The following is a 123,410-nucleotide window of genomic DNA, read 5'->3' as shown; positions in this document are numbered from 1 at the left end:
AGTGCTCATTTTGGGCCTTTCCTATTTTCTCTCTACACACTTTTCCTAGATGATCCTACTGAATCTTTGGTGAAATCACACCTCACTGATGACTTCTGTGTGCTTGACCCCAGCCCATCCTCCTCACCATGTCCACAAAATGAGTCTGGATGTAGAAATCCAGCTGCTTACCTGATGGTTCCTTTGGGAATTGCACAGATGGAAGCCTCCTAGGTTGCCCCCATCCCCCACTTTCCTATACCCTTTGTCTGTCCATGTAAGTCTCAAAGTTACACTTGCTTCCTCCTTTCTCTCCAGTATTCTAGGAGCTTCAGAGTATTTTTTATCTGCTCTCCCTCTCCCCACATCACTGCTCTAGGTCCAGGCCCATCTTCCACAGCAAACAAGTGATTTTAACATATAATATGACCTTCCTTCCTTCCTTCCTTCCTTCCTTCCTTCCTTCCTTCCTTTCTTCCTTTCCTTTCTTTTTTAATTCTATTTATTTATTTATTTATTTATTTAGTTAGTTTTTCAAGTCATGGTTTCTCTGTGTAATCCTAGCTGTCCTCGAACTCACTTTGTAAATCAGGCTGACCTCGAACTCACAGAGATCTGCCTGCCTCTGCCTCCCAAGTGCTGGGATTAAAGATGTGGGCCACCACGGACTGGATTTTTTTTTTTTAGATTTATTTTGATTTTAAGTGTATGAGTGTTTTGCCTACATGTATGTATATACACCACATGCATGCCTGGTGCTCTCAGAGGCCAGAAGATGGTATCAGATACCCTGGAGCTGGAGTTACTGGAAATCGTTGAACCCTGGGTCCTTTGGTAAAGCAAGCAGTGCTCTTAACCTAACTGCTGAGCCATCTCTCCAGCCTCCATGTTTATTTCTCATAGTCTATTTCTTATAACCAGGAGCCAGCCAAACATGACACCCAGGGCTTTCTCTTTTCGCATACTTAGCAGAAGGAGGGCTCAGTGGGGCAGGTGAATATAAAGTGCCACGAACCCAGTGCCTACCATGCAGCATAGAACCAAGGAAGAACTGGATCTAGCTCAACAGTAGAGTGCTTAAAGTATAGACCGTGTCAGGTCCTAGGACTACAAAAATAAGTAAATCTTGCCGGGCGGTGGTGGCGCACAGCTTTAATCCCAGCACTCGGGCAGAGGCAGACAGATCTCTGTGAGTTCAAGGCCAGCCTGGTCTACAAAACGAGTTCCAGGAAAGGCTCCAAAGCTAAACACACACACAAAAAAACATGTCTCAAAAAAACCAAAAACAAACAAACAAACAAAAAAAGTAAATCTTTATGTCCTACACACAAACTTCTCCTGCCTAAGGCACACGTTCTAATAGCTTCAACTCTTCGGGTCCAACCCTCTGTCCCAGGCTCATTCTCTATGACTGTGTGGACTATGCTACCTTACACAGACGTAGATCTGCTAAGTGGAGTTTCTTCCCTGAGTTTAGCTGTCATGTTTAGACATTTTTGTAGTCTCCATGCAGAAGAACGCATGCAATTCTGTGGCATTAGGAAATCTCTGAGTGTTTAGCCGTCAGATCAACACAGGCCAAGCTCCTCAGAAGATCCCTGCTTCTGCTTTGTCACTGTCAACCACAGAGTGACACCCACAATTCCAACAGCTTAGTTCTGCTTCTTTCCCACAGTAGTCTAAGGGACTGACAGAATTTCCTTCTACCCTTCCCACAGTGTGTTAATGGGGCTCTAGGTTCACATAATTCCTTTATGAAATAAAGCCAAGCTTCTCAACCCACACCTGGTCACCAGCCTTTCATTTTGTTTGTTTCGTTTTTTTTCTGAGACAGGCTTTCTCTGTGTAGCCCTGGCTGTCCTGGAACTAGCTTTGTAGACCAGGCTGGCCTTGAACTCACAGAGATCCACCTGCCTCTGCCTCCAGAGTGCTGAGATTAAAGGTGTGCACCACCACTGCCTGGCCTTTGATTTTTTAAAATAATTCATTATGTATATTCAATATACATTAAATTCTATTACTTATGGATATTACTGTATGTTATACACATTCCTCCAATATCTCCTGCCCTCTTCTTTATCCTTCTTCCCCCTCCCACAAGTCCCCCTTGACACTTTTACAAAGTTTTTCTTTACCCCAGCATCGGAGACATTCCATGTTTGGCCTCTAGCCTGTTTCCTTCCGGGCTTCTATGTGGTTAGTTTTACATATCAACTTGACTGGGACAAGAGATGGCCAGATAGTATTAAAGGCCCACTTCTGGGTACGGCTGAGTCTGTGAAGCTGTTTGCAGAAGAGATTAGCATTTGAATCAGTAGACTCAGCAAAGAAACCTGACCTCCATCGAGTGGGCGGGCATCACCAAATCTGTGGAACACACAGGTAGAATGAAAAGTCAGAGGACCAGCGAAGCCAAACTCTGCTCTGCCTTCCGGAGCTGAGATGCTCTCAGACTTCAGACTTCCCAGGCCCTCCTCAGTCCCGGACTGAGTCACACCACCAGCTTTTCTGAATCAGCAGCTTTCATGCCAGAACATCATGAGACATTCTGGTGTCATAATTGAGTGAGTGAATTCGCATAAGAAATTCTCTCTTAGATGTCTGTATCTCTGTCTCTGTCTATGTCTCTGTCTCTCTCTTTTTGTTTTTGTTTTGTTTTTTTGAGACAGGGTTTTTCTGTAGCCTTGGCTTATCTTGGAACTTGCTCTGTAGACCAGGATGATCTCGAACTCAGAGATCCACCTGCCTCTCTGCTTCCCAAGTGCTGGGATTAAAGGCATGCGCCACCACCACCCAGCTTCTTTTTTAAAATGTATTCTTCTCTCATACAATGCATTCCAACCCCTCCCTCCCTTTCTTCCATCCCTGCCTCCTCTCCCCCAATCTCTGTGTGTCTTAACGATTCTGTTTTTTTGGAGAACTTGTCCAACTAGGTTTCCAGTTTTCCAGAAGTCATGGAGATTGACCCCCGGTCCTCCTTTCCCTTCACAGCTCACCTCCAACCTCCAACGCTTTGTTCAGTTAACAGCTCAAGTCCTTGTACACAGGAGTGCGGACTGTGTGGTGGGCTCTGTTTGAAGAATGGGCATACAGAAGTGCATGAATCAAGATACCTGCCCTGGAGACAGACAGGTACTGTGAGGGCAGCACAGAAAGCCAGGCATCAGTCAGTATGATTTCATTCTAACTGCTGAGAAGTGTAGAAAGAGTCCCCTTACGTCAGCCCGGGGGACTTGGAAAGTTTCCAAGAGAGGCTAAGGTAATGAAAGAGAATGCTCCAGAGAAGTGGGGCCATCAAGATGGCTCAGGGCAAAAGTGTCCTCTGACCTGCACAAGTAACCCTGGGCATGTGTGCCTCCCCACGCAATAACTCTTGTTTTCTTTTTCTTAAAGCAATAATTCGTAAAAATTAAGAAGCAGGGGGTTCAAGTGGGTCAAGCAGCTAAAACAAAAAAACAATTTTACTTTTATTTTATTTTTGTGAGACAAGATATCTCTATGTAGCCCTGTTTGACCCAGAACTCACAATGTGGGCTAGGCTGGCCTTGAACCCACAGAGATCCATCCACCTGTCTCTGCCTCCTGAATGCTGGGATTAAAGGCGTTGGCCACCACTTTACTGCTTGGCTAGACAAGGGTTTTGAAGACGGGACGGAGATGCACCTCCTTTGCTACCAACACTAGTGTTAGACAAGGGCCAGAGGAATCAGGGACCAGGGAAGAAACCTGTAGAACACAGAGAAGTAGGCGCAGCAGCAGGAAACGCAGCTGCAAAGGCAAATGAGGACGAGCTTCCTGACAGGGCGCAGCATCCGCCCTGCCAAGTGCCTCCAGAAAGTTCCAGTAAAGATCCCCAGATTGTGTAATTTGGAGAACGTGGCTAATTTGCTTGGGTAGTATTAGAGGAGAAGCATGAACAGAAGCCAGATTGCCAGTGGGTATGAGAGGAAGTGTGCACAAGGTGGCACTTTCTTGAAGCTGGGCCGGGTAAGGAGCTGGTTGCAAGGGTGAGAGAGAGCACTGGTTCCATTAGGAAAGGTGGTCAGTGCTGAAATGCAGAGGGTGCCGGAAGGACGGTGGTCTCTGAGAGCTCTCCCTGCTCAGCTGGGGAAAGGTAACTTCAGGAGAAAGTGGGTTTGTGGGTAAGAGTGTGTGCATGGGGAGTGTGTGTGTGGGGGAGCATGTCTTTTATGACCTGCCACCAGACAGCAAGAAACAATGCTCCTTGCCAGGAGTAGGAGTAGGGGAATGCTTAGGTAGGGAACTGGAGGCCCTTTGCAGATAAAAAAGGGTCTTTTGTGGAGAACAAATAAAGGAATAAGGACTGCCCAGTCGGGGAACCCATGAACCATGCTTTTTGTGCTCAGGTCTTTGTGGCTGACTCTGAACCGCTGTGGGCATCATCACCAAGAAGGAGTGAAGGTTTGAAAGCCTAAAGGGTGGTGGACTATGCTTTGAACTCTCTGACACAGAAGTCCTGTGCCCATTAGTGTGTACTAGTGTGTGGAGAGATTCTCAGAACTAATGTTCTGAGTTAGACTTTGATAGACATTGCCAAGTCATAGTCTAATGACTGAGTCCATTTCCCGCTTCCTCCACCAGTAATGATGCAATTAATCTCTGTCCATCTGCTGGGTGAAAATTTATATTCATGACTAAATTTTTGTTCCTTCTTGGGGGAAGAGAACCACCAGTCCTCAAAGATCAGGTATCAATCACTGTCCCTCCAGATCAGCTCTTCTCTGCTTGCCCCCAGGCTGGGTCCTTATCTGGATAGATAATTTCCCACCCATCAGATCATCCCTCAGACCTACATCCTTATCTTCTTCCCACCGGCATAGCTGGCTTTTTCATGCCCATTTCTCATTCACACTCCTGGTTACTATGGGTACCCTGAGGACACAGCCTTTTGTCTTCTGGCACACACAACTGTGTCCTCCTGGTGGGTAACCACGTGGTGAGATGTCATTTATTTCATGGTGCAGCAATGCAATGTAATATTTTCTGCCCTTAAAACAGAATGAAGGAAAAAGGTTGTGTTTGCACGTGCTTGTCATCCCAGCCTTTAGTAGACCGAGGCAGGAGGATTGCTGCAAGTTCAAGATCAGCCTGGGCTCCAGAGTAAGACCTTGTCTCTAAAAGACAAAACCAAACCAAACCAAAAACCCAAACCCCAAACTCTCCACCTTTAAATAAAATTCTGATCTATGCTAAAACAGAGATGATCCTTGAAAATACTGTATTAGGTGAAAAATGTCAGAAAAGAAAGACTAGAATTGTCTGATTCCACTGATGGGGTACCTAGTGTGGGCAAATTCACGCAGAAAGAAGAACTGTGATTTACAGGACCCGGGGAGTGAGGGAGAGAGGCACTTGGTGTTGGAAGTGTAGAGAATTTCAATTTGCAGCTGAAAATTCTGGAGCTGGGTAGGGTGATGGCTACAAAGCATGGGTACACTTGGAGATAGTGAGTATTGTTAGGAATGGCTAAAGGGCAGGGTCTGGTGTGCACACTTTAATTATATCAAGCCTACAGTAGCAGAAATAGGTGGATCTCAGAGTTTAAGGCCAGTCTATACAGCAAGTTCCAGGCCAGCCAGGGCTACACAGTGAGACCCTGTCTCAAACAAACAATATCACCTGCCCCCCCCCCCCCCCCCCCGCAAAAAAAAACCCACAAAATAAATCATATATGATGAGTCTATCTACTCTATATCCATATAGACAAAATCTAAAAAGAGAGTGTAGATCACGTGGCTATCTGGGGCTGAAGGAAGTGGAAGGGAGTGAGATCACAGACCTGAACATGCTCTAAAGTGAAGCAGTAGTAATGGTTGTATCACTGAATTGTATTTTTAGATGGAGAATATTATGGTGTGTGAATTATACATCAACTTAAAAAAAAAGAAAGCATGGGGACAGGCAGGAAAAGAGCTCCATGTCATACAGAATGCTTACATTACAGTTCCATCGGCTACTCTTCAACCCATGCCATATAGTTTGTTATGTAGCCTAGGCTGCCCCTAACTCTTCATCCTGCCCCAGGCTTCTGAATTTTGAGATTAGTTTGTTTTCAGCATTTCGCTTTTGTTTGTTACTAATTGAAATATTGCTACAATGAATAATGCTGAATTTGGAAACAAACAATAACAACAACAAAACAAACAAAAAAAAAGGAAGGAAGGAAGAAAGAAAAAAGTCACTAGGTGTGGTGGTCCTCTGTATTTAGAAGGCAGAGGCTGTTAGGTCTCTGTGAATTGGAGGCCATCCTGGTTTACACAGCTAGTTTCAAACCAGTCAGAGTTATGTAGTAAGACTTTGTCTGAAAAAATAGATAAAAAATAATGAAGAAGTCATTTTAGGCAGTTCTCTCAGAGCTCTGCTGACAGAAAGCCAAGGAGAATGTGTGAGCTCTTAGACTCTTTCAAGCACTTGCTCAGCATCAGGTGAAGGGACCTTGCGACCTTTTTCCTATCACTCAATACGATCTTTTCAAAATTAAAAACATCTTGCCTAAATTACCCTGAAGAGAGAACTCAAAGGTGGAGTTATGGCCTAGACGGAGGCTCGGCAAATGGTGGATCAGCTGTTTGCTCTCGTATGATCCAGGAATGTTTTTTATAGGTGAACTCCAAACTAAGTAAATATCTTACCAAAATACTGTACTCTGGGCTGGATTTCATTGGTACAGCACTTGTCCAGCATGTACATGGACCTGGGTTCCACACCTTGCCTCCCCAAAGGAAAAGTATATACTTACTATAGTTAATTATTTTTATTGTATTTTGAGTTTCACTAAGTTCCAGGAAAGGCACAAAGCTGCACAGAGAAACCCTGTCTCAAAAAAAAACCAAAAAAAAAAAAAAAAAAAAAGTATGGGAATTTTTTTCCCCCTAATGGAGAAAATACAAAACATTTTACTTTTTGACCTTTTTCAGAAAAAGTTTGTTTTATGTAAACTCCAGGGAAATTTTAGAAATAATATTACAAAGTATGTATAAAGATATAAAGATGGACTAGCCACAAGCTACAGTTACTTCTCAAAAATAGCATAGCCTCTGGATGAGGGAAATTTCAATCAAAATAACCAGGTCATAAAACATTCTTGATAGATTATGTATATTTGAGTTTAGAGAAGTTAATGAGGAGGTTAGGCACAGTATCTTGTTGGTAATTTCTGTAATAAGGAAAATAAAAGAGAACAGAAGTGAAAGGAAAACACTCATGTCATTTTTGAATTAATGATGATGATAAAATGCTTATATGTAACAATGACGTCAAACACCTGCATGTTGCTGGGCTGAGTAAATATCTAGTATGCATGACCGAATTGAGTCCTCATTAGAGCCATGAAAGGCTAACGTCAGGGTGGCCCTTGATATCAACTCCAGTCAGCCAGCAATAAAATGTAGTACTTTTTCCAGAAAAAAAAAGTATGCGATTAGAAAGTCAAGGGAGACTAGATTCTGTTTCTTTTGCTGGGTCATTATAGACTAAGGAGCCCCAAAGGATTCTCAGAAGGGAGGTCAAATGGTCAGCTGTGTTTTGAGATGATAACAGATAGTTTTAGGAGGTTACTTTTTTTTTTTTTTTTTTTTTGGTTTTTCAAGGCAAAGTTTCTTTATGTAGCCCTGGCTGTCCTGTCCTCTCTGTAGACCAGGCTGGCCTTGACCTCAGAGATCTGCCTGCCTCTGCTTCTGCTTCCTGAGTGCTGGGATTAAAGTCGTGGGCCATCACCACCTAGGAGGAGGCAACTCTGAAGTCCAGAGGTTGAGAGTTAAGAATAAGTGAGAGTCTGTACCTTTACTGTTACAAAACACTTCCCTCGTTCAAATCTACTGCAGGTTCTGGGTGGACAGAGTCAAAGACAACTTTCCATAGAAAACATACTTGTGAAAGAATGTGAAAGTCTACTAATAGAGACGGCTCACCATCACCCCTCTGAATACAGGGGACTGACCGGTTCCCGGACCCCTCTTCCCAGGGTACAAAAGCCTCAGACACTCCAAGTTTTTATATACAATGTCATACTGTTTTCGTGTAACCTACAGAAACCTCTGAAGACTATTTGTAATTCCGAATATAATGCAAATGCCATGTAAATAACTGTGTACTGTGTAGGGGATGATGAAGGGAAAAGTACACTTTATTATCCTGATGTGATCAGATCAGGAATCACTCCAATGCTTGGGAAGTTTTGGTCCACAATTGCTCGATTAGGTAGATGTAGACCCTGTGGGTCCAAATCTTTACAGTTTCTGGAGAACATGTGGGAAGTTGTCTGGTGACACGGCAGAAATGTGTGTCTGGAAGTTCAGAAATGACTGGAAAGTGAGGTAAAGGAAGGAAGGGAGGAGAGAGCAGGGGGAAAGACTGGGGAGAAAAGGGGGATCTCTGCAGCCCCAAGCCTGAGCAATCCTCCCATTGATACTTGGGTAGAGGGGAAGGTGGGACCCTTAGAAAGACTGAGTGGCTTTATCACGTAAAAGCGATTCCTGGAGGGGCCAGTCAATGGAATGTTACTGAGCCAGGGACGAAGAAAAGGACTGTAAACAGGCAAAAGGATTTGGCACTTAGAAGGTCACAGATGACGTCTGAGAAAGCAGGAGAGTGACGGTGCTTAAAAAGCTTGCTGAGTGTTGAGGGTGGGGGAGGAAGAGAGGCTGGAGGACTGGGAGGCTGGAGACACTGGAAGTGAAGTGGTGTTCTAGGATAGAGGAAAGACAGTGAAATATGAAAAACAATGTCAATGAAAAAAAGTTAGTGAAAGAAAGCCTAGAAAAGGGGTAAACGGAAAAGATCAGGGGCTCTCGATTTCAGAAGGTTGATTTCAGCCCTTCTGTTTTTCAGAAGGTGCCACACTGTTTGCTGAGCAGAATACACAATATTATTATTTTTTAAAAGGTGGCTGGAAACTCCAGCATAGAAGGAGTTGTAAAACAGTACCTGCATGTTTCTCTGGTACCTGTCACAGAACCATCTCTTATTTTCTCCATCTCCACTGAAGATGGAGCACTCACTTGGTCTTCCAGGGCTTACTGGATTTTACAATTCAACTTTTGTTTTTTAGTTTTGTTTTTTGTTTTTTTTTTTGAGTCAGGGGTCTCACTAAGTAGCCCAGGCTGACTTCAAATTCATATTCTTCCTATCTCTACCTGCAAAATGCTGGGATTACAGGTGTGCACCACCAAGCCTCACTGGTTTTAGAGTGAGAAGATTCAGATAATTACATATTGATTCTCAAAGATTCGGCTTGTGCGCAGTAGCCTATTTTATAAAATATGCCAGTCCTTGATGGTTATGGTGTGCCCCTCCAGACTGCCAAACACGAACAATTCAGTAATAAAGTCTGCTTTTTGTCAGGGGAGGTCAGCCGCGGTCCACCATTCCTTTTGGCTCTCAGGAGTTGCTTGGGGATGTAAGGAAATTACTCGGTTAGTAAAACAACCAAGACAGCGTTTCAAGATGGAAGACAGAAGAAAGGGCTAATTATTAGGGGTTTGTTTGTTTGTTTTGGTGGAGATAAGGACACGGTTTCTTCAGTGCCTCACAAGATAGTATCTTAGACCACCGCCCCGCAGCATCACCTGGAAACTTACTGGAGATGCAAATTCTGAAGCCACACTTCAAACCCCCGGTTTCATCACCTCTGGGGGTGGTACCCAGCTAGTGAGTCTTAATGGCCTTCTGCCCAGCCTCGGCGTTATGGGTTTATTGACACATGGCCTCTCGACTCAACAGCCTGAGCGCCCATCCAAGCAGGCATCCCCCGAGGGCACTTGAGAAACACAGACTCGCGGGCTGCCCTCAACCCCGCTCTATCAGAAGAACACACGCCCCGGAGAAATCAAGCCTGGTGGTGTCTGCTCCTCCCGCGTCAGCACGGTAGCCAGGAGGCTCTCTTTCCCCGGTGAGTTCCGAAGCCTGTGACGGCCCAATTGGATAAGCCGGGAAATTGCTTTAAAGCACGTTTACCCACTGGGGCCGGGTGCACTCACTGCCACCCGCTCCCTGTCACCCCGCAGCGCCCCGCAGGGCTCGGGGGGTTCCTGCAGGGCTGGAGGCAGGGCTCTGGACAAGGGGCCGGGCGAGCGGCGGAGCCTCCCAGGCCGGCCTCGGAGCAGGTGTGCGGGCAAGGGTCTGCGGCGGAGCGCCCCCGGGGCGCGCGGGCGGAGCCGGGGGTCGGGCGGGGAGGGGCCGGCGCGCGGGGCGGGCGGGCGGCTGCGCCGCTCCCGCCCCCGGCCCGCCCCTCCGCGGCGCCATTTTGCAGGCGGCTGCCGCGGGGACCCGAGGCGGCGGCGAGGCACTGCGGCGCGAGCGGTGCGGATCGGCGAGACGCGAGCCCAGCGAGCCGCGGGGCAGGTGAGAGCCGGGCCGCCGCGCTCCCCGCCCCGCGCCGGGTCAGCGGCCGCACCTGCCGGCGGCCCCCGGGCTGCCCGCCCGCCGCGCCCACGAGGCCGGCCCGCGCGGCTCCCCCGCGCGCTGTCACCCACCCGCGGCGCGGCCTGCGCCCCCCACGCCGGCTCGCGCGGCCCGGGGGCCCCGGCTGGCTGCCGCGTCAGGCCGTGCGTCCCCGGGCGCTCACGGGTGCCACCCGCCCCCCCCCAGAGACGGCCACCGTGGACTCGGGGTGCTGCGTGGCTTTGCTGTGCGCCCCTCCCCAGGTGGTGCGCCCCGCATCCCGGCGCCCCGGGGATTCAGGGTCAGTCCGGAGGGGCGGGCGGGGGATGGTGGTGCGGTTTCCAGTCTGGCTTCCTTCCCTCTTTTGCGGAGGCGACACCGAGTAATTTTAGATGCCGCGGCTCCGACCTTGCGACCTTTCCCGCTGGCCTCCGCCCCCCCCCCCCCGCCCCCAGGGGTCCCCGGTCGCCCTGTTGCCGCCACTCTTGACAGAGAAATTGACATTGGAGTGTGATAACTTGAAGGTGAAGAATTGTCTCCATCGTTTGGCTGGAGATGTCCCATTAGATGGGTAGCCTATAGGAACTCGGCCTTCTTTCAGGATGAGGGGCTTCGATCGGGTCTGGTGGGAAACTCCTGATTGTCAGCGCACAGGGTAAGCGAGGGCAAGTGCAAGGGGAGGAAAGTTACCTTTGGGGGCTTCCTGGGGATGGGGCATTTGCAGCAGCTGTTGATAGTCTAATTTTTGCAGCGCTAGGAAATGGGACGTGGAAGATGCTATCCTTTCTGACGTTTGGGTCCTCTGACCGAAGGCGGCCAGGGATGTGTGAGGAGGATCTGGGATCTGAGTCCAGAGACAGCCTGGCTTGAGCTGTCATTAACTGGCCATGTGACTTCCCTCAGGCAGTTTCCTCCTCAGTCTAGTAGGCTAGAACCAAGGTGGCTGAAACCTTTCTAGGTTTTGTATTTGAGTGCTCTTGGGCTCAGGCCTCACCTGTTCCGTTTTTCTGCATCTGCCTTTCATCTTAGTATATGACTTTGCTGGCCTGTTCCTTTAAGGCGTTTGACTCAGGTGAAGTTTATGAGAGGCCTTTTCCTCTTAAGTTCAGGATTCAGTACTGGGTTATAGTTGACCTTATCAGGGTCATTTTGGAATGTAGAACTCCTCTTTATGCTCAACTCATCCAGAAGTTAATAGCTTTGGGCACTTGAGGCTGTGCACCGTGTTAGTGCGCTCATGATACATCTGGTAGTTAAAAGGAGACACTGAGTATTTCCAGCCAGACATCGAGGCATGAGGGATTTGCTTTCTAGACAGTGTCCTTTGCATAACTGTTAACTGGCTCTTTCCTTTTATACCAGGGCATTGCCACCCCACCTACCCTGCCCAGTTTTCTTACTGTGGGAAGTAATTTTTGTAAGAAAGTAGGTGTTTCCCAGGGCGGTGGCAGAACTCCACCCAGCACTCCGAAGGCAGAGGCAGGTGTATTTCTTAGTTCAAGGCCAGCCTGGTCTACAGAGCAAGTTAAGGACAGCCAGGACTACACAGAGAAACTCTGCCTCAAAAAAAAAAAAAAAAAAAAAAGTAAAAAATAAAAAACCCAAATAAATAAACAAACAAATAAATAAGCAAGCAAGCAAATAAAGAGAGTAGGTGTTTGAGGAATTTGTCGTAGTGGCAGGTTTTTTTGTTTTTTATTTTCTTTCTGTCCTGGCTGACCTGAAACTTGCTCCAGGCTGGTGGCAAACTCACCAAGAGCTTCTAAGTCCCGGATTAAAGTTGTGCCCTTTCTCCCTCATTCCAGATAGTTGCCTGGTATTTAGTTTTCTGAGTGTGGTGTATTACACTGAGATTAAACCTCTACTAAAAAAACGATTAAGCTAGGTGTGGTAATGTAAATGTATAATCTTAGCCACTCAGTCCAGCTGGTGGAGGTGGGAAGCTGACAAGTTCCAAACCAGCTGGGATGAAGGGCAAGACCCTTTGTGTTGTAAAACAACGCAAAGCATTTCATTCATTCAGTCATTCATTTTGAATCAAGGCCTTGCTCTGTAGCCTTGGCTGGCCTTGAAGTCAGAGAGATCCGCCACATTCAGTGCTGGGACTAAAGGTGTATACCATGTCCAGCAGAAAGTTTAAAAAAAAAAAAGCAAAAACTTATGAAGTCTTGACTAGAGGTCTGGGGAGATGGCTCAGGAGTTAAGAACACTGGCTGCTTTTTTTTTTTTTTTTTTTGGTTTTTTCGAGACAGGGTTTCTCTGTAGTTTTGCGCCTTTTCCTGAAACTCACTTGGTAGCCCAGGCTGGCCTCGAACTCACAGAGATCCGCCTGGCTCTGCCTCCCGAGTGCTGGGATTAAAGGCGTGCGCCACCACCGCCCGGCTGCTTTTTTTTTTTTTTTTAAACAGGATCTGGGTCTAATTCCCGGCACCCACGGGTGTCTCACAATCATCTATTAACTTCAGTCCCAGGGGATGTAATACCCTCTTTGGACCTCTGTGGTGTGAACACTGCACACACATGGACAGACATATACTCCGGGAAACCACACACACACACACACACACACACACACACACACACACACACACACACACACACACACATACATTTAAAAAGAGTACCTGAACCGGTATGACGGTCCCAGTGTGAACTGAACAAGCGTGGACACCAATGGACATGCCAACATGGATGGGGAGGCCTGGTAGGCCTCGACTGTACATGAAGAACTGTAGGCAGCTGAGGAAAGCTAGGAACGGGAGAGGTCGCCTTCCCCAGGGATGAGCACACCAACTGGTTATCCAGTGCCAAATGGTCAGTCCTGAAAAACACACAAGTAACTGGGTGGGTTCTGTGTAGGACTGTATACATATATGCATGCAATAACAATTAGTGAGAGAAGAGGCCATGCATTTGTCGGAGAGTAGGGTAGGGGATATGGGAGGGTTTGGAGGGAGGAAAGGTAAGGGAAAGGAGAAATGTAATTATCTCAAAACTAAAAGAAAAAAAGATTTGATTAGAGCATTGTGGATGGTTTAGGTGGTTTTTGCCATACTGCCTACCTCACTTGTGTAGCAGTCTAGTAGACTTAACATTTTAGAAGTAAGCTTTTTGTCCCAAGGGTAAGCTAGTGTAGCCTGCCCCATCCATTCACCCATTCTTCCATTAATTAGGTGCCGGCTAGGACTGAACAAACCATTCTTGAATTAAACCAAGGTGTTTGCACTCAAGCAGTCTAAGGTTTAGTCTATTGGTTATGGGCGTACTCTGTCGGCTGTTGTCATATTCTTCTTCCGGCTCCATCTGGGGCTCTGGATTTGATCCCACTGGCAATTTAAAGACTTTTCTCATTTTGGTTCAGAACATTGAGTCATCACCAGTAATTTGTCTTTATATGGCACTTTGAACCTGTAAATGTAAGCTTTGAAAACCTTGTTTCATTTACTTATGCTTTTTAAGGCTTCCCTCCACCTGTTCACAGGCCTTAGAGTTTTTGGTGCCTCATTCATTCTTTTTCCCTGCTGCTTCTCCGGCTCTCTGCTCAGAAGGTGTGTTGGAGCTGGTGGTGTCTTTGTATCATTTAATTCTGTCACTCTTGCTCCGGTTAAGGCTCCATTACTGCCTCTGGGTTTAAAGGAGCCCTTTCTTTGTGCACTCTCTGGTATCATCCATCATTCTCTGCTGTTTCTATCTTGTCACGGGTTCTAGGTTCTTGGCTGTTTCATGTTAAGGTCTGCTTTCAGCTTGTACCTTTCATTATTTATATTGACTCTGAATTTATTGTATTTTATTATGTATACCGTGTTCTGCTTGCATGTATGTCTGCATGCCAGAAGAGGGCACCAGATTTCATTACAGATGGTTGTGAGCCACCGTGTGGTTGCTGGGAATTGAACTCAGGACCTCTGGAAGAGAAGCCAGTGCTCTCTTCCTCTGAGCTATCTCTCCAACCCTTGGCTCTGAATCTTGCTGTGTTGCCCAGACTGGCCTCAAAGCCCGGGGCTTACAGGACTCCTGCCCACCAGGCATTTACACTTAGTGCATCGTTTGAGTGCCCGCTCTTTGCAGGGCAGTATTCTTAGAGTCAGCTGCTGTGTGGAGAGTTTCGTGGCACTTGCTTTTCTGAGTGTGGCACTGTCTAGTGCAGGAGGCGGAAAGTAGGATTTCCAAAGGATCTTAGAAGACCTGGGGAGCCTGGCAGCGTGGGGATGGGAGCCGAAAGGACAAGTCTGCTCACACCGCTGTTGAATGACCCGGTCATTGCTTTCTCATAGTTCTGGAGACCAGGGAGTTCGAAGTCAAGGTTCTGGCTTACAGTTCTGATGAGAGTGTTCTGTCTGGCTCATAGGCAGTCACTTTCCCATTGAGTGCTCACTCACGTACCACTCACTGAGTGACGGGCCAGCCTTTTTCTTCTTACGTATCGTATTAGATAAGACCTCATGTAACCTTAATTATCTCCTAAAAGCTTTCTCTCTGAATTTAAGCACATTGTAGGGGTTAGGACCTCAGTATATGGATTTGGTTGGGAGAATGAAACAGTTTACTCCATAACAGAGTACGGATAGGTTTATCATTTTAATTTTCATGCTGGGGATTGAACCCAGGGCTTTGACATGTTAAGCAGGTGTTTAACTACAGAGCTCCACCTCTCGCCCCGGTTCCACTTGTAGCAGCGACACTTAGTCTAGCTGTTGCTGTTTGAGAATGGGTGCGGATAGAACAGGCCTCAGGTTGTAGGTAGGTCAAACCAGGGTGATTTACTCTGGGGAGACAGTGAGAATGAAGAGCGATGGATTCTGAGGTAGGGTTAGAGACAAGAGAGAGAAAGGAGAAAGGAGAGGAGGAAGAGTGTGATAGATAGAGGAAGACAACAGAGAGGCCTGACGCTTGGACAGAAAGTGGCTATCAGCTGAGATGCCCGAGGGCCAAGTTCAGGGTGTGTGAAGTTGTGGTGCCAGCCTGTCAGCCCAAGTCGGGAAATGAGGCGGATGGGATTTCCTCCTGTCTGGAAATGTAAATCTTCTTGGTATCTTCTAAGCACCCTTAGCTTAATTCTCTTTTAGTCTAGGCAGTCTGTAGCCCTCCTGGGACTTTACTCCATGAAGGAGAGGAGCTTTTTCCAGGGCCTGGTTAGGAAAGCTTCCTTCACTCGTAGGTTCTTCTAAAACATCTGGTGTCTAGACTTCTGTCTAGTTCTCCAGGGCATCTCATTAAGATGACACCCTTTACCAGGAAGGTGACCATTTCCTTTGTGTGTGTGTGTGTGTGTGTGTGTGTGTGTGTGTGTGTGTGTGTGTGTTTGCCCCCGCACAAATGTCTGTCTGTCTATACACATGTATGGACTAGAGGACAACCTTGAGTGTTGTGTCTCAGGTACTGCCCACATTTATTATTATTTTTTTGAGGTCGTATTTATTTTTATTTTGTGTGGATAGGTGTTTTGCCTGCATGTATATCTGTGCATGCAGTGTTCTTGGAGGCCAGAAGAGGGCATCAGGTCCCCTGGGACTGGAGTTGCAGGTGATTGAGAGCTGCCATGTGGGTGCATGGGTCCTCTGGAAGAGCAGCCAGTTGTCTTAACCACTGAGCCATCTTCCCAGAAAGTGTGTTTTGACTGCTGAAGGTGGGACAGAAGTGTGGTAACCTGGTGTGTTTATTTCCTGGGGTTGGGGGTGGTGGGCACTGTGTCCAGCCAGTGCTGCTGACCACTTCTGCTCACAGAGACATCTCTGCCTTTGGGGCTAGGGGTTAGGAGCCATGTGCATGCCAGGAACTGAACTGTAGTCTTCTGGAAGAGCAGCCCATGCTCTTAACTACTTTGCTATTTTCCAGCCACCATTCATGTATGTTCTGTGTGTGTGTGTGTGTGTGTGTGTGTGTGTGTGTGTGTGTGTGTATGTATGTATGTATGTATTTTGAGACAGAGTTTCTCTGTGTAGTTTTGGTGTCTGTCCTGGAACTCACTCTGTAGCCCAGGCTGGCCTCGAACTCACCGAGATCCACCTGTCCCTGCCTCCTGAGTGCTGGGATTAAAGGCGTGTGCCATCACTGCCCAGCTTCACTATTTATTTTTTATTGTGACAGGGTCTCTCAGTGGCCTGGAGCTGGCCTGGTAGGCTAGGTTGACTGGCCACCCAGCCCCAGGAATTCTCCTTAGCAACTGCTGTCTCCTTAGCCTAGCCTTTTTTAAAAATATGTGTGTGACTCTTAGAGAGTTGAGTCCTCCCGTTTTTGCAGTTGAAAGTGAACACAGCTAAATAAGATTCACTTCTCTGTAGGAACCTGTCTAAGCAATAACAGGGACTCTAGAGGGCGAGGCAGCTAGCCCATGAAGTGGCCGTGGAATGATGTTCGTGCTGATAGGTATAGGTGATATGCTGGGCACTTGGGGTCACTATTGCTAGGGTGACAACCAACAGGGTGATTCTGGTCTGTTTGGTCCATATCTCCAGGGTAACTACTGAGTTTGAATTCTCAGAGGGCCCCAGAAATTCTGGGCACTGAGAGATGGAACTCCATTTCCAGATCTTGTTCCTGGTGCTATGAAGAGGGCAGAGAAGCCGGTAGCTGCTTGTGTGCTGGGTGCTGTGCCCAGCATTGTGTCACTACTGTAATTTAGTCACAGCCCTGTGGGCTTAACTGTGCCCATTTACTGTGGGGAATGCTGGGGTTTGGAGTTTTCAGCTGCTTGTTCATGGTCATAGTGCCCCTGAGGAGCAGAGTCCCTTGAGTCTGTTGCCAAACTCATGTTAGACTATAATCCTGCTGTGCCTTTTAGTCTAGGATGCTCACCAGGAATTTGAGATTGAAGGTAGGGTTTGCCTGGAAGGGTGGGAGCAGCACTTACGGAGGGATCAGAGGGATCGTGGTGAGCAGAGGGGAAAGCGGAGAGGACCATAGGAGGAAGGGGCACACACTAGTACAGTCGAGAGCAGCTAAAAGCGGGATGGATGAAATCGAAAGCGCCTTTCACACCAGTGCGGTGGAAAGCCACCAGAAGGTGATTAGAATGGGTGACTTACTTAGATGTACATTCTAAGCTGGGTGGTGGTGCTGCACGCCTTTAATGCACACCTTCACACCTTTAATCCCAGCATTCAGGGGAAGGGGGGGTGGATCTCTGTGAGTTCAAGGCCAACCTGGCCTTCAGAGTGAATTTCAGGACAGCCAGGACACAGAGAAACCCTGTCTCAACCCCCCCCCCCCCCCCCCCCCCCCCCCCCCCCCCCCCCCCGCCTAAAATAGATGTACATTCTAGAAAAGTCCAGGATGAATGGACTGGGAGGAGGCTGTAGTAGGCCTTCTCTTGCCTCTTTAAGTCTGGGGTTCTACTGTTGCCTGTTACAGACCCCAGGTTATGGACTCTTTGTTAGTGTAGGAATTATCCATGGCGCTTCACCCCCACCTCATCACTCTCTCTTTTTTTAAAGCTGGCTTCTCTTTGCTCAAGTAAATAAACACATGATTTATTGACTTAATTCAAATCGACGGAGCATTTTCTTTTCTTTTTTTTTTTAAGACTTATTTATTTATTATGTATACAGTGTTCTGCCTGCATGTATATCTGCACACCAGAAGAGGGCGCCAGATCTCATTACAGATGGTTGTGAGCCACCATGTGGTTGCTGGGAATTGAACTCAGGACCTCTGGAAGAGCAGCCAGTGCCCTTAACCACTGAACTATCTTATCTCTCCAGCCCTTGTCTGAGCATTTTCAATCTGGACATTTCATTTGTGTATGGTTCTAGGACAGCTCTCTCTCTGCCTTGTTTGGACTTGAAAGCACAGCTTGCTTCTTGCATTTGATGGTAAATGCAATGTTTCAGACATTCTACAAGAGTTGGATTTCCGCCTCATTTGGCTGTTTCCTGCAGTGCTGGCCAAAATCCCTTGCTGTCTCCAAAAGTATATCACCTGGCTGGGGTTGGCCACCACCTTTTCCCGGTCTAATGTGGTAGATCCAGTACTTTGGTATCTTATTCAGAAGGTCAGGGTGGGACCTGGGAATGCATTTTTAGCAAATTCCTAGGTGATTAGGATGCTGGTTCTCAAGTTTTGTTGCAACATGGACATGCTTACTCGAGACCAGAGGTTCTCAACCTGTGGGTCAAGACCCCTTGGGGGTTTGCATATCAGATACCCTGCATGTCAGATATTTACATTATAATTCATAACAGTAGCAAACTTATAGTTATCAGTAGGAATGAAAATAATTGTGTGGTTGGGGGTCACCACAGCATGAGGAGCTGTATTAAAGGGTCGCAGCATTAGGAAGGTTGAGAACCACTGCTGTAGACCATGTAACCTGCAAGACTAAAGTATTTCCTTGTCTGGCCCCTTGTAAGGGAAAGTTTGCTGCCCTACTTCATGGAAGGTGTCATCGGCGCTGACCAAATCTCTGAGTTCACACATCTCCTTTATCACGAGCTCAGCTTCATGCTGCTGCTTCGCAGTGTGTTCCACTAATGTGCAATGCGGGGGCGTGTGAGTGTGCCCAAGGATCTAGGACGAGGACGTTTTCTTCAAGTCGTTTTACCTAAAAACCACTGAACTGTTTTCCGTTCCCTCACTCCTCTCTCACTAGTGTCACACTCGGTCCTCCTCTCTCTCACTAGTGTCACACTCGGTCCTCCTCTCTCTCACTAGTGTCACACTCGGTCCTCCTCTCTCTCACTAGTGTCACACTCGGTCCTCCTCTCTCTCACTAGTGTCACACTCGGTCCTCCTCTCTCTCACTAGTGTCACACTCGGTCCTCCTCTCTCTCACTAGTGTCACACTCGGTCCTCCTCTCTCTCACTAGTGTCACACTCGGTCCTCCTCTCTCTCACTAGTGTTGTTACGCTTGCTCTTCCCTCCACTCTGCTTGAGAAATAGCATTTTCATTTTTGTCCTACAGTTGTAGATTTTTTAATTCTGATTTAAAATCTTTTCTGTAGTTTCTCTACACCCAAGATGTCATAACTATTAACTCACATTTTCTCTTGGTTTTTAACGTTTGTAATTAATCAGATACTTGTATTGGAGTGCAATATGAAGTAAGGTGACCCTCCCCCAGTTTCTTTTCCCGACACTGTCCACTGAACTTACCCACCGCGTTAAGTCCGTGGACCTGCCATGGTGCTCTGTTTTCCCTCTTTCCGTTCTTTACGGAACCACCTCTGTGCACGGTCTGCCTTGCTTTCCTCCCCGTCTAAATTGTGTGTGTACACACCTGTCATAGTTGTGCGTGTGGTGGTCAAAGGACAACTTGAAGGAACTGGTTCTCTCCACCATTGGTCCTAGGGGTCAGATTCAGGCTGTCCGGCGCGGTGGCGAGTCCTTCTCCAGCCAAGCCATCTTACCTAAGCTCTTTTGAGAAAGGGTCTTATGTAGTCCTGGTTGGCCTGTATCGCTGAGGATGACCTTTAACACCTGAGTCTCCTGCCTCTTCAGAGTGCTAGGATTGCGGGCACAGGCCACCATACACAGGTTTTTATGGCCATTTATCTGTCTATCTATCTACTATCTACTATCTACTATCTATCTATCTGTCTATCTATTATGAGGACTTCACGCACGGTAGGTAAACATTTACCAACTGAGCTACATCCCTGGCCTCAAGTGTCTGTCTGTCTGTGTCTCTTTCTTTTTGAGACAGGGTCTCTCTTTGTAGCTCAGGCTGTTCTGGAATTCACTATGTAGACCAGGCTGGCCTCATACTCTCAGAGATCCACCTACTTCTGCCTCCTGAGTGCTGGGATTAAAGGTACCCACCACCATGCCTGGGCTCAAGTGTTTTTCTTTTCTCTCTCTCTCTCTCTCTCTCTCTCTCTCTCTCTCTCTCTCTCTCTCTCTCTCTCCCCTTCCTTCCTTCCTTTCTTTTTTGCTCTTGCAGTCAAGTGTTTTTCAATTTAAGATTTTAGAACAATTTAAGTGTAAACACAAATTAGTTTAGAGAGTCTTGTCAACCTGTGTGTGTGTGTGTGTGTGTGTGTGTGTGTGTGTGTGTGTGTGTGTGTGTGTGTGTTTTGATAGGTATTGAACCCAGGACTGTGTGCATACCAGGTAAGAGTTCTTCTACCATTGAGCATCTTTATAATGTTTTACCTAAAGCATCTTTATAATGTTGACTTGTTCTTTCCATGAAGAGAACAAACATAGTTTCTTTACTTTTTTTAATAACAAGGTCAATAAATTACTGTTTATTGTCTTAAAATTGTTTTTAAATTTAATTTTATGTGTATGGGTATTTTTCCGTATTCATGTCTGTGTATCCCTTGCATGTAGTACCTGTGGAGGCCAGGAGAGGGTGTCAGATCCTCTGTAGTGCTCTTAACCACTGAGCCATCTCTCTAGCTCTATATTTAAAACAATGCTTTTGCTGGGAAGGATGGCCACGCCTGTAATCGCAGTGTTTGGGAGGCTGAGGCTTAGGCCAGTCTGGAATATAAGGTTCAAAGCCAACTTGAATTACACAGACTTTACCTCAGAACAACCAGAACAAGTGCTGCCGAGGCTCTGCTGTTGACCTGTACCCTGGCCCCTGCCAGCCCTAGGCAGAGTGGAGGGTTTCTAAAATTTGCTACAAGAACAAGTTGTGGTGAGTCAGTTTTTACTACCATGTGGGTCCTGGGACTTGAACTCAGGTTAGCAAGCTCGGCTCAAGTGACTTACCCTGCTGAGCCATCTTGCCAGCCCTGTCGTGTTTCTTAGGATCCTGGTAGGCTCTGTCCTGGTCACTGTGGTAGTTCTCTAGTGAGTTCACCCTCCCTGCTAAATTGAAGATGACTCTACACTTTTGCCAGGAGGAATCAGATGAGCTCTGTTTCTCTTCAGGTCCATCCCAGGGATGGATTTTAGCCCATGCCATTATATTGTGTGGCAGCTTGCACTGTTATGTCAGTCTTTGAAAATGTTCTCGGCCTCAGAGAAGTCTTGTGGGTCTTTGTCTCGTCTCCATGTGCAGATAGACTGAGCATGTACGCAGCCCCAGGTTCCTGCTCTTTCCCCCTCTTCTCAGCTGGTCCACCCACCTTGCTGCTGAGGCTCTCAGGGTCATCTCTGAAGCCCCTTGTGAGTTCCTCCTGCTTTCCAGTCACTGGTGTGCACGCGCTCCCTTCCTTCCCCTCGACCTCCATCCAGGGGCCACTGTAGACGCTATTGCAGAGCTGCGAGTTGATTAGGAGGTGGACTGGGCAGGGAATCTGTCTGTGTTATTATATTACTCATGACCATCAACTACAGGTTGAGTTTACTTGCTCAGTACTGATTTAGGTTGATGTACCAAATGCCTTAAACTCTCTTTAAAATTTCTTTTCACATTTGAAATCTCACACTTACGTCTTTCTGTGTCCATCATCTCCTAAAATACATTTTCCAGATTTCATTTTGACCCACTTTCCATCGAGATATCTATCTGTATCACTGTGCATCTCATATGAAAGTCTTATATGAGCTCAGGTTGTCTGCGGACCACTCGATGGAAAGACTAGTCTCTACCCTGTTAAATTGTGTTAAGATTTATTTCTGGGTTCTCTGTTATATTCCATTAATCCAAATGTATGTCCTTCTGCCAGCGTTGTGTGTCCTTATACCACCCTGTCTGAATTACCATAACTTTCTGTTCAGTTTCGAAGCTGGGAAAAAAGCAGGCTTCTGGTTTTGTTCTTTTGCTATTCTTGGACCTGTGTGTTTTTATGTGAATTTCAGGATTAGTCTGTCATCTTTTGCCAGAAAGGCAGATGGGATTTTGATAGTGATTGCATGGAACTGGTAGATCAGATTTGGTTATAGTACCAAGAATTACTTTAAAAAAAAAAAAAAAAAAAGGAAAGAAAATTAAAGTTAAAAAAATTGCTGACCCTCGGTCATTGCTTTATCCTCTCCGCCTCTCCCATCCCCTCATGGGTCGTTCATTATCTATTTGAAAAAAGATGCTTGAAATCAGTGGTCCTCAACTGAAAAGCAAACTGAAATCACCTGGGGAATTTGGAGAAACTGTGGGTGCTTGGTCTCACCCCAGAATCTGAGATGCAGTTTCAGCATTCAGTAGAGTAGTGGAGTTTTAAAGAGTATTCAGGAGTTATCATTCCGTGTGCAGCCAGGGGTGAACCAGTGCTTTGAAGGAACTAAAGCTCAGACCGCCCCGCCCTGGCAGAGCTGACTGGTACTCTGACTGGTACCCGGAGTGGAGGGAGCACAGGGCACTGCTGCGGAGCCTCTGTCTCTCTGCAGGGACTAGCTCTCTGCTTTGTCTCACAGCTCTTCTTCTGGTTTTGTTGTTGTTGTTGTGGTTTTTCTTTTTTTGTTTTGTTTTGTTTTTCGAGACAAGGTTTCTCAGTGTAACAGTCCTGGCTGTCCTGGAACTCACTCTGTAGACCAGGCTGTCCCCGAACTCAGAGATCCCTCTGCCTCTGCCTCCCAAGTGCTGGGATTAAAGGCGTGCTCCAGCGTGTCCGGCTGTTTGTCATCTCTTAATTTAGTGTGGCACCAACGTTGCTGACTTTGTTCTCCCAATAAATTAAATGGTTTTGCAAATTGAGTTCTCATGGGTATGTAGAGTTGTCCTTGATCTGTATAGAAAGCAGAGATAGAGCAGTCCCTAGAGGGTGTCATTTCTCAGAAATCTGACTCTCTACACTCTTTTTTTTTTTTTTTTTTTTTCTGTAATCCGAAATGGATTGAAAAATACACTGGAGATTTGAAGCTATATTTAGGACTTGTCATGTAGAGAACATTGGAGCTGTTGGTCAGAATGACTGGAGGGCTCTCTGGAAGTGAGACAGGCATCCTTCTGCTCTGCAATAATGAACTGTGAGGCTTGTGGTACAGTAGCTCTATTGCTTTTACTCACTGAATACTCAGGGTTGCACGTCATATGTGAAAGTAAAATTTCTGTGTATGTGTATAAATGCACCCATTATGCGTAACTTCCAACACAGAGATCAGACAGAAAAAAAAACTTCTTTAGACCAGTGAGATGGCATGGCCGGTAACGGTGCTTGCTACCAAGCTGATGGTCTGGGTTCCATCTCCATGGCCCACGTGGTGGAGGAGAGAACCAGCTTTGACAAGTTGTCCTCTTTACCTCCATGTCCATGCTTGTAGTAAAAAACCAAAGCCTTTAGCACTCTAAAGTGGGAATGTGACTAAATACTTCTTTAAAACTTGATTTTTAACAGCTTATTTGTTGGAATGCACCACAATTTACATGACAAATCCTTCTGTGGAGTCTTTAGCTTCTGAGCCCCCCCCCCCCCCCCCCCCCCGCTTTTCTTGCTGTGGTGAACAGTATACAGTGGGGATTAGCCTTTTATGTAAATCTATGTGCATTTTTCTGGTTATTTAAATTTTTGAAAGGGGCATCATTTGCAATTTGAAGGATTTTTATTATCATTTGCACGTGTATAGTGTGTGTATGAGTGTGCACATGAATGTGTGTGAGTGTCTGTGACTGAATGTCTTCCTCAGTTGCTCTCCACTTTATTTACTGAGGCAGATCTCTTGCTGGAACTTGCAGGATCAAGAAATCTTGCTACCAGCCCTCTATGGGGATCCTGTCGTGGGGTTGCACGTGGACTGTGTGCCTGCCAGGCTTTTCCTGAACCCAGGTCCTCTGCTGGAGTACAAAGGTGCTCTGAACCAGGGAGCCATCTCGTTTCTCCAGTCACTGATTCACTTTTCATGATTTTGCTTTGCATTTGTATTTTGTTTAGCTTATTCGTTTTCGTTTTCTTAGTCTGTTTTTCCTGGTGGTTTATAATAGTTCTTTTTATATATATCAAGGATATTAGTATTTTAATAAAACATTCTAGTTTCTACAGCTTCGCTTATAATCTGATTTTATGATACATTTGAGAAATAAGTTTTATTTGAAGATCATTTTTCTTGGGTTTAGTTTTCAAATTAGAAATGTGGTGTCCCATCCAACCCCCAACAGGGGTGTGTAGCCCTGGCTCTCCATAGGCCAGGCTGGCTGCAGAACTCAAGAGATCTACCTGCCTCTGCCTCCTGAATGCTGGGATTAAAGGTGTGTGCCACCACTGCCCGACAGAAAAATGTTGTCTTTCAAATATTAAACATTTCAAATATTAAAGTTTAGCGAGCTTTGGTAGCACTGGGGAGGCAGGAGGCAGGTGGATCTGTGACATTGAAGCCAGCCAGGCCTACGTAGTGAGACCCTGTTTCAGAACAAACAGTTCCTCCCCTCAAAATTGTTTTTTTGTTTTATTTCATTTTTTTTTTAAAGAATGAAGAAAAATCTTTCAGACCATGATTTTATTTAAAGTATACCTTAGATTTCAAATTCAGTTGTTTACTAAAATATGCATGGAAAAACCAGCTGCCACCTTGAACTTAGAAATTTAAATACATTTATTTTAGATTTAGTTTATTTTATGTGTGTGAGGTTTTGCCTGCTTCTATTTATGTATATACACCACAGGCATGCCTAGTGCCTAGTGAGGTCAGAAGAGGGCATCAGATCCTCTGGAATTGCTGGAGTATGGCTGTGAGCCACCACGTGGGTACTAGGAACCAACCCCGGGCCCTCTGGAAGAGCAGCCAGTGATATTCTTAACTGAGGAGCCATGACTCCGACCCACCCCCAGTCTTTTCAATGCTGTTTTTGCAATGAAAGTAAGGTAGACTAGAGGCTGTGGTGTTACCCCAGAACAAGAGAGGGATGCCAGGTGTGATATCCAGACTGAACATTCCAGTTCTAAGTTTGGGTCCCTTAGGCCCTAAGGCTTAGGGGCATATATGTTTGTCTGGGGTTGATATTAGAGTGCTCTTTTTGATCTTTTTTTTTTTTTTTTTGGTTTTTCGAGACAGGGTTTCTCTGTGTAGCTTTGCGCTTTTCCGGGAATTTGATCCTTTTTGCTCCAGTAGAATGACAAAACAAAATTCAAAACTGTCCTCATTATGCTAGCTCCAGAAGACTCTGATGCTGTCTGTCAGGCTTTGTTTGAACTGAGCCTCCATTAACATTTACATTCTGGAACCATGTCTTTAATAGGAATAAGGTGTATTGGTCCTTCAGACTATGAGGTCCTGTTTGTAGCTTTCAGGTGCCAGCGGGACACTGCATCCTGTTGAGGTCCCAGAGTGCACCTTGCCACTTCGGACACCTGAGAAAGGAGACGGACAGGTCTAGTTCTGTTCCCTGAGCAGCCCGTGAGCTGCTGCCAGCAGACTGTGAGTCCAGCTCCTCTGTGTCCTCCCTTGCCCCATGGAGGGTGGGACTGCAGCCTTTCTAAGGCTCCGTGCTTCCCTTTCATTTGCCCTGCTCTGGGCAGAACCATCTCCAGGTGTTTGGTCTGGGGAGTGACCCGAGTCACTATAGTGACCCCAGTCACTGTAATGTGCATATCACCTAATTTTGATCACGCCAAGACATTCTGGAAAGGCTTTAGGAAGTTTTGGGTGGTGCACATACAGTGGCCTTTGCAGTGTGATTGAGGTTGACTGTTTAGAGGAAGGTGCAGTTTATTAAGGGAAAGCAGGATCACTGTGCTACCGAGTTTGACTTTGATAATTGCCATTGGACTTTTAAACTTTGTGATTTTGCCAAGAATATAAATTGTATTTTTATTACTTAGATTTTCATAATTGGGATGATTAAACCCTAATTTTCTCTACCTCCCATTTTTCTAGAGATGAGAATATATTATCTCATTTATAATAGTAGATTAAACATGCTGTCTGTGCCCATGAGTGCAGGTGCCTATGCTGGCCAGAAGCGCTGGATCCCTTTGGAGCTGGAGTTACAGGCACTTGTGAGCCACCTGACCTGAGTGCTAGAAATCAAACCCAGGTCCCCTGAAAAACAGTGCCTGCTCTTAACCTCCAGCCCATAGATTGATATTTTTTATTTAAAACATTTATATGCTGAGAATGGAGGTGTGCCCCTTTAATCCCAGCACTTGGAGGCAGAGGCAGGTGGATCTCTGTGAATTCCAGGCCAGCCTGGTCTACAGAGTGAGCTCTGGGATTAAAGCACCATGACTGGCTGTTTTTTAAAGGATAGCTATCAAACATTTAAATTTGATTATTGACCAGAAGTATTGAACTGAAAATGATAACTACTTTTCTGGTTTTTCAGACTGGAGGGACTCCCCGCCCGCGCCCCCCGGAGTTGAGGACCGAACCCAGGGCCTTGCAAACGCTCTACCACTGAGCTAAATCCCCAACCCCTGGAGGGACTTTCTAAGCCTGAAGGTTTAGCTAAAAGGATTAAAAAAAGATACTAGATTTGACTGCAGAAATATTTTTAAATGACCTTTATCTCCTGTTAGAAATAGCAATACAACAAAGGCTTACTGTCCTTAAGTTATGAGGAGCTCTTACAAATGAGTGAGAAGAACTCTAACACTTCCTGCGAAGGTGGGCAAAGCACCCACAGTTCTTAGAAGAACTAGAGAAGATCCAAGGAGTCAAGACTGGGTCCAGATACTCTCAAGCTTGTGCAGGCGAGTTAGTAAACTCAGTTGTCTTTGCTCTCTCAGTCTTAGTGGGAGGTTGGGAAATAGCAGCCTGTTGAGCAGGTACCCACTTGGGGGCAGTTATATTTTCTCTACTCACTTGTTACTTTTTCAGGTCTTCAAAGCAAGCAAACAACTACAAAAAGAATTTTCTGGGCTTGGGGATTTAGCTCAGTGGTAAGGCCCTGGGTTCAGTCCTCAGCTCGGGGGGGGGGGGGGGGGGGGGGGGGGGGGGGGGGGGGATTTTCCTGTTCTGTTCAGATTTCCAGTTGTAAGGTGTGTTTTTCCTCAAAGTCCTTAAAAGCACGAAGCGTTAGCACTGTGCTGAGTGTGCACTGCCTTCAGAGGCAGAGTTCTAATCCGAATGAAGTGTGTTGGGTTCTTGTTGTTTGGATCATGCCGTGGTATTTTTTGTCAGCTGGTTACTGTTTCATCTGCTAGACTGACACCACCACCTGGGGGCTGAGGGATGCTGACTTGGGGGCACCATTCCTCTGGCCTCTGAACAATAGTGATGGGGAGAGTCAGTGACTGATGGGAAGTCTGGTAAAATGGCAAGGGGATCATTTTGTATTATTTCTACTCCATGTTTTTTGGTGATATTATTTATGTATTTTCTGTGTGAAATAAAAAATTGGCAACTGCTGTATGTACAGGTTGAATATCTCTTATCTGGAATGGTTAGGACCAGAAGTATTTTCCTTTTTTCAAAGTTGAGTTTATATAATGAGAGATTTTTGGGATAAGACCCAGCTCTAAACATGAAATTCATTTTATGTTTTCTATACTCAGTATACATATAGCCTGAAGGTAACTCTATACAATACTTTAAAATAGTTTCATGATTTAAACAAAGTTTCATGGGAATTGTGCACTTTTGTTATCAGATTTGGGATTTTTGATTAGAGATCCTTAACCAACCCTACCATGAGCAACAGAGATAGATGCACAAGCCTTTGTGTGGGAGAGAGTTGGACAACCCCATGCCCACAGATGTCCTTCTGGTCTGCTCCACCCTTGTGACTGGAGGGTGTGGGGTGGGGAAGGGATTGTAGGTTGAAGGGTGCTCGCTCAGTGTCCAGGCCTGGGTGGTTTGTGGTGCTGTTCCTTCTGTTAACTCTTTCTAGAGAGTCCTTTCTCGAAGTGCAGTGTACAGTGTTCGAACTTGTGACCCAACTCTGTGGTTTGCTCTCAGATCCTTGCCTAGTGGAGGAGGAAGCCAGGCCTTCCACTCACCTTCCCAGTCAGCATTAAACACTCCCCCATATAACGTCTGCAAAGTGTCGAGGACTTGACTTTGATTTGTACTTCCGGGATTTTTCAGTAGTTTATAGGCTAAAGTGACATTTTATTAATTGTGATTTTTGAATTTTGCCCTTGTGGAACCCTTATTTTATTTTTAAAACTAATACTTTTAGCTTTTCTTTTTTTGAGACAGGATCTCATGTAGCCCTGGCTGACCTTGAACTCCTGATTCTCCAGCTTCCACCTCCTGAGTATGGGGATTATAGCTCTATATCAGAAGAAGCATATGCATGTTAGAAAATAATTCAGAGTCTTCAGAATTGTGTAAATTGGGAAAGTCTCACAATTTTTTTTTTTTCTTTTTGGTTTTTCAAGACAGGGTTTCTCTGTGTAACAGCCCTGGCTGTCCTGGATCTCACTCTGTAGCCTAGGCTGGCCTCGAACTCACAGAGATCTGCCTCCAGAGTGCTGGGATTAAAGGTGTGAAGCACCACCACCCAGCTTGGTCTCACAATCTCTTATGCTTCTCCTCCACTTGAAAGCAACCTGAGGTATGTCCTCATCAGTGTATACAAATACACGTATGCAATTAATATCTCTCAAAGGTAGTACCATACTATATTGCACAACCTGCATTTTTCAAAGACGGGGACACTTATTTTTAAGTATAAGTAAGCCATTTTTAAAGGACTTTACAGTTTCATGTTCTATCCATATACTTTTTAGTTTTACTTTAAACATTATTTTTTATGTATGTCTATGTGTCTGTGTGAGTTATGCCATGTGTGTGCTGGTGCTTGTGGGGGGCTAGAAGAGGGCTATAATTACAAACACCTGGCAGCTGCTTCACAAGGGCTCTGGCAGCAAGCACTCAGGACCTCGGAGGCTCAGTACCCTCCACCCCGTTATACCTCTTGAACAATCTTTAGTGGTGGCTGCTACATTATGCCTCTTTTCTGACGGTTACAAAGGTTTATTTTGGTAAATTATATTTTTTTTGACCTTGCATACATTGTTTTTAAAAAGGAAACATATATTTCTTCATTCATATTTTAATCACTTAAAATTTTTCTATCCATCCAAAGACTAGTGTTTCTGAAAATGGGGGGAGGGGGGAAGGCAGGTTCACGATGGCTTATTGAAGGTCAGATTCTGGTATTTCTGTGCCTGTTTACCTCTAGCCTACTGGTAAATGCTGATGCTGAACTAACTTACCCAGTAACAACGGGTAAGGGTGGAAATTTCTCAGCATAAGAGTTTTCCAATCGGTCTGCCTCAAGCATTTTTCTTCACTCCTCTGGGCCAAGCTCATGGCTAGGGCTGAGCTGACTGTGCCTGAGATGGCTGCTGAGTCTGGCTCTGGGTTTTTATTGTAAATATATGTACAGGTGCATTTTACTTCTCTGTTGCTGTGATATATTACCATGACCAAAGCAACTTATAGAAGGAAGAGGGGTGTTTTGGTTTAGCGTTTCAGAGGGAGAATCCATAGTCACGGCACAGGCATGGCAGAGGCGTGGTAGCAGGTGGTCAGAGGAAGAAGCTGAGAGATTCTATCTCCAACTACACACAGCAAGTACTGAGCAAACTGGAGGTGGGCTGGAATTATAAACTGTCAAAGTCCCTCCCTAGAGATGTGTCCTAAAAGTTCCATAACCTTCCCCAACAGTGCCACCAGCTGAGACCAAGTGTTCAGATACATGCTCTTAGAGGGGACAGTCCTCATTCAAACCACATGTCCCATTTAATGCCTGTAGAAGGAGTCTGTGCAGCTGCCCATACGCTAGCTTTAGAACCAGATGAAACTGTTTTGAGAAGCACTTACCTCAGGATGTTATTAAAGCTTGATTGTGGTAGTATTTGGGCAACATGGAAAATACAGGGGCTTTGCTGTCCTGATGGGCTCTGACCCCTACTTTTATCACTCTGTGCTCTAAGACCTGACAGGAAAGAAACCCCTTTACCTCTAGAGTGTGGACCAACTTGGTCCCGAGGGTTGTGAATGAGCACACAGAATTAATTCACAGAGTACTGAGCTCTATGTGAACTGTGTTCTTTCTTCTGTACAGATACTTAGGATGAAGTTCAGTGTTTAAACGGGCATAGCAGGTAACAGCAGTAACTAAGAATCAAGAAGGACAACTGCACAAGGCACTGATAAACTTGCCAGCACTACTTTAACATGCTCGGGTTTCCAGTCAAAGTCCCGTGCTGAGGGCATGAGGTTTAAATCCACAAAGAAATTCCAGCTGAGAGCAAACTTGATTTTATAGGTATTTTTCTAAAATACTATCTTTGAAAATTTTGTGCTCTAGCTGTTGGTGGCAGAGGCAGGCACATCTCTTGAGTTCCCAGGGTTATACTGAGAAACCTGGTAGGTGAGTTGGGGGATATTTTGTTCAACAGAGGATTTTTGTTTTGGTGGTACTGGGGTTTGAATATGCTAGGTAAATATCCCAATCACTGTGGGGTGTTTACCCACCACCCCCACAGCTCCCCAGAGTTTTCTTGAGTGCGAGCAGCAGGAACTATTAGATAGAAGGATTTATTGAGGAGAATCTTGCGGAGATAAACAGAAAATAAAGGATAGCCTCGAGAGGGCCTGGAACCTTTTCCAATGGGGCCCGACTGTCTCTGCCCCAGGGTATTTATAGAGATGCCAAGGAGTGGAGCAAAAGACCTCCTCCCCCAACACAGCCAAGTGCAGACCATCTCAGACACCTGCACTCAGGCCCATGGTCCTAATCATCCTCTATGTGGACATGCTGGGTAAAGCCACAAGGAACCCGAAAACGGGCTCCCACAAACCACTGAACTACATCCCTAGCTCTTAATTTTTGTTTATTTATTTATTTGAGACAAGGTATTAAGTTGCCGAGACTAGCCTTGAACTTATTATGTATCCCAGCTGGCCTCAGACTTACTCTGTAGCCTAGGCAGTCCTTGAACTTGTAAGCCTCCTGCTTCAGATTTCCAAGTAGTTGTGATTATAGATAGGCCTGAGGCAACCCAGTAGGAGGAAAAGGGTCCCATAAGTAGGCAAAAGAGTTAGTGACTGCCCCTGCTCCCACTGTTAGGAGTCCCACAAGAACACCAAGCTACTCAGCCATAACATATATTCAGAGGACCTAGGTCAGACCCTTACAGGGTCCCTGATCTCTACGAGCCCGCATGAGCCCTGGTTAATTGATTCTGTGGGCTGTGTTCTCTTGGTGTCCCTGACCCCCCTGGTTCCTCCTCTTCCTCCACAGAACTCCGTGAGTTCTGCCTAATGTTTGGCTGTGGGACTCTGCATCTGCTCCTATCGTTGCTGGATGAAGTCTCTCTGGCTTCTTTGAGGATTCTGCTAGGCTCTGGTCCCAGAACACTGTAAGCAGGACAAACTGTGGGTCAGAGGTTTTGTGACTGGGCTGGTGTCCCAATCCCTCCACTTGAGGCCTTGCCTGGTTACAGAAGATGGCCAGTTCAGGCTCCGTGTCCCCATCACTAGGAGTCTTTGCTAGGGTTACTCTCGTAGATTCCATGGAGTTTTGCTTGTACTGGGTTTCCACCTTGCCCCCAATTCCAGTTGTTTCTCCCAGTATTTACTCCCCGTCACTTCATCTGTCCTGTTCCCAACCCCACCTGCCCTAGGTCCGCCCACAAAATCTATTTCCCCTTCCCAGGGAAGTCCTTGTCCTGTGCCGCCCCTCACCCCCTCCTCCAAGCCTTCCTTGTTACCTAGCATCTCTGGGGCTGTGGATTGTAGCCTGGTTATTCTTCACTTTATAGCTAATATATTTGTCTTCCTGGGTCTGGGTTACCTCAATCAGGATAATTCAAGTTCCATCCATTTGCCTGCAAATTTCATGATGTCATTGTTTTTAACAGCTGAGTAGTACTCCATTGTGTAAATGTACCATATTTTCTTTATCCATTCTTTAGTTGAGGGACATCTAGGTTGTTTCCAGTTTCTAGCTATTATGAATAAAGCTGCTATGAACATAGATGAGTAAATGTCCTTATGATAGGATGGAGCATGCTCTGGGTACATGCTACAGGTCTTGAGAGATAGATGGATTCCTTGTTTTCTGTGAAATAGCCATATTGATTTCCAAAGTGACTGTACAAGTTTGTACTCCCACCAACAGTGGAGGAGTGTTCTCTTTGCTCTACATCCTTGCCAGCATGAGCTGTCACTTGTGTCAAAAGAGGCTTTTGATTGCTGGACTTTCATACTTTGATAGCTGGACCTTGGTAGTCAGCCTTAGGAGGACGTGGCCGAATAAGGGAATAGGCCTTGGTGGCTAGCCTTAGGAATGTCATCTAATGGTTTAGGAAGGAAAGAGGGAATGGAGGAAGGGCAAGACCTGCCAGAGCCATGGTTGCCATGCTTGGGCCTGCTTAGAGCCCTTCAGTAAGTAGATTAGAAAATAAACGTGTACAGTCTTGACACGTATTAATTACAAGGTAGGAGGTAAATGTTGGTTTTCTTTTGGCTGTCCTTACAGCAAAGCTTTGTGAGTGTGCTACTGTTGACTGCCCGTGGGTCACCATGGCAGTGCAGTGTTCTCTGACCCCATCCTAGCACTTGGCAGTTTAACATATCACTAAGAAATATTACTCCTCCCACCTTTCCTACTTTTCTCAAAAGCTTGAGGGACAATATAATGTTTGTTTGTTTGTTTCGGTACAAGGGGTGGAACCCGTGGCCTTTTGCATGCTTTACCACCGAGCCATGCCCACAGCACCCACCCCCATTTTTTTTCTTTAAAAAAAAAACGAGGCAAGGTCTCTCTCACTAAGGTGTTCAGCCTGGCTTTAAATTCTGTGGCCCAGGTAGTCCTGTCTCATTCTCCCAAGCATCTGGACTTACAAATCTGTACCACCAGGCTGAGCCCTAATTTTGGTTAGTTTTGATGTTACAAATGATACTACAACAGCATTTCTTTCTCTCTTTCTTTTTTTTTTTTATTTAAAATTTTTTCTTTCCTTTTACATACCAACCACAGTTCCCCCTCCCTCCCCTTCTCTCACTCCCCCCCACTCCCCCCATCTTCTATTCACTCCTCATAGGGAGTAAGGCCTCCCTTGGGGAGTCTACACAGGCTGGCATACCAAGTTGGGGCAGGACCAAGCTCCTCCCCCTGCATCATGGCTGAGCCAAGGTATCCCACCATAGGAAATAGGCTCTAAAAATCCAGTTCATGTACCTCGGATAAGTCCTGGTCCCACTGCCAGGGGCCCACAAACAGATTAAGCTGCACAACTGTCACTCACATTCAGAGGGCCTAGTTTGGTCCCATTCAGGTTCCCCAGCTATCAGTCCAGAGTCTGTGAGCTCCCATGAACTCCGGTCAGCTACAACAGCATTTCTTATGGGAAAGAATGATCTAGCAGTAAGATTGTTGGACATAGCACATAAAACTTTTAAGTTTTTTTTTTTTTCCTCCCGAGTGCTGGGATTAAAGGCATGTGCCACTGCCGCCCCGCAACTTTTAAGTTTTTAAAGTTTGGTAGATACTGTAGAAAAGTTACAAGAAAGGGCATTCCTATTGATACATTCTCTGATACTTTGTCTTGTCTTGACAAAACTAAATGTATTGAGTATGGTATGAAATACTGCGTCATGTTTATTTTTATTTAATTTTAATTTACATATGGTGAAATCTTCTAAGTGTGTAGTTATAAGACCTGTTATAAATGCATAGGGGTGTGGCAACCTTTAATCCCAGGCACAGGCAGGTGGATTCCTGTGAGTTTGAGGCTAACTTGGTCTACATAGTGACTTCTAGGGTAGCCAGAGTTACATGGTAAGACCCTGTCTTTAAAAAAAAACCTCAATCAGTAAGTACAGAGTAAATGCTCTTCTTTTTATATTTATTTACTCTGTATATGCATGAGTCATCTCTTTTTTCACCACGTGGGTCCCAAGGATGAAACTACTCATGCAGTGAGTTTCATCCTGTTAGCTTAGTCCTTTGCTTATAAAAAAAAATTGCTTTATTTTCACTTGTAGTAAAAGACATCTGTGCTTACTATTAAGATAAACTTGGGCTGGAGAGATGGCTTATTGGTTAAGAGCACTGGCTGTTCTTCCAGAGGACCCAACACCTACCCGGAAGCTCACAATTGACTATAACTCCAGTCCCAGCGGATGCAACATCCTCATTTGCTCTCTGCAGGCACAAGGCACAAATACAGACAGGACAACCACATTTACATAATAAAATAATAAAAACTAAAAGGAACCCCAGTTTGGCACATTACAAAAATTAGGAAGACATATTCTTGAGCCTGTCACCATGAGCATTTTTGTATTTTTCTCTATCCTTGTGCGTTCTCTGTGTACTTAAGCCACTGCCATTAAAGTGCATATTATATTCCAGAAAGACAACACGCACAGATTGATGCTGGAAGCAAAAGGGAGAGGCCCATCTGCGGACACTTGCAAAATAAACGTGCTCCAACTCTTGAGTCCAAGTGACTACCTCCCCTCATTTTCTCTTACGGATTTTCTCTGCTCTTGTTTCATTGAATTTCTCATTTGGTTGTCTTTAATGGCATTTGTCAAATGTACCACCAGGTTCAGCTTGTCTGTATCATCCCTGGGATTTGCTGCATTAAATAACATTTCCTTATTTCTTTTTCTGTAAATGGAGGTTTTTCTGCCCTTCCCAGTCCTGCAGCTGCTTTTAAAATAATCACTCAGAGGCTTAATATTAATTACAAATGCTTGGCCAATGGCTCAGGCTTATTACTAACTAGCTCTTAAAACTTAAATTAACCATTTCTATTAATCTATGTTTTGCCACGTGTCTCCTGGCTTTCCCTGTGTTCTAATACATCTTGCTCCTCTGGCGGCTGGCTGGCATCTCCCTCTGACTCCACCCTTCTTCTCCCTGTGTCTCTGCTTGGATTTCCCACCTAGCTCTATCCTGTCTTGCTATAGGCCAAAGCAACTTCTTTATTAACAAATGGTAATAAAACATATTCACAACATACAGAGGGGTTGTCCCACAGCATTTTTCCTTTCTAAGATTTATTGATGTTTATTTTATGTTTATGAGGGTTTTGCCTCTACGCATGTCCGTGTCTCATGTATGTGTCTTGGTGCCAGTGGAGGCCAGAAAAGGAACCGGAGTCACAGCCAGTTATGTCCTCTGGGAATGAACCTGCATCTCTGGAAGAGCAGTAAATGCTCTGAACCACTAAGCCATTTCTTTGACACACCTTCCTTCCTTCCTTCCTTCCTTCCTTCCTTCCTTCCTTCCTTCCTTCCTTCCTTCCTTCTTTTTTTTTCTTTCTTTCTTGCTTGCTTTTTGAGACAGGGTCTCACTATGTATGTAGCTCTGGCTGGCCTGGAACTCAACAGAGATCACTTGCTTCTGTCTCCCAAATAGAGTACTGGGATTAAAGATATGTACTACCACACACACTTCCTTACTTATTTCTGTTCCTCAATTTTTTTTAACCTAATGTTTTTGTCTAGCCACCCCCACCCCCAAATTGGCAAGAGTCTTACATACTTTGCTCAATATATGTGGCTTTTACAAATTCAACCAGTGCCAAGTGGTAGTGGCATACATCTTTAATCCTAGTACTTGGGAGGTAGAGGCAGGCAGATGTCTGTGAGTTAGAGGCCAGCCTGGTCTACAGAGTAAGTTCCAGGACAGGCTCCAAAGTTACACAGAGAAACCTTGTCTTGAAAAAAAAACAAAACAAAACCCAAAAACAAGCAAACAAAGAAAAGAAAAAAACAATTCAACCAGTAAGGGATCAAAAATACTTGGTACAGGGATGGAGAGATGGCTCAGCAGTGAAGAGTACAAACTGCTCTTACAAATTTTCTAGGTTCAGTTCCTGACATACACATGATGGCTCACAACTGCTTGTAACTCCAATCCTAGGACATCCAGTCAATCTCTCTTCTGACCTGCAGGCTCTGGCAGGCATGTGGTGTACAGCCATACACTAAGCACATACACATACATCTAAAATTAAATACTTAAAAAATATTGGGAAGAAAAAAATGTGCTTGTGTTGAAAATATGTAGGCTTCTGTTTCTTGCTTTTACCCCTAAACCAAAACGCTCTACAGCTGTTTCCATGGCCTTCTTGTGTTAGGGACTCTGAGATGGCATCAAGTGTCCACAGCTGTGCATGGTAATGCCGGTACAGCATTGTTCATAGAAGGACTTACTACCTCTGGCTTGTGTTTTGGTTTGGAGAGTTTTCTAGAAGCAGTTCACATTGGAAACCATACTTAGATTAGTTTGTTTGGTTTTTGTTGTGTTGTTTTTCCTTTTTTTGAGACAGGTTCTCATCACATTAATCTGGAACTCACTATATAGACCAGACTAGCTTTGAACTCATAGAGATCTACCTCCCAAATACTGGGATTAAAGGCATGAACTACCACACCTGGCCTTGTAGCCTCTCCATCTTCCTTCTTGAGATGATTGCAGTGAACTCTGAATTCAGGATTTCCAAAGCTGTGTTCCGTTTGAAGACGGCTCTCAAGGCTTCTGACCCTGTGAGGGATTGTCTTCCTCCATTTTGCTCTGTGTGTTGTGACTGACTAGGCTTGTGATTGCCGTGCTTGGAGACTTCATACCCCTGCCTAGACTTTCATGAGAATTTCCTTCTTTAGGATTCTAGTCAACCAATAGGACTGGTGGAGCTTGTATGTGTGTGCTTCTCTTATTCCCTCCAGACTGTCCAGTTAGATGAAAAACTACTTCAGGTTTGATCCGTTGCCACCTGAGTGCATAGACCACCATCGCAGTCAGGAAACTGTGAATGACTCATGTCATTCATTCCATCTGCTTTAAGACTGTCAATGCCGAACCTGAGATGCCCAAACTCTTCCTAAACAGCCTCTTCGTCTCTTTGACTGAGAGCAGGCAGATGACAACACAGTCCTTGGCTTCACAGCTGAGGACATCTGCTGTGTCTGGGGGCCAGGAGCATGATTGAGGAGTGTTATAGAAGGACCTAGGACTACAGATGCAGAGGGATGTGGGTATCAGCTCCATCAACAGTTTGTTCTATCAGTGTCTGGGATTTTGTTTGGGGTTGACAGTCGTGTGCTATTGACGTCACCCTCTTACTTTCTCGCTATCAAACATGTTATATAAAAACGTTGCACTGTTTATGGTTTGATTCTTAGCAACAAGATAATTAAATATTTACCAAAGAAATGGGGTAGTTTGAAGAACACACGTAAACACTGACGGTGACTTGTAGAGGAAGGAGAGAAGAAAGATGGCTGGTTGTGTAATGGTTACCGTGAAGGAGATTACAGGAAGGTCAGGACTTTCCAACTGCAGATAAAATGTCTTTAAATCGGCAAGTTGATGCTGGATTAAGACGAACTGTTTATATAAATGGTCTGAGTTGTTCCTGCCTTTCTCCATGGTGTGGAAAATGCCTCCAGTGTCTCAGTCCTTTTAATGATTGTCCCCTTTCAGATATAGGTATTGTTTTAGGTTTGCTGGATAACCTGAAGTTGAGCAGCAGCTTTTCTGGATTTGAGTAGTAGCTTCCTTGGGCCTAGTGCTCGGTTAGATTTCCTGTGCAGATTCAAGCGTCTAGCAGAGCTCCTGCGTGACTTCTTTGACAGAAGCTCGCTGTTAGCCCCTCGCCCTGGTTCCAGTTCTGTGAGAAAGCTTAGGCTAATGCATCTGCTACCTCCATACAGACTGATTGTAGACAGCAGTTAGAACAGCCTGTTCTGTGAGAAAGCTTAGGCTAATGCATCTGCTGCCTCCATACAGACTGATTGTAGACAGCAGTTAGAACAGCGGCTCTCAACCTGTGGGTCTCGACTTCTTGGGGGAGGGGGCGGTCACCTATCAGATATCCTGCATATCAGATATTTACGCTGTGATTCATAACAGTAGCTCATATGTTTGTGAGGCTGTTCTCATTCAAGCCACCACAGTTTATATGTGTATGTCACAACCTCACGAACCAAGAAGTGGAGGTTAGGGTTGAGAGTAAGGTGGCGGATGTCCTCAGCTGTGAAGCCAAGCTGCAAATGCTCAGCGGAGAAGGGCTCAGGGCCCTTGTGAACGCTGGTTCCCACTCTCCCTCCTGTCGGATGCCACCCAGGACACGGAGATGAGTCTGGAGCGAAGGAGGCCGTTCCCTGTGGCTGAGCTGCGTTTCCTCCTTGCGGCTTGAATTCTTCAGGTGCTGGCAGGCACACATTCACAGTCATCGGGCAGCCTTGGGTGCCAAGGAAGACAGTAAGTCTGATAGCCAAGACGAAAGTGAACAGCCCGTTCTTCTCTAGACACCGGCCCTTCACTGTAAACCTCCCATCTGCCCCACAGAAGAAAAACCCCAGCTCTCCCCCATCACACCCCCAGGTTTGATAGAGTTTTATAGTTCTCTGCCCAGGTTTCATTTCTACATTTATTTTAAATGTGAGGTTTCTTTGTTTTTGAAATATCATTATGGTTTACTTAAACAGTAAATGTTTCTTGGGGAGTGTAGCTCAGTAGTGCTTCCATGGTATGCGTGAGTCCTAGAGCTGTGGGGGGTGAGGGGACTATGAAATTTCTTCCTCCTTTTATATCCACTGTGCTGGGATTGAACCTGAGGCCTCAGGCAGACTAGGTAGTCTTTTATCTTTTACACTCCCAGCCCTCAGATTGCTTTGTATATAAAATGTCTCTGCACGTGTGTGTGTGGGTGGGAAATAGTTTGGGTTTTAATATGCCCAAATAATGAGATAGAAACTTCTCACAGTCTGCCCCCACATTCCCCCCCCCCCCCACAAGACAGGGTTTCTCTGTAGTTTTGGTGACTATCTTAGAACTCACTCTGTACACCAGGCTGGCCTCAAACTCAGGGAGATCTGCCTGCCTCTGCCTTCCGAGTGCTGAGATTAAAGGCATGTGCCACCACTGCCCGCCCCACGCTCTTTTTAAACACACTGTGCTTCAGTCCTCGATGATCCATGAAAAGGGGAGGCTCTCTCCCCGAGCCAGTCCCATTGGCCGGAAGTGGGTGTGTCTAGCTTCATGGTGTGCTGGAAGATGCTGGCTGTGTGGTTGTGTTCAGCTTCAGAGCCTGGGTACTAGTTGACTTTTTAACTGGATGAGAGGTAAGGATTTCCTGTTAATAAGACAGAAGTTGCTACCTGAGTCAGAAACTAGTAGTCAAAAGTAAGTTCGATACAAAATAAATGTGTTTTAATTCTGTTGTTCTGTATGTTAGAAATTTCTAAAATACATTTTCTTTAACTTTTTTTTTTTTTCCAGTGCTGGAGTTCAGTCCCAGGCTTTGCACATAGGCCAGCACTCTACCTAAACTGTGGCTCCTGTTCTAGCAAATTCTGTATTTTTTTTTAACCGTTACCACTGCCAGTTAATTATTATAGCACTAGAGGGTGCTGTTATGTAGTGGTTAGGTCAGGTTTGCTTTGCTTTTGATGCTTACGGCTTCTCCCTCACTTCATCAAGGAGCTAGCATAGTTTTGTTCATCTGATAATCCTGAATCTCTCATGTTGTCAGGTTAGCAAGAGCAGAGCAGGAAATGTCAGGATTATAACATTTGTTTGGAAAGTTACAATCAAACCAAACAGACTGTAGTATTTTTTTTTATTAAATTTTTAATTAACATACAAAATAACAGTTTCCCACGGCAGTTTCATTCATCCGTAGTTTTGGTTGGATCATCCCACCCAAATGCTCCTCTGTGTTGCCTCGCAGTCCTCAGCCCTCTTTGTGCCCTTCCGCCCCAGTGGTCACTTCAGCTTTCAAATCACAGGTGGTCTTTTACCTTTTCATCCCTCTTCCTTACTACCCCCACCCCATAGGTCTCCTTCTAGTTTCCTGGCCTGAACACACACTTAAAAAAATACTTATGTTTAAAATTAGAAGTAATGTAACTTGTTTGTCTTACACCACTTGGTATGTTTTCTAGGTTAGTTCCTAAAAAGAAAACAAAAAAGACTTTACATTAATGAAATGAGAGTTATTTCTTTTTTAAAATGCATCTGAGTATGTATGCATGCATGTGTGAACACATGCATGTAGAGGTCAGAGGACCACCTTGGTTGCTGTCCCCAAGATTACTATTTCCTTTGAGATAGAGGTCTCTCTCGGTGGCCTGTAGCTCACCAGTTAGGCTAAGCTAGCAAACCCTAGGGGTCTTTCTCTCTCCACCTCCCCGCCGGGGTGTGTGTGTGGGGGGGGGTGTGTGGGGGGGTGTCACAACCACTCACCACCACGCCTGGCCTTTTACCTTTGTGTGTATGTGGGGGTGTGTGTGGGGGGGGGTGTCACAACCACTCACCACCACGCCTGGCCTTTTACCTTTAAATGGCTTCTGAGGATCCAGTTTGGGCTTCAGGTTTGCAGAGCTAGCCCTTTACCAACAAAGTCATTTCTCTAGCTCCTCAAATTCTAGTTACACCCCGCTTCATCCCGCCTTTTTTTTTTGAGACACAGTTTCTCTGTGTGGCCCTGTCTGTCCTGGAACTAGCTCTGTAGATTCACCTGCCCTTTCCAGAGTGCTGCACAAAAAGACATATGTCACCATGCCCAGCTAAATGCTAGTATTTTCTGACAAATCCTTTTGTATTTGTCCAAGTTTAGTCTTTATGATTTTCCCTCATTTCTATCTTGAATTTAACCTTAAGAGTTGCTGAGAACGGAGCCTCTCACTTGCCTCTTAAGGAGAGAGACTTGAATGGAGTTTGAAGTGCACGCAGAGCAGACTTGAGTAGCAGAGCAGAAGCCCCGCTGTGGAGATCAGCAGGAGCACTGCCGGATGCCCAGCTTCCCCTCAGCACAGGTGCAGTGTGGGTACAGCTTCCAGTCAGGGAGGTCCTGTGAGTTCATTCTGGGAGTCCATGTGAGAATTTTGATTCATTTGACATCTTTCGGCATTTCTAGAGTTTTTGTTTGTTTTGTTTCTTAATTTGTGCTTTTAAATAGCTATTTTTTTAAAAAAAATTATGTGTGTTGGGGGATTATGCATTTAATTTAAGTTCAGGTGCCCACAGAGATCAAAAGGACATCAGATACCCTGAAACTGGACTTGGAGGTGGCTGTGAACCCTCTCTCCTGGGTTCACAGTCCTGTTTGTTTGTTAAATACATATTTATTTTTGTCTTGTGTAAGTATATGACATGTGAATGGAGGTTCCCGTGGAGGCTAGAAGGTAGCGAGAGGTCCCCTGGACATGAGTTACAGGTGGTCGTGAGCCTCCATGTGGGTGTTGGGAGCCAGAGCCAGGTGCTTTGTAAGCAGTAAGCATTTTCAACTGCTGAGGTTTCATATTTTTAAATTGTTGCCCAGTTTTATAGTTATTTTGTCTCTTTTTGGTATTGTCTTAGTCTTTTGTTGCTGTGATAAAACACCATGACAAAAGACTGCTTGGGGGAGAAAGGCTTGTTTCAGGACAGTCCATCACTGAGGGAAGTCAGGACAGGACCTGGAGGCAGGAGCTGATGCAGAGGCCATGGAGGGGTGCTGCTTATTGGGTTGCTTATCATGGATTGCTCAGTTTTCTTTCGTACAGCATCCAGGACCACCAGCCCAGGGGTGGCCTCACCTACAGTGGGTGCAGCCCTTCCACATCAATCACTAATCAAGAACATGCAAAGGCCATACAGATTTGAGGATAGGCCAGTCCTATGGAAGCTTTTTCTCAGTTAAGATTTACTCCCTCTAGATGTATCTAGGTTTGTTGACAAGACCAACTAGCGCAGGCATTATAGTTAATGAGAGACACAGAAGCTGCCTCTGAGGGCATTCATAAACGTTCACTGTGACATGCTCACGTCATTTCCCACCAATGCTCCCTGATCACTAGGGATGAAGCTCTGTTGTTTTTTTAAATTGTGTACAGTTCCCTTCTGTTAATGTTAACTTCATTCCCTACACTGGCAGATCCCTACATGCTGCAAGGCAAGGAAACCCCCTTGCTTATATATTGTCTCTCCACCCTCTTTTTTTTGTTTTTGTTTTTTGGTTTTTCGAGACAGGGTTTCTCTGTGTAGCTTTGGAGCCTGTCCTGGATCTCGCTCTGTAGACCAGGCTGGCCTCGAACTCACAGAGATCTGCCTGGCTCTGCCTCCCAAGTGCTGGGATTAAAGGTGTGTGCCACCACCACCAGCTTATGTTCATGTTTTATTGTGTTGTGGCGTTTCATATTTTCATGAAATCTTGGGGCAATGCTAGTAAATATAGTCATGTTATACTTAATAAGGAGACAGCTTCTGAGGTGCATCCCTAGGAAACATAGTTGTATGCATATCGTAGAGGATACCACCCTAGCATCACTTACTAGACACTCTGGCTGTATGACACAGGTACCATGCGTATGAGGTCTTTCTCTGACCCAAAGCTGGTATGTGGGATAAAGCTCCATTTGAAAGCATACGTTTTGTCCCTGAGTGTCTCCTTCATCTCTGGCTGTGTAGACACAGGTTTCTCCTGACTTTACGTGAGCCTCTGTGCCCTTGTGGTGCTACACTGCCTTTTCTCGTTTACTGTTATGTCTTAGGTCTATCATAATGTCAACAATATGTCTTAGCTTTATCTGCTTGTCCCATTTTCATTGTTCAAAGATTTCTTTAGTTTTATGCTCAGAAGTGTTTTGCTTGCATGCATGTATGTACATCACGTGCAGTGATCACAGAGGCCAGAAGAGGGCATTGGACCTCTTAGAACTAGAGTTACAGATGGTTGTGAACCACCATATGGGTGCTGGGAACTGAATTCTGGTCCTTTGTAAGAACAGTTAGTGCTTTTAACCATGGAGCCATCGATCTCTACAGCCCTTTCTCTCTCTGCTTCCTGGAATTTCTCTAGATCCTGCAGTAGTCCTATCCGGGATCCTCAGAGCATTCTGACAGGTGCTTGGCTCCCTGAGTGTACTGACCCTCAGGTGGTGGCCATCTGGGAACTGTGTTCTGGGCCTTTTGGGCAGTGCACTTCCATCCTGAGCCTTTACAGTTCTTCTCCATCCTTCTCCCCAGTGTCCAGATGTCTTCTCCTCTGGTCCCGTGGCCTCTTTCCCCTCCCCCACCACTGACTTCCTCAAGGCTGTGTGAAGGAGTGGCACTTTTAGCTCTTTTTCTCCTGGTTCTTCTCTCTGCTCAGGTCCCTCTCTCAGGTGTACAGTGTTGCCGGCAGAGCCTTTCCTGCCCCCCTGCCTCTCACCCGAGTCTGATGTTCTCTGCTTTGGGGGAATGCAGTCATTTATAAAAGAGACGGAGATGGATGCTGCACATCCCAGAGTGGACCTGCTCCCGCCCACCCTGTGCCGGGCTTGGGATGGAGTCAGGACTAGGAAGGACAATCTGGCTGCCTGTGCAGCCTTTTCCTCTTCAGGAACTATTCACTTCGAGCCTGTCTGCCAGACACCAGGGACTTGGGGTGTGTGGTTTGTTCTTGGTGTTCACTTTTGTTGACTTTGCTCGTTATTTAATGATGGGGTCCTACCTTGACATCACTGAAGTTCTTTGAGTTTTGTAATCTCATGTCTTTGGGCTCCTGATTGGGGAAAAGAAGAACTGCCAGTGAATAAAATTAATCCTCCTTTTCACTGAGCTGGCAGCAGCATGGGCAGACTTGCTCATGTGAACTGTTTGAAAAGATAGATTTTAATTTCTCTTTTTGTTTGGGTTTGAGAAATACAATCCCAGCAGCTGCTGGGTTCTATAATAGAAGATCCAGATTGCCCTGAAGAAGCCCTGCTGCAAGACTGATTTCAAGACCATGATAGAGGCTTGCAGTAACTGTTGGTAACCAGGCGGTGGCTGTTGTGTAACACAAATAGCATTTCTGATGAGGTGCGGTTAGTTATACAATTTTGGCCAGCGTGTGTGGGTTATAAGAGCCGAAATTATTTCAGCACCTCAAAGTGGCTCCTGCTGCATCCCAGGACAGTCACAGCACTGCACAAGCGTGGTGGAGCCCACAGACTCCAGGACAATTTTGTAGACAGATCGAGGCTCCATTGAAGGTATGACCATTACTTGGTACAAAAGCTCTGCTTTGGGGCATGAGTTCTGAGGCTCCCTGGACTGTGTCTGAACATGTCTGTGTGTGCATTTGTGACCATGTATGTACCTGTCTGTATGTGAGTATGTCTGGCCATATGTCTAGTTTTCTGTGAGTGTTTTATGCACACACATACACATACATGCATGCATGCACACACACATACGGTGTGTGTCTGTGTGTGTGGAGAGAGAGAGAGACAGACAGACAGAGACACACTATAGGTGGGTGAGTAGTTTATAGTTCAAGTTCATCCAGCTGTGTTACTGGAAAATGTCCCATCTTTCTCAGTGTTGTCAGGCATTATTTACATACTGGTAAGCGGGCATTAGCATTCCTGCAGCTCTCAGAAGGCCATGCCCTTGTTCCACGTGTGAGAGAGAGTAGGGGCAGGACCGTCAGGCTGTCTGCAGCGGTGAAGAGGCATCACCGACTCCAGACGCTTTGCTTCCGCTTTTCCTTCCTCCACGTTCAGCTCGGGACTGACAGAGCTCTGTGTGTTCTTGTCTGTTTTCTATTTTAGGGCCTTTTAGGGCTTTGGAGAAAAGCAAGTATATAAACAAAAAGGAATGTAAATAACACATTTCATGAAGAGTGGGGCCTCTTTATAATGGAGTACATCAATTTTTTTTTTAATCCTTGTAAGTTTTTCTAGGTCTTAAGAATATTTGGTTGAGTACAGAAAAAAAAACATAATCGCTGTGGTGTCTGACTCTAAGTGATTACGGTTTCTGTGTTAGGTGGATTTTGTTTTGTTACAATTATTATTGACATAGGATCTTGTAATGTTGCCATGACTGGACCTGTATTTGTAGTCCTCTTGCCCTAGGCTCTTGAAAGCTTGGGCTTAGAATTGTGTGCCACTGGAAAAAAATCCCACTTTAAAAGGTATTTTTTAGTTAGGAGGTACATTATCCCTTGCAAGGGGGGAAATGGGCAACATGGTTATAGGCTCCCTTTATGGAAGATTAGAGAGAGCCTTGCTTTTTCTATCACTTTATAATTGCTTTTAAACTGGGGAAGGATTGTAGTCCCTGCCTAGGTAATTGCAGTACAGTTAGGCAAACCCTTGTTATCGACCCCTTGCCTTATCAAGGAGAGTCTGCAGATGAGAGGGGACTCTTGGTGAATTTCAGTCCAGGTAGGAGGGGAGGGGAAGGTGGAAGAAGGGCTGTGACAAAGATTTGCAAGAGGGGAGGCAGCTGATGAAGAGAACTAAGCCGGCAAAACCCCTGCAGAAGCAGGCAGATACGTGAATAGGGTGTAAGTAAGTGGAAGGGATCTCTGGGATTAGGAGGAGATTTGTCTTTGATGTTTGAGGCACAAGGAAAAGATGGGAATGTACCAAGTGGATTGGTGTGATTCAAAGAGTAACTCAGAGTTCAAAGAAAGAGATGAGCAGTGTCAGCAATGCTTCTTCTAACACACATGGCTCCTCTCGGCGGGGGAGAAGTGGAAGGTGATCCCAGAGTTCGCTGATGACCTCCTCTTTAGAGAGGGCAGTGGTACTGCAAAGAGAGGGTGGAGCAGGGAGCCAGCACTACAGAGCAGGATAGCAGGACAGCTCTATCTGTAGCTTCCTGGAGCTACTGGAGCTACCAACGCCTCGTTCATGTTAGAAAGAGGGAGGGCATTGGAGACCTGGAAAAAGAGAAACTGTCTGTCTGTACTTCTTGACAATAAAGCAGGGACTTGGCCTTCCTTGGCTTGTTCCAAAATGACTACCAGTCTTCAGAGCTTTGTTCTTTCTCGTTTTTCTTTCTTCTCTCTTTTTTTTTTCTTTTTGGTTTTTCGAGACAGGGTTTCTCTGTGTAGCTTTGTGCCTTTCCTGGAACTCGCTTTGTAGACCAGGCCAGCCTCGAACTCACAGAGATCCACCTGCCTCTGCCTCCCGAGTGCTGGGATTAAAGGTGTGCGTCACCACCGCCCGGCCCTTTCTTGTTTTTCATTTGAAAAATGATTTTTTTTTAATTGTGTGTACATGCATGCAGTGCCTTTGGAGACCAGAAGAGGGCATCCTGGAGTTGGAGTTACCCCACATGGGTGCTGGAAATCCAACTCAGGTCCTCTGCTAGCTAATTTTATGTTAACTTGACACAAGCTAGAGTCACTAGAGAGGAGAAATTGAGAAATTGCCTCCATAAGACTGGGCTGTAGGCAAGGCTGTGGGGCATTTTCTTAGTTAGAGATTGATGGGGAGAGCCTGGCCCATTGTGGGTGGGGCCATCCCTGGGCAGTGGTCCTAGGTTCTATGAGGAAGGCTGAGCAAGCCAGAAGGCAGCACCTTCCATGGCCTCTGTGTTACCTCTTGCCTCCAGGTTCCTGCCCTTTTTGAAGTTCCTGTCCTGACTTCCTTCAGTGATGAACAGTGCTGTGGAAGCATGAACCAAATAAACCCTTTCCTCCCCAACTTACTTTTGGTCATAGTGTCTCATCACAGCAATAATAACCCTACCTAGGACAGGTCCTCTAGAGGGGAAGGAAGTGCAGAGCCTTGTTCTATAGGAACAGAGCCTGCATGGGAGCACAGTGCCTGCTGTGTTCTCAGAGTCCTTGCCTAACCACTTTTGCTCTTGGCAAGGACACACCAGCCTCTTTGCCTCAGTTGATGTACTTTGGAATGGAGACAACAACCCCTTCCAGGATTTTTTTTTTTTTAAAGATTTGTTTATTATGTATACAGAAGAGGGTGCCAGATCTCATTACAGATGGTTGTGAGCCACCATGTGGTTGCTGGGAATTGAACTCGGGACCTCTGGAAGAGCAGTCGGTGCTCTTAACCTCTGAGCCATCTCTCCAGCCCCCTTCCAGGATTTTTAAGGGAGTTAAAATCATATTTGCATCTGGAATGAATGCGTCTATTGCGCACTTACTTTTATCTGTTAAAATGTAATGTAAAATGTGTTATTCAGGAGAATTGAGAGATGACTCAGTCTGCAGAGTGCTTGCCACACAAGCACGAGGACCCAAGTCTGATACCCATGTGAAAACTAGCTATGTTGGTGCATATTTCTACTACCGCTGCTGGTGGGGTGGAGGCAGGTGGGTCCTGGGGACTCACTGGCAAGTCTAGTCTGTCTACTCAGGAGCTCCAGGGCAATGAGAGATCTTGTTTCAAAAAACTAGGCGGACATTTCCTGAGGAATGACACCAATATTGACTTCTGGCTTCCACACTTACTGGTGTGCACACATCTCCATCCATGAACACACTCCATGCACACCCATATGCAATTAGCTTTCCATGGGCTTCTGTGATAATTGATGATGAACGTTGATTTTGTTTGCATGTTTTCAGGTGCTAGGGATGAAGCTCAGGGCTTGCACACGCAAAGAAAGTACTGTGCCCTAAGCTACATTTATATTTTAATTCTGGTCCTACCTCTCCTCCCCTTTCAGGTTCCAGCCACAAGATTTCCCTGGATAAACCTGGAGAACAGCAGTTAAATGTTGTTTTTCTCCGTGTGACTAGAATGCCCTTTAAAAAAGTTGTTTCCTTAAAAACTGTGACTGCCTTTTATATACTTGCCACTGTATCTCTGCCCTGCTCACTGAGGAAACTGGACTGATGCCAAGTGCCATGGAAATGTAGAAAAGGAAGGGACAATTCAGGAATGCTTCTGGGGAGGTGACCTTCTGAGTTCAAACCTGGGAACTAGATATACATGGTCAACGTAGATGGCCGCTCGCTGGAGGGGCGGGGAGGGGGAGATAGCCAAGATGGAGAGACAAAAGACGCTTTTATCAGCTTTATTTAAACAGCGTTTGGGGAAGCAGTTTCTGCTGGAAGATTTCAGCAGACTTGGCAGTAAAGCATCTGATGTGTATAGGTCAGAAATACAGATGGTTGGGCTTGGGAGAGGTTCAGTTCATAGAGTGCGTGACTTGCAAGCATTAGGATCTGAGTTTGATCTCCTGGAACCCAGGTAAAGAGCTGTGTACAGTAGTCCTGTGTGACCCCAGCATCCCTGGGGCTCAGTGGGAAGCCAGTGTAGCTTGAGTGACAGTCCCTGTCTCAAAAAAATCAGGTGGGGTGCAATTGAGAAGACACTCACTGTGAACCTCTGGCTTCTAATGCATGTGCACACATACATGCGTGTGCACACACATGTATGTGCACACATACAGAGAACAAAAAAAAGATCGCTGATGGACTTCGTGTGTAAAGGATTTTGTACAAGCAAACAAATGAAGCACTGTGCTGACATTTTGCTGTACACAGGCTCTCCTTCTTCCCCTAGCTGAGCATAAGTGAATATCTTGACCTCTGTAGGGTGATCATCCCTTCCCGTGGCACCTCTAGGCCGTGGGTGGATAGCTTCTTGAGCGATTGATTGTTCCTCTGCGGCTCTGCAGACAGAACCTGGTTTCAGAGGTGGAACTTGTCATGAAACCTGGATCCCCATCAGAAACCAGTCTTCATCTGCTTCTCTTGAAATGCTCTTCTTTCTCTTAAAATTTTTGGGGCTAGAGAGATGGCTTAACAGTTATGTGTCCTGGCTGCTTTTCTAGAGGACCCAGGTTTAATTCACAGCATCCAGTGGTAACTCCAGTTCTAGAGGTTCTAACGCCCTCTTCTGGCCTCCGTGGGTACCAGACGCACGTGATGTACAATCGAGATAAAACATCTATACATATGCAAAATAACTAAAAAAGCAAAATGATCCTTTTCTACAGAGACCCAGCCCATCAGCTCAGACAGTGACAAAGACGTAGCAGTGTTTGGGGTATACAGGCGATCCTTTCTGTGGCTGTCACTGGAGCGTGTATATAGGATCCCTGCAGATTTAGTTTTGTGGGAAAGCCTGCTCTGCTGTTAGTGGGCACGTCCATGTTTGTGGAGGCCCTTCTGTAACTCCTGTCATCCTCTTGCTGTGTGCACTCACTTTGTCACATTGTTTCTCTGAGTGTGTCCTGCTCACACCCAGACCCATGACGCCTGCCTTTGTGTCACTGCAGGGCTTTATTTACATCAGTGACTTTCAGGCTTGATTTGCTGACCCGCAGTGTGAAGAAAGCATTTTACTTTGAAGCTTGCTATGGTAAGATACCTGAAGCTGAGTAAATTGTGAAGAAAGAGGGATTTCTCTCTTAATTTGGGAAACCAGAAGTCTAAACAGCATGGTGCTTAACTTGTGGAAGTCCAGATTCAGGACTCCAGCAAGGCTAGGGGCTTGCCTGACTGTAATCACCTCAGGCTAGATGACGACATGACCAGGGTCAGAAGAGGGATCATGTGATAAGACTGGAAGTCAGAGTATGATGCAGGATTTGACTTCCTCTTTCAAGGCAGCTCTCTTGCAAGAGGAGAACTGCACTCTTCAAAGGCAGAGTCCTCTGTGCCTTCCCGTTGGCTCCTGTGACATCACCACACTGACCATCAAGTCCCCAACACAGTCAGGACATCTAAACCACAGCACTAGGTTGCCCTTACCTAGTGAGATGTGCTCTGATATTGCTGCTGCTTCTGTTTTTGTAGACCAGGCTGGCCTCGAGCTCAGAGAGATCCACCTGCCTCTGCCTCCTGGTGCTGGATTTCAAGGCTTTGCCCCCATGCCTGGCCTGGACTGAAAGTGCACCTGTGGAGTAACCACTCTCCTCCCCCGGCAAGCTCTTGGTAACCATCGTCCTATTGTTTATTCTGAGTTTGACTGTCTTAGACAGCTGATTTAATTCTTCTCTTCATTTTTCTTATGTGTATGAGTGTCTTGTTTGAAGTTATGTCTGTGTCCATGTGCTTTGCTGGTGCCGGAGGAAACCAGAAGGGAGCATTAGATCCCCTGGACCTGGAGTTAAGGAAGTTATAAGCTGCCATCTGGGTGCTAGTTAGACTTTGGAGACGATTTCTTTGTGGAGCCTTGACTATCCTACCTAGAGCTAGCTATATAGACCAGACTGGCCTCAAATTCACAGAGATCTGTCTGCCTCTATCTCCCAAGTGATTGGATTAAAAAAAGGCATGTACCACCACTGCCTGGCTTTGCCCCCTAATTTTATTTGATTTTTCTCTATACAGAAATCTAAAGAACTTTACATTATAAAATCTGTCAAACGCTCCCCCCTTTTAAATCTTCTTTTGAGCCAGGCTCTGTGTAACAGCCCTGGCTGACCTGGAACTTGCTCTGTAGACCAGGCTGGCCAAGAAAAGAGTTCCCAGTCCCAGTATGTAATCATGTAGTGACTTTTTAAAATCTGAGCTCTTTCCATGATTTTTGTGAGTAGTGAATTGAATCTGTACCTGCCCTGTACCTTGAAGTACCACTCTATCATATATTTGTAGTCTCCATTTTCTGGTATCTGTATTGAGTCAGGCTGTTTTCATACCTTTTTTTAAATTGCAGCCCTGTGTTAGGGTTCCAAGCTGAGAGAATGCATTCTTTTTATAATTTTTCAAATATTTGAGACTTTTTTTTAAATTTTTTTAAATAGACTCTTCCTGTGTAGCCTGGGCTGGCCTGAAACTGAAGATCCTCCTGCTTAGGCCTTCTGTGTGCTGGAGTTAGAGGTTCGTACCACATGTCCAGCGCTGTTTATAGCCATTCTTGCTCATTCTTTCAGGAATTTTCAGGGATATTATGATTAAATTTTTATCAGTTTTGCTGATTGGAAAATGAATATCCTTGCAGTAGCTCCAGGAACACTCTGTTTCAGCAGTTACTCAAATCCCTTTCATGGAAAATCAAATAAGATGATGATTATAGGCCAGAAATAATTGCTACTTATATAATAAGAGATGCATGATGCGCCTGGTGTACGTGGCCACTTCAGAAAATGGCTGTTACTGCTGTCGCTGTCGTCATGATCCCTCAGCCACTCCTCCTCCGTCAAGCGGTCGAGGGACAGACAGCAAGTAGCCTGGCTCATTCTCTGTCCTTACGCAAGGAGCAGGAAGAGGAGCCTTGGGGCCCCATTGACTAATAACCTTTCCCTAGTGCCAGAGTTTCTGGGAGATTTCCCCTTTTCTGTTCTCTCTCTCTCTCTCTCTCTCTCTCTCTCTCTCTCTCTGATTGTTATTGTGTGTATATGTGTGAGCCTGTGAGAGTGTATATGTACCATTTGTGTGTAAAAGCCCTTGGAGGGTAGAAGACAGTGTTGGATTCCCTAGAATTAGTTATAGACAGTTATGAACCAACATGTGGGTGCTGGAAAACTGAACCCAGGTCCTTGGCAAGAGCAGCAAGTGCTCTTAACTGCTGAGCTATTTTTTATAGTACCCATGATTTTTAAAATACAGTTTTCCAAAACTTTTTATTTAATATAATAATTATTATTATTATTACTTTTGTAATAGCGTCTGTTTACATAGCCCTGGCTGTCCTGGAACTCACTATATAGACTAGGCTGGTCTTGAACTCACAGAGATCTGCATGCTTCTGCCTCCTAGTGCTGGGGTTAAAGGTGTACCCCACCACATCTGGCCTTTGTTTTTATTTTTAATTATGTGTATTTGAGTGTGAGTTTGTGTACCTGAGTGCAGTGCTCGCAAAGGTCTGAGGAGGGCATTGGATTCTCTTTGAGTGGAGTCACAGGTAATTGGGAGCTGGAACAAAATTTAGTAGGTGCCCTTCACCTAACTACCGAGGCACCTCTCCAGCCCCGTGTTATCACAAGTCCCTAAACTCCCCTCTGCCTTTGTCCCTCTCCTTTCACCTTTTGCATTTTGCTTCCAGACCTTGGCGTTTCCCACGCAGAAGTACATCTGTGTGGGTAGCATCACATCAACATCTCATGTTGATACAGGGTTTCTGACCTTGCGGCTGGCTGTCTCTGCTAGCCTTGCATACTTGGGTATGGAAGGCTCCTTCTTGGGAACTTCATCGTCCGCCCCTTCTGTCCACATCTGTTTGTTTTCCGTGTCCCCCAAAGCCTTCCTCAGAACCTGGTCTGTGGATGCAGGGTATCGGTCAGCACTGTTGCCTCCTCCTCCTAACCAGCTCTCCCACTTGTGGCCAAATACAAATATTGCCATTGGAGTGCAAAATCAGTCCTGTTGAGAACTACTGTCTTAAGTAGATGTGGGTACGATAAGGATGTAAATGAGTAGCTACTTCAGAAAGATTTGATGGGTGTCTTGGGTTCTCTGTGTTCAAGAATGCAACATGGGGACTGGGAGATGGCTCAGTGGTTAAGAGCACTGGCTCCTCTCCCAGCATCCACATAGTGGCTCATAAACATCTGTAACTCTGGTCCCAGGGGATCTGACGCCCTCTGCTGGTCTCTAGGCACCAGGCATGCACACGGTGCACAGACATACACTAAGGCAGTATACCCATACATATAAAATTTAAAACTTACGCGGTGTGTTTTGTTTTTCCTCTCTGCTCTCATGACTGCTGAATGCTCAAGTGTCACATGTCTTTTCTTACTCCCTGCACCCCCTGCCCCCACCCCAATCCAAATGGAGAAACGCTGAAAAGGAGGTTTCCGATTGGTGTTCTACACACCCTTTAGTTTGGTTAGATTGTTTTCCTTTTGGAGGGCGGACCTGGCATCACTAATAACCGCCCCCACTCCTCCCTGCTTGCGTCACACTTTCCTTTATAAAAAGCCAGGCATGCCTGGGCATGTTTTATTGTAAATGTGCCATCCTGGGTGCTTTCTCATTTTTGAAGACAGGTTTTACAAATGTTTGTTAATCCAGGGTGGATTAGTTGTATTGTCCAGGTTGTGTTTGGTGGTTTGAAATTGTTTTAATTTTTTTTCTCTTTTGAAACTTGTCTGCATTTAAATTGTTGCAGGATCTTCCTGAGTTTGAATTTTTCTTAGTTTTATTTTAGTTTGAAATATTGAGTGTTTCTCTTTTGAATAATGCCGTCTCTTAGACTCTCCAGACTTGTCATATCCATCTTGGATTTGGTAGTGGTGATCTCTCCCTTCCCATCCCTTGTGATAGCTCCTCTTTTGGGAGGAAGAGGGAGGCTCTGGGCTTCTGTTTGAGGCTCATGTTGTATCTGGCTGAGCCTGCATGCTTTGATTCCTTTTTTGTGGTGTTTTAATCAACTGAAAACTCAAGCTGCTGCCTTGCTTGAATTCTGCGTAGTCACTTAATAATCCTAGGATGTTTGTCTGTTATTGGGTGTTGAAGACCTTCCGCCTTCCATAGGACATATGTAGGGAATTTAGAATTACTGAAGTCACCGTCCAGTCGTGACAAATGGGCTATATTTGCATTGTCTTCAATTTTAATTAAAATTCACTTCTGCACTGGCACAAGCCACTTTCTAAGTGCCAGGTGACTAGTGATATCTGCTAGACAGGGCAGGGATAGAAGATTTTCATTACTGGAGAGTGTTCTGTCTAGCAGGTAGCTTGGGGTTAAGGCACGTCAGAGGACTACCTTAGCTGTTTTTTTTTTTTCTTCTTTTTCGTATTCTAATATTTTTGACACCATTTCCATGCGTCCTTTTCACCAGGCGGTTGACTGTAGGTGAAGAGGGTGAGTTCTTGGGAAGCATTGGTGGGGTCTCATCAGCTGTTTGGGTACACTCGGACTGTTTCTGTGCAGGGGGCCTGATGACGCTGGGTCACTGTCTTCTCTGACTTTCCTGCGCTGTCTTTTGCAGGTGGTAAGGGATGACACTAATCTCCGTCTGAGAGTCCCGTGTTCCAGGTGCTGAAGAGAGCTCCCTCGGCTTGAGCTCCTGGCTTGAACAAGCCTTCACTGCAGCCACGCCAGGGCAACAATTGTGTAGGTTGCTCAGCTTCCTTAATGATGGGTATCGGCAAGAACACAACCTCCAAGTCAGTGGAGGCTGGTGGTTCCACGGAAGGCAAATATGAAGAGGAAGCGAAGCACCCCAATTTCTTCACTCTCCCGGTAAGAGCATCTCTTCCTTCTCGTTCCTCTCTGGAGTAGATGTAGGACAGACTTTAACAGTTGTGTTTTCAGTGAACTTTGTGGCACTGAAAATCAACTGCCTCTTATGCTGTCTTTGAGACAACCCAGTATTGTCTGTACTCTCAGCCAGCCTCAGGGCACCTGCTTGGGTTAACCCAGGAAGGAATTACACACTCTTATTAATGTTTTAAAACCATCCCAATACCTACTGTATTCTGGAGAGAGTCTTCATTTTCTCTCCAAAACTGTGCTGTTAGGAATAACATGTAATCCAACTTCTCAAATTGCAGGTGGGAGGGATGAATAACATATTATTGGAATCATATATTACAACATTTCAAAAGACGTAGTTCAGACCTAACACACCATTAGCTACCTTGAAGCTGGCTGATGCAGCAAAGCCTCTTTTCTTGTTTTTCCTTTCCTTTCCTTTCCTCTTTCTCTTTCTTTCTTTCTTTCTTTCTTTCTTTCTTTCTTTCTTTCTTTCTTTCTTTCTTTCTTTCTCTTTCCTTCTTTCCTTCCTTCCTTCTTTCTTCCTTCCTTCTTTCTTTCTTTCTTTGAGAATTTCATACGATGTAATTTGAACACATTCATCCCTTTTCCCCCACGTCTCCCGTTCTCTCTTACCCTACTCTTGAGATTTCTTCTCTTTTGTTTTCTTTTCCCACCAAGTCCAGTTTGTGTTGAGAGTTGAGACTGCCCTCCTGTGTGGTTGACCTACCATGGCCATGTCATTAAAGAAAACAGACTCTTCTGCCCCTGCAGTTTTGGAATGCCAATAGCTCCTCAGCTAGCATTGGGATTTCTTGCTCATCTTGCCCATTGTATGCTGGGAATTTATCTTAAAGCCTCTGCTCTTACAGTCTTGTACAGTTCTCCATGACACTCGGTGGCCACACTCAGGCAAAACCATGTGGAGTAGCTGATACTGCAGCTGGAAGCTCCCAGGCCCTGGGAATCGTGGCCTCTGGCACTCCTCAGCGCGGGGCTCCTCCGGGCGCTCCTGTCGCTGGTTGAGTTGTGGCTCACTTGTCCTTTAGCATTAATGACACAGCTGTCCCTGGCCCCACAGTGAAACTGTGCAGCTTGTGTCCCAGCCCTCACATAGAGGGATGGAGGGCAGGGGGGACTAATGCCTGTCTGGCACCTTCCAAGTCCTTGAGCCCCACATTGTCACATCTTCTCTCCAAAGTGAGGCTCACAGGTGTCGGCTTAGAGCTGCCTGCTGCGGTTTTAGTGGGGTCTATTTCCTCCAAATCTCATTCTGGAATTCAGTCCCTGTTAGGAAATATGAAGAGATGGCATGAGGTGAGACTTTGAAGAGGAGACTAGAGCTCTGCCCTTGGGAATGGATAATCTATTCGTGCATGTAACTGATAGATTAATGAGCGGGGGATGGGGGGGGCCTGTGAGAGCCAGCTTAGCCAGCTAGGTCTCTGGTACATCCCCTATCTCTCATCATGGGCTGTTTTCACAGCTCCCAGACTCTGAAGGCAAACAGCATCGCCAGCTGCAGCCCCTTGAGTCAGCGCCACAACCAGCTCTTCTTCTTCTAAGCCTCTCTTTTACGTATGGCCCATACGTATGGTGTGGGTGCTTTGCCTGCTGTGTGTCTATGTACCGTATGATGCAGTGCCTGCAGAGGCCAGAAGAGGTATTGGATCCCCTTGGACAGGAGTTACAGTGGGTTTTGAGCCAGTATGTGGGTTCTGGGAATTGTCCTTCTTTGTGTTTCTCATCTCAGTGACGTGAGACCAATATGCCGGGATTCCCAACCCTGCCCCTGCAAGGCATTCCTGATATGGCTGCACCTCACTGCCCACATCTAGCTCAGCTTCAACTCTGCTCAGAGCCATATTAATAGTGCAGATCAAAACCTGATCTTATAAATTTTAAAAACTATTCTAAGACTGTGCGCTTTCCTTGGTAAAATAGTGTTTGAAAGGTCACGAAGTGAAAATATTATCAATTATCAATGTATTTTATCTTTGTTCCTTAAACACACACACACACACACACACACACACACACACACACACACACACTCAAACCCACTCCCTCAGTACTTCTGAAGAACTGATTTTAACATTGGATTTTTTCCCCTCTCCTCTTTTGGGTGCGAGTTGTCTAATCAAGAGCCATGTATATGCCAAGACATCCTCTGCCCCAGCATCTGGCCCGGAGCTGGGCGCTGCCTGTTGTGCTCATCACAAAGCCTGCATTTACCTCAGAGCATCAGTCTATATATATATATATATATATATATACCTTTACGCTTCAGTGGCACTATCCTGTCCAGACCACTAGGTGCTGAAGGGTCTGCCTACCTCAGCTCCTGCTGCTGCCTTTTGACTTTGACCCACCTGCCCACCCTCTGCTGTAGCTGGAGTGGCTGAGAATTCCCTAGCCTGGCGCCTGGCGCCCACTCTGGATGGACCTCCTGTAGAGTGTCAGGGTTGAGTCTTGTTTGTCTGGGACACAGCTAGGATCTGTTAAATAAATATCTGAGCTTTCATTTAGTTCAAGGAGTATCTGTCATATATATAAGGATAGAAAGAATCAGGAGAGCAGTTGTAATTATGAACTCTTGCCAAAATCTGTTGGTTTTGGTCCTGTGTCAGATTTTAAAATTTATTGAGGTTGGCTGTAGTGGTGCTACTTTCCTGTAATCCCAGCACTCAGGGGGCCAAGGCTAGAGAGGGTCAGGAGGCTAGCCTGGGCTACATTTTGAGACCCTGTCTCAAAAAATTTTTCTTGAGGTACAGTTTGTATAACATAAAATTTGAAATAAAGTTGTCAAAGACATATGATATATTCACAGTGTTGTGTAACTATCACGTCCAGCCAGTTCTAAAACACCCTTGTTCCCCAAGAGGTACGTACAGTTACCAAGGAGCAGGGCGGCCTTATCCATGGCTTACTCTGCTCTAGACTCAGGTTTCTCTGATGGAGTCCCTTTGTGTTATGTTAGGAAGGTTTGTATTGCCTGTGTGTTCTCCTGGGCTTCTCAGGGGCTGAGTGCAGCTGTGCTGCAGGGTGGAATGCTGTGGCTTCAAGTGCAGACTTGAGTCTGGCTGGGAGCATGGATCTTGCTGCAGCCAGTGCAGGCCAACCAATGTCACAAACCCAGTTGTTCATAGAAGAAGCTGTAGTGTGGCTTACAATTTTGTCTGTTTTTGTTGTCGTTTGTTTTGTTTTTTGGGGGTGGAGTCTTGCTCTGGTCCAGTCTGGCTCCAGATCCACAATCCTCCTGCCTCAGCCTTTTGAGAGCTAGGATTATAGGTATGCACCACTGTACCTGGATAGAAATACTTTTAAAAGCAGACCTTTGCTTAAAGTAATAAAAGAAAATTCTGCTCCATTAGAGTGTGCTGAGATCTCTGCATACTTTAAAACTCGGACTTGGGTCTGCATGCTTTCAAATGAGAAATTTAATTTTTTGCTGGCTCAATTTCCTTAGCTACAAAAGTAAGTGTATTGGAAATCTCTCTGGAATTCCTCAGTCCAAGGAACTTTATACTCACTCTGCTGCTTAGCTCCTTAGTCTTTTTAGTAACTCCTTCCTGGAGAAAAACTTGTGTTCACTATAGGAAACTACCAAAATATGTAAAAGGAAAAGGAAGGTAAAATCGCCTTTAGATTAACAACAGCCACTGTTAATATTTGGGAATATGTCGTTATTGTCTTCTGTTTTAAATTTTGGCTTGTGTGCTGATGCTATTATAGTTTTTTTGATTTTTTTTTTCCATTGTCAGTATGTCAACTTCAAAGTTTCTGTCCTCTCCTCCCACCTTCTTCCCCTCCCCCTCATCCTCTTTTTCCTTTAGACAGCGTCCTGTGTAGCCCAGACAAGTATACAATGTATCTTGATCATAGTCCACTTCCTGACCACCTCGAAGTTCTCCCAGAACCTCCCCATTCTCCCTCTTCTTCATATTGCACAATCTAGTTAATGCTGCCGTGTGTGCATGGATGTAGAGAAATGGTTCTCAAACTTCATAACGCTGTGACCCTTTAGTACAGTTCCTCATGTTCTGGTGACTCTCAACCATAATACTATTTTGTTGCTACTTCATAATTACTTCTGTAATTTTGCTGCTGTTATTACTTGTAATGTAAATATCTGATATGCAGATATCTGACACGCAACCCCTGTGAAAAGGTTGCTTGACCCACAGGTTGAGAACCATTGGTGTAGAGCCATCCACCAGAGCTTAGGCAACCTCTAAGAGGCTGTACCCTAAAGAAAATTGACTCTCCCCCTCTTGGCAGCTGTCAGCTGCTGATTTTTCTCACCTAGGGTAGGGCCTTGTGAGCCCCTACTTCATTTATGCTTGATCTTACACAGGTTTCTTTCTTGGGGTTAAAGCCTCTTTCGTATTGCATCTTGAGAGATCCCTAGGAATGGAACCATTTGGTTAAGGAATGAAAATACTTTTAGTTTTCTTGTTTCTAATCAGATAAATCATACTGTTTCTCACCAAAGGAGGCGAGCATGGGGCTAGACTTCTTTTGAATCCATCCCAAGATGGGCTGGTCTCCCAGTGTCCCAAACAGCTACACACAGCAGGCTGCTTAGTTATAGTCCTCTGACTACAACACTTCCTGCCTGCCCCTCCCCAAACCCCCCACTTTTATCCATATATCTTTACTTGCAAATGTTCACTGCAAAGTCTTTGGTCTGGTTTGAGGCCTCTGTTTCTGCTGCACCATCAAGACTAGGCCCTCACTGGAACTTCTCTTGGTTCCCCTGTTGTTGCCCTGTGTCGTGGAGATCCTGCAGCTTTGGATCTGCGGGATTGGTCCCTCCACGTGCTCCAGCAGATCACAGATGGTGTGTGGATGTTGGGGAGGTCCAACTCATAACCCTGGTTCTGGGCCTGTATAGTTTCAGGATTGGTCAATCCGCCAGCTCTCCCTTGTACTTACCACCAAGGTGAGCTGTCCTGCATGGCCCTTGCTAGTTCATCCCTTGCAGTGATGAGCAAGGGGCTGGACCAGTTCTCCTGTACCTACACCTTCAGGGCCAGCTCTACTGTGTTGCCCAGGTATGGCATAGGGACCACTCTTCTGAGCGCTGCAGTTGATGAGAGGCAAGGACAGCTCTCTCACTCTTATGCCTCAGGCATCGATGGAGTGGGGGAGGATCTCTCTCCTGCCCATGCCACCGCATGACATATGAGCAATGGGGACAGCTCTCCTATGCTCACAACTTCGGGGTTGGCTCACCCACATTTCCACCAACAGGATTGACTCTATTGTGCTGCTCAGGCAAGGTGCAGGGCCTGCTCTTCCGAGGCAACACTTCCTCTTTCTAGAGCAGACTGGCAGTTGCTTTGGTGGTTCCCGAAGAAGTGATCTTAACTAAAGTAGCTTAGACACCACCACTCAGCAGCAACCTGGTCACCCGAATTGCAACACTGGCTTATCAGTCACCTCCCTTATCCTGGAGGGTGTTGGGGAGCCTATGGCTAGAGGTTTCTTTGGAATGTTTCATTTCGGTCTTTCCTGGTGGGCTCTGGCTCACCCAGCTCCACCCTATGGGTCATAGCACATTTCCCTATTTAAAATAGCCTATACACATCAGTTTCATTTAAGAAAATGAACTTTGCTGCTGTGATATGTAAAATGCATTTTAGGGCTCTTCTAAGAATTATGGGAGGCCTTTTGGAAAAAACACATTTCCCTACAGCACAGTGGCAAGTGTTGAAGCAGCCTCTCAGTATTAGCCCTTCTCCCCAGGTGGTGATCAATGGAGGGGCCACGTCCAGCGGAGAGCAGGACAACGAAGACACTGAGCTCATGGCAATCTACACCACGGAAAATGGCATCGCAGAGAAGGTACCGTGCTCACCCCGATACTGCCTGACCCCGTGTTTCTGTAGGGCCAGGATGTCTGGTTTGGGGCAATGTATCTGTGTGTGTGTGTGTGTGTGTGTGTGTGTGTGTGTGTGTGTGTGTGTGTGTGTGTGTTAGGGGGTGGTCTGCATGTTTGTTTTGTAATGGAAGAGTCATAATTACTAGGTTTTAATTGTCTTAGTAGCAGTTAAGGTTAAAAGCCCTTAAGAGTCATTATCTGGGTATTTTTAAAAGCCTCGCCAGAATGCCTGAGAACAGTGGTTAAGAGCTTGAGGACTGAAAGTCAAGTCTGACTACAAAGGTGACTCAGACTCTTAAGGAAATTGACATGACTCTCTGGGCATCAGCTTTCACTTCAAAAATAGGAATAAAAATACAAGGTAGGTATACCTAAGATAGATGTCTGAAATCCAAAACTTTAACTACCAATGTGGCTTTCAAAAGCATTTTGTATGTAGTGTATGTATGTGTATATATGTGTGTATAGATGTATACTTGTATTTGCATATATACACATATACACATGTATGTTTCTCTGTATACCTTTGGAGCCAGTCCTGGAACTCACTCTGTAGACCAGACTGGCCTCTGTCTGCCTCTGCCTCCTAAGTGCTGGGATTAAAGGCGTGTGCCACCACCACCTGGCAAGGATGTTGCCACTCTTGAGGAAGCCTTCAACACATGGACCTTCAGGGGTCACTGGGCAAACTATAGCATATATCACTTTTTGTAAGCTATGTGACAGTGTTGAGTTTGCCTTGGATGGTAAGCCCAGTATGTCCATAGTCCTGTCAATGTAGACAAGTGTTTCAGGAATGGCCATTGGGTCCAACCACGTCTTCATGATTCATAGATTCCATTCAGTTCTCATCCTCACAGTTGTTTATGGAGAGAAGCTGCGGATAAAATTCCTGATTTTTCCAGTCACCTTTCCCCCAGTGCAGGCAGGCAGACAGTGTTGTAATTCTCCTGCAGCAATGGATGGCACTTGTGAAATGTTTCCAACTAGAGGAGCTCACCGGAGCTTTGGCATGGAAGGTTTTATCAGGAACCCAACCTCTTAGGTATGGCTGGCCACCTGTGTGGCTGAGTTTAGATTCTTGCTTCTCAGACTACAAGCTGGTAACAGTGACCCAAGGACCTTGCTGTAGACCACATTGTTAGCATAAATGTTACCTTACCCAAGGCTTTAGAGGGGGAAAAAAGAAGTAATAATTATGATTTTTAAAACCCAAGAACAAAAGCAAAGCACCTGGGCTAGTATCAGGAAGGCCAGACCTTCTTTGCAAGGCAGGGTGTGAGTGGCTCAGGCCTTCTGAACCAATCTTTTCCTAGTCTTTTACATAGACGTTGCACTTTCTCATGTCTACGACTACAGCTTTGGAAAGACACAATACCATTTTAACACATCCTGCCAACATCCGCTGCTGGACCAGAGGCAAATGCACGTTCTGTAACATTTGAATCAAATGTCAGCTTCATTAAGCTGTACCTTTAAACTGTAGAAGATGAAGCAAAACTCTAGCATGTTTGTGGAAAGGGATTTAACCCCAAGACAGAGCTCCCCTTTTCAAGGAAATTTGGGTGACAGTGCATGGAGCCAGCAGCATGTGGGCTGGATCTGTCAGACATGGGCTCCAGGGTCACAATATCATCTCTCTCTTTTTTTCTTTTTTTTTTTTTTGTGGAACATTTTCATTTTGGTTCCTATTACTTTGTTTGCTAGGTTACAAAATATTTTTTAAATAAGATACTGTGTTCGTTAATTTTTAATTACTGTGATAAAATACCACAACCAAGGCTTATTTTGGGTTTATGGCTCCATGACCACTACTGCAGGGAGCTTGGCAGAGTCAGGCAACTGAGAGCTTAAATCTGGACCACAAACTGGAAGCAGACAAGCCTGGCCCCAGGGACACACTTCCTCCAGCAAAGCCACACCTCCTAATCCTCCCCAAACAGCCCCTAACCAGGGACCAAGTATTCAATGCCTGAGACTAGGGGCATTTGAATACTTGGTCTCTAGGCATCTCATTCCAACCACCACAGATACGCATGGCAGATTCTGAGAAATACAATTAATTCTTTGCAGTCTTAGAAACCAGAGCAGTTTGAAGATTGTGTAGAAAGAGAGACAGGGTTTCCTTGAGCCTTCTGTTCAGCTAATGTCCTGGCTGACTACACAGCTTGGTTGAGTTAGTTGTCTTGTTGATCTTGGCCTTCAAAAGCATGTAGTACTTAACACTTTAAATTCTTTATTAAATTGTCACATAAAATGTTAGAAATATTTTGGTCTTTTTTCTAATTAAGAAACTTTTTTATTCATTTTTACATTCCAATCACAGATCCCCTTCTTCCCTCCTTCAGAATTCTCTTCCAACCCACCCTGCATTTTTTTTTTTTTTTAAATAAAGCCAAAACCAAAATCTGAGTCCTTAAGCTTGGGCAGAAGGTCTGCTCAGGTTTGGAGCTCTTGGGGATGAGTTGATGTCAAGGGAGACAGAGCTCTTGTTCTGAGAACTAGCTCTCTGAGCAAGTGTACTTGAACCCTGCATCAGTGCTCAAAAGATGGAATGTAGTTTGGGGCAGTAGAGGGCTGTGCTAAGCTAAAAGAGCTAACATTCTGGGCAGTGACTAAGCCCCTCCTCTTCTCGTCTCGACTCTTGCAGAGTTCTCTTGCAGAGACCCTAGACAGCACTGGGAGTCTGGATCCCCAGAGGTCAGATATGATCTACACTATAGAGGATGTTCCTCCCTGGTACTTGTGCATATTCCTGGGGTTGCAGGTAAGATGGTTCTTCCAGGGTGTGTGACCTCTGGGCTAATGCTTGTATGTCTACCAGCTTGCTTTTCAAGAGATTCCTTTTTTCTCTTTTTCTTTTTGTCGCAAGGTCTCTTTGTGTAGCCTTGAGTGTCCTAGAACTCACTCTGTAGACCAGGCTGGCCTTGAACTAGGATGCCTCTGAATCCCGAATGCTGGGATTAGAGGTGTGTGCCCCCCACCTTTTTTGTTTTTATTCTGTGTATTATGTGTGGGTATGTATGCAACTGCAGGTGCTGCGGAGGCCATAGGTGTTGGATTCCCACTGCCTGACGAGGGTTCTGGGAACTGAACTCCCTTTTTCTGAGAGAACAATAGATGCTTTTAATTGCTGAGCCATCTCTCTAGTCCCCAAGTTTTATCTTTAATTAAGATTTATTATGGATTATTTTCCAAGAATGGTGCATAGGAATTTTCAGCATTAATTTCATAAACAGCAGGAAGAAGAAAAGAACCCGGAAGGAAACATTCAGGGAACAAAAAAAGTGATGTAATAGGAAGGAAGAAGGAGGCGGCCGTAGGGAGGCAGACGGAAGAGGGAAGAAAGCAGAGCAGAGGAAGGAAGAAGGAGGCGGCCGTAGGGAGGCAGACGGAAGAGGGAAGAAAGCAGAGCAGAGGAAGGAAAAAGGAGGCGGCCGTGGGGAGGCAGACGGAAGAGGGAAGAAAGCAGAGCAGAGGAAGGAAAAAGGAGGCGGCCGTGGGGAGGCAGACGGAAGAGGGAAGAAAGCAGACAGAACACAGAGGAAGGAAGAAGGAGGCGGCCGTAGGGAGGCAGACGGAAGAGGGAAGAAAACAGACAGAACACAGAGGAAGGAAGAAGGAGGCGGCCGTGGGAAGGCAGACGGAAGAGGGAAGAAAGCAGAGCAGAGGAAGGAAAAAGGAGGCGGCCGTGGGGAGGCAGACGGAAGAGGGAAGAAAGCAGACAGAACACAGAGGAAGGAAAAAGGAGGCGGCCGTGGGAAGGCAGACAGAAGAGGGAAGAAAGCAGAGCAGAGGAAGGAAGAAGGAGGCGGCCGTAGGGAAGGCAGACAGAAGAGGGAAGAAAGCAGAGCAGAGGAAGGAAGAAGGAGGCGGCCGTAGGGAGGCAGACGGAAGAGGGAAGAAAGCAGAGCAGAGGAAGGAAAAAGGAGGCGGCCGTGGGGAGGCAGACGGAAGAGGGAAGAAAGCAGAACAGAGGAAGGAAGAAGGAGGCGGCCGTGGGGAGGCAGACAGAAGAGGGAAGAAAGCAGACAGAACACAGAGGAAGGAAAAAGGAGGCGGCCGTGGGAAGGCAGACAGAAGAGGGAAGAAAGCAGAACAGAGGAAGGAAGAAGGAGGCGGCCGTGGGAAGGCAGACAGAAGAGGGAAGAAAGCAGAGCACAGAGGAAGGAAGAAGGAGGCGGCCGTAGGGAGGCAGACAGAAGAGGGAAGAAAGCAGAGCACAGAGGAAGGAAGAAGGAGGCGGCCGTGGGAGGCAGACAGAAGAGGGAAGAAAGCAGACAGAACACAGAGGAAGGAAGAAGGAGGCGGCCGTAGGGAGGCAGACGGAAGAGGGAAGAAAGCAGACAGAACACAGAGGAAGGAAGAAGGAGGCGGCCGTAGGGAGGCAGACGGAAGAGGGAAGAAAGCAGACAGAACACAGAGGAAGGAAGAAGGAGGCGGCCGTGGGAAGGCAGACGGAAGAGGGAAGAAAGCAGAACAGAGGAAGGAAAAAGGAGGCGGCCGTAGGAAGGCAGACGGAAGAGGGAAGAAAGCAGAACAGAGGAAGGAAGAAGGAGGCGGCCGTGGGAAGGCAGACGGAAGAGGGAAGAAAGCAGAGCAGAGGAAGGAAGAAGGAGGCGGCCGTAGGGAGGCAGACAGAAGAGGGAAGAAAGCAGACAGAACACAGAGGAAGGAAAAAGGAGGCGGCCGTAGGGAGGCAGACAGAAGAGGGAAGAAAGCAGAGCAGAGGAAGCAGTCATTAGCTTTGACCTCCCATCCCTGACCTTAGCAGTCCATGACCATGGCAAGTGCCTGTTGGCCAGGACCTGAGAGAAGGTCTTACCTTTTAAAGGAAGGGAATTGCTGCCTCCAGCCTTATCTGCTGTAGCTTCCAGCAGGAGGGAAGGCTGACAGTAGCCAGGTCAACTGTAGGTTTGCTGCTTGTCCTCAGTACTCTTGTCCTGCCTACAGATTGAAAGTGGCTTTTTAAGAAAAGGGACAGGCGGGAGTTCTCTCCTCACTGGCCTCACTGCCTGGCTTCTGACTACTCTGGGTTTGAACACTGTTTTGAGGTGTGTGTTTCCGTATTTCCTTGCTCAAGTTTGTGTGATCTCTAAGGTTTCCCAGGTGCTGGGAAAGTCAGTTTGTTGCCCAGACCCCTATGTTTACTTGGCCCTCACTGGTGCCTGATTGTGTTTTCCTCCCCACCCTGCAGCTGGAGGGCTGAGTGGGCTTGGTGAAAGACTACACTCAGGCCAGGTGTCCTGGACCTGATATACGCAGCCTACCTTTCAGATCTTTCTATTATAGATGTTTCCAGAATAGTCAAATGGAGTAACAACTCTTGCCTCCTGCTCTTAACAATACACAGCACATTGTGCACTGCTGTGAGAAGTTTTCGACAGAACACACATACCTGCACATTTGAGTTGCAGTCAGTGTGTATGTTTCTCTCACTTGGGCAGAAATGGGAAGCTGTGGGGATGAAAAAGAGGAAGAAGTTCACAGAACAGAAATAAAGAAATAGAAAATTAGGGGGAAAGGGAAGTGAATTGTGAATGCTGGGGCTATCTTCAAGAGCCACAGGAGTAAGGATGGGGTCCTAAAAGGAAGAGTATTAGGGGGTTCTTTCTGAAGGATTCCTGTAGCCTGTACCCTGAACCTTGCCTAACTGGAATAGGTGAATATTTGCCTAGTGGTACCAGACCACAGAACAAGGTAGAAAATGCCTTCTGCTGTGAACTCACTGTGTGGTATAATCCCCAGACCTGAGAGGGCTAAAAAGAAGTGAAAGAACTCCATAGACTAATATCTTAGGAATGCAGATATAAAATATGAGTGTATCAACTGGGTTCAGTGCCTTCCTCTTATCTCTGATTATCAGAAAGCTGAAACTGGAAGGTTAGGAGTTCGAGATCAACTTGGGCCATATAGTGAATTTCAGTACACCCTGGATTCCAAAATGAGATCCTGTCTCTATAAAACATGAACAAAACAAGATCTTATCAAATCAAGTCCTAGAGTATGCCTAACTAGGGTCTCTTTCAATACTGCAAGAATGGTTCAGCACAATGCAGTTAGCAGGTTAGAGAAGTGTCTGGGAGGACAAAAAGTAGGTATCTCTAGTGAGAACTATCTAAGCTTCTGTTGAGAGCTTCCTTTGTGCCAAAGTAAATTCATGTCAGTGATGTCCTAATACGGCTGGGTGATAGGGAAGGGCAAGTGACAAGTGTGAATGGACATGATCAGATGTATAGCTTGTACACCTAGAGATCCTTCCCGTGGCTGTAAGTCTTAAAGACACCAGGGGGCAACGCTAGGGCAAATCAAGCAAAAGCAAGGGCAGGTTTACTTTTCCCCTTGTCTCTCCTCGAGCAGCACTACCTGACGTGTTTCAGCGGCACAATCGCTGTGCCCTTTCTGCTGGCTGATGCCATGTGTGTGGGGGATGACCAATGGGCCACCAGCCAGCTCATCGGGACCATTTTCTTCTGCGTGGGAATCACGACATTGCTGCAGACAACATTTGGATGCAGGTGAGATGGGGTGCTGTGGGACGTTCACATCCCAGCAAGGCACTGAGCTGGGCCCTTTGCCCAGCACTATTGGATAGATCAGTTGGTGTTACAGCGTATTCCAGTGGCCATTGGTCTCCAGTCCACCTTTACAAGGTGTCCCTGGCCCCATGTTTCTTCTCTTCATGAAGGAAACTATCCCATTGTGCAAGCTGGAAACAAAGCCTTTTTATTGCCAGTGTTGGCTGGCAAGGCTCTGCCAGTCTTTAGCGTGCCTTCTAGTCCTCTCCTGTAATTCAGACCCAGTCTCTTTGACTGAGTTCCCATGTGGTCTCTTGCACTATGACCCTATGCACTCCCAGCCCATGCCATCTTTCTACTGCTCCCCTCCTTGGGTTGCCCAGGCCACATTCTTCCTGGTGTATAGCTTGTCCCTGATTCTCTGCCTTTCCCAGGTTTCCAGGTGAGCCTCTGAGCCCCACCCTCCTGCATGTCCCAGTGGCCCACCCATGGAGCACACCTCCACATCCTCCATCCCACTCATCCCCACTCCCGAGACTCCTGAAGTCCTCTGTTCTCCCTGAATTTCTACACCTGTGTTTTATGGTCTTTGGATTCATCTTCTAATGTGGCCCTGCTTTTCTGCTGTCTTTGCCCACTCTCTCACACTGCCCTTCTTGGTGCTAGCACTTTGACTTATTTATCTTTGCATCATAGCCCCGGTACTTGGGTATGGAGCTGAGCCAGGAAATACAGTAGGCAATGCTCCTAGCTTCTCCTCTCTTTTCCATATTGAACCCTATTCACAGCATAGCCTCCTACTTGCCAAGGCTCTGCTGCTTGTCCTCAGAGTAAAGTTTGTGGCTCTATCTCTTTATCCATTGGGAGACGGGCAAATAGGGCTTGCTTTTCCCTGCTGGGAAGCGGCAGCAAGAGGGACAGCGAGTAGCAGGCAGCCGTGACCTGTGTTCTAATGTGCCAGAATCGATCCTCAGGGCTCTCAAGGGCTACCCTCCCCAGGGGACAGTTGGCACCTGGGGTGTCTGGTTGCAGTATAGGTGGAGTGGAGAGGCACATGTCAGTGCCCTTGTAGGTCTGCTATTGGAGAGAAGCTGTCTGCACCTGGCCATGCGGCTGGCAAGCTGGGGTTCTTAGATCCCCTTAGACAATCTGCAGCTCCTATACTGAGCAGAAGGGTTGGAGGTGTTCTCTCCAGGGGCCCAGAAGAGAGGAGCAGGGGTGTCATTGATGTGCTGGGGAAGGAGATGAACCCAGGCCTTTTACAAAGCATTCAAGCCAGGGAGTTAAATGTGGCAGTAGTGACACTGGTCTTTTGTGTTATATTTAAGACTCTGGCCACAGGTTTGGATTGGGTGGAGCAGCTTTTGTTGGCTATACCTTGTACACAGAGCATGGCAGGCACTCTGGGGAAATACTTTTCCTAAACAGCTGGCTTGACCTGTAGTTGTTAGAGTTGCTGACATGGAGAGGTGATGGAAGCTCTCTCTTGTGGCTGTATCTGCCTGTGTGAGCTGCATCCTCATATGCCAGAGGCCAGGGCAGGTGATTGCGAACCTGGGGGCAGACTTACGTAAGATGACACGGCCAGTGGACCTCAAGGGAGTGCTTTTGGTCTTGAGGGCACCCTTTGTGCCCATTGTTCAGGCATCAGCCCATGGAGAACAATGTTGGTCAGTGCAGTTCACCTCTCTTTTTGCCTGAAATAGCAGTCAGCCAAGAAAGAACTAGAGAGGGACTGGAAATAAGGAGCGGTGCTTAGGCATGGAGTTCAGTGTGCTCATGAGGCTTTATGTGCCCTGTGGGGTGAAGAGTAGCAAGCCCCTTTTCGCCATGTGTGGTGTGGCCACATGCTTGGTTGTTTATCGGGAGGCCGGTATCCCATCTAAGAAGCAGGCAATGAGTGCACACCGTCCAGGAGAGTGGCTGCTGTGGTATCATGCCGGGCCTGGGATGCGGGATTCTGTGGCTCTTGCGGTCTGGGTGGTATCCACTCTTGACCTTTGAAAAGAAGAAAAGTACCGGCAGCCTCACAGATATCTAGTGACTCATCTGTGTAGAAGGCACAAGTGACTCAAGGTGCCAAGCAGATAGGACCATGCGCATATGATGGTGTCCATACCCCAGAGCATTGTATAGGGCCGTAAGACAGGAGGCGATGTCTTGCCTGTGACTTGAGGAGCTGGTAATGGTAGAGATAAGTCCCAGAGACTTGGGTTTTGGGCCCAGGAGGATGAGAGAGTATCTTGGCAGAGGTGGAAGCAAAAGCAGTAACTTAGGACCCAGCACAGGATTCCTCTCACTAGGCACAAGCCAGGGCTTGGCTGAGCACTAGGACCCTGCACTGATGGGGTTGTACCGAAGGCCTTAGCTTGCAGCATGTGACCAAAGAGAAGTAGTGGGACATACCTTCTCGGCCTTAGGACCTTAGGCAGCTGCCTCCTGTGGGCAGGTGAGAGGAAGCTGCCTCCAGTGCCCCTGGATGACAGTGTTTGCCTTTGTCTTAATCATCTAGTATATTTTTGCAGTTTATTTTGGGCAGTTGTAGAGTGTAACTGAGATGGGCATCCTTTTGGTTCTGTTAGATAGCAATGTGGAACATCACCAGTGCTGAGAATTATTATCTGAGGAGACATTTTAAAATTCCTGTTTAAAATAAGATCAAATAAAGCAGTTCACACAAAGGAGATGCAAAAGTGGACGTTGGAGGATGGAGCCAAGAGCTAGGCTGTTCCCATCACCATGTCTAGAGATTGCAGGCGGTCTGTGCTTTGGTTTACTAGTCATTGTTTGGGCTTCCCGTAGCAGAAGTTTTTCATGTGAAACTTTTGTGGTTTCTTGGCAGATTCTCAGAATTTCCCAACTCTGGTGGTTATCTGTGTTGGTCATAGGTTCTGTGTGTATGTGTGTTTTCCTGCCATTCGTTGGTACCCGGGCTTCCATCCCTGGGCAGCTAGGGTATATGGGCCCTGCCTCTGAGGGGTGGGCCTTTTATTCTACAGAAGCTAGAGAGCAGTGAAGAGTAGTCGTCTGTGGTTAGGTCCTACTCCCTTTCTGCCGCCTTGAAAACCTATCTTTATCTTGTTCATAAAATAGAATTCAGGAAAGGTGATGCACGCTGTTAATCCTAGCTCTCAGGAGGCAGAGGCAGGTGGATCACTTTGAGCTTGAGGCCAACCTGGTCTGTATATTGAATTCTAGGGCAGCCGGTACTGCATAGCGAGGTCCTGTGTCCAAAAATGAAAGAAGCTAAAATTGATCTTTGTGAAACAAAGATGATGAAACAGATGGGTCCCTTCTCAGACCTGAAGCTAAGCACAGGGTAGCAGCCTCCTAGGGGTGCCTGCTGTCCCCGCGGTGACACACTCTCTGGGCTGTAGGGAATGTGGTACAGTGCTGCTGTAGGTCTGCCCTCCTAGGGGTGTCTGCTGTCCCCGCGGTGACGCGCTCTCCGGGCTGTAGGGAATGTGGTACAGTGCTGCTGTAGGTCTGCCTTCCCTACTTTGCTGCCTAAGAATGTCTTCCGTGCCTTTGGGGACCACCATCTTTTCCCCTGGGGGTTGTGAGTCCCACCCTCACCTGTGGGATTTAAGTGGCTGTTTTGCCCCCTAGAACGTCTGTCTGTTGGGTGAGGTGATTTGCAGAATGCCTCTCCCTCTCCCTCTCCTCCCTTGCCTGGCTTTTCCCTTGGACTCTGCTGTCATGATCTTCATTGCTTCGCTCTCGTGATGGAGACTGAAGAGGTCTCGCTCTGGTTGGTTGGTTTGTCAGTGTTAGTTGTCCCTGAGCTTGTTCTAAGAGCTGCTGCCAACCCTTTTAAATCTCCCTGTCACGGGGATAGGGTTACTCAGAGTCTTCCTAACCCACAGCCAGCCAGCCTGCAGTTGTGTGTCTAGAGGCCCCCACCTCTGCACAAACACCCTGAGTTAGTGTGGAGAGAGCTTCTCTGAAGCCCCATGCTTCCCTGCCTTACTGATTCTTCTCACGGCTGTGGCTAGGGGAGAGAGAACCCCACTGCTTTAGAGGATTCCTCAAGCCTGCTCACTCCGTCATCCCCCAGTAGTGTAAGAGTATAGGTAGGTAGGGACTACCAAAGGGGCCCCTTGTGGTCAGGCACAAACCTACTTAGGCACAAAGGAGATTCCTTTGCTGAGAGCCACTGGATCTGGTTAAGTTCTGGTTTAGCCACTGTCCGTAGGAGAAAGTCTCCTGCCTTCTGTTTTATTAGCTTCTTGTGGCCAGGGTGTGTGTGTCTGAGACTCACTAAGGGCAGTACACTTCTGGGTCTTGCATCTGGGGACCTTGAACATACATATTGTTGGAGTGCATAGTGGTTATTTATCTAGGGAGGTTGAAAGTTTTCCCGAGTTTCTTCACCCCTGAGGGGTCTTGTGTTTGTTTTAGTTTTTGTGAACCAGTTGAAAATAAGATTGCAGATAGCATGATGGCCCACCCTAAACTGTCATAGGGATGATAGTCTCTGAGTAACCATAACACCATTTATCAACGAGAAAATAATTATTCTGTCATATCATCTAATATGCAGCCCACATTTAATTTCCCCAGTTGTCCCTAAAATATGTGTTATAGCTGTTCCCCAAGCCTCTCTAAGCCTGGTCCAATTAAGCTCATATTGCTTTACTTGCTACGTCTCTGGTCTCTTACCTCCCAATATCATCTTTTTAGAGTCCAGACCAAGTGTCTCATCGACTTGTGATCCCAGTTTGTCTGGTTGTGTTCTCATGATGCTGTTTAATCTGCTGCACAGTCTCTTATTTGTTGTGAACTGGGAGATGGGGCCAGAGACAGGGATGATTCAGGGTGAGTGTGTCACCAGAACTACTTTGTCGGTGACATTAGGCCCTTTGTGTTCTGCCATGCCAAGCAGCACGTAATAGCTGGTTGTGGAGTTTTCCCCACAAGTAAAGTTTACTGCCTACTTCACTAAGGAAGCATTTTAAATAGTACATTGAAATGAGAGGCCAGTGCAAACCTGGAGGGAAATGACCTCGAAAGACATCATTTCTAATCAGCCTCACTGGGGCTATAGACTTAGTGGCCTGGGTCTCTTTGTCCCACTTACATTCATGGAACTTTGGCCAGGCTGCTCAGCTTCTCAAAGACCATTCCCTCTGATGTAAAATAATAAGCATGTTGTTGAGTGTTATGCAAGGTAGTGCCTGCCCCTGCCGGTTCCATGAGCTGTCATTATTACCTGAGCTCTGGAAAGGAGACAGAAGCCTGGTGGATAGCATGTCCCTGATGAATGTTGCAGGAGTGGGTGTGCACCCTGGCCATGCAGGCATGTTCTGACTTGGGTGGGACAGAGGTCATTTGACCCAGCTCCTCCTGAGGCCTGAGCTACTCCTGCCTCAGTTGCATGTTTTCTGTGGCTGGGGTGTTGGCCATGCTACCTGAGATTGCTCTTTTTTGTTGTTTTTTTTAAGTCTTCAAGGTGTCAGGATTAAGCTGTGTGTGGCTTTAAACATTTTGTTCTCTTCTCGGTGTATTTTTGTTTGTTTGTTTGTTTTCAAGACAGGTTTTCTCTGTGCAGCCCTGGATGTCCTGGAACTAGCTATGTAGACCAGGCTGGCCTCTGCCTTCTGAGTGCTGGGGTTGAAGGAGTAAGCCACCACCACCCAGCTCTCTACACCCTTTTTATTTGACTGTCTGATCCTGTGAGCCTGGCACATTCCCCGTGCCACAGATTGCCCATTCTCTTCCTCATCCTCCATACTTCTCACCTCTCTGCTGGTGATTGACAAGAGTAGGAGGAAACAGTTCTCACTAAATGTTAGGAGGGAAAGTAGCTCCTTGCACTTTTTACGACTTCAGGACCACTATACAGCAGCAGTACTTTACAGTACTTAAGCAATGTTATCTTCCCATATATTCCCCCAAAGAATTGATAGACATTTTTTTAAAGATTTATTTATTCATGTGTTTTATGTATATGAATGCTCTGTCTTGCACATCAAAAGAGGGCATCAGATCCCATTACAGATGGTTGATGAGCCACCATGTGGTTGCTGGTATTTGAACCTAGGACCTCTGGAAGAGCAGTCAAGTACTCTTAACTGCTGAGCCATCTCTCCTGAGAGACATGCTTTTTAAAAAGTTCTCTTTGCTAGGTGTCCTTTAAGGATATAGATTTATATAGATATATAAGGATATAGAGTTATATAGATATAACTCTCTGTGAGTTTGAAGCCAGCCTAGTCTACATGGTGAGTTCCAGGCCAGCCAAGGCTACACAGTGAGACCTCATCTCAAAAATAGATAAAATAAAACAAATGAATAGATAACCGTTATCTAATGAGTAGTCGTATTAACATACAATGAAAGGTGCCTTTTGTGTACCAGCTGAGTTTTCCAGTGTGTACAGTCTCATAGTCACCAGAGAACCATGCCATATCCTGCCGTATCCTGCCATATCCTGCCGCCTTGTGTTTGGCTTCATTTTATGCTAACAGACTGGAATAGTTGGAAGGGAGATTATCCAAAGGAAAAGGAGTGATCTGATATGTGAAAAGGTTCCAGAGATGCTGGTTGGGCTGGGAGTGTTACCTCCTTGACTCTCTGCTGCTTACCTAATCTCACTTCTGGTTACTGTACACAGGACCTAGGAACAGCAACACCTCAGCAGTAGTGAGCCCAGTAGTGTCCAGATCTCGTTTCCTCACGCCATTCTTTAGTATAATGGACTAGTGTTCTCTGAGCAGGTGGCTTAGAGTGGGGACTGAGAGGACACGTTGAACCTGGAACGTCTCACACCAGAAAGCTAAGATGTGCTTAAAAAAATGATAGATTGTGGGGAGGGCTCTCGAAAAGAAAAAGGAACCACCTTAAACAGGCCACTTTAGGCAGGTTTGGGCAATTTAATTATTAAGAACACTCATAGTAACAAGTTATAAAACTTTGAATGAAAAGAATTCATGTGCCTGCAGTGGTGGTCAGGAGAGAGAAAGGGGCGATGAAGATACAATGGACAACCAGGGAAACACTGCTTACAAAGGATGCCAGTTATAAACATAGATGGAAAGTCAGGAGGCCAGCCTGGGCTACATAGCAAGATCCTGATTAAAAATCTTAAATTATTGATTGATTAATTACCAGAGAACCATAATATCTAAACCTCATGCTAGAATGTAAAGTTAGTGGCAATATCACACAGTCTGAGAATCACCTGGCAGATTGTTATTAGAGAGAAAACATTCTCACATGATGAGATAGAGAATCACCACCTTAAATAAGTACCTTCACCCAGAGGGCCATCCTGACTGATGGGTTCCGGTGTGACTCAGTAGCGGTCTCCTTGCCAGGATGCTTAGCATGTGGCAAACAGGCTTGGATTGTACTGGGTGTGGGAAGAACTGCAAATGCTTTAGAAACTAGAGAAATATAATTATGCCTGAATATTAGATTACATTTTTGTTTTCATTTTTTTCCCTTGGGAGATACGGAAGGTTCTAACTGATGCCTGATCAAGTGTTTGAGTAAAATATTTTAGGTATGTAATCTGTTTCCCAGCAGCTGATTGGTTGATGAGTAAATAACAGCAAAGTCTTACTAATTTACAAAAAGTTTTCTTTGGTACATCACTTGCTTTTCTTCAAAGACATCGAGTCCATACTCTTGGTGGTTGGTTGATCAGCGGTAAAACTTGGTTCCTTAGAGCCAAGTCTATTTGATTCTCTTAAGGATTATTATTTTTCAGTTGTTCTGCAGTCCAGATGATTCAGATCAAGGCTCATCTGGTATGGAAAGGTTTTGCACCGGGTTTGGTGGTTGTGTGTGTTGAGAAAGAGCGGACTGCACTGCAGTGATGAATTCTGTCAGGGCAGATACAGTTGGCACCTTCTTGGTGCTTTTGCAAAACACGGACCTTTTGAACTATTAAAGACCATTCTCTTCATGGTGTCCTCGGGGTGATTCACTCTCCTCCTGTAGTGATTGCAAAGTGTTTGCTCTGCTCTGTTCTCAACCTAAACCAATGTTGGGAAGCCTAACTTCTTCATTCTCACCTAACAAAACCCCTTTCCAAGCATGTTTTAAGTAGCTCCTTCAATTCTTTACTATTGGTCCTGGGAATAAGTTTGTGAATGAAAAGACTGCGTCTTCCCATCAGGGAGTTACAGCTTCAGGACAGGATGGGCAGGCCAGTATGGAAGGGAGCCATTAGAGGCTAAATGGCTAGCAGGTGCTGGCCATAACCAGCTAGTCACCTGAGTCAACACCACAGGACTTGGAAGTCAGTTAGGCAAGGATCACACCTAGAGCTATGCCATGGCCTGTTAGATGGAACTCTATGGCTTGCTTCAACCTTCATGTCTGAGAATAGCTTCTAGGTGACAGTTGCATGTCCCGTTTCCCTCACAGTGATCCTTCCAGAGCTTAATCCCCTGAGCGTGCGTTTGTTTGTTTGTTTGTTTGTTTGTTTGTTTGTTTTGCCTACAGGTACCATGGGTTCCCTTTCACCTTCACTGTCCCTCTCTGGGCCTTCCCCTGAGGTTTAGTGTCTGTGTTCTTAGGGTGTCCCATGTCCATCCTGTGGCCCCCATTTTACACCGCTTTTTTCTTTGCCGTGGTTCCTCATAGCCCCTCAGCACGTGACTCGGTGCCTCTCAATCTTTAAGACAAGCATAAGTGACAGGTGGCAGAGCCCCACAGCATCTCCTCCTACTCACACTGCTGATCTTCCTAGGTGACCACGATTATTGTTTCCTTCACAGCAGAAGCTCCTCAGGACCCCAGGAAGCTTTTTCATCGTGTCTGCTTTTAGCTGTGCCTGTGTCGGGCAGATGCTGGACACTTGACATCTGTCCTAACAGGCAGTATGTTAAGATGTTGATGTGAATTGTCTACATATTAAAAACAATCTATTAATAAAAGCGTAGCATTCAAAAACTCCAGTATTTAGCTTTAGCACAGCATTAGCAGAGCTAGTCAGAAAATTGCAAATCTAAAATCAGTAAGTCACTGTGTTCAAGTGACAAAATCATTAATCCCTTCATCTAGCACAGTGGTTCTCAACCTTCCCAATGTTTTCAACCCTTTATAGTTCCTCATATTGTGGTGACTCCCAGCCATAATATTATTTTTGTTGCTACTTCATAACTATGTTTTTGCTACCATTATGAATTGTAATATAAATAAATATCTGATATGCAGGATGATGATTCAAAAATGCAGATGTGCTGAAAAGATGGCTGAACAATTAAGAGTTCAACCTTTAAGACTTCATGCTCCTCTTACAGAGGGCCCAGGTTCAGCTCTCAGCCACCATGTTAGGTGGCTCACAACCACCTGTAACTCCAGCTCCAGGGGATTCCATGCCCCTTTCTGGCATACATATACAAGGACACATAAATAAAAATAAAATACCCTCTAAAGATTCTGAATTGCGCCCCCACCCCCGCCCCGCCACCCTGGGAATCAGAAGCTGTGCTGTGGACACAGACGAACAGAGCATTAACTGATTTCATGATGTTCTCATGCCAGGTTCAGTCTTTTCCTTGGGAAATATTCCACCTACCCACCTAGGACTACTCCTATTAATTGTTCATGTGCTTTTGTAGCATTTCCTGAGAATTTAGTGTTGTCTCTGATTTGTGGCCACAGTGTAGAGCCCACAGTAAATCGTGTGTCATTACCAACCTATGCAGACGGGTGTCTGGCTGAAAACGGTGAGCCCAGGAGGCCAGCGTCCGCAGCTCGTGCAGCCCGTCTTAGGAGACTTCATTCTAGTATCGCCTGCTCAGGATCCCAGAGTCCCAGTCAGTGGATGAGGTTCTCTGCAGCCTCCCTCTTAGGACCCTTTTTGTCTTAGCTAAAATGCTCACCGTAGTGCTGAGATCAGGTTCAGAGTGAGGCTTGATGTAGGAGTGGAACTCAGCCTTGACTTCTATCACTTCCCAGGAATAGCCAGTGAATGTGATGGTCAAGATTTCTAAGTGCAGTTCAGCTGGACCTGTTGCACACCCTTAACCCCAGCACTCAGGAGATAGAGGCAGACAGATCTTGGAGTTTGGGGCTAGCCTGCTCTACATAGTGCGTTCTAGGCCAGCCAGGGCTACGTCATGAGAACCCCACCACCACCAAGAATGTGAATGTGAATGTGTATGTGTATGTATGTATATATTCAACTCAATATACATGTTATGTTGCCCCAGGATGCCTTGCTTGAAGTCTGAAACTGTGGTAAAATAGGTGTTATTCGGACTGTTCAAGATGACATCCACTCCTAATGGTGTACTGACATCCCTTTAACCTGCAATAAAGTCCTAAAATTTTGTGTGAGGACTTTCCATAAACCAGTGGCTGTTTTCCCTTTGATGTACATTTCCACTAGAGGTGACCTTCACATATACTGGCACTGTGCTCCAGACCCCTTTAGTCCAGTAATTATAGCCACTTGGTCAGTGGAGGGTGTGCCCTGTGAGTGGCTGGCAGGAAAGCCTCTGGCTGTGTATACTGTAAGGTCCATCTCCATCTTGCAGTCTACACCCTACCTGCTCTTAACTAAAGTCACTGTGGTTAAAATGGCCAGGAGAGCATTTTTGACAATGGAGTGTGTCAGAAAGGAACACACTGGGTTCTGGGATGGCCCAGCAGCCAGATGTTCTTTGGCCAGGGCTACTTGTCTTTCTGTGTGGTTTTCATCTCTGGTACAGAACTTATCAGGAGGCTGCTGGGTCCCTACCTCATGAGCCAGGCCACTGGCATGGCTGCCTAGGTCATCTAAGGATGTATAACTGGCCTCACAGTCCTGCAGACAGCAGGAGCAGAACTTATACTTTACCCTCAAATACTGTGAAAAATGATTAAGTTCTTATGCTGTTAACTTAGTTGACACACTCTACATTTCTAATAAAAATAGCAAAATCTCTGTGATTTAATTAGTTGCATTCAATTTGAGAATGTGGGCAGGAGATTTAATGGGAAGTTTACCAGGTTTCTGAGCCCTTTAAAATGTGTTAGAATACATATTTTGTATGATTAAACAGAACATTTATTATCTGTACTCTCTTATTCTAATTTACAACTTTCCTTCTGGATACATAGAGACTATTACTACGATTTTAATACTTGTCTTTTGTGACTAGCGCAGATTGTAACTCACAGGATGGAGCAGTGGAATAATGAATAAGAATTTGAAAGGGAGGAGGAGGGTCATGCACTGATGTTTATTAGGGAGCCTATGAGCTCAGCAGGAAGAGGGAAGCCCAAATCCCCAGTGACCACCCCAGGGGAGAGAAAACAGCAGGGACTGGTGTTGGGGTGTTAGCACTGACCACAGGGGTCCCCTGGAACTACCTGAGGCCAGAACAGCAGGGGAGGGGGGTGGTTGGAGAAGCTAGTGGCCCCAACTCTGTGCTGTAGATCTTTACGGAGATTCTTTACAGGTGTGCCTGTGTTTACTCATGTGCTGCTTGTCTATGGAAAAGACTGTTAAGCTGTCAAATAGTGAACTACCTCGGTAGTTCCCGATGCCGTGATCATGGTTTTGGTCTCGTTTCTTTTAGGTTACCCCTGTTTCAGGCCAGTGCTTTTGCATTTTTGGCCCCTGCTCGAGCCATCCTGTCTTTAGATAAATGGAAATGTAACACCACAGGTAATTGCAGTTATTTCCACATATGTCATTGGGGTCCTTTAAAGCAGGTGGAAAGGGGGCCTGGACACCCTGCCAATAACAGTGTTCCTTCCTGTATTGAGCATAGAATGTGCTGGCCCTTAGCAGCTTAGAACGCTCCAGTCTGTGGACCGTGCCTGTTTCTGTCTCTACATCCGCTCTTCATCCCTAACCCTAGGGCAAGCAAGGGCCAGAAATGACTTCATTTCTGTTTGCCAATGAAACTGATAACTATGGGGATAGGATGGAAAAATATTTGTGCTATTTTCCTGCCTCTCTCTTTCAGTGGATTTGATGACTTACATAATCACTCTGTCGCTGCATCAGCATCCCTTCTCTGAACCATCTTTGCTACTGTGGTTTTCTGCAAATGACTTTCATTCCCCTTCCTTACTGATTGCAAAGATCCTTATGGAACCTGATAAGCTCGAGGAATTTGAGGAAGTCAGACCTGGTGCATTCTCAGAGTAGTTATATTTTGAGATTGTAGGAGCCAGGCTTTCCTGATTCCCTTGCCTTCCCTGCTCCATTGATTTTGATTTAGGAACCGGAAAAGGCCCTGCTTTATCTAGGTTTTTAAAACCTCAGCCCGCAGCCTTGCTGTTGGGCATTTCAGGTAGCTGCTTGCAAAGAGTGGTTTCTATGAAGCTGGCACTGGCTGGTAGCACCACTTCAGTCAGCCTTTGACACACCGAGAAGCTCTTTCAATGAGTGCATTTGGTTACTTAGTGTTGGGAGTCCATCTCCAAGTATAAGCCCTACTGTTGCAGGTTGAGTTTTAGGAATTGATACTTAAAACAGTGAAGAAATTATTGTTATAATAAATATGTGCTATGAAACATTAGTGTCACTCCAGAAAAACTTTCTTTTTTCTTTTGTTTTCAAGAGATTACAGTTGCCAATGGAACAGCAGAGTTGTTGGAGCACATCTGGCATCCCCGGATCCAGGAGGTAAAGGATGGACACTTGCTGCCTGTGGCTTCCTTGTGTTTCTTTCACCTTTGGTGCTGCCTGTGCCCAAGAAACTGCAGTTGCTTTGATTAAGTTCCTTTTGTTTTCAACTACTAGAATGTTTATTTCCACTGTTGAGCTTCATGTCGTCAGTCCCCAGGCCTGCCTGCTCATGTCCTCCAGTGTGATGCCTGACTGAGTGAGTGAGCGAGGCTTGTGTTCACGTCCTCCAGTGTGATGCCTGAGTGAGTGAGTGAGTGAGTGAGTGAGTGAGTGAGGCTTGTGTTCACGTCCTCCAGTGTGATAGCTGTGAGTGAGTGAGTGAGTGAGTGAGTGAGTGAGTGAGTGAGCGAGGCTTGTGTTCACGTCCTCCAGTGTGATGCCTGTGAGTGAACGAGGCTTATTGGCTGTCAGCAGAAGAGGTCTGGCTGCTGTGTGTCTGTCTGTTGTTAGCTGCCTTGTTGCTGGGTTGGGATGTTGAAAACAGCTTGAAAAGAGAAAGCTCAGTATGAGGGACTTTGTCCATCTTGGTGGAGAGGTCATGGGAGCCCATGGCAGCTAGGAAGAGAGCAAGGGATGCAGAGAGCCAGGGCAAGATAGAGTTCCCAGGGACACATTTCAGTGTCCACTTCCTTCAGCTAAGGCCCCGTCTCTCAATAATGTCCTCATATTATGAGCCATCCATTGACTATCTAATTGTCTCTGGAAGCTCCATGATGGGCACATCCAGGGTGGCTTGACTAACATGGACATCTCAGCACAAGCAAGTTGGTAGTCATACCTATTTGTGAAAGAAAGGTGATTTTTGGGGAGGTCAAAGTACATTTGAGCAGAGTTAATTGGAGCTGTCCTCAGGTACAGAAAACCAGCTGATGAGTGTATATATTCATACTGTCACCATAAAATTTTTAGACTTAGTACAAATGTCATTCTATGTGACAAAGACATTCTTTTAGAATTTGTCAGCAACTCTGTCCTTTGAATGTCTTCCTGGGGCTTGGTCTTGTAAAGCTGACTGCTGAAGTGGCCTGCAGGGCCGGGTTGCAGATGTGCTTGTCTGAGAACTGGCAGGTTTGTCCATCTCACCCTGCAGTGAGAAGGCAGGCAGATTTGTCCCCAGGACCCATTTCTGCAGCTAGCCTGACGGCAGCCATGTCGTATTCGTTTACCAGGCCTCAGTTACCTCCCCAGAAACCTTTTCTGTAGGCCCTGGGGGCTGTTCCAGCTGTCATGCTGCTGTAGGATATATTGACTTGTTGCCTTGCAGAGATGGTAGTTGTGGTTGCAGGTGACATTCTGAGTGTTTGACATCACTCTCAAATTCTGCCCTTTTTTCTTTCAGATCCAGGGAGCTATCATCATGTCCTCATTGATAGAAGTGGTCATCGGCCTCCTTGGCCTGCCGGGGGCTCTGCTGAGGTATATTGGACCCCTGACCATCACACCCACCGTGGCCCTCATTGGCCTCTCTGGCTTCCAGGCAGCAGGAGAGAGAGCGGGGAAGCACTGGGGCATTGCCATGCTGTAAGTGTTCTGAGGGAACTCACTCCAGGGGTGGGGACAGTTCTTACCACTGTGTGGGACAGCCTTGTGGGATACTTGGAACAGTCACCCTAACTTGAGAAGAGAGAAGAATGTTCAGACACTTTAAGTTTTGTTCAGTTCGTGTGAGGGCTAATTAAGTGATTATTCTAGATCAGAGTTTGAGACATGAGAACAGTCCCAGTATTCCAAAGGCAGGCAGCAGTGATGTGTGGAGAAGGGAGAATTGTCAGATTTGGTCAGATGGCAATTGTCCTTGCTCCTGCCTTTTGAAGTTATGCCAAGTCTCATGCAAGTGAGCTGTGCTGGGAAGCTCCGTTGTTTAGATGAGACTGGCACAGAGAGCGGTTCCCAAAGGACCTTTGGGTGCTCACCGATCTCAGCTGTGCGCTCCAACGGCAAGGCCACCCTTTCTCATGGCACTGTCTTCTTTCTGTGTAGGACACCAAATGCATTGACAGGTCAGTCACTATTGTATGTTAATGAAGACATAGAGGACTTTAATCGTCTATAAGACTGAACTTCACATTCTTTCTGTAATGTATAGAGTAGGTGTAAGGATTATGTTATAGGTTAATGCTTCCAAGAAGCTGTAATTTTACCAACTAGTAAAAATTTGAAAACTAAGAAGATTTCTAAGTTTTTGTTTTGGGAAATATTCCATATTTAATAACGTGCAGCATTTATTTTTTTTTAACTATGCTCCTGTGCTTTGTATAGTATTTACATAGAAGGTCAAGACTGTGTTCTCCATGTTTAACAACTGAAGAAACAGAAACACAGCGAGGCATTGTACCTTGCCATAGCCACACAGCTGGTCAGTCAGCGGCCAGGGTTATTTTCAAAGTCTGTGTGGTGTGACTGGAATTCAGTTCACACTCACTCCTGTTTCTTACTTCGTACTTCACCAAAGGTCAGTCAAAACATTCTTTATACAAGCAAGCTGCCATTAAGGGATTTTAACTCAGTGCAGTGTAGTAAGTACCAGAGAGGTAGCAATGTGTTTATAAAACATTAACATTTAAGACCCATAACAAGAAGATTAGGGGGAAAATACACAGGAGCTTAAAAAAAAAAAACAACTAAAATTTTATATACATAACTCCTAGTCAGCAAAGAAATTGGAGCAATTGCTAATAATTTAGCAGGTAACAGTAGCAGCATTACTAACTATGGAGTGATTAGAGTTGTCCTGGAGAGAATTCATGAGCTTGAAGAGAAATAAAGTACGTGTAACCTCTTCTCTCCAGTAGCCAGCAAACCATGTGACCACAGTGGGGGAGTTAATAAAGCACTACCCAGAAGCCACCTGTCTGAGTGAGAACCTTACAGGCCTGCTTCTGGTAAGGCTGAGTGGAGCAGAGTGTGCACATGCGGAGGGTTCACTCTAGACCAGAGAGAACGAAAGCAATGCACTTCTTCCAGAGAAATATAAATGGCAAAATTGAACTCCGTGTGCCTCATGCTTCCCCTAGACAATCCTTTTAGGGGCCCATGACATCCACAGGCGTGCTCTATGCAAGAGATGTCCACACGAGCTTAGAGCCATCCCCTAAACTCTGTAGCTAATTCTCCCATGTCCCTCTTCACTTGATGTCTGGTTTTGAATGGAACACGCTGACCTCCAGGCCATTTCCTCTGCTGCCTTTCTCGTTTTGGTGGTGGTACAGCCACACTCCCACCTTGTCATGCTCACCCCTCCCCATCTGCCACATGGAGCCAGAACAAGTTCTGCATCTGTGTTCCTCTCTGGGGCTTTGCTCCTCTTTGGTCCCCAGCTTCCTGTGCCCCATCCCTTTCTGAGCGTTCTGATCTGTGTAGGGCCTAGCCACTAGTGTCTTCCAGGACCATGCCTCTGCGTCCCCTCTTTTGAAATTCCAGTTTAGACACAAGCTACACTTTCCTTAACCCCTCTGCTTCTTAGTGAGTCTCTTGAATGTATTTGAAAAGAGAACAGTGCAGGTAGGTGTTGCTTGAAACAAATATGACAGGTAGGGTTGGGGCGCATTGGGATATCATAGAGACTGTTCATCTTGAATAAATGGGCAGTTTTTAATACTCCATGTTACCATGCTGGGTTTTTGTTGTTGTTGTGGTTTTTGTTTTTTGTTTTTCTGTAAATTCTGTCCCAGAGGAACTGAAGTGACTTGGGCCCCATAAATGGTTTCATTCTTGACCTAAGCTGTCAGACTTTGATGGGTTACCACTTTACCCAAACACCCCATCAGACAGCCTGTGCTCAGCCAGGCATTGGGAGCGTGACCAGGAAGTGGGTTTTCTTAGCTAGTGATGCTTTTCAGCAGTTGGAATACTTAAGCTTAGCTTTGAGGACACACTCTTCTTGTCAACCTTACCTTAGGTAGCAAGTGAAAAGCCACTGGAGATAGAGGACTAGACCCCTGTTCGGTGGTTAGGCGCATCCTGGGTCTCTGTATTGCTTTCTTCATACAATCCACTTGGGAGGAGGAGAAATGGCCTCCAACTTGGCAGCCACTTGGGCCTCAGGCTGAGGAAGTGTCAGGGTCCCGGAATTAGGAAGTTCTGTAGTCAACCCAGGCATTCCTGCTCCTAGGACAGGTTTAGAAAGAGAAGTAATTAAAGCTCAGGCTACAGATTTAGACCTTATCACCAAGTAGATCTACCCATGTGACCCTGAACGGCTGACTTAGTGCCTGTGGAAAGAGCACGGTCACAGAAGCTGCCCACCAGAAGCTGTAACTTGTACTGGGAAAAAGTGATAGTCACCCATCACTTCAGAGTGTAAAACTGATCCCTGGTGACGTTCCAATTGTGTCCTTCCCTCCTGTTGGTATATATGTGGGCGTGTGTGCACACTTCCCTCCTGTTGGTGTGTATGTGGGCATGCATGTGTGCACACTTCCCTTCTGTTGGTGTGTATGTGGGCATGTGTGCACACTCCCTCCTGTTGGTGTGTATGTGGGCGTGTGTACACACTTCCCTCCTGTTGGTGTATATGTGGGCATGCATGTGTGCACACTTCCCTCCTGTTGGTGTATATGTGGGCGTGCATGTGTGCACACTTCCCTCCTGTTGGTGTGTATGTGGGCATGCATGTGTGCACACTTCTCTCCTGTTGGTGTATATGTGGGCGTGTGTGCACACTTCCCTTCTGTTGGTGTATATGTGGGCATGCATGTGTGCATACTTCCCTCCTGTTGGTGTATATGTGGGCATGCATGTGTGCACACTTCCCTCCTGTTGGTGTATATGTGGGCATGCATGTGTGCACACTTCCCTCCTGTTGGTGTATATGTGGGCATGCATGTGTACACACTTCTCTTCTGTTGGTGTGTATGTGGGCATGCATGTGTGCACACTTCTCTCCTGTTGGTGTATATGTGGGCGTGTGTGCACACTTCCCTTCTGTTGGTGTATATGTGGGCATGCATGTGTGCACACTTCTCTCCTGTTGGTGTGTATGTGGGCGTGTGTGCACACTTCTCTCCTGTTGGTGTGTATGTGGGCATGTGTGCACACTTCCCTCCTGTTGGTGTATATGTGGATGTGTGTGCACACTTCCCTCCTGTCGGTGTGTATGTGGGCATGTGTGCACACTTCCCTCCTGTTGGTGTTCACAATAGTTTCCTGGTTGCTTGGAGCTGATTTCTAGTTGTAAATATACTCTCCAGTATTGTTTTATCTGGTGTGGTTTCCCTTCCATGGAGTGAGCTTTTCCATTCTTTGGGTTTTCTTACTCTAGTCAGTATCAAGAAATAGTAGGCCAGCTGTTTGTGACATCTTTCTCCAGATGGTAACATTTCCAAATTGCGGCGAGGAGGGCTAGCACAAGTTTAGGTGAATGAACCGAACATGTATAACAATTAAAACTGAGTTATTTCAGTGCATAGCTATAACAACCTTTCACTTTATGAATTTTCTTTCTCTTCCTAGGACGATTTTCCTAGTGTTACTATTCTCGCAGTATGCCAGAAATGTTAAATTTCCTCTCCCAATTTACAAATCCAAGAAAGGATGGACTGCATACAAATTACAACTTTTCAAAATGTTTCCTGTGAGTAGCTGATCACCTCCGCCCACCCCAGCACAGTGTGCCTTTGTTTACATGTAAGATGCTGAGTAAAGGAATGCTACAGGGAACCCCCCCTACATCCTGTGATGATGACATTGAAGGACTTAGAGTCTAGATGCCGTTTAAGGTTCCAGTTCCAAGATCACATTATTTTGTAATGCCACAGAAGGACTCTGGTCAGTGGCTCTGAGGTGGGATCCCACATGGTCTCTGCAGGCATGCTGCCCGTTCTTTTACTAGCAGACTTCGGGAGATAAAGTGAATTACCGCATAAACCTCTCGGTGCAATTCCACTGAAACAGCTGGTCTACATAGTATTGAGGATGGCGGGCTCGGGGAGGTGGTGACCCAGTAGGAAAGGATGTATTACCCAACCAAGCTTCTGCCCTTGACCACTCCAGATAATCCTGGCTATCCTCGTGTCCTGGCTGCTCTGCTTCATCTTCACGGTGACTGATGTCTTCCCTTCCAACAGCACCAACTATGGCTACTATGCACGCACAGACGCCAGGAAGGGTGTACTTCTGGTAGCCCCATGGTTTAAGGTTCCATACCCATGTAAGTATCATGAAACGGCACAACTGGGAGGGGTCGGAAGTCGGCAAAAGGTTCTACATCAAGAAAAGCTTTGTTTTGATCGAAGAATGTCTCTTTACCGAACATTTTTTTCTGATCATTTATGTGTATGTGTATGCACACACATGTGTATGCCTGTGTGGGTGCAGGTATGGAGGTCAGAGGACCGACCACCTCAGCTGGGGCTCTCATCTCATCGCCCCCTTGTTGGAAATAGGCTCTCTTTGTTGTTTGCCACTGCATCACACCAGGCTAGCTCAGCTGTGAACTACCGGGGTTCTCCTTGTCCACCCCCATCTCTCTGGAGAAGCACTGGTATTGGAGATATGCACTTCTGTGTGGGTTCTGGTGGGTCTCAACTCATGTCCTCATGCTTCAAATGGCACACACTTTACCCACCGCCTTCTCCCGAACCCCGAAGCCTGAACATCTTAATGGCTGCTTGGTCATTAGAGAGTTAGACAGTGAGAAGGGAGTTCTCGTCCCCAGAGGTCAGTCACTCACACAGTTACTGACCACTTCCCCTCTCAGGTTAACTACTTGGCCTTCTGAGCTCTATCAGGCTCTGAAATCCTGGGCAGGTGCTCTGGCCAAATGTGAGCTGTGATGGCAGAGATTTGAGGGCCACTGATAAAGACAAGCACGAAGCTACTTGGTACCAGAGCTGCCCCAACGAACAGACCTGGAGATTAGCTAGCTGCTCCTGCCTGGCGGAGTTGATGTGGTCATTTTACTTTGGTCACAGCTGAGGAGGTAAACTGACACCCACAAGCAGCCGGAAGACGGAGCTTAGGCTTCAGTGTTGGGTAACATGGGGCAGAGCATGGATCTCACCCAGAGGATCACCTGGAGTCACGTGCAGTGTTCTACAGATCCCAGTTCTGAACCTCCTCACGGGAACCAGTGGTTAGAATGCTGTTCCCAGCATTTTGGGTTTTCTTAGAGTTGAAGCATGAACTTGGCCAAGCTGAGCCCCTTACCGCCTGAGCTGCCTTGTTTTCTTACTTTACAATGAGAAACCCGAAAAGCAAGAGAAGCCAAGAATATTAAGGTTGGGTCAAAGATGACTCCGCCAAGCATGCTGAGTGGTGATAATGTGGCAGCTCTCCCCTTTGTTCACGATACTTTATGAAAGCTTTAACAGGCTTAGCCTTCTAAAATAACATTCTCTTCACATGGCGTCTCAGAGTGTATTTATATATACCTATCCTGTTTCCAGAAAAATGTACTCAGTTCATAAACACACCTATAAGCCAAGATAAAGTGAGACTAAAGGTCACTTGGTGAGGCATCATGGGAGGACAGAGCAGAGAAAGCCTCAGCACATCCACTTGGCCTGCACATGCATGTGACTTCCCAGCTGACAGCCAGTGGGAATACAGACCACCAGCTGTTCCTGAGAAGGACTCTGTAGGGGTGTCATCCATGAGGTGGTGTCACTTAGACAGGATGCATGGCATCACCGTGGGAGTGACTGAGCTCATAGGGTTCTCTTCAGAAACATCCTTCAGCTGCCTGTAAGACCCAGCACTTTGCAGCAATTTGAGTCAATCTAGAGAGGAAGTTTTCACATATCACAAGCCGTGTCCTCAGCCTTCAATATAGGAAGGATTACTTAGATTAATGTTAATATACAGACTTCTGGTCCAAGATGTCAGCAGTGCCGAGGCTGAAAACCTGTTGTAACACACAAAAAAAGTACGTAAGCCAGACACAGCATGTCCTTATAGACAATACCAGCATTCAGGAGGCCGAGGCAAAAGGATTCTGACATGCATGGACTCAACAAAGTTCTAGTTAGAAGGAGAGATAAAGTAACAGCTTTAAGGCAGAAGTCAAAAAGTTGTGTGTGTGCACATGGGAATGTGTGCACAGAATGAAAAGACACAAAAATGGATTGATTAAAAGTTTAAGAAGGGGCTGGAAAGAGGGCTCAGTGGTTAAGAGCTCTTCCGAAGGACCTGGCTTCTGTTCCCAGCACCCACATGGTGGATCACAAATGATCTGTACCTTCAGTTTCAGGGGATCTGATGCCCTCTTATGGGGTGCTTGTGTATACCACATACACATGAAGTCATACGTGTAGGTAAAACACTTGTATACATAGTATGCATAAAAATAAGTCTTTAGAAACTTAAAAAATATTTCAAACTTAAATGTTGATATAAAAGGTTTTTAGAAATCAGATTTAAAAAGACTTCTGGTAAAAGGCAAAAAACAAAGAACAAAACAAAAAAAAACCAGAGACAGAAAAATTTTAGATGTTCTTCATAAAAATGGTGCAGGTTGAGTATTCCCCTTTTCCAAGATGATCGGGCCCTGGTATTTTAGATTTCAGATCGTTTTGGACTGGGAGTCTGTGCATACTGTATCCCTGGTACAGTGGGGGTGGTCTAAGCATGAAGGTCATCTGCTTTTCACCCACCGGACACAGCCTGAAGGTCATTTATAGTCCTCTTAGAATAGTGTGTTTCTTTTCTTTTTAATGTGTGTGGGTGCTTTGCCTGTGCATGCTTTCCTGCCTGGTGCCCATGGAGGCCAGAAGAGGGTGTTGGATCCTCTGGAACTGGAGTCGCAGATGGTTTCAACCTGTCACCTGGGTGCTCAGAATTGAACTCAGGTCTTCTTAAAGCACAGCCCGTGCTCTTACCCCCGAGCCAGCTCTCTAGCCCCCCATGTACCCGCATGTTGACTGTAATCTATCTAACATAGGGTTAGGCTTGGAGTTTTCCACTTGTGATGTCATGCTAGTTCTAAAAAAACTCCAGATTTTGGGATATTTCATATTTTTAAATTAGGGATGTTCAACTGAAAATGGTAGAATATAATAGGAATCTTCCCTCAAAATCAGGGACGGGAAGATTGCTTAAAGGGAAACTCGGGCACCAGTCTAAACAGTGGAACAGAAGAAAGCTGCTTCTGAAACTTCAGATGGAACTTGACAAAGAAGGTCCTTGAACAAACCCTGAGAGAAAATGTGGGCTGCCAACGCGGCTGGACACAGCCTGTGACACTCCTTCTGGGAACACCCCCTTGCACCTCTGACTCCAGCTGTGTCTGCCTCCTCTGATTGCTCCCAGAGTAGGACAGCCCCAGGCAGGAGCACTGTCCTCACATCCCAGCCCTTTTCATACATCTACTTTGAATGTCATCTTTCTCTTCCTAACCCCGTCTTCATTTGAACTTCAACTGTCACACTGTCACTGGTCATCTCAAGAGTGCTCAGAGCTACAGGGCTGGCTCCTGCCCCAGAACCGAGTTTCAGATTTTCCCACTGTGTGGCATCTGGGTTGTTATTCCCAATGGTTCAAGGGAGAAGGGCAAGTGACTTTATCAAGGAAAGAAAAATGTTTAACAAGGATGAAGCAAATGCAGATACTCAAATGAAATTACAGTGGGGATTTCATTTGCTTTCTAAAATAAAAGTTAGCAAACAAGCTAGGATTATATATACTTTGTGGTGTGCTTTGTGAATAGCTGTGACTTTTCACTTGGTGCCACTACGTTTTCCATGTTTTCTACAGCTGTGCTGTGAACCCCTGTACAAATTCCAGTTCCAAGCCAGGAATGGAATCCCAGCCCTATAATCCCTAAACTCTGGAAATTGATGCAGGAGGCTTGCCATGAGTTTGAGGCCTGTCTGGGCTATATAGTAAATACCAGGCCATCCAGGGACACTCAAAAAAACAAAGCAAAACAAAGTTTCTGTCCCACCATAGCAGGTAGTGTTAAATTACACTTTAGTGGACACTAGGAACATGACTTTGGGGAAGAGAATCTCCCATCTCTTCCAGGCCAGTGACTGCTTTCTTAAAGATGAGGTCAGCCCCCACGGAGGCCCCTACTCAGTAACTTTCCCAGACATCTGGTGTGATTTAAGATTTAAAAGCAGCCGGGCGGTGGTGGCGCATGCCTTTAATCCCAGCACTCGGGAGGCAGAGCCAGGCGGATCTCTGTGAGTTCGAGGCCAGCCTGGTCTCCAGAGCGAGTTCCAGGAAAGGCGCAAAGCTACACAGAGAAACCCTGTCTCGAAAAAACCAAAAAAAAAAAAAAAAAAGATTTAAAAGCAAACAGTTTCCAAGAGCTTCAGAATCCTGCAGCATTCCCTGAGGTTCCTGTGACCTTTGCCAGTCCCTGAGGTCAGTGAGCACACCTCTCATGGTTGTTTCTCCTCCTCCTCCTCAGTTCAGTGGGGGATGCCCACCGTCTCTGCGGCTGGTGTCATCGGCATGCTCAGTGCTGTCGTAGCCAGCATCATCGAGTCCATCGGTGACTACTATGCCTGTGCCAGGCTCTCCTGCGCCCCACCACCTCCTATCCATGCAATAAACAGGTATGTCCCAAGAAGACATGTCATCTAGCCTCGGGGAAGAAGCTGAGAGCTTTGGGTGACAGGAGCCAAACCACGATCAGCCGCTTGTCTTTGGCTAAATCACTGCCCTCTGTGGCCCAGTTGTGTCATCCATGGCACAGCAGCAGTCTGCCTTCCTTCCCCCCAGTCTCCAGCTTGTGGAGGGGTGGAGACGTCTCTCGTTGGTGTGAAACCAGCAAAGCAGACACCATGTGCCACCGTCGTTCTTTGCTTGGTTTTGATGTGTCTATTTTAGTTTTCTGTTGTCTTGTTTTCCCAAGTAACCCCAGCCCCCAAGAACTCAGGGTTATTTCTGAGTTGAAGAAAATTCAGTTTTTCTCTCAGTCCTGACTGCCATAGTCAGACAGATGGCACGACATTTTTCTTGCATCAGACAGTAACTGCCGTAGATCCGTCGGTGGGTGTATTTCAGTTGTCTTTCTGGGTAACCTGCTCACAGTCATGGATCACAGAACCAGACGAGAACAGGGAGAGGTGAAAACTTTAAGATCCAGAGACTTAAATGAGTCCCCCATGAGCAGGGGGTTTGCACCTCTTTAGCTTGTGGAAGTCATTAAGAAATTGTTCCTAAGAAAGACAGAGAAAGGAGCGCAGACCATCTCTCCGTTGTTGCCCCTCCAACATGAGTCAGCATGACTTGCATGAACTCTTTGGGGTCTTCCTTAAGCCTTTTCACAGTTCTCTAGCAGAACTGTGACACATGATGAGACTATTCATTTCTGATTTTTAAAAAAAGATCCAAAGCCAGGCGGTGGTGGCACATGCCTTTAATCCCAGCACTTAAGAGGCAGAGGCAGGTGGTCTGGTCTACAAAGAGAGTTCCAGGACAGCCAGGGCTGTTACACAGAGAAACCATGTTCCCCCAAAAAAGATTCAATGGTTACAAACTTACAAAGCATTTCTTCCTAAGGAAACTATCTTATGTCTTAATAGCAAAGAATCAAACTGATGTGTTTTACTTCTAAGCATAGCTTATGTTTCTCTTAGATTCAATAGTTCTTTGATTTCATTTGAAATTATTTTAAAGTACTTGTGTCTAATGGGCAGTGTGGAGATAGCCTTCTTGGAGTTGCTGGGCATATGGGGGGTTGTCTTCAGCTGATCAGAGAAGGGACCTGAGATTCTGCACACTGCCACCACTTAAAACCCCCATCCCTCCCAAGGGGCATCATTCTTGAGGGTTTCAAATGTTAAGAGCTGGTTTCAGTGTTTCCCATGAGTGACTGTTTCTCTTTCTCTTTACTTGTAGGGGTATTTTTGTGGAGGGTCTTTCCTGTGTTCTCGATGGCATATTTGGTACTGGGAACGGCTCTACCTCCTCCAGTCCCAATATTGGAGTTTTGGGAATTACAAAGGTACAAATGTTTTCCTAGTTCAATGGCCGTCTGTCTATTTCACTGATTGGGTCTGACTGGGACCCTTCCAATGTGACCTTCCTGTCCCATCTCCTTTTCCCCTGGGATGAGTGCCTGTTAGGAGACCCCCCCCTCACTTGGCCACCCTGGGTAGGAGGCATTGTGGCTTCCCACAGTCTGTAGACATCGATAGGCATCTGCCTGTGCCAGACCTCTGCTTAAGCACTTGGAAGTGCCTGATGAGAAAGAACTTGGAGTTTACATCCTAATGAGGGAAGACCCTCAGAATTCAGCAGAGCATGTTGGATGGGAGATGCCTGTCATTAAAGAAAACATCCATCACATTTAATAATAGTCTCAGACCTCTGGGACAGAATCTCTTTGTAGTGAAATCTGTGGAGTCACAGTGAAGCAGAGCCTGGATCTGAGTCCTACCCACTCAACCCTACCAAGCACTCTACCTGACCCTAGATAGTGATATGTACAGCTGTCCCACCCCAAAACCCAGCTTCTGTAAGAAACTCTGCTGCAGACTTGTCTGCTTTATTACGGGCAATTAAACTTCAAGTCCCAGTTTTCACAGGCAAACAGTGCTGCTTGCTAGGGTGTTGTGTGCTGGTTGGCCCAGCAGCCATTGGATGTTGTGTAACTAGAGACTGTTGAAACTGGTTCCCTTTTCTTTATAGCCTGCATGAGTCACAGGGCTCCTTACCTGAGAACCTGATCCGGAAGTCTTCTAGACCTGTTTGACCCCTAGCTCCATGCAAGATTCTATAATCAGATAAAAAGAAACCCAGTATCAAGTTTAATTCATCTTGATTACAAATCCGGGTGAGAGGGAGCAGTGTTGAGATGCAGGGAGCACACCTGACTTGCTGGTCTTCCCTTAGGAGGCAGGGCTGGTGTAAGCTCAGCTTCAGGTGTGCCAATGGCACCATCTGCTGCCCATTGGTGGAGGGAGAGAGGCTTTATGGGTACTTCCTGCAGTGCCGTTGCTGGAGTCCAAGTGCTGCCTCCAATAGGCAGCAGATGTGGAGCCCAAGGAGCTGAAGGAAGGGTTGGATGGGCACAAAGTGTATATTAACCAGCCACCCCTGAGCCTCTGTTCTCCCATGAGCCCATGGGCAAATAACTAGTTCCAAATAGGGTAGTTATAAAATTGCTGAGAGGACCTTGTGTTTATCAAGCACCCTTTCTGTACCCTTACAGATACCATAGAAAAGCTAAGGTCACTGAAAGGAAGCAGGTACCCTTTACAACATGACCATGGTGCCTCAGGCAATGAGGGATCTTTGTGTGGTACCAGCCTTTTCTGAAGTGGCACCTCAGCAGCACTTACATTTTAGTTGTGCAGGGGGAAAATGTACACACAAGTGCAGTTCCCACAAGGTCAGAAGATAGCATCAGATCCCCTTGGTGCTGAACTGTGGGCAGTTGTGAGCCTCTAAATATGGGTGCTGGAAGGACAGTATGAGCTCTTAACCACTGGGCTGTCTCTTCAACCTGCCAACACTAATGAGTGAGATGATTTATGTTGCTCTGAGTCCATTTCTTTGTTCCCAGCCTTTGGAGCCATGTCTCCAGACAAAAGCTGTATCCATCCAAGACACTGTCAAGTCCCTAGTCTACATCTGCCTTAGAGCAAGGAGGTGGGACTTGGAGCAGAAATGTCTATGTGACCCTAGCCCTGTGGCCAACTAGGAAGGCTCCCTGCTTAGGGCAAGGAGGCATGAGTTCTGCACTGTGTTAGACCCCTCATCCTGCTGAATGACTTGGGATAAGCTGCTTTTCTGAGTAGAGCACAGCCCCTAAGGTCTAGACCCACACTGTCTGACATGGCAGTCAGTAGCCACATGTAGCTGTGTGCCATTAAATAGGTTAGTGTTAAGATTTTACCTACGCAGTCACATTGAGCATAGTTCAAGATTCAGTCATTGCTCAGTGGCTGGCAGAGGATAGCATGTTCGGAAAACACAGCCACTGTAGCGGCCTCCTGAGCCATTGAGCCAGGCTTGGTATGAGAGGAGGGTGGTTTGTCCCCACCCATCTGTCTGCATTTTCTGGCAGCTGTACTCTTTACAGCTTCTATCCAGTTACTGCATTCCTTGGACTTGGAATTACTAACCTTCTCACCAGAGTTGAGTTACCCACTCTACCTCCGCTGAGTGTGGTCCACCTGTCCCACACAGAAGGCATCAGGACAGACACCAGGGGGATGAGCTGCCCTGGCCCCATCACCTTTTTTCAACATGGCCAGCAGGTTACCCCTTTGGTCTCTGTGCCCTGGTCTTTAAGGTAGCTTGTAAAATGTTAGAATTTATCACTTGATATCAGTTTAGCGTGGCTTTCTGGTATGTTCCAAGTCCCAGTTATGTTACAGATATGGTCACTTAAACTGTTTGCCACTTGGTTTATTTCTAGGAACAAAGTGACGTGGTCTTCCTGAATATAGTCTGTGTCTCTCACTGCCCACCTCACCCCCTAGATTAAAGCATTTTTTTTTCATGTGTCAGTGTTTTGTCTGCATATGTGTATGTATGTGCCTGGTTCTGACCCCAGAGGTCAGAAGAGGGCATTGAATCCCCAAAACTTGAGTTAAAGATGGTTGTGTGCCACCATGTGGGTGCTAGGAACTGAACATGGATCCTTTGTTAAGAGCAACAAGTGGTCTTAACTGCTAAGTCATTTCTCTAGCCCCAGTACAGTATCTTTTAGAGATGGAATCTGGGGAAGATCATTTCTCTGGTGCATTTCATGCTATTGAAAACTTGGTTTTTGATGGTCATGAAGGAAGAACTGTTAAAGTTTAGCAAGGAGGCATGGAAGAGGTGCCAGGGAAAGGTAGAGTGTAACTAGCAGGTACCAGGAGGGCAGGATCTGAAGGCAGTGTCTCTGGGGGCAGTTGGCAGGGGGATAAACTGGGCATGGAGATACATGTTTATGAGCCAAGTATTTCAGGAAGCAGAGGCAAGAAGACCATGAGTCTGGGCTGTGGAGTATGTTACAGGCCAGCCAGGTATGCTCACCACCATAGACCAGCCAGGCATGGTGGCTATAATCACACCTATAATCCCAACTGCCCATTCCTGCTGGGAACCTTCACGCTGAAGGGAGTCCTCTGCCTGTCAACTCTTCCTTCATGGAAATCTTTCTCAGCTTCGTAGAACATCAACACCTCTCCACAACTCATATTTTTTTTTTCTTCCCTCCTGGGCTCCCACATAGCAAAACAGTGCAGTTTTATCATGGGGCCATGACTTAAAATTCATCTTCATATCCATCCATGCCCAGTCTACTGAGTGATCACACATTAGATCCCCAGAGATGTTTACTGCAGGCACATCCTTCTCGTGGAGTCAGTGTGTCAGTCCCTCTTCATTGATCCTTGCATGATCTTTCCCTGAAGGAAGAGTTGACAGGCAGAGGGAGCATTACATGTGGAAGTTCCCAGCAGGAATGGGCAACCCTGTCAGATGGGAAAGGCCACAGTGGCCCAGGGATGCCCAGGACAATTCCCTGTCTACCTATCCTCTGGTCCTCGCAGAGGCTGGACTGGGGCAGTGGAGGTCACATGTCACCTGTGACCTCCTTTTCCCACTCCACCCATCTTGTGTCACTCACTAGCCTCTCCACTGCCTCCAAAGTAGATTATTTACTAGTCAATAGGATTTTAAGAAGGGACTGGCAGTGTCTAGAAAGTTTATTCAATGGCAGAGAGCAAAGGAAAGGTCCAGAGGCAGCAAACCTAGGAGGAAGGACTGTCCTATCCTATCTGTGCCGGCCAGACACAGCTCCCTTTACTGCAGCTGCACTGTGTCCTCTGATCCTTAAATCCAAACCACACAGTTCCTCCATGGTGGAGTAAGGAGCCTGAGCGCCAGGGGGTCTGCCTTCTTCAGTCATTTAGTGAGAGGTATAGTGGGCACACAGACCAGCAGCCAGGCTCCAGAGCTCTGCGTTCTTAGGCCCTTGACTATCCCACCTTCTGCGGCAGGACACCATGAGGGAGGTGCTTCCACAGATGGTAGATGTTCCTCTGACTTGGGGAAGATGGGTGGAGCCACAGGAACTTCTGCTGGGTTGTCTTGGTGAAAAGTCATAGGAAAAAAGTGGGAGAGAAGCCGGGATAGTGTGTGTAGCTGTTATATCCACGACTGTAGCCAAAGCCCATACTCAACAAAGTACCTACATCCAGGGCATGGATGAACAGTCTGACCTCTAACCCTGACCCCTGGGGTCACCTATCCGCAGCCGAAACAGAGTCAGCTGAGGTGCTGGAGAGAAGAATGGAGCAAGGACAAGTGGGGGTCTTGGGTTGTCTCTATAGTAATTAGGTCTGGAGGACTAGCCCCTGTTAACGGAAAGTTTTAAGTGGGTTCTGCCCGGGACACCGTCACGTTTGCCCTGGACTCTGGGAGTCTGGGTTAGAGAATGGCAGGTAAGCTTATGTCTGCAACTGTTGTGTCCACAGGTTGGCAGCCGCCGAGTGATCCAGTATGGCGCAGCACTCATGCTGGGCTTGGGCATGATTGGCAAGTTCAGTGCCCTGTTCGCATCCCTCCCAGACCCTGTGCTCGGAGCCCTCTTCTGCACGCTCTTTGGTAAGGGTCCGCTTCCCGTAGCAGCAGGCTTCCATCACCAACCAGTCGTCTTCATGTTGTTGGCTGATTCTTTTGAAAATCGAACTGTGTATTGTTGCTGTTTACACATGGGCTTTTACATACAGGCTTCAATCTTCAGAATTCCCTGGATTCAGTAGAAGTTTTATACAATAGGAACTCAGCACTCAACATTTGGGTCTAAAAATACATGCAAAACATTCTTTTCTGGAAAACACTTAACTTTGAACAAAACACAAATGCAGATTGAAAACAGTATTTCCACTTCACCAAAAGTAGTCATCATAAAAAGTGTAAAAATCACCCAATACACATGACCTAATTCTTAATGGGGATGTTTTAGCAAATAAGATCTAACAATAAATCTAACAATTTCATTTTAAACTGCAAAAGGAGATACCTTAAAAACTTAAAGATTTGAGCTGGAGAGATGGCTCAGAGGTTAAGAGCACTGGCTGCTTTTCCAGAGGTCCTGAGTTCAATTCCCAGCAACCATATGGTGACTCACAACCATCAATAGTGAGATCTGGTGCCCTCTTCTGACACACAGGCACACCGTATACAAAATAAATAAATAAATTTTAAAAAGCTTGATGTGTTTGGGAGGCATCCAGGCAGTCGGACCGGGTCCTGTGCTCATTGCATGAGTTGGCTGTTTGAAACCTGGGGCCTATGCAGGGTCGCTTGGCTCGGCCTGGGAGGAGGGGACTGGACCTGCCTGGATTGAGTCTATCAGGCTTTGCCCTGGAGGAGATGGGAATAGGGGGTGGACTGGGGGGAGGGTGAGGGGGGCGGGAGGGGGGAGAACAAGGGAATCTGTGGCTGATATATAGAACTGAACTGTATTGCAAAATTAAAAAAAAAAATCTGAATGAACCACGCATAAATAAATATCTGCAAAGAAATCCAAAAAAAAAAAAAATTAAAGATTTGCATCAGTATCCAAGCTAAATGTAAGTTAAAGATAGAAGTAATTATGAAAATTAAGATAAAAATCTAGTCTCTTTAATTAGACTTTCTAATTGATTTAACTCAGATATATTCCTCCATAAATGAACCCTTTAAACCTGATGGCTTTCACAATGGGACTTTGGATTTGATATGTACCATTCAGATTACAGTCATTGTGGACATGCCCAAGATTTCTGGTGTGAACTTAATCAAAATGCTTAAATGGAGAGAATGAGGGGTGGCTCAGCTATTAGAGCACTGGCTGCTCCCCGAAAGGTCCTAGGTTCAATTCCCAGCCCCCATGTGGTGACTCACAACTCCAGTTCCAGGGCCTCTGACATTGACTTACGGTCTCCATGGGCACTGGGCACACACTTGGTGCAGTCATAAAAACACAAGCAAAATACTTACATAAAGTTACAGAAAAGTAAACCAAGCCACTGTCTGTCTACTTGATTTAAAGAAACTGGTGTGATGGCCGGGCGGTGGTGGTGCATGCCTTTAATCCCAGCACTTGGGAGGCAGAGGCAGGCGGATCTTTGTGAGTTCGAGGCCAGCCTGGTCTACAGAGCGAGATCCAGGAAAGGCGCAAAGCTGCACAGAGAAACTCTGTCTCGAAACCCCCCCCTCCCCAAAAAAAAAAAAGAAACCGGTGTGATGCTTCTGTGTGATGCTTCTGTGTGATGCTGTCATTCGGGGAGCCTGTCAGCATGCCGTAGGTGGACTCAGTGGAACTGTTCTGATGCTTTTCTCTCCAGGAATGATCACAGCTGTTGGCCTCTCTAACCTGCAGTTCATTGACTTGAACTCTTCCCGGAACCTGTTTGTGCTTGGATTTTCCATCTTCTTCGGGCTTGTTCTTCCAAGTTACCTCAGACAAAACCCTCTGGTCACAGGTAGGAGAAAGAGCTCTTGAATCTTGGGTAAAGCAGCTGGGATTTCTACCATAGATTCATGAATAGCTCTTGTAGTTGAAAGGGACATAGGAAACCTCATGTGTATGATGCTGAACTGTTTGTCTCTGCCTTCCTTCTGAATCTTACTCTGAATATTTCTCTGGAAGCCACCCGGTCCTCTCACAGACATTAGCATACTGGCTTTGGAGTGTCTTCAAATTGACAGCCCCCAAGTGGACACTTGATACGGGTGCCAAGGGGTGTGTGTGTGTGTGTGTGTGTGTGTGTGTGTGTGTGTGTGTGTGTGTGTCTTGGTTTTTTTGAGACGGAGTTTCTCTGTGTAACAGCCTTAACTATGCTGGAACTTGCTTTGTAGACTGGGCTGTCCTTGAACTCACAGAGATCTGCCTGCCTCTGCCTCCCAAGTGCTGGAATTAAAGGCGTGCAGCACCACCGCGTGGCTAAGGTCTCACTTTTTTGCTTTATTTTGGGTGTACGAACGCTTTTCCTGAATGTGTATACATCAGGAGCATGTGGGGCCAGAAGAGGGCATCAGATCTCCTGGAACTGGAGAAGTAGGAGAGCTCAAGGCACCAAGTAGGTGCTAGAAACCTAACTTGCTGCAAGAGCAATAGGTGACTTACCCAGTGAATGGTCATCTCACCAGCCGTCGGGGTCTCAACTTTTCCTGGTCGCCTCTCCTTTGGCTCTAAAACTTTTGATTTCTCAGACTCATGCTGTATTAAGTTGTGTAATTCCTTAAAACTCAACTTCACGGGCTTGGATGTGTCTTTCTATTTTCAATTCAAGGATACTTATTTAGGGCCTGGAAACGTGGCTCACTGGTTATGAGCCCTTTTTTAAATTTCCTTTTATATTTTACTGTTTTATGTGTATGAGTTTTTTACTGTGTATGTATGTATACCGTGTGTGTGCCTCGTGCCTAAGAGGATCAGGTGAGGGCTTTGGATCCCTAGGAACTGGAGTTAAAGACAGTTGTGATCCACATGTGAGTCTGGGAATTGAACCCGGGTTTTCTACAAGAGCAACTCGTTGTGTGCTCTTACGGCTCTTGTAGAGGACCTGGGTCCAGTTCTCAGCATCCTTACGGAAACTCACAGTTGTCTGAACCCCAGCTCCCGGAAATCTGAAAGCTGTCTTCTTATCTCTGTAAATACTGCGTTCAGATGGTACCCAGACATACATGCAGGCACACACACATGCGTAAAATTAACAAATCTTTAAAGCATACCTATTTAGCTCCTACTTTTTATTTTAATAAAGTCCTGCTGTTATGCAGAATGTACAAAGGAGGAACCTTCTTAAGAAATATCTGTTGCTACTGATATATTATTTTTACAATTGAATAATTCAGGATCATTTGTTCAGTTTTTTTTTTCTTACATGGGCTTTCATGTGTAGTCCCGGTTGACACTGAACTCATTTAGGCAAGGCTGACCTTGAACCTTTAATCCTTTTTCCACCTCCCAAGTGTTGGGATAACAGGCATGTACTTCCTTACCTGACTTAAATTAACTAGGCAGGCAGCCTGAATTTTAGGTTAGCCTGCTCTACATAGCAAGTTTCAGGATAGCCAGGGCTACATAGAAAGACCCTGTCTCGAAAAAATAAACAACAGCAGTAAAAAAAGAAAACCATTTTTAAAGTGGCGTCAACAGCTAGGCTTGGTGGCTCTTTGTAATCCCAGCACTCGGGGCTGTCACAGGAAGATTGTTTGAGTTTAATACCAGCCCTAGCAACATAGTGAGTTCCTGGCCAGCCTGAGCTATGGGGTGAGACTTTGCCCACCTGCCCCCCCCATAATAGTTTTTATAGCATTACACCTGCCATTTATTAAAAAAAAGATTTAATTTTATGTGTATGGGTGTTTCACCTATGTGTTTGTCTGCATCCTATGTGTGTAGTACCCGTGGAGGTCAGGAGAAACTGGAGTTACAGCTGGTTACGAGCCACCATGTGGGGACTGACCGAGGTCCTCTGGAAGAGCAACCAGTGCCCTTAACTGAGGAGCAATCTGCCAAGCCCCATGCCAGCCATTTTTAATTCTGAATCTTATAAAAGTCTATAGACCATACCTCAATACTTCCACAGTTTGTTATAGTGTTAATGTCACTTATTCAGTTCATCTACTATCCACATTGGGTTGGGGGGGTTGTGGTTGGTTGGTTGGTTGGTTGGTTGGTTGGTTGGTTGGTTGGTTTTTTGAAATAGGGTTTCTCAGTGAAATAGTCCTGGCTGTCCTGGAACTCACTCAGTAGATCAAGCTGGCCTCACAGAGTGCTTCCTGACTCTGCCTCCCGAGTGGGACTAAAGGCATATGCCGCCACCACTCAGCTCCTATCCACATTGTTAAAACCATGGAATTGATGGAAGTTTGCACAGTAGCTTTAAATATTACTGGCAAGAATATATACATGTGTACAACTGAGAATTTTATATGTTCAAGTCCTGTGTTGACTTCCAGAGGTGTCCACTTCACTGCCTCTTTCTGAGTCAAGGACAGACCTGCCCGGGCTACAGTGATGACCCTTAATGGTGGTTCTGTTCTTATCCAGGTATAACAGGAATTGATCAAGTACTGAATGTCCTTCTCACAACTGCGATGTTCGTAGGAGGCTGTGTGGCTTTTATTTTGGACAACACCATCCCAGGTATGTGCTGTATGTCAGGGTTGTTAGATGCACAAGCAGCCTTAGTGTAGCCCAGGTCCCAAGGTCTTCATCCTCACTCTGCCATACAGAGATAAGAACCACAAATAGCACTCAGTGACCTTTGCCTGTCAGTACCAGCTACTCACGAGTCTACGGCAGGAGGATCCCCTGAACCCAGGAGGCCAAGCTGAGTAGCATAGTGAGACCCTGTTTGGGGAGTGAGTGTAGGAATAATCGGTTCAAAGCTGCCACTGGTAAGAGCTGTCTTCTAAAGTGGTTGAGATGATACTCCATCTAAATGACTGTTAATAGAGAGCACATCATCCTGAGATGAGAAGGCAGAGGGATACTCAGGCGCACCCTGGATCCTGGTCTCCCCTCACCTGAGCACCAGTGCCAAGCTACTGGTAAATCTCTTAGAGGCGATTGCTGTGCTGTTGTCATATGCTGCCTTCAAGGGCAGATGACACAGTCCATCTGTCTCGTGTGTCTGCCACGGGCTCCCCAGAAATCTTGGGAAAGAGACATTTGAGTGGTGGATTGTTCTAAGGAGGAATCTTAAGAACTTCAAGCCCAAGAACAAGACCAGTTCACCTCCTATCTCCACATCAAACTGGAGCAAAACTAAAAGCTTCGGGGAGGGCATGGCTCTTTGATGAAGGCATCGCATGTTTTTCATTGGTGTTTTAGAGAGGTGGTTTTGCACTACGTTTCATAATAGATTTTGAAGAAGGTGCAGTGAGGTGACTAGACAGCCAGTTAGGAGACTGGATCAATATGATACCCAGGACATCAGTCTCATGCCTAGGTCAGACCTCAGCAGTGAGAGCTGTGAGGACGGGGGGACACGGAGTACGAAGTCACTTGACTGTGGAACATGGGGGACAAAGAGGGAGAGCGACCCCACGCTTTACTTGGCCACGTTCTCCAACTTCTCATGTTTTCTGTTGCTGTCATTGCGCAGGTTTGATTTCTAAAATGGGTGTGCGTGTGTGTGTGTGTCTGTCTGTCTGTCTGTCTAACAGTCCTCGTCGTTTCTAAAATAATTAAGTATTCTTTTGTGTTTGTGTGTGTGTGGAGCAGGTACCCCAGAGGAACGAGGAATCAAGAAATGGAAGAAGGGTGTGAGCAAAGGGAACAAGTCTCTTGACGGCATGGAGTCCTACAATTTGCCATTCGGCATGAGCATTATTAAAAAGTACAGATGCTTCAACTACCTGCCTATAAGCCCAACGTTTGCAGGCTACACATGGAAAGGCTTTGGGAAGAGTGAGTCCAGCCGGAGTTCAGACAAAGACTCCCAGGCCACAGTATAGCCTTTGCTGTGCCCTGTGGCCTGGCCACAGTGAGGCGTGTATCTGTAGTCCCTTGCTGAGTAACAAGAAGATATATGTTTGTATATCTACATTGGCATCCTGCACCTCAGAGCTAAGACAGGTTGCACATCACTCTTCTGTTGTGGGTGGTGATTGTGTCCATTATGGTGTCTCGCTTGTCTCCTTATTGGTCCCTTACCTTTTTCATGTCTGTTGCTGGCCTTGGTCACTGAACTTGAAATCACAGTCCTGCCATTGGAGTGGGCATTGGAATCTGTAGTGGTCCTGCTTTCAGCTCCCTGCTGCGCAGACTCTCTTTCCTGCGAGCCACTTCAAGGTACAGGGATTTCTGCTTCTTAAACACTATGGCCCACTCTTCGCCTGACCTCAACCTGAGCCCTGTGGAGACCTCTTCTGGCCAAGGGGCCACCAGTGTCTTTACTTTGTCACATCTGCCTGGTCAGAGTAATTCTGAGTCCCCAATACCCAGGAGCCTATTGACCTGACTGAAACTAGTGACATGGCTGTCCTGTACCCAGATGGGAGCCTGCGTAAGGTCTGTATAGCTCTGACCAGGTGGAACTCTGTTTAGGAGATTGACAGGAATGGAAAGGTTCTGAGTCAATGGGATTCTCAACTACTCTCCTCCTTGCCACCCTGGCCCCATCCAGGTCAGCACAGTTCATGCTTGTCCGTTTTACTGGCTGAGACAACCTATTTGGCATTTTCACTGCTGGCTGGTATGACGGGTATGGAGTGCCCACAGATATGGGCACCTTGGCTCTGCTGTCCTGTACTGTTTCATGTGTTTTATTCCTATTTAATATTATGACTATAGCGGACTTTTGAAATCAGTGTTTTTCCATGTGAAGTTCTAATCTTGCATTCTATTCCTTGTCCTCTACCCTTTACCCCTTTAAGAAAAGAACCAGCGTCTGTAAAACTGTGGGTACCACCAGGGAAGCTTCTTGAAATGGCTGTCCAAGGCCAGTGACCATTGTTGTGGGTGTGTTTTTTACTGCTCGATACCATGAAAGTGTAAATACTGTAATGTCTAATCTATTTATCACAACTGACTACTGGACCAGAACCCAGAAACATGGGCCGAGTTACATGTGAATTTGTTTGGTGAAGAAGGGAACCTGGGACAGTAATACAGCATCACCACATGGAATGTGCCATTTCCTTCTGTTGCAAGTCATTGCTGGTAGATCTGGCTTAATAAGACTTTGTGTGGGTTGTCAGGTCACATGTCCACTTAGCCAAATAGCTTGTGCATTTTGTTGCAGAAGATAGTAAGAAAAGCAGCTACCGGCGCCCTCTGTGAAGTATTCTAACCTAGATCACACATTCTTGCTGACAGATGACTTGTATTGAATTTGGTTTTCAAGCCAAGGGAAAAGCCTGAGACATAGAGTAATGACCTTGCTTCGTGTGATTGTACCTCTTAAGTCGCTGTGGACCTGGATGAACTGTGTGTGGCAATGAGCATCCCTGCCTCCCTTAGCAAGGTGTGACTCTCAGTAGCCTTCTCTCCACAGTATGTGTCTCTGGGCCCCAGCCCCAGGCTGGCTCGGTGTCACCACATTGCTAGGCCTTTGTTTTCGTCTCTGAAGCACTCATGAGAGTTTGGGGTTTCCATAACACCTCACCTCAGAGCCACTGCATTGTTTTGCCAAACTCTTACTCCAGATTAAGTAAAGAACTTGGTTTCTAGTTGCATTTAGTTCTGTATGTTCTCTGAATGTGCATTCAGAGTGGTCAGTGCTTTGGAAGCTTATTGGCGGGTGCCTTTTGTCCCTCCTTCCTCGGCAAGCCTGTGAGGCTGACAGCTCACCTGCTCTGCACTCATTCTGGCCTCAGTGTGCGTTTCGCTTGGTTTATCCAGCTTCTCTGGAAGCTTCTGAGATTTTCAGTATTGGGATGCAGGAGTAGGAGTCCACACAGCAGCATGAGAACGGCCAGTGATCCGAGCCCAGTGTCCTACCTGCTACACCGGCCCTGCTGAGTGCTGCCCCAAGTCTTCCCGTTTGGTTGTATTTTGCTCTGGTCACTATTAGTCTGGGCCATGGGCTCAGCAAGAATCTGTATGATCAAGGAAGTGCTGTGCCAACATCTCCAGGGAAGCAGGTTTCCCTTGCTTCTCCAGAACCGACTGTTGATGTTCTTGGAAGGAAGAGGCAGGTGGGAAGAGAGAGAGCAGCCTAGCCAGGTGCCTTCACGGAGTTGTGTACTTTCTGCGCAGCCTTGAGTGATTGGCACCTCGTAACCACTAGGAAGCTTTGTGCAGCATGTAGTCCCCCAGAACATTAGGGAATGTGTGTTTATGTGCCTGGAGGGGAGTTTTTAGGGGGACATGGTGGCCTTGTGTGGTCTGTCTGGTAGATCTTGTGTCTGGCTGTTGACCTACACTGCTAGGAGTTGCTGTGTTTTGTCTGCCATTGGGCAGTTCAAAAGTATTTCAGATGTGAACATCCTTACAGGGCATTCCATCTCTAGTTCTCACAGTGAACACTTGCCTCCTGCCTTTACCTGAGAGCAAGCATTTGTGTCCGCAGAGAGAACAGAAGGTGTGAACAAGGACAGGAAAGGGTTCCCTGTGCGGGAGACCCAGGTTGGAGGGTAATGGGAAATGGCACCAGTCTTTTTAAGTGATTTTCATTCTCATTTATGGGTTAAACCGTGATTCATTGGGACATTTATGCTCAGAATCTTTCTGAAGAGGGTTTCCAGTGTTAATGGTTATTGGGATTAATCTGGGCAAGAGAAGTGGCTTTACCAGGCCAGCTGGAGTGAAGCATTGTGGGTCCTACTGGTACCCATTTCCACTGTAACAAATTCACATGCAGGATTTACTTTATACTGTAGAATACTGACTTTCATGATGACAACTTGATTTATGCATGAATATCACAGTATTTCCATATAGTAAAATAACATTTCTGCCCAGGATAATAGTCACAGTTTTCCAGGGAGGGAATGATATAATTTTCATGACAATGTCATGTGCTGATAGAATTTCTCCATTGATGAACCTCTAGTATGTGTGTATACTTTATTTTACCCATGTGTATATTTTATGATCATGATCTAAACTGTTAGTTCTTTCATTCATGTCCCTGCTGAGACATGCAACTTAGACTTAGAGTTGACAAGTTTAATCATCAGACCAGTGCCGCAGAGGTGAAGCCTCAGTGTGGAACCATCTGGCTAGAAAAGAGGCAGCATCCTGCAGGTGGCTCTGCTGGGGATAGACATATGGCTGCTGGTACCAGGCGTGCCATGGCTTGGAGTGAGGGGCCTAATTACCCAGCTGTTGCTGGACGCCAGCTGTGCATACCCAAGCATGTCCACCGCATACTGGGTTAGTGCACAGCTGGACCCGAGCTTTCACAGAGAGCTCTCGTCTCCAGGAGACTGTCTCTTGGATCGGGGTTTCACATACTGTACTTAGTTCTCAATCCCCTCAAGATTTGGACACCGAATAGGACATCTTCCACTTTCTATGCTTCCTACAGTCAGAACCCCAGTAGTGCAAGAAGGTCCCCTGTGTGCCAGCATTCAGCTCTCACCCATGGAACCTGAAGCACAGTAGTGCTGGGGTCCCTTTTCAGCAGCCTCACGACCCCGTCCTTCCAGGATGTTGACTGCCTTGTCACCTCTCTGACACCCAGCATTCTCAGGTTGCTGTATGTTTCCTGGTGTTTAGAACACTCATACCAACGTTGCTGTCCGACGCCCTCTGACAGTTCAGTGAACATCCTTTTCTGTCTGTTCCTAACAACTTATTTGACACATTAATAAGTTTCTGACTGTCCTTAAAACAGTAAGATGCCTCTATCTTATTTGAGTTTTGTGACTGACTTTACCTATATATCTTTCTGGGATTTTGTTTGTTTTTAATTTTTATTTTGCATACTGAGGGTATTTGGGGTGGGGTTGTTTTTTGAGATGTGTAATTCTTTTATGGAGTTTTTAAAAAGAATTTTCATATTGTTTTTCTAACATGGCTTCATTAAACGTTTAAGTATTTTAAAAATATGTAATATTTGGACCAGATGTTGTGAATAATAGTAGAGATAAAGCTATTTTATTCTGTATTTTTAAAACTGTTCCGTACAAATAAAAGCTCTCCTGGATGTAGTTCTGCTGTCATGTGCCTCTTTCTTTGGCTGGAATTCAATTAAGAGCTACATGTTTTAAGATTCTTAAGGAACGGATCCAATGGGATGAAAAAAAACTGTGTGTGTGTGTGAATTTATTAGATATAATAGTTCATATATATGAAATATATATGTGTGAATTTATTAAGCCGGCTTACATTAAAATAACAGCTGAATCACACCTGAGAGGCTGAGAACCAGGCAGTTGCTCTGGGCTTGAGGCCGGGGGCCTCCGTAGTTAGAATGTTGCTGTGGCTGCCTCTCACTGGTCAACAACCCAGCAGTTGGTTAGTCTGCAAGGTGGGGAGCCTCAGCAGTCCCAGTCTGGTCCATGGACCTGGAAGGATGCTGGTGCTTAGCCCAGGATGGAAGCCTGTAAACAACGGTTTTGACATCAGTGGAGGAATTGGCGGTAGCAGCAGGTGAATCTAGAGAAGGCCCAGCCAAGCAAGCAAGAGGCCAGCAACCTTCCTTCTTTGAAATCTTCATGCCCCCCTTTTTAAAAAATCTGGGCTGTGTCGAAAAGGTCCAATCAGGGCAATGAAGACAGTTCTTCAGATGAGGCCCCTGCTCAGGTGAATCTAATCTGTGATAAAGTAACATTAAAGCCATAGTCCTGTCACCTAAACAGACTAGTAAGGAGGTAAGTTCAACAGCTTCCCAGGAGCCCATGTCAGCAAGTGGGTGGGGGTGGGGGTATCCTGAATCAGTGAGAGGCAGGAGCTTGGGAGGATGTGGGGTGGCAGGCCTCAGGTGTCAGAGACAAGCAAGCATGCTGGGTTTGGTGGCAGTTTGGGATGGATTTCAAGCCCATTATAAACAGCCACCCCAAGAGGTCACAGTGTGGACGACAAAAAAGGCCAAGTACAGCTACTTGTGTGGCCAGGCCCCATTCGGTAGTGGTGTGCTAGGGAGACCAAGGGTGGACACTGAGGAGCTGGGGAGGGGACAAGGGTGGACACTGAGGAGCTGGGGAGGGGACAAGGGTGGACACTGAGGAGCTGGGGAGGGGACAAGGGTGGACACTGAGGAGCTGGGGAGGGGACAAGGGTGGACACTGAGGAGCTGGGGAGGCCAAGGGTGGACACTGAGGAGCTGGGGAGGGGACAAGGGTGGACACTGAGGAGCTGGGGAGGGGACAAGGGTGGACACTGAGGAGCTGGGGAGGGGACAAGGGTGGACACTGAGGAGCTGGGGAGGGGACAAGGGTGGACACTGAGGAGCTGGGGAGGGGACAAGGGTGGACACTGAGGAGCTGGGGAGGCCGAGGGTGGACACTGAGGAGCTGGTACATTTTTCAAGTTGGAGCGAACAGAATGACCCAATCTCCATCCTTGATTTTTCCCTGTCAGCTTAGGACATAGTAACATTATAGCTGCTCTGTGGGCCATACTTCCTGCTGCTGCATTCTCAGTGTCCAAGGAGTGGTAGGAGGTTGTCCTCTGCCTTTGAGCACACGCAGAATCAATAAAAAACAATCTAGATGCTTCCAGAAAGAATTAGCTGCTCTAAAACCCAAGTAGCTAGGACCCAATGGACATCAGTATTCTCGGTGAAGTCTCTCCCCCTCGCCCTCCCCATCCCTATCCTTATCCCATTTCCCTACCCCTCCCTTCCCCTTCCTTTCGTCCCTCCCTCACGTTTTAGAGATATCTCTGTGCAATTCAGAGTGATTTCAAATTTATAATCCTTGACTCTGTCTCCCAAGTGTGAGGATGACAAGTGTGTACCGCTATGTGGGGCAGGAAGAGATCTGAACTGAGCTACCAAAGGCTCACATTTAAATGCTTTGGAGAAGTACTTCCCCCCCCCCCTTAATACCAGTGTAGAGGTTTTATTTATTTATTCCTTTAATGTGCATTGGTGTTTTGCCATTGGTGTCAGATCTCCTGGAGCTGGAATTACAGACAGTTGTGAGCTGCCATGTGGGAGCTGGGAGTTGAACCCAGGTCTTCTGGAAGAGCAGTCAGTGCTCTTAACCACCAAGCCATCTCTCCAGCCCCGTAGATAAGTACTTACACACGAAGAGAAACAACCTCAAGCACTGTGTATGATAATGGGGTAGGTCAGCAATAAGCTCAGTGAGTCTCCTCATAAAAAGCAAACAGCCAAAAGGAGGGGAAATGTCCACAGTGATACCAAATTAAGGTCATATGTATCATCGTGGTGGGGAAAAGAGAAGACTTAGAGAAAGAAACAGGCCTAAATGGACTAGTAGTTACAAATGACCCAAATTGCCAAACATCCTAGCACATGCTGCGAAGAACTGGTGTTCAGAAACACGGGCTGCGATTGTTGGAGGCCCCAACGTTGTATTCTGAAACTGATAGTGTCTTAGCAATCAATGTAAAGAAAAAAATTTAACCATTTTTGTTGAATCTAAAAACAACTGGGCTTATGTCTTAAATACATTTAATTTTGTTGTTTTCTTTATAAAAGTCGGGCTGCGTAGGTTAGGGGGTTGGGGGGGGGATTGACCAAGCTTAAATGACGTCTACCATAGATACATTGAGAAGCTGCTTATACTATGGTGCTGGTTTACAAAAGGATATGCAAAATTACAAGGAAAGAGTTGTGAAAATCACCCTGGGCAATTACCAGTCACCTACCATTTCATCAAAGCTGTCCCCAAAGGGAGAGACCGCTGGGGTCACACCTTTCTTCTGGCAACTGAAGCATTTCTTGAGGGTTTCTTTTTGACTGTGTTTATTGAAGGAGGTCTGAGCTTGGTTAGTGGCAGGATTTGCAGTAGGTTTGGTTGGTAATTTTTCTCCCAAGCTCATCTCATGAGCTGGATATCAACTTTGCTTTTCTATTCTGAGTAATACAGAATACAATACTGAGTAATACAGTAACACAGAATACAGTTACGCAATAGAAAGTATAAAATTACAACTATTTGATAATATCACAGGTTAAGGGGAAGGCCCCCACATGCCTTGCACATTACTAACATAAAAGCCTTACACGTCCTCCAGTTGTACTTGACGTTAAAGTGACAGATTGTAGCCAAAATCTTTCTCAGCCAAAGTCACAGGTCTTAGTGGTGCGAGCATGCAATTCCAACTATACAGCAGGCTGAATCAGGAGGATCAAAAGTTCAAAGCCGACCTGTGCTTCAGAGTCACTTGAAGGCCAGCTTAATGAGACCCTGTCCCCAAACAAACAGTACAAAAAGGCCTGAGGATACAGCTGTGTGATGGAGTGCTTGCCTAGGAAGGCCCTGGGTTTAATCCCACATACTGTACAGAAAACAACCCAAGGCTACCCTCATCTGCGCTTGTTCCTGCGGGTGGCCATGTCAGAGGCATGGCAAGAGACATCCTGGGGCCGAGGCTCTCACGGGACCTTGCCTACCGAGAGGTTCACCCTGAACTCCTGAAGTCAGTTGCCACCTCCTTTCCTCTGACATGGCTACGAGCGTGTTCCTCAATCAGTTACTTCTCATTGCTATGAGAAGACATCCAGCAGGAAGCCACGTAGGGGAAGATGGGCTTATTTTGGCTCAGATTGGAAGGGATCCCTTCCACCATAACACCCCAGGGCCCACCCCAGTGATGCACCCCTCCAGCAAGACTGCATCTCCAAAAGGTTCCACAACTTTCCCAAACACGAGCCTATGGAGGGTGTTACACACTCAGAGCACAACACACATACATACACACATGTACACACACAAATACACACATACACACACACGACACATACACACACAACACACACATACACACAATAAACACACACACAATAAACACACACACCACACACACACACACAACACACACACATACACACACACACACACACACCACACACATCCACACACACACACACACACACACACACACACACACACACAACACACACACACACCCCCTTTGCCTATAACTGGCCTTGCTTAATGGTTGCAGTCTTCTAGAATATACCATCCTCATGAGGGAATAAGCAGACTCAAACTAGAAGAATGACTCTGGTGACTGGATTTGGTCATCAGTCCCAAGCTTGTCCAGAAGTATATAGTGACCACCCTTGCGTGCCCCAAGCCCCCCCCACATACACACATATTCCAAGATGGGCCCTGCCTTAATGTCTGAGGACATCCTCCTAGGCAGAGCAAGAAAATTCTCCTGTCAAAGCTCAAACTTCAGCCCCCACCTCCCAGGACAGCGAGCCTCAAACTCCTGATTCACTTTACCTATGAGGAAATGGTAAGAAAGATGCCTGTAGACTGTGTGAGCTCCAGGACTAGACACACAGAACGCCCTTTTCCCGGAAGACAGCCAGCCAGTGTCCCAGGATCCTTTTCCTATTCCTCCGTGGTGCTGGAGTTTCAGGGTGCAGGACCCCCAGCCTTGCTTGTGTTCGTGGCATGTGACCGAGCTCTGGACATGAAGTCGAAGGAAGCTTAGAGATGCAGCTTCTGGTCTTGTCCTTCGATAGCAGATGCTTACCCCGATCTTTGTCTTTGCCCCATTGATGAGAAGCAGAGGTGGTAGCCAACCAGGGGAGCCCATTCAGAGAAGGACATCCCCAGAGAGGCAGGACACGAAAGACCCTGGTCTGATGTTTCTCATGGTCTTGGCATGAAAGAAATCTTAGAAGCCTTAGCAGTAACTGTTAGAACTGTTAAAGCTGTGCTCTAAATACAGGGAATTTTTGAATGAGGAAGCATCTAAAAACTACACTGGCAGTTCCTAGGCCTGACAGAACAGTTGACCAGCTAGATGCTTTGCTCAGGTCAGCTTACATGCTAGTTCACCACGTGCTTCACAGCAACACCTCATTGCAGGAAGGATTTGAGGGCTTAAGATCGACTAGATTCAGGCCTGGAGAGATGGCTCGGCTGCTCTCCTGGAGGACAGGGTTTGTTTCCAGCTCTCACATGGTAGCTCCTGATCATCTGTAACTCCAGTCCCAGGGGATTTGAAGCCCTCTTCTGTCCTCCTTGGGCACCAGGCAGGCATGTGGTACACAGATAGACATGTAGGCAAAACATTCATACACATAAAAATAAATAAAATTTAAAAAAAAGATTCATCTAGATTATGTTGGTCTTCAGTTCCTTTCCAGGTCTGGAGGCACACACAGTTATTTTTTTTAATAATTTGTTTATTTTTATTTTGTATGCATTGGATTTTTTTGCCTTCGTGTGTGTCTGTGAGGGTGTCTCCTCTGAAACTGGAATCGCAGACAGTTGTGAGCTGTCATGTGGGTGCTGGGAATTGAACCCAGATCCTATGGAAGAGCAGTCAGTGCTCTTAACCACTAAGCCATCTCTCCAGCCCCCACACAGGTATTTTTATAGAGCCACAATTGTCATATATGTGTTTTAAATGAATCAGGCAGGCAGAACTCATATCTGGGTATACCAGTCTAAAATGGTAGGGGCCGTTTCTACTTCATCTGCATTTTCTAGACCAACCAAATCCTTTATCAAGTGGCCAGAACTGTGAGACAGACACCCAGAATTTGACCAGCACTTGGGCTGTCTGTGGGATGTAACTACAACCTCCTCCCCAGGTGAGACTTAGATGTCTGCACCCGGGGACGAGCCCCAGTGGGTCAAGTGGGGCCACTGTCAGTTCCAGACTCACCCAGAGGAACAAAGAGAGAGAAGGAAATCTACTATTTCAGGAGCTTTTCTTACTGATGTCTTGAGACATTTCATGCACCACATGCTGATCGTGATGAATGCATCGGTATAAAGACATAAAGAGTGACAATTATCCCACTGTACCAGGCAGGGATCCACTGCTTCCACCTGGTGTGCCCTTGGACAGTGCTCACACAGCAATGTACAGAATATGTTCAGAAATACGCAAGGGTTATGCTTGTGAACATGTATCCAGCAACTTGCCCTTTCTCTCATTATGGTGTAGCCCAGGCACCTCTCCAGTGGGAAGTTAAAGAAATTTGTGCGTTGAGGCACAATGCAAATAAGATGTTACCGACGACGTTGACTTGATTTGCTGGGGTTTGTTTGGCCTTGTTTTAATTTATTTATTTTATGTGCATGGGTGCATAGCCTGCATGTCTCTGTCTGTGTAGCTTGTGCATGCCTCCTGCCCACAGGCCAAAAGAAGGGGTGTTGGATCCCCTGGAACTGGCGTTATAGACAGTTGTGAGCTATCATGTGGGTTCTGGGAATTGGACCTCGGTTCTTTGGAAGAGCAGCCAGTGCTCTTAAGCATTGAACCATCTCTCCAGGCCCTTGTTTTGTTTTGGAACAGGGTCAGATGTAGCCCAGGCTGGCCTGGAACTTGCTATGTAGCAATTTCTGCTCACTCTGCCTCCACCTGCCTCGAAGTAGGTTCCAGGTGTGTTGCCCTCATCCAAGTTGTACCGATTCCTTCTTAATGCAGTGTTTCTGCCATCTTTTCTCTGTGTGCTTCCCCGCCTCTCTCTCTCTCTCTCTCTCTCTCTCTCTCTCTCTCTCTCTCTCTCTCTCCCTCTCTCCCTCCCTCCCTCCCTCCCTCCCTTCTCCCTCCCTCCCTCCCTCCCTCCCTCCCTCCCTCTGCCCTGAGTTGTTCTGATTGCCAAGTACTTTATGTTAACAACCTTCTTTGTATCATTCATACATTTCTTCACGTTCCTATAACTAGTAAACATCTTGCTAGCTCTGCATCTTGTCTACACACACATACACGGTGCTTATACAGCCGCTCATCGTTAGTCACTTTTTACAGGGAGTTTTATGCACCCTTCTGCATCTCACATGATCTTCTCAGCAATGTCTTGTGGAAACTCCTATAGTGGAGTTGGTATCACTTAAATCCACTTTTTTCATGGTGGTTTTATAATATTCTTTGCTATGGATTCACTGTTCTTTATTCAAAGTTGTGTGATATTTGTATTTGGTCTTCGGTCATAACACATAACCACAATAAACACTGTTGAAAGCGATTTAAATAAGTGCTGAAATACATTCCCAGGAATGGGGCTGCTGGGCTGACAAGTATGGGGATTTTAAATTTTAAGTTATGTTGCTAGATTGCTTTTTTTTTTTAAGTAAAGTTTTAATCTGTTGCCCTTGAATTCACTATGTAGCTAGGCTGTAACTCTCTGTGTAGCCAGACCGGCCTCAAACTTGTAGCAATTCTGTCTCTCCATCCCCAGTCCTGGGATCACAGGTGTGTACCACCATACCTGGCTTCTAATCTACATCTTGACACAGGAATAAAATGACAAAGAAATAAAATATTCCCTGTCAAGTTGATGGGATGTGGGATGGATCATACTGATTGTCAACTTGACCGGGACTAAAAACTTGTGACATACACCCAGCTCCCTTCTGATTCTTGCTTGTGGATACAGTGTGACCAGCTGCCTCTAGCTCTTGCCACCGTGGTCCTGGTCATGATGGACTGGACCCTGAAACTCGGGGCCGAAACAAATCCTTCCTTCTTTCCCTTGCGTTCACCAGGGTATTTTACTACATCAGAGAGACCAGTGACGAACACAGTAAACTTAGTTAAACCCACGAAAAAGCCTGGGAAGGGTGACCGAGAAACCTGTTCCCTCCCGAGTGTGGACTTTGGTCTGCAATGAAACTTTGTCCTACTTCCTCACTTCGTCTTTGAACTTTCGGTCCTAGGGCAGCAGGAAACCCTGAGTACAGGTGAGAACGCCCCCCACCTTCCATCACTAGCATCACTCTCACTTTCGTTCTGTGACTCTTACAATTGAGTGACATATTCACGTGAGACTTGGCGGGGCCTGCTTGCCTGCCGGACATACAAGCTCCAGCACCGGGTAGGTGCCTCGCATGTAAGTAGCAATGAAAACTGTTTGTAGAAGCAGGGCCTAGGAGGCTGAGGCAGGAGGATAGAAAACTCAAGGCCTGCCGGGGCAGCTTGGTGAAACCCTGTCTCAGAATAATAATGGCAATAGGAGAGACTGGGGAGAGTTCCCGTCAGCACTCTCGCCTAGCGTGTGCCAGGCCCTCCCTGCCTTCCCAGCCCTGCGGAAAATGTTGGTGGAGATGCAGAGACCAAAAGATGGACCACGGGTGGACAGAAAGGTTCAGCGGGTGAAGGTGCTTGCTACCAAACCTAGTAATTCCAGATGGATCTTCAGATCCCACATGGTAGGAGGAGAGAATCAACTCCTGTAAGCTGTTCTCTGACCTCCACACGCATGACCTGTCACCACCCCCAAGTAAATAAATCAGTAAATGTCATGGGCAGGGAGAGAGAGATTGAACGGTTGCTTTGGGTTGTGGTGATGGTTGTTGTGAATTTAAGATCTTAGAAAAACAAAAACCAAAAAAAGGCTGCATCTATGTTAAACATCCTACAAGGCCAATTGACTGTGTATGTGGAGAGCTGGGACATTTCGGATCCAGATCCAAATTTTCTTGCACTGTCTTAGCCCCTAAATAGCCAGTTATTGTGTGTGACGTAGCATCCTTGTGACTATTAGGTCATTCCTTTTGGTATATACTGATTCCTAGCTTGCGCTAACCCACAGGCTAAGAACGTCATCAGATAACGTCTAAGGCCTATGGCAGAGGTCTTGCTCAGGTTTTGTCCAGGTTTTGTTTCCACCCTCCTGTCTGCGTTCACTCTCTTCTGTTGCTGTGATAAACGCCAGGACAAAAAGCAGCCTGGGGAGGAAAGGGTTTATTTTACATACAGTCCATCATCAAGAGGAGTCGGGCCTTTTAACCACTGAGCAATCCAGTCTCCTCCACTCATATGTCTCCACCAGCATTTTGTTTGCTTGTTTGTTTGTGTTTTTTGTTTTTGTTTTTCGAGACAGGGTTTCTCTGTGTAGTTTTGGTGCCTGTCCTGGATCTCACTCTGTAGATCAGGCTGGCCTCGAACTCACAGAGGTCCACCTGACTCTGCCTCCTCAGTGCTGGGATTAAAGGCGTGTGCCACCACTGCCCGGCTATATTGTATATATTTAAGTTACTCTGTATTGCATTCCCCCACCCCCATTTATGAATCTATTGCTATTTCTTGCCAAGAAATAACCAAAGAAGTAAATAAGTTTCTGGAAAATGTTTGCAAGAGAGAGAGAGTTAAATACTCTTGATCCATAGACTTCTTTTAAGCACTCACATAGTTAATGATGCTACTGTGTCCACAGCAAGTGAGGTTCCTGTTTTAGGAAAGACCATATGTCCACCCCCCAGGTTGGATGGGTACATACGTGTCAAATAATAACCTCAAGGCACCCAAAATATATCAGTGTTGAATTAAGGAAAAGAAATTAAAAAGCACTTCCCCTTAGAGTAACTGAACCAACAGCAAGTCCAGATTCGAATTCTCTACTCTTTATATCTCCTGTCATTTCCTGTCTGTCTGTCTGTTGTGTGAGTCTGCATCTGGGCCTGCCTGGATGCTGTCTTGTGACTCGATCCCTGTGTCTGTGTCTGTCTGTTCTATGTGTGTGTCCCTAGCAAAGGGCTTTTGCTCTGCAGCTTTTGAACAGTAAGAAAACATCTCATGAGAAAGGAATGAGAAATTAAGTCATGGACTCCAACCGATCCAGACAGCAGACACACACTGTCAAGCAATATCCATATATTGTCTTCAACATTCATGGCAGATATTCGTTTTGTAAGGTTACTTTCAACCCATTTGCTGTTTCCAGCAATATATGTTCCGCCATAACATATACACACATGCACACACATGCATTACTCTGGAGTCAAGGGCATGTTAGAGTACATAAAATTTCAGCTATGCCTTAGTTTAGGTTGTAAAAGTTGATCACATGGGGAATCCAAGGCAAGTAAGGTTATTGTCACATTATTCTCTTAAAGGCAGGTTAAACAAATAGGCTGAACACACAGTAAAACAGCAGTCTTATTTCTTAAGTGACCTGACGGTGTATTATTAACTCTGGCTATCAGGCCAGTCTCTTAAAATGTAAGAGATATTTGTGTATTCCACAAATATTGCACCCTCACTTAGGTAGTCTAGAATTTCATTCTTGATTTTTATTATTTATTCATTTAAAAAATATTGTTATGGACTGGAGAGATGGCTCAGGGGTTAAGAGTACTGTCTGCTCTCCCAGTGGTCCTGAGTTCAATTCCCAGCAACCACATGGTGGCTCACAACCATCTGTAATGAGATCTGGTGCCCTCTTCTGGCCTGTAGGCATACATGCAGGCAGAACACTGTATATGTAATAAATAAATCTTTTAAAAAATATTGTAGTTTTGTTTCATGTATACAAGTATTTTGTGCTTATATGTATGTATACCATATGTGTGCCTGGTGCCTAGAAGAGGGAGTCAGATCCGCTGGAACGGGAATTACAGGTGGTTGTGAGCTGCCATGTGTGTCTGGGAATTGAACCTGGGCCCTCTGCAAGAGCATCCAGTGCTCTTAACTGCTGAGCCATCTCTCTAGCCCCCATATTCAGCACTTTAATAAACAGTAGTTATTGATATTTGATCAGATGTTCTTTCAGCACTAAATGTTTTTATTGTATGGTTTTGCGTTTTAATTTATTGTAATGAATTAAGTTACCTGTGATAGTTTCTGGTTTTAAACCAGATTTTTTTTTCTTGAGGCAGGATTTCTATGTGTAGACCTGGCTGTCTTGGAACTCACTTTATAGACCAGGCTGGCCTTGAACACACAGAGAGCCTGCCTCTGTCTCTTGAGTGCTGGGGTTAAAGCTGTGTGCCACCACCACCCAGCTCAAACCAGATTTTTATCACTAAAGTACAGCAAACACATCAGTGTGCTGGTCTTAGGGCATGTCTGTGTCTATTTGCTAACACCCATTAAGGACTTCTACAGTTGTGTTCCTAAATGGAGCGGTCTATAATCTTCTGGTTTCACTTTCTATATCCAATGTGAGGATTCAAATTAGTGCAGCTTCAAAAATCAATTAGGAAGCTTTTAATTACTTGCCTATGATCTAAAATCAGTATCAATCATTATGGTTTCTGCAGAGGGGATTCCCCAGGCCCCAGAGGCCCATGCTGGAATGTTAACTGGCTTGCTCTGATGCAGGTTTTGTGCAGGCAGCCAGAGAGCTGCCCTTCATTCATGAGTGCAGTGGTCTTTGCTGCATCCAGAAGGTATTACTTAGCTACAGCCCTTCTTGACGTCTGCCTCTTACAGTCTCTCCACCCACTCTTCTTTAATGTTCTTTGAAGCCTTGAGGCTCAGCCTTGTGCCTAAACACTCCATGGCTACTCTCTGTCTGCAGTTTGGTTGTGAATCTCTTATTATCTATGAACCACTGTCCACTGCACAGAAACAGGTCTCTGATGAGGACTGAGAGCTGCACTAATCTATGGGTACAGAGGTATGTATTTAGAAGACAGTTCGATGCTATGTCATGTCGCAAAACAGTAGTGGCAGATTCACCACTGGGGCCTATGAGCTCCCCAGACAGGGACTCTTCGGCAGACTTACAGTGCCAGGCTTGAGTTTCCGCCTGTGAAGTTGGTCTTAAATCCAACCAGAAGCGGTTGGTTACTCCCCCGTAATATTCCCAGCACTTTAATGATTCAAGCATTGAAGGATTTAAGTATGTAGATCTGTTCATGAAAAATGGAAGGCAAATACACTTATTATGTAAAAGAGTGAGTGAAAGGGAATGGAAGCGAAGCCCTACGCTACCATTCCTCAGAAGCACTGGGAGGTTGATCTATGAGCCTTCGTTATGGTAAACACAACCAGAATCAGAGAACGTGCTCAACCTACGCTACACTCAGTCCTCCACTTCCTACTCTGTGGGAGCTCCTACTGCATCAACCAAAGTAAGCTACACATTTCCCAGAATTCTCTTCCCTACACACACTCGGGTCCGGGTTGGCCATGAGAGAAATGTGTGCATGTTCTAGAAAGAAGCGTAAGACGGCAGCCGCTGCAGTTCTGTTTGGAAGATGGGCGGCCGCACCCTACCCTGCAGCACAGCATCGTCGGGTCCTCCCCTGGGTCTGTGCAGCTCCGAGATCTGGGCTCTGCTATCTTCTGCAGGTCACCCCTTGATGTGTGGAAAGAAGAAACGGGTGCCAGTGTCTCCTGAAGTGACTCCTTGGGTTCAAGTTTGTCCTTACTTTCCTCTCTTTGGGTCTAAACGTGTAGCTCTAGCTGCCCTGAGTTACTGCTGCACACAGAGGCACAGCCTTCCTTCCAGAGTTCTTCCTCAATTCCCTGCAGGTTTCCTGAGCTCTCATTGGTCTTCTTAAGATGTTACCTGGGGTCTGGGGATATGGCTTAGCCGATGAAGTACTTGGCACACAAGCATAAAGACCTGAGTTCGGGTCCCCAGTACCCATATGAAGAGCTGGGCACTACAGCACATACCTGAAATCCCAATGCTGGAGAAGCACCCTGGGACTTGATGGCTAGGCAGTCTAGCTGAAGCAGTGAGCTCTAGGTTTGGAGCGAGACCTTACCTCAAAAAATTAGATTGAAAGTGAATGAAGGGTATGCCCAGGTGCACAGATATACATGTGTATCTATGTATGGGCATACATATGGGCATACACATTTGTAGGTATATGTATCTAGACACACACATCTATCCACATCACATAACTCGTACACATGCAAAGGATGCTACCACACCAGCTTCTGCTTCAAGTAAATTCAAAGAGCATCCCATTCATTATGAAGGCAATCCCAAACTCCTCACCACGACCCACAACACAAGAGTGATCTGACTTCCTCCTCCTCCTCCTCCTCCTCCTCCTCCTCCTCCTGTGTCTTCCTCTGACCCTCTTCCTGCACACCTGGATCCTAGCTTATCATTCCTGCAGAACATGGCCAACAGATTGGACACTGGAAAACTTGCATTTTCTGTGCAGAGTCCCTTATCTGCTTTAGAAGCCTCTGTCCCTGGCAACGGAGGCCTGGGGAGGAATTGGTTAAGCTTGTTGGAAGGGCTGGACAGCTCAGGCCTGTTCTCAATCAGGGCACAGTAGGAAGGCTTGGGGAGGTCTCCATAATGAAGCGATTAGGTCCAGTAGGTTGAGCGTGGGAGAGAACATGCTGATAGTTCATTTCTGTGTACTGAGGAGGGTGGAGGGCCAGGACAAGGAGGAAAGCAAGCAAGGTCTCACAGTGCTGAAACCTTGAGAGCTGGCGTTCACCACTGCAGGGAGCAGGCCCGTTCTGGCAGAGGGTCAGCATCCCAGGGCCCGCTGGAAGGGGCCCATGGACTATCCTGCTGGCTGCGCTGTTCTGTCCGCCCCTGTTTGGCTTCTTCCCAAGGTTTCTTGGCCCACAAAGCATGCCTTTCCTCCAAGCAACTCCCCCCAGCTGGCTCCTCTCTATAACTCCACAAGAGAGGGAGGAGGTATCGGCTCCCTGGCCAGCCCGTAGTCTGAAGCACATTTACACACAGGGAAAGACAGGGTTGCTGAAACGCCACAGGAAACAGGCAGCTCCGCTCATCTTGGGTTCTGACTCTTGGCCATGTAAGTGAAACATAAAACATCTCTCCTTCCCACCGTTTGCTCCAGGCACACAGGGCCACATGCTGCTTTCCCACTGAGCTAGTATCTTCATAGCTTTGAACTTGCTACTCTTGCCTCAGCCTAGAATGTTTCTCCCCATCTCAGGAACTCCTGCCAACCCTTATGCCTGGAACCAGATGTTAGCAGTTCCACAAGATTGCCCCTTATACACCTTGTTGTTCTTCTAGACACTTCCATAGGAATACCTGTTCATCTTATGATAGATACTTCAACAGAAGCTGAAGCCTGGTTCTGGGTTTTTTGTTTCTTGTTTGTTTGTGAGAGAGTCCCATGTAGTTAGGCTGGCCTTTAACTTATTATGTAGCTGAGGCTGATCTTGAACTCCTAATCTTCCTGCCTCAGCCTTGTAAGTGCTGGGATTTTAGGCATATTGCCCAACCTGGTTCTGAGTTCATCACAATGCCCAGGGGATGGCTGCTACCTGTTGCTGTTATTCATCCTGTCACTTTGTTTCTCTGTAATCTCTTTCTAATCAGGAAAGAGTTAAAACATTTATGTTGCTCTATCACTTGAATTTCCATGCTAAATATTCTGGTGTGCTGCACACAAAGCTTAAAAATCACCATTTGTTCTCTCCTTTGAAACCCCGTGCAGCTAGTGACCAAAACCATGACGATCGAATTCGGGTAAACCTGGCCATTTAAGATAGTCCTGCAGTGCATCTGTTTGCCACACCCCAAGACACCATCTCTGTTTTAATGGTGGTGGTGAGCTTTTTGGCCATGGGGGGAGAAGGGGCTTCTGGTCTTGGGTGGATGGCATGCTTATTCTAGACACAGCATTCTTCCACCACAGTCCCTACTAGGATATCTAAGTTTCCATGGGATCTCCAGAATGGCTCAGATATCATCTTTCTGTGATTCTCTCATCCGGATTGTAGGATACTTGTGAGTTCCCCAGCTTTCTCCCTTCTAGGCTTATCTATGGAGTAAGTATGCCTGCCCCTCAAGAACTTCCTGAAGCTTCAGAGGCTGTCTGGCTCTACCATGACTGAGGATGCCCAAGGAAGCTCCACGCTGCAGGAGAAATCTTGCCACTGAAATCCTCACTGGACTAAATACGAGGATCTTATTGTCCACAGGCCCCCTTCTGAAATGACCCTCTAGAGAAGGTCGCTGGCTGCCTTCTTAGGATCCCCAGGATCCCACCATGCTTCACTCCATGGCACAACGACCAGACCAGTTTGCTTCCACGTCCTCTCTCCTTTTTCTCCTCTTCACGTACTTGTGGTTGGCCATTGCTATTATTCATCCTGTCGCTTTGTTTCTCTGTAAGGACAGCGTGAGAGCTACACACGAGATGAATCGTTGTCCAAGGTAGCTTAGCATACCGCTGTTTCTGTTTTCCTTCCATCCAGCACAGCTCTGTTGAAGCCCTTAGCCACAGTTACAGTGCTGCTGCCCTGACTGAAGCTCCCTGGCTGTCTCTTGCGTTACCTTAAACTGAATGCTAGCTCTAGGAGCAGGGCCATTTTCTCCACACAGACCTTTTTACTCCCTTCTTATGCCAAATTCCTCCTTGGCATTTTAGCTTGTCGGTAATATCCATGCTTGGTTCTTGTAACCATAAACCTAAGAGTTGTTTAACAGAAGTTCAGCAGCGCTCACTGTGGGCTCTGGCTGGCTTCTTCATCTCTTTAGCCAGCTTGGCCTTTGAGTGTTGTGTTCTTGCCCCAAGGCATCATGGGAGCTGTGAAGAACAGGAGAATCACACTGTTCTCCGCTATCTCACCGGGCTGACTTTAAAAACTGGACATTTTGACCTCTGTCCTGGGTAACCAAAGAATTTTTGTTCCTAAAGTAGAGTAACAGGACAGGGCCGGCTGCTTTGAGTTGACCCGATCCTTCAACAGCTCAGTCACCTCTTGTTTCTTGAGGACGTGGGGGAAAATTCAAAAGGACAAAGATCACTGTCCTCATTTGCTATAGTTTGGATCTGTAGTGTATCCCAAGGGCCACCATGTTAAAGACACTATTGAGAGACGGTGGAATGTTACAGGGGTGAGGGCACCGGGGAGGAAGCTAGGTCATGGTCGCTGGGCCCTCCGAGGAATAGTGCCCTCCACGTTCCTCTTGTTCCTGTTGATTTGTGGCTATCATGGTGTGAACAGCCTGTTCCTCCGTGCGCTCCCTGCCGTGAGGTGCTACCTGACCATAAACTCAACGCCAAGGGGCCAAGTGGATCCTCTGAAGCTGCAGCCAGGAAAGCTTCTTATAAACCGCTTGTCTCCGGTGGCTGTCACTGGGACAGAAACCGACAGATATCATGCCTCCCGCAACGTATGTTCTGAGAGAAACTGAGCAGAAACCCCACATCTGCTTCCTCGGGACAGAGTATGTAACTTCAATCTCGAAAGCAACTTTTGCCTTAGGAAAGTTCTGACTTGGTGTTGGATGCCAAGGATGCGTTGGCCGGACTTCCTTTGCTGTGTTTTGAACCTCCCTCTTGTCTTTGGCGGCCATGTTGTTCTTCGGTGGCCACATTCAGTGTCCTGAGCCCGCTGCTCACAGTCGGTGCTCTGAGGCTCGCTGCTCATGGGCCTCACTGGCTCGTCGCTGAGGCTTCATTCTTTCATCGGCTCCTTAAAGGTTCTGTTTCTCCCCACACTTTCCCCTGAATGCTGACAGCTTACAGCTCCCCTCTTTCCCTGTATTTATATACATACAGTATCTCATTGTTTATATGTTCTGTGTACATGTAACTTTTATTTGAATTATTGGTTATGGTGGGTTTTTTTGTTATATTATTTAATTAATAAAAAAAATCTTTGGTCACCATTTTTCCACTCAAGACCAACTTATTTTCTTTTCTTCCTTTCTTTTCTTTCTTTCTTTCTTTCTTTCTTTCTTTCTTTCTTTCTTTCTTTCTTTCTTTCTTTCTTTCTTTCCTTCCTTCCTTCCTTCCTTCTTCCTTCCTTCCTTCCTTCCTTTCTTTTTTCTTTTGTTTGTTTTTGAGACAGGGTTTCTCTGTATAGCTCTGGCTGTCCCAGAACTCACTTTGTAGACCAGGGTGGCCTCAAATTCACAGAGGTCAGCCTGCCTCTGTCTCCTGAGTGCTGGGATTAAAGGTGTGCGCCGCCACTGCCTGGCTGACCAAGTATTTTCAAGTGCTAGCAAGAGGCCTCTCAATGGTTTGTAGAAAAGTGCTGAACAATCAAGTGTGTGTGTGTGGGGGGGGGGTATGGGGTGTGTGTGTGCATGTGGTGTGTATGGTGTGGGGGTGTGTGTATATGGTGTGTGTGTGTGTGGGTGTGTATGGGTTGTGTGTGCATGTGGTGTGTATGGTGTGTGTGGGGTGGTGTGTGTACACATGTATATGGGGTGTGTGTATGTGGTGTGTATGGTGTGTATGTGGGGTGGGGGTGGTATGTGTGTGTGTGGGGTGTGTGTGTAGGGTGTGTGGAGTGTGTGTGTGTGTGGGTATGGGGTATATTGTGGGGGGTGTATATGTGGTGTGTATGGTATGTGTGTGGGGGTGTGTGGAGTGTGTGTGTGAGGTGTGTGTATGGGGAGTGTATGTGGGATGTGTTGTGGGGTATATAGTATGTGTGTGGGGTGTATAGGGGTGTGTAGGGTGTGTGTGTGTATGTGGTGTGTATTTTGTGTGTGGTATGTGTGTATGTGTGGTGTGTGTGTGTATATATGGTGTATGGGTATGTGGGGTGTGTATGTGGTGTGTATTGTGTGTGTGGTGTGTGTGTGTATTTGTGGTGTATGTGTGGTGTGTATGTATATATGGTGTGTGGGTGTGTGGGGTGTGTATGTATGTGTGGGGAGTATATGCATGTAGAGGGGGCACGTGTGTGGTAGGTGGGATGTTTGGGCTTTTCTACATCAAATACAGACTGTAGAGCACGGGTCCCCACTTACCTGCCCCCATCCAGTGGCTTTGTCCTCTGTGGGTACAGTTCTTAAAATCAGCGCTCATCTCTCGGCCCCTTCATTGTAGTATATGGGGCTCAAAAGAGTTCTGTCCTGTAGCCAGGATGCTCAAGTGCGTATGTCACCTGCTAATTCTTCAGCACGTTGTCTCACTACAGGAATAGACACTCACTGTTTTGTTATACTGTAACGCCTTAATGATATTACCTCTTGAGTGCTGAGGACAATTCTGGCATGACAGTTGTCAATTACATGCTTGTTGAATGAATCAGCAAGTGTCAGAGGCTTCCACATCAGATTCAAACTTCAGATCGAGTGAGAGCTTGGAGGGAAAGACGTGGGAGCGGGAGGAGCTTCTGCCAACCTCACAGCTTGGCCTAGGATAGCTGCGCATTGTTCTTTCACCCAGGCCCTAAGACCACGGTTGGGGAGGCTGCAAGGATGGGATAAACCTGACTCTACCCAACTCCGGGACATATGCCAGCCCCAGCCTCAGCCTCAGCTCAGGTTCATCACCCAGTTTCAGGTGTCAGTCGAAGCTAGAGTCTAGGTGAGGGTCAGCGGGCATCATCTCTCTGCTGGGCCTGGCTGCTCAGGTGGAAGAAAGCAGATGTGCCGAGAGACCATTCTCCTGGCTGGGATCTTGA

At 46.2% G+C, this 123,410-nt stretch overlaps 1 protein-coding gene across 6 annotated transcripts; it reads left to right on the top strand.

Moving 5' to 3' along the window:
• Nucleotides 1-9,690: 9,690 nt before the first annotated feature.
• On the top strand, nt 9,691-105,403 carry Slc23a2 (solute carrier family 23 member 2). Of its 6 annotated transcripts, XM_052722413.1 has the most exons (17): nt 10,263-10,341; nt 25,425-25,558; nt 53,660-53,913; nt 59,677-59,775; nt 62,463-62,579; nt 66,173-66,330; nt 77,853-77,941; nt 78,846-78,910; nt 80,253-80,434; nt 84,365-84,485; nt 84,905-85,061; nt 89,265-89,412; nt 90,701-90,806; nt 95,278-95,407; nt 97,135-97,272; nt 99,849-99,944; nt 101,028-105,403. In XM_052722413.1, exons 3-17 carry the CDS (start codon nt 53,806-53,808, stop codon nt 101,258-101,260), a joined length of 1,947 nt encoding a protein of 648 aa, XP_052578373.1. In that variant the 5' UTR covers nt 10,263-10,341; nt 25,425-25,558; nt 53,660-53,805; the 3' UTR covers nt 101,261-105,403. The 6 variants fall into 6 exon arrangements, with proteins under 6 accessions (XP_052578372.1, XP_052578374.1, XP_052578370.1 ...); XM_052722412.1 differs by lacking the exons at nt 10,263-10,341; nt 25,425-25,558 and adding an exon at nt 9,691-9,889; XM_052722414.1 differs by lacking the exons at nt 10,263-10,341; nt 25,425-25,558 and adding an exon at nt 9,997-10,103.
• The last annotated feature ends 18,007 nt before the right edge of the window (nt 105,404-123,410 follow it).

This window comes from Peromyscus californicus, unplaced genomic scaffold (genome assembly GCF_007827085.1).
Source record: "Peromyscus californicus insignis strain IS unplaced genomic scaffold, ASM782708v3 Scaffold_7__1_contigs__length_154581171, whole genome shotgun sequence".
Classification (NCBI taxonomy): Eukaryota; Metazoa; Chordata; class Mammalia; order Rodentia; family Cricetidae; genus Peromyscus; species Peromyscus californicus.
This window is presented reverse-complemented; position numbering and strand designations above follow the sequence as displayed.

Bases quoted from the DNA above. Each gene is read 5' to 3' on its own strand.
- Slc23a2 (XM_052722412.1), top strand. From the start codon at position 53,806: ATGATGGGTATCGGCAAGAACACAACCTCCAAGTCAGTGGAGGCTGGT. The intron at 77,942-78,845 runs GTAATTGCAGTT...TTTGTTTTCAAG, and splicing joins ATGGAAATGTAACACCACAG to AGATTACAGTTGCCAATGGA. The intron at 90,807-95,277 runs GTACAAATGTTT...TTGTGTCCACAG, and splicing joins GAGTTTTGGGAATTACAAAG to GTTGGCAGCCGCCGAGTGAT.